The 115,236-nt window shown below is 44.0% G+C and overlaps 1 protein-coding gene across 1 annotated transcript; it reads right to left on the bottom strand.

Annotated features, from left to right (window-relative positions):
• Positions 1-12,429: 12,429 nt before the first annotated feature.
• LOC139377073 (uncharacterized) lies at positions 12,430-114,194 on the bottom strand. The gene is made up of 9 exons (XM_071120117.1): positions 113,871-114,194; positions 64,859-65,034; positions 52,331-52,388; positions 51,669-51,756; positions 51,170-51,546; positions 50,846-50,983; positions 50,597-50,752; positions 31,965-32,096; positions 12,430-14,838 (listed from the first exon to the last, which is right to left on the bottom strand). The coding sequence occupies exons 2-9, from the start codon at positions 64,972-64,974 to the stop codon at positions 14,251-14,253; spliced, it is 1,653 nt and encodes a 550-aa protein (XP_070976218.1). The 5' UTR covers positions 64,975-65,034; positions 113,871-114,194; the 3' UTR covers positions 12,430-14,250.
• Between the last annotated feature and the right edge of the window lie 1,042 nt (positions 114,195-115,236).

Raw genomic sequence — 115,236 nt, forward strand, 5'->3', positions numbered from 1 at the left:
AAAAAGGCAGATCGGGGGTGAGAGTTCATAAACCAGGTCAGAGTCCAAACAGTACCAGTCAATAGGCAGGCTCGAGGTCAGGACAGGCAGGGGTTCAGTGAACAGGTCCAAGTCCAAACAGTACAAGGGGATAGGCAGGTTTGAGGTCAGAACAAGCAGAGTGATCAGGCAGGTGGATTCGGCATCAGGACAGGCAAGGGTCAAAAACCAGGAGGGCTAGGACGGCTGCTGCCTCATCTTCTCACAGCGGATTAAAGTGCTGATCCTACTGCTTATGCTGGGCCTCAAGTGTCTCCAGGTATGAGGCCTCGCTCTTCCATTCAGGTATTCACTGGTTATGCTCGCAGTGTGTTTTCCCTTCCCTGGGAAAATATAAAAATAATGACACATACTTATGTACATGTACTGTTAAGAAACTAACTGTGAGAACTGGTAAATCCCCCTGGATTAATGATGAATTTAAAAATTGTATGGTTAAAATAAATTATGCAAAAGAGTTGGCAAACTTCAGCCTGTAAATTGAGAAATGTTGTGACTAAACTTAACAAAAATAAATGATATTACCAAACAAAGATAAATGACATAAAACACAATGGGAAAAGACTTTGGAGTACCTTAAATTATATAATGGGCATAAAACCCAATTCACCTCCATTGTTCATTAAAGTTGATGGGTCATTTATAACAAAACCTTTCAGTATTGGCAATCATTTCAATGAATATTTCACTAATAAAGTGGGAAAACTCAGAAGTGAAATTACAACATTGAACAGTGAACCATCAGGTTTTTCTATAAAATATCTAATAATGAAAGACGAGGTTGCATTTTTTTTTGTTATACATCAATAATGACAAGCTACCAGGTATAGACAAACTTGATGGGAAACTATTGACAATGGTAGTAGACTATACTGCCACCCCTAGTATCTTTAATCAAAGCCTAAGTGTGTGTCCACAGGCGTGGAAGAAATCTCATGTAAAGCTAATGTTATTCCATTGCCTAAAAATAGTAAAGCACCCTTTTCTGGCTCTAACATATGCCCAATTAGTTTGCTGCATGTTCTTTGTAAACTGATGGAGAGGATTGTGTTTGACCAAATACGATGCTATTTTTCAGAGAACAAATTACCTACTGACTTTCAGCATGCAGTTAGAGAAGGCCACTCAACTTGTACTGCACTGACTCAGATGACTGATGTGGTTAAAATAAATGGATAAAAATATGATAGTTGGTGCTGTATTGTTAGATTTCAGTGCAGCCTTTGATGTTACTGATCAAATTATTGTCATTGAAAAAACACACTTGCTATGGCTTTACATCACCTGCTATCAATCACATGGTTGTAGAGTTTATCCAATATAACCCAGACAGTGTTCTTCAATTGAAGCTTCTCTAACACCAGATATGTACAGTGTGGTGTCCCTCAGCGCAGTTGCCTTGGGCTGTTATTCGTCTCTATTTTTACAAATTATTTGCCACTGGTACCTTACACAAAGATAGAATGACCATGCATGTAGACGATTCCACACTCTACATGCCAGCATGCACCCAAAGCCAGTGAGCTCACTGAATTTCTAAAGAAGGATCTACAGTCAGCTTTGAATGGGTGATTAATAATAAACCGGTCTTAAACACATCTAAAACTAAAAGCATTAGTTTAGACCTAAACCTCAACTGGAGATGTACATAAAGTGTGTGACCATTAAGCATGTTGAGGACGCTAAACTCCTAGGTATAATGGATTATCACGGTCAAGTCATATTGAAAAAGTTGTTGTGTACATACCCCACAAGACATTCCACCAGGGGTCTCTTCACAGTTCTCACTCTCACAATGGCTTCCATTTCAGATAACGTATCCAATATGTTTTGGAAGACCTTTTTATTCCTGGTGGAAGAACCCAATTGTCTCTGGATGCTGGAGTCGGCCCAGATGCTCAAAAGTGTTTGGACATCTCCAACTGACCAAATTATAGCTTTCGTTATTTGTTTTCAGCTTTAGCGTTATTCGTTACTGTAGCTGTACCATTCGTAGTCAGATTTACCTTCTCTTATAAAAATGGCAACAGTGACTCGCGCATGAGTATTCATAACATGCGCGACACTGTGACATCACTGTGAGAGACTAGACCAATCGTTGAGGACGGCCATTTGTAATCCCACCCACCTACTCGGTGTGAGGTCAGTACCAGATATCAAACGAGGCTGAATATACCAGATATTCACAGCACGGCACGGTCCTGCAGTGGAAAACGCACCGTAACTCTGTTATGGCTCGTTGGCCAGATAAACACCAAAAATAAGATCTGTGGTAAACACAGGTTTAATGTTTTGTTCTATGAGATAATCTACATCAACTAATATACTGTCACGACTTAGTTGGTCCCTCTCCTTGTTCGGGCGGTGTTCGGCGGTCGACGTCACCAACCTTCTAGCCATCACTGATCCATTTTTCATTTTCCATTGGTTTTGTCTTGTCTTCCTTCACACCTGGTTCCAATCCCATCAATTACATGTTGTGTATTTACCCTCTGTTTCCCCTCATGTCCTTGTCGGTGATCGTTTGTTGTATGTGTTGGTGCTAGTTATGTTTTGGTGTGAGACGGGTTTTAACACCCTCTTATTTTGTTTTGTACATTTTGGTTTTCTGAGTTTTTGTATATTCATTAAACTGCTCCGTTTATACCAAGTTCATTCTCCTGCGCCTGACTTCCCTGCCACCAGCACTCACCCATTACATATAGGTTTTGGGGAATTTTGAAGCATTTATTTAATCAAAACCAGCACATAAACGCTTCATAATTTATAAAGGTCCTGTTGACTGACTGATATTACGTCACAGAACAAAATGTATAAGATTTCCTAAACTTGTGTTAATCTCAGACTTTATTTTCAACGTTTATCCCAAAAAACCTGACTGAACGAACCAGAGGTAACTCATTTCTGAGGAGCTCCTGTCCCAGCTTGTGCAAAATAGAAAAGTTAGCACATATGATGTTGTGGCCATGGAGTCCCTGTGTCACTTCCAAGACAACCCACATCCCTTGGTTCTTCTCAGGGGCTCCTCCATCTGGCTTCCCTGTATTGCAAGTTCCACGCATATGATGAATCCGCATCACAGGTCGCCCAGATCTTGATTCCATATTTTGCGGGTTTAGACGACATGTACTGCCTGAAGGGTTAGCGGCCCCTAAATGGCATAAGGTGCTCATCAACAGTAACGTTGGGCCCAAGGTTGTAAAACATGGGAAGGAGGTCCACCCACTTGTCCCACACTGTCCTGATTGCCGCTAGCTTGTCTCTCTGCCGCCGAGCTGGTCTGGTGTCTCGGTTATCGAAGCGGATAATCCTGGAAATAATGTGGATGTTTTCCAGAGACATTTTGCACTGAAAACTTCTCTGCCAGTTTCTGCATCCCACAGAGATTCTGTGGATTCCCCATTGGATCTGAAAACACCAGAAAGGATAAGAACCCCAAAGTATGCATGTTAATGAGTTTGGTCCATCTCCTTCCAAAAACATGTGGCTGGCTGCTGATGGGCTGGTCCTGGGGTAGGCTGAGGGTCAATCTCATCCTCTTCTTCCAACTCACTGTCAGACTCCAAATTGACAGAGACAAGATCCTCATATTCTAAAAATTCTTAATCTTCCAAAGTGGAAGACGTTCCTTCCACGCTAGTTTCTCTCTCTGCAAAAAAAACAATTCTAAGGCTCTCTGATCACAGATTGTTTTTGCCATAGAGATTGATTGAGGTAAGGAGCCACAAATGCAAAGCTATTTATTTGTGTCCCTCCTCCAATTTGCACCTGGCTGGGCTAGAGTCTGGGAAAAAACAGCATTTTTTACAATGTGTCCAAATATTATATCAAAATAATATATTGTAATTACATTGTGCAGGTTCCTGCAAGATATGGTATAGTTTCACACACTACAGACAGACAGGCAGGGAGGCAGACAGGTTCTTGGTGTTGAAACAGCAGGCCCAGGGAGGAGGAAGACAGAGTGAAGACTCACAGCAAACCTTTTTGTTTCATTTTAACTTGTTTTTACGGTTGGAGCAAGAAACACAAGCATTTCGCTACACCTGCAATAACATCTGCTAAACACGTGTATGTGACAAATAAAATGTTATTTGATTTGACAGACACTTTTTCTAACTTTTATTACCCTCGGGTCCAGTGGACCCGAACACCACATATGTAATATAAATATGTAGGGGGTGCACAGTGTGCACTCAATGAAAATGTGTTCTTTTACATGTTATTCACAGAAAATGAGCCAATGTCAATGAGTCTCAGGTTGAAAAAAAAGTATCAATTGTCCCGGAGACCCGAACACCACACAAGGGTTAAAGGTCATGTTAACTGTCTGATATTATCTGACAAAACAAAACACATAAAGCCAATGTCACATGTAGAAATCTGGACTCAATTTATGTTGCTTGCAACAAAGTTGCTCCGTGTGTCTACATTCTTAATTTAACCAGCTAAATTGACTGAAAACCCATTCTCTTTTACAACAACAACCTGGGGAATAGTGACAGAAGAGAGGAATGAGCCAATAGGACGCTGGAGATGATTAGGTGGCCAGATTAGGAATTTAGTCAGGACACCAGTGTTATCACACCTAATCACACCATGGGATCTTTACCACAGAGAGTCAAGACAACCATTTAACGTCCCATCCAAAAGACGGCACCCTACACAAGGCAATGTCCCCAATCACAGCCCTGGGGCATTGGGATATTTTTTTTAGACTGGAGGGAAGAGTGCCTTCTACTGGCCTTCCAAAATCACTTCCAGCAGCATCTGGTCTTCAATCCAGGGAACAACTAGGACCTAACCCCACTTAGCTTCAGAAGCAAGCCAGTAGTGGGATGCAGGGTGGTATGCTACTGCAGCATTGTCCAACGTGAACTGCACTAGCTAGCTAGCTAGCTTAGCTTGTCGCTTGCTTGGTTAGCTAGTTGGCTTGGTAAAACATGGATGGCAAATATGCAACATTTTGGCTCGCTAGGTAAATTGTACATCGAGGATTTGTCTGAATCAAAACTTTTACAATTACCAATTGGTTTGATAAACAAATAGTTTATGAATCCATGTTGTGATATATGACAGGATGTTGCCATTTCAATTGCGTTTGAACTGCTTTGTGTATCAACAAAGTTGCTTGAGAAGATATAATTTGCAACTTGCATCTGCAACAGAAATTGCATCCAAATTGCTTTGTGTGACACAGGCTTAAGATCTCCTTATGTGAAGTTAATGTGATAACATGTGACAACACATGAAAGCAACACGCTCCTTCCATACTATCTTCTCTCTCTGCAAAACAATAATATGGAGCTACACGTGACAACATTTTGAGCACATGGGAAATGAATGTAACAACGTGGGATGCAAAATTTCAACATCTGATAGGCCTACCATGAAACAACACAAATTCAACATGTGAGAGTTAGGTTTCCACATGTGAATCTGCAATTCCCCTCACATGAAAAGGTGGCATTACAATGTTAACTCTAATTGAATACATATGCTTTCACATGTGAACAACTGAACTCGTGTCTCTTCTGTTTTCAGGTGAACATTTTTAAATAAAATTGTAAGGGAAGTAATTAAATGGTATGGGGGTTTTAAGGTAAGTGGTATGCTGTTAATATGTTTAATCATAGACCATATGAATACATTTGGCATGATTACTTCAGTAGTAACTTTTCAATATGACCCCACCTGGGATTTGGGGCACCATGAAGTCTGCAGCATTATCAGAAGTCCCCAACACATTCATTACATTATAGTACAGCTCTGCACTTAGCAAAATAGTGTCATTTTAGTTATCCCTTAATCTTTTCTCATCATTGATCAAATGTTCCCTCCTTCAGCATTTTGAGGGTTTTCTGTATATTTGTCCAATGATGACAGGGCATATTGTTCTGTTTTAATGTTACTCCTGAATCACCATGATAAATATAATCGTTTTTATTGAGTGTATTATACAAAGCTGAGATTTACTTTGAAGTCCAAAGTGTAGGAATACAGGTGAAATCAGTCATTGACAAAGACATGGTGGCAGGTCACGTGAAAATCCACAACCGTTAACCAGCCCAGAAAAAGACTTGTGTGGTAAAAAAGAAGAAACATGAAACACCATAAAAGAAAACATTGTCATGCACACATAGACATGTTATAAAGGTGCTACTTTATTATAAAATTAAAAACTTGAGACTGATATTTTATGAATTATTATAAAACATTTACAATCTTTTGGAATTTTTTTCCACGTTAAAACCCTGTGCCACGTTAAAACATCCTAGACCACAGAAGCTAGCAATGACAAGCCATTGGGCCTTCACATTTAGGAGATAAGTAAGCTACCCATTCTTTGCTCCAATGTAAAACCACATCTGTGATAACCATTCATATTTCCACCAACACCAAGTCTTTCAGCATACCACCAACAACAAGTCAAATAGTTCTGTATAACATCACAACAATAATATTACACATTACACCATTTGCCTCAACATGTCTTCGTCCGTTATGTTTGTGCTAAACTGAAAGGTAACAGGAAATATAAATTGATGCACAGTACATTATTTGCCAAAATACGCAGTTGCAAAAGATGTCTCAGTAAGTACTGTTTAGCCTTTATTTGGTCTTGGTCCTGCCATGTCTTTGTAGATTCAGTCTGTGCTAAACGGGTTGAATGAAAGGTCAGTGAATTTCCTCAGGCGACTAGCAGTGGCAGTGCTAGATGATGCTAGATCTGTGCCCAAAAGCTGCTCAAATCATCTCAGCTGTTAGTCATATCACACATATGCTGCACTATTGATGTTGAAAGCATGCAGGGTCGGCATTACCCCCAGCCTCTGTTCTGCTCCAACCCCATATCTCTCCATGAGTCCCTCAGAAGAAGCAACATCAAAGGTTATATATCCCCCCCCCCCATTACAAGTCAGGAAAACAAAAAACAAACATCAGGAAATAAATTAGGTAGCACAATATTTTGTTACTTTTTTCATTTTCATCTGGTCAAAAACATGCATTTTGTTTCAAGCAGAAAGAAAATGCACCAACAGTATTAAAGAAACAACTGCCGTCTTCATGGCAGTGGCATCCGCTATTTAAACACGTATCATGGTCAATAGGTAAAAACCGAACATAAACAATACATTAAGAAAATACAGAGTGCATTTCATAAGATGTATTTTATAGTAAACCTATACACGCTAACTTAACGTTTTTCCATTGTAGAACTCCATTTTCCACACACTCTCCTACTTTAGAGGGCTTGTTATAACACATACTGTTATTATTCATCCCACATATATCTACGTCTCTCGGTCCCTGAGCAGTTTGTGTCCCTCTTTACCTCTTGACATGATTACACCCCCCTATTAAACCCCTAGTGTCACAGTTCTTCTTTCTAAGCTATTTCCCAATTCCCAAAGAGCTACATGGGAAAGAGATGGTTTACTATCGAACACCACTTTCAGCAGAGGCTAGAGAGGGGGGCTTTCCAAAAGACGCTCACTGGTCATTTTATGCTGTTCCAACTGACAGACTGCAGCTCAGAAAGCAGCAGTAGAGTCCTGGCATTGACTTCTGCCTGGGGAGCGAATCACAAACGCCCTTCACTACACTTACTGCATAATACAGCCAATAGCCCTGCAGCCCTCCAATACTCCATTATCCTGGCCATAAAATGTCATGTTAACAACAGCCAATAGAAATGACACATGAACTGCCAATGCTGATGCATCTCATACCTTTCTTTCTTTCTATCTCTCAGGGATAAGCTAACAAAAGGTCCAGCGTAGAGATTGTGACATCTGTTGTTCTGTGAAATATCTACCCATCCCACGCCGTTTCCCCGACCTGATGGCTTTGCCGAGAGCGTGTGTGTATGTTGCCATGCAAAGAAAATTGTGTCTAGCTCCAGGAGTTTTGCAAACAATGAACTTGAATAAAAATCGACAATAAATAAAACCTGTCTAACGTATAGCCAAAAGGGCACTCTTTGGGACAGCTTACCCCAAAATATACTTAGAAGGTGCCAATCATCCCCATTAATTTGAGACTACAGGGTCAGAAACACAGAGAAATCAGACTGCTGATAGGTACTTAGCAGAGTGTCTGCAGTTAACGTTTTGCTTTTCCCATAGAACAGTTTTACCTTTGACTTCCTCCGTTTAAATTCTCCAGGCCAAGCACCTTGTTGGGCTAGTGCATGCTGTAGTGTAGCTAATGTAAGCTAACTAGCAAGGTGTGCTAATGTTGTTGCTAGCTTGTTAGAATTTGTAGTAAGCCCTTGTTGATACTAACCAGATGGCCACAACTAGGTAACTGTCACGTTCTGATCTTTATTTCCTTTGTTTTGTCTTTATTTAGTATGGTCAGGGCGTGAGTTGGGGTGGGCAGTCTATGTTTGTGTTTCGGTTTGGTTTATTTCACGTTATCGTTTATTGTTTTGTATTTCATAAAGTTCAGGCTTTTCTTATTAAAATCGTCATGAACACTTACCACGCCGCATCTTGGTCCGATCCTTACTCCTCTTCTGACGAAGAGGAGATCTGCCGTTACAGTAACTAGCATAGCTAGTAACATTGTATTTAAATTGATTCATTTTTGAATGAAGCAGCTACATGTTTGCTGTCTAGAAGTAGCTAGCTAGTTATGTTGTGCTAAATGGCGATGCTAACTGTTTAGCTAACGTTAGCAAGAAAGCGAACTGGCACTGGCAGTATGGGATAATGAGGGAATTCAGTTATCTTCTAGATAGCTAGCTTGGTAAAGCATTTAGTGCTGTGTGCATTGTGCTGGGTTACCACATGTCCCGGATTGTGTGGGACAGTCCCGCATTTTTGCCCTTTGGCTTTGTTCCCGCATTCCGCAACCAATCATGACCCGAAATTGTTCAACAAATTCAAACACCCCTAATTTAGAAAAAAAGGTTGATTTCTTCCGTATTTCAGTCAGACATTCCAACCTGTCTCTTGCAGTCACATTGAGCTTATTAAATTGTATACAGTATACAGTATCATAAGAATGTGGTGAACAAGATAAAGCAAAGCAGTGTGAAAAAAACAACAACACAGAAAAATAGAAAAATCTATGTACAGTGTGTGCAAATGTAGAAGAGTAGGGAGGTAAGGCAATAAATAGGCCATAGAGGTGAAAATAATTACAATTTAGCATTAATACTGGAGTGATAGATGTGCAGATGATGATGTGCAAGTAGAGATACTGGGGTGCAAAAGAGCAAGAGGGTAAGTAATAATATGGGGATGAGCTAGTTGGGTGGGCTATTTACAGATGGGCTGTGAACAGGTACAGTGATCGATAAGCTGCTCTGACAGCTGATACTTAAAGTTAGAGAGGGAGATATAAGACTCCAGCCTCAGCAATTTTTGCAATTCGTTCCAGTCATTGGCAGCAGAGAACTGGAAGGAAAGGCGGCCAAAGTAAGTGTTGGCGTTGGGGGTGACCAGTGCAAAATACCTGCTGGAGCGCGTGCTATGGGTGGATGTTGCTATGGTGACCAGTGAGCTGAGATAAGCCTGGGCTTTACCTAGCAAAGACTTATAGATGACCTGGAGCCAGTGGGTTTGACGACGGATATGTATTGAGGGCCTCCCAACGAGAACAAACAGGTCGTAGTGGTAGGTAGTATATGGGGCTTTCGTGATAAAATGGATGGCACTGTGATAGACTACATCCAGTTTGCTGAGTAGAGTGTTGGGGGCTATTTTGTAAATGACATCACCGAAGTCAAGGATCGGTAGGATAGTCAGTTTTATGAGGGTATGTTTGGCGGCATGAGTGAAGGATGCTTTGTTGTGAAATAGGAAGCCGATTCTAGATTTCATTTTTGATTAGAGATGCTTAATGTGAGTCTGGAAGGAGAGTTTACAGTCTAACCAGATACCTAGGTATTTGTAGTTGTCCACGTATTCTAGGTCAGAACCGTCCAGAGTAGTGATGCTAGTCGGGCGGGAGGGTGCGGGCAGCAATCGGTTGAGGATCATGCACTTAGTTTTACTAGCATTTAAAAGCAGTAGTACTTTCAAGTATTTTTACTTAAGTACTCTACACCACGGATTTTGGACGAACGTGTGAAGGTAACCTACTTTTTGAAGTGATTTTTTTGACAATCAGATGAAGACAAGTTGTGTTTAACATTAAAAGGTTAAAAAAAATGCAGTTAAATTACATGTCTTTACTATAAAACCCTTTAAAAAAAAGCACATAGTTCCTGTGAAAAAACATATGGAAATCAAATGCCCGTCCAACTGATTTGTTTTGGCGCTGGCTCTGTAGTAAAGTTAGATCAAAACATAATGATCATTTGTATTTTACATAACAGACCCAGATATAATATCATAATGTTGTTGTTACACCAAAAACACCATCTCATTTCTTATGAGATTTTAGGTCAGCTGAATGTTAAAAAACAAAAGATAACGTGTCCAAAACTCACCATCAGCTCTAATTTAGTCACAAAACAGTAATTCAAGGAGATCTTAATGGATATTCCAATGAAACTGATTGAGATCAAATGATTGGCATGCAGTTTGGACATTTCACTGGTAAATCAGGAAGAATTATCATTCACGATTGACAGTGATGGTCTATTTTTAAACATGGTATGCCTAACTTGGTGTTTGAGGGTATTTTTTTGGGGTATTTTGGGGGGAGGAGGGGGGGGGGGGGGCAATGTGCTGCCCTGCCCAAAAAATTCCATGTAGGCTATTCAAATGTCCTGTAAAAATCATCCTGTTGTCCCTCATTTGCATATTTTAAATGTTGTCACCATATGTACTTACCAACTCGATTAGTTTCACATGAAGTGTGCGTGACTGCCTGGCTCAGTTAGCAAGCTAATGTTAGCTAGCTAGCTAACTATTGAGCAGGTGCACATTATCAAACTGAACCTAACTAAAAATCTTTCTTCGAGCACAAAACTCCTAGACATAAAAGATGTCAAGATTGCTCAAGAAAAAAATCTATGCATTTTGCAGCTCTATTCTTTTAGCTAGGACAATTCTGATGAAAAGGTGGAGGATTACACCGGGAAAGGTCCCTATTCTTTACTATTTCTTGTCACTCCCCTATGTGGAGGTTTGTGCTCTCTGATTGGATCAAAGTTCCGTTTAAGGCCACTGACGAGCATTGAGATTCTACAAGTAGAAACCGCAAGTTTGTCGGCACCAGGTCGGCACACAGCAGTTCTAGAAAGAGAAGGAATTGCATCCTAGTGGCGTGTCCAGGGGATGGCCCAGAGAGGCCCTGTTTCCCTCGCTCCGGTGAAATAGATTCAGCCTCTTGAGAATTTAAGGAAAATGATTAAACACGAATAGACACCAATGAGAAATCATTGTATTAATTGTAATATTTCAGAGGGAAGCCTGGCTTCTTTTGGCATCCATGAATACACACCACTTGTAGGCCGAATGTCATTACACTTCTGGTGTTTGTAAATGTCCCTTTCCATTCAAATGACGGGTGCACAGTGTCTTTACTATGAAGCCCACCAAAAATGTTTGAGCACAAGCAAGCACATCGATTAAGGTTGTAAATGTTATTCCCGTCTAAACTGGGTATGTGCCTCACCTTGTCCACCCGTTTAACATGTTCTAGACACGCCACTGCAGCCTTCTACTGTGCTAAGTACCTATCGGCAGTCCGATTTCTCTGTGTGTCTGTAACATTAGTCCTGCTAATTTCTCTACAAGGCTCTACACCACAGACCTTGTGGTATATGAATTCAACTCAACATTAGACCACTTTTGAGATGTGAAAAGGGAGGACTTAGGTGTGGGGTTGAACACTCCCAATAAGTTTGTCAGTTGTTGTTGGTCAGTCACTGTGGTCAAAGCTCAATAGTTCTGGATGGAATTAACAGTGTGAGGCAACTTGAGGTGGACCACTGCTTCGCTTGAACTGTGTCACCACTGACAACAAGAACAACGGTGGCCATTTTACCCTGACCTATCAACCCGGATGAGCTCGATACATCTCTACAAGACTAATATCTACAAGATTAAAATAAAGTTGCTCAAAATCCCTGCATGTAAGTCTGATAGATGTATTTCAGATGTATAGTGAATGATTGCTCTATGTAGACGTATACCACCATACCGTTTTCATCCAAAGCCACGTACAGCTACAAGACATCTTCAGCGTACTGTATGTATGGGCTATAGATCTGTGGTTAGGGGCAATTTCTACCTTGAACACCAAAAAGGAAAAGTTGTACAGGAGAGTGTTGGGTTTGAGACGAGAGCGCCTCCTCCAGGTTAGAGTATGTTACCGTCAGGGGTTAGAACCGGTTCAGAGAACAGAACCAAAAACCTGTAAAATAACAAAACATTTAGATGTACAGAATCACAACCGCAAATGAAACTAATATATACTATTCCGGAACAGAACTGTTATTTTAAAAGCATGGGAACTGGTTAATAATGTTATCTTACGTTCCGGGATTTTTTTTTTTACATTCCCACAAAAAAACGCAACAAAGCGCCTATGCAAAGCCCTCACTATGTCACTCAGAAACGTATTCCTGCCAGCTGAAAATCTTTGCCAGTGTGTGTGCATGTGTAGGCAACCTGTCCTTCCCCCTCCGAAGTATAGTCTAGTAGTCTACTGATGTTACAAGCGTGATTCAGAAATTAGAGAGAGATGTTTTTATTAGAGAAGAATAGATTAACCTTTTCAATGCTAGTTAATGATACTATAATTATCACTTTTCACATTAATTAACCACAAAAAGGTAAGACATGTTCTTCTTTTCATTCTGGTGCCGCTCTACACACAGAAGCTTGTTAGTTAGCTAGCTAGCTAGCTGGTCCAACATTAAGCCAACTCTCTGAAGCTCAAAGACATTCTAAGTTCCTTCATAGAAGCCACTCCTCCGTAGGTATAATTTTGTGGCCCTAATTCCGATAATGCATATCATAACAACAAGATGCCCAGCGCATCAAGCCAAGCCTTCTTCACCCTCTCTCGCTCACTCCCCACTGGCCAAATTTCAGTCGCATATTGTGCTCAACACTCGTCTGTCCAATGCATGTAAATAGCTTGCCCGCTCCATAGCAATCTGCTCGATCCGCACTGATTGGTGAAGTCATTTAATGTTGAGCTAAATGTAAAGAAAATATATATATTTCAGAGGTTTAAAGAGGAACAGAAAGGAACAATATAAACATAGCCGCGGGAAGTAGGGGTGCTACCTGATCAATCGAAATGAATTTAATAATAATTATTAACAAAAAATATATAAAATGTTTGAAGTAGGCCTGTATTACCCCTGTATTGCCGTAGAAAAAGACTCCTAATGTAGTTAGTCAGTAGTCTTCTAAGTGAAGCTACCAGTGACACCATCGATAATGTCATCAGGGGGTGGGGACTTCTAAGTGAAGCCACCTGGGTGTCTCCACACTTCTTTCCTCTGTCATCTTTGTGAGAATGTGTGTTTTCATGCACAACAATGTTTTCCTACAGTGTGTGTGTGTTTGCACATGTATCTGTGATTGCGTGTTATCATGTTGTGCGTTCTGTACAGGGCATGCTTTATTAAGGGTACGATCTTTATACAAAAATAAATATATATGTAAAATGTCACACAAATGGGTGTGTAAGGTAAGGTAAAGTGAATAGTGACACTGTTATCCAGTGCAAAACGTGATGCTCAGTCTGGTCTCGTTGGACCTGTTGTTGGAGTCTGGCTCGAATGATTCAGTCTCGGGTTAGCCAGACTGGGTTAGCCAGACTGGGTTAGCCAGACTGGCTCTGTGATACATCTCAAAGACGTAGAGTAGTTCTGGTTCTGTTGGTCCAGTGGTGTAAATGAGGAGGAACCCCTGGAACTGGGTTCCTTTCAAAGCTACGACTGGCACTGGAACCCCTATCTGGAATCCCCCAGTCAGTGAACCAAAAAGTCAATTTCCACCACTGGTTGGGTCTGGTGTCTGCCCCTGGGTCAGAGACCTTGTCTAAACCTGGTGAATGCCTCCACATCCACCTCCAAACATTGTCTTCTTCTTTTGTCACTGGATGTGGCCATAATCATATCAATGGAGACATTGTATTATGAAAGTGACTTCCGATGCTTGGTTTCACCAGTGGGTCTCATTGCTATATGCATTGTTGCCAGTCCCTTTCATAGCTCATACCAGGTGTAGACAGGGTCAGACGAACTCAAACAGGTCTGATCCCCACAGTGTGTGAGCCAGTGTCTCTCAGCTACAGGCCAGTGACGTACATCTCCATCCCGTCGTTGAAAGTGAAGATGGTGGTGGTGCTGGCTGTGTTAGCACCCTGTTTCACATCACTGATGGTCTCATAGAAGTTCTCCCCCCCAGGCAGGGCCTTGGTTAGAGGGGCCTGGGGACCTGCTGGAGGTCCCTGGGGGCCCGGGGACCCTGGAGTCGGCGCTTCCTGCTGAGGAGGCTTCTTCTTGGGCTTCAGTGTGGCGTTTGACCCCAGTACACCAATATTGGTACCTGCCTGCTCACGTTTCCGGTGGGAGTCTATAGTGGCGTACGCCGGGGCAGACTTGGCTACCACACAGGCGGGCCAGGTCCTGTCGCCAACTGGCGCGTAGCAGGGCTCCTCGTGGGATCGGGCCTGACCACCCTGGATCCCCCGGCCACGACCCCTCACCCCTCCCCCGGAACCGGCCAACGCCCCATTCCCTCCTGCTCCTCCTCCCCCACCTCCTCCATTCTCCTCCACAGAGCACTGGTTTTGGGGGAGGGTATTGGCTCCATTGTTGTCCGGGGGAGGTTTCTTCTTCTGGGTTTTACACACAGTGGAGTAGGTGTCAGAAATCTGAAGTCAAGACAGAGAGAAGGAGAAGACACACTGAAACACTGTGCTTTCAGAGCCACATACAGTACAACTGTGGTTACACACATCTTATACATGCAGTCTTTTGTTCAATGGCGAGAAGGTTATAACACATGAGAATATCACTTACTGTACATTCAAATAAAGGATTACAAAATATTGCAATATTTGACCACAATGATTTTGGTCTACTAAAAATGTGTTGTACTAAATTGTATTTTTATTATACATAATGCTCAATTCAACACCTGTATTTTACAGGGTACACTGTAACAAAAAACTGTCAATTATACGGTAATTCCTTTTTTTATCAACAGTGAAATACTTGGAAACCTTTAACTGCAGCGTACAGTACATTATGGTCTGGCATTGTGGGATATTGTTGTGGGCGGGGAAAGAATTGCTGCATTTTGAATGGTTCTGTTATTCCACCCCACAGTATACAGTACAGTACCATATCACAAGGTACGTACAGAGAGCTGCCCCCACGGTGGCACTCGCATTGAACACACCTACCAACTGTTTGTGAGTGCTCCGTGGCAAGGTGGGTCTGGGCCGGGTTTTCTCCCTCTCGCGTCCAGCCTCCAGTGTCCAACCTTGCTGCCGCATCGCTCCTCCTCCAACACCAGCCCAGGCCGATGGACATCAACCTTCACCACACCTAACCCCTTGCACCCTTTCCATCCCTAACCCCTTCCTCTCTATATACTTATCCCTCTCACAGAACCAGACCAGAACAAGGAAGCATCCATCAACACACCAGCAGAGGCGCAAGGAAGGACCAAAGCGCTAGACCTATGCCCGGAGCGAGCAGGCCACAAGGGAGTATCATCCCTGACCTCCGGATTTTGTGCTCCCAGGTGTGTCTGCTTGCTCCTCAGGTTGTCCTTCTTCCCCTCTGCAGATCCAGCACCAGATCCAGCACCAGACCCAGGCACAGCACCAGAACACCAGAAGAGGGGTGGAGGAGGGACCAAACAGCAAACCTTCACCTGGTGCGAGCGGACCACATGGAAGTACCACCATTGACCTCTGGTCTAGGGCTCCCAGTGTGTCTGCTCGTCAGGTTGTCCTTCCTCCCTGCTACAGACCCAGATCCCGACCCAGCACCTGCAGCAGCCACAGCTCCTGGTTCCTGTTTTTCCCCAGTCTCCAGCACCAGACCCAGCACCTGCAGCAGCCACAGCTCCTGGTTCCTGTTTTTCCCCAGTCTCCAGCACCAGACCCAGCACCTGCAGCAGCCACAGCTCCTGGTTCCTGTTTTTTCCCCAGTCTCCAGCACCAGACCCAGCACCTGCAGCAGCCACAACTCCTGGTTCCTGTTTTTTCCCCACACTCCAGCACCAGACCCAGCACCTGCAGCAGCCACAACTCCTGGTTCCTGTTTTTTCCCCAGTCTCCAGCACCAGACCCAGCACATGCAGCAGCCACAGCTCCTGGTTCCTGTTTTTTCCCCAGTCTCCAGCACCAGACCCAGCACCTGCAGCAGCCACAACTCCTGGTTCCTGTTTTTTCCCCAGTCTCCAGCACCAGACCCAGCACCTGCAGCAGCCACAGCTCCTGGTTCCTGTTTTTTCCCCAGGCTCCAGCACCAGATCCAGTACCTGCGGCATCCACAGCTCCTGGTTCCTGTTTTTTCCCCAGTCTCCAGCACAAGACCCAGCACCAGTCCCGGTCCAAGCATGACATCCAGTCCTGGCCCCAACACCAGTATAAACCGAGGCTTTCCCAGTCCTGGCCCAAACACCAGTATAAACCGAGGCTTTTCCAGTTCTGGCCCCAACACCAGTATAAACCGAGGCTTTCCCCGTCCTGGCCCCAACACCAGTATAAACCGAGGCTTTCCCAGTCCTGGCCCCAACACCAGTATAAACCGAGGCTTTCCCAGTCCTGGCCCCAACACCAGTATAAACCGAGGCTTTCCCAGTCCTGGCCCCAACACCAGTATAACCCGAGGCTTTCCCAGTCCAAGCCACAACACCAGCACTAAACCTGGACACAGCACCGACCAACCCCAACTGCCAATTCCCTTCAGCAACTGCCAACTCAGACGCCACCCTTCCCCTCCCCCAACACAAAGACACAGACACATTGTGGACAGATTGAATGACTAAATGGACTGACAGATTTTTTTTGATTATTTTGATTGATTGATTGCTTTGTTTTTGTTTTTTGGATGACCATTTGTTTTGCCAAATTTGAATAGTTTATTATTTGGAATTTTAAATTAATGATGGACTGAATTTGAACTTATTGAACATTTTAAACTGTAATGAATTTTGGAAAAACCAAATAGATTGACCATTAACCTTAAATTGTATCATCTGCTTCCAACTCACACTCTCATACTCGTAGATCCCCTGAATGCAGCTCACTTTCCAGCTCACACTCTCAAACACATAGATCCCATGAACCAGCTCACTCTCCAGATCTGAGTCACCCGAATTTTGATCACCTGTTCACACACCTGTATGTCATTATCACATACTATGTAGTCCAGTTCTTTGCACCCCATCACTGTGAGGTATTGTTTGTTTTTGACACACTTCTATTCAGAGCTCTGGTTCTTCCGTAATGTACTCCTCCTGTGTATGATAGTTTTTGCCTACCTCACTAACGACGCCTTTTGCCTATTCTCTGCCTGCACCTTACCCTGTCGGATTTCCTGTTATCAACCTATTGCCTGATCTCCCAGATGACGTTACTAGCCCTTTCTCTGGCTGTACTGTTGCCTTTTTGGACCCCCTGTGTATGACCTGCTGCCTGCCCCTGGTCCCAGCTACCTGCCTCCTGTGGTCCTCTACACTAAACACCTGCGCCCTGCGCTTAAAACCAGCTCTCTGTTTCCCTGGTGTTCATTACAGAATACCCCACCCAAAAACAACAGATGGATTCAGCGGAGCTGCAGCTACGTCTAGCCCGACAGGAGGAACGAATCGACGAACTCTACAACCTCCTTTTCACAAAACTTTTTAGTTCAGTTCTTTGCAGGTATTGTTTGTTTTTGACACTTCTATTTGGAGCTCTGATTTTCCTGTAATTTACTCCTCCCGTGTATGCCTGCCTCACTAATGACGCCTTTTGCCTATTCCCTGTCTGTACATTAACCTATCGGATTTCCTGTTATCAACCCATTGCCTGATCTCCCGGACGACATTACTAGCCTTATCCCTGCCTGTACAGTTGCAGGCTGTACCCAGCTATCTGCCTCCTCCTGTGGTCTTTTACATTAAACACCTGCTGTGCCTTGCGCTTGAAACCAGCTCTCTGTCTCCCTCGTGTTCATTACATAAATGTTTGAGATTTTTGGCATATCCTTATGGTGTCACTCCCTGACCTTAGAGATCCTTTACATTCTCTACTTGGTAGGTCAGGGTGTGACTAGGGTGGGAAATCTATTTTATATTTCTTTGTTGGCCGAGTATGGTTCCCAATCAGAGGCAGCTGTCTATCGTTGTCTCTGATTGGGGATCATACTTAGGCAGCCCTTTTTCCCACCTTCTGTTGTGGGATCTTGTCTTTGTGTGTTGCATGTGTTGCACTCCTAGCTTTACGTTCGTTGAGTTGTTTGTTGATTTTGGTGGAACATTTAAAATAAAATGTACGCCCACCACGCTGCACCTTGGTCTTCATTTAACGACGGATATGGTGTGGATATGGTATGTTTTGCCGTTGAGACGCTGCCAGTTTCGAAGCCTTTGCTAAGGCCTCTAGAAGTGAAAGTTATACACTACGTGGCCAAAAGTATGTGGACACCTGATAGTCCAAACATCTCATTCTAAAATCATGGGAATTAATATGGAGTTGGTCTCCCCTTTGCTGCTATAATAGCCTCCACTCTTCTGGGAAGACTTTCCACGAGATGTTGGAACATTGCTGTGTGGACTTGCTTCCATTCATCTACAAGAGCATTAGGGAGGTCAGGCACTGATGTTGGGCGATTAGGCCTGGCTCACAGTCACCGTTCCAATTCATCACAAAGGTGTTTGATTGGGTTGAGGTCAGCACTTTGTGCATGCCAGTCAAGTTCTTCCACACAGATTCTGACAAACCATTTCTGTATGGACCTGGCTTTGTGCATGGGGGAATTGTCATGCTGAAACAGGTAAAGGCCTTCGCCAAACTGTTGCCACCAATTTGGAAGCACAGAATCGTCTAGAATGTCATTGTATGCATTAAGATTTCCGTTAACTGGAATTAAGGGGCCTGAACAATGAAAAACAGCCCAAGACCATTATTCCTCCACCAAACTTTACAGTTGGCACTATGCATTTGGGAAGATAGCGTTCTCTTGGCTTCTGCCAAACCAATATTTGTCTGTCGGACTGCCAGATGGTGAAGCGTGATTCCTCACTCCAGAGAACGTGTTTCCACAGCTCCAGAGTCCAATAGCAGCGAGCTTTACACCACTCCAGCTGGCGCTTGGCATTGCGCATGGTGATCTTAGGCTTGTGTGCGGATGCTCGGCCATCAAAAATCCATTTCATGAAGCTCCCGACTTACAGTTATTGCGCTAATGTTGCTTCCAGAGGCAGTTTGGAACTTGGTAGTGAGTGTTGCAACTTGGTAGTGAGCACTTGGTGGTCCCGTTCTGTGAGCTTGTGTGGCCTACCACTTCGTGGCTGAGCTGTTGTTGATCCTAGACATTTCCACTTCACAATAACAGCACTTACAATTGACCGGGGCAGCTCTAACAGTTGACCGGGGCAGCTCCAACAGTTGACCGGGGCAGCTCCAGCAGTTGACCGGGGCAGCTCTAGCAGTTGACGGGGCAGCTCTAACAGTTGACCGGGGCAGCTCTAGCATTTGACCGGGGCAGCTCTAGAAGTTGACCGGGGCAGCTCTAGAAGTTGACCGGGGCAGCTCTAGCAGTTGACCGGGGCAGCTCTAACAGTTGACCGGGGCAGCTCTAACAGTTGACCGGGGCAGCTCTAACAGTTGACCGGGGCAGCTCTAACAGTTGACTGGGGCAGCTCTAACAGTTGACCGGGGCAGCTCTAACAGTTGACCGGGGCAGCTCTAGCAGTTGTCCGGGGCAGCTCCAGCAGTTGACCGGGGCAGCTCTAGCAGTTGACCGGGGCAGCTCTAACAGTTGACCGGGGCAGCTCTAACAGTTGACTGGGGCAGCTCTAGCATTTGACCGGGGCAGCTCTAAAAGTTGACCGGGGCAGCTCTAGCATTTGACCGGGGCAGCTCTAAAAGTTGACCGGGGCAGCTCTAGCATTTGACCGGGGCAGCTCTAAAAGTTGACCGGGGCAGCTCTGGCAGTTGACCGTGGCAGCTCTAACAGTTGACCGGGGCAGCTCTAACAGTTGACCGGGGCAGCTCTAACAGTTGACCGGGGCAGCTCTAACAGTTGACCGGGGCAGCTCTAACAGTTGACCGGGGCAGCTCTAACAGTTGACCGGGGCAGCTCTAGCAGTGCAGAAATTTGACGAACTGACTTGTTGGAAAGGTGACATTCCATGACGGTTCACATTAAAAGTCACTGAGCTTTTCAGTAAGGCCAATGCTTATCTATGGAGATTGCAAGGCTGTGTGCTCTATTGTATACACCTGTCAGCAACGGGTTTGGCTGAAATAGCCGAATCCACAAATTTGAAGGGGCGTCAAACATTCTTTTAAGTACAGTGCCTTGCGAAAGTATTCGGCCCCCTTGAACTTTGCGACCTTTTGCCACATTTCAGACTTCAAACATAAAGATTTAAAACTGTATTTTTTTGTGAAGAATCAACAACAAGTGGGACACAATCATGAATTGGAACGACATTTATTGGATATTTCAAACTTTTTTAACAAATCAAAAACTGAAAAATTGGGCGTGCAAAATTACTCAGCCCCCTTAAGTTAATACTTTGTAGCGCCACCTTTTGCTGCGATTACAGCTGTAAGTCGCTTGGGGTATGTCTCTATCAGTTTTGCACATCGAGAGACTGCAATCTTTTCCCATTCCTCCTTGCAAAACAGCTCGAGCTCAGTGAGGTTGGATGGAGAGCATTTGTGAACAGCAGTTTTCAGTTCTTTCCACAGATTCTCGATTGGATTCAGGTCTGGACTTTGACTTGGCCATTCTAACACCTGGATATGCTTATTTTTGAACCATTCCATTGTAGATTTTGCTTTATGTGTTTTGGATCATTGTCTTGTTGGAAGACAAATCTCCGTCCCAGTCTCAGGTCTTTTGCAGACTCCATCAGGTTTTCTTCCAGAATGGTCCTGTATTTGGCTCCATCCATCTTCCCATCAATTTTAACCATCTTCCCTGTCCCTGCTGAAGAAAAGCAGGCCCAAACCATGATGCTGCCACCACCATGTTTGACAGTGGGGATGGTGTGTTCAGCTGTGTTGCTTTTACGCCAAACATAACGTTTTGCATTGTTGCCAAAAAGTTCAATTTTGGTTTCATCTGACCAGAGCACCTTCTTCCACATGTTTGGTGTGTCTCCCAGGTGGCTTGTGGCAAACTTTAAACGACACTTTTTATGGATATCTTTAAGAAATGGCTTTCTTCTTGCCACTCTTCCATAAAGGCCAGATTTGTGCAATATACGACTGATTGTTGTCCTATGGACAGAGTCTCCCACCTCAGCTGATGAACTCTGCAGTTCATCCAGAGTGATCATGGGCCTCTTGGCTGCATCTCTGATCAGTCTTCTCCTTGTATGAGCTGAAAGTTTAGAGGGACGGCCAGGTCTTGGTAGATTTGCAGTGGTCTGATACTCCTTCCATTTCAATATTATCGCTTGCACAGTGCTCCTTGGGATGTTTAAAGCTTGGGAAATCTTTTTGTATCCAAATCCGGCTTTAAACTTCTTCACAACAGTATCTCGGACCTGCCTGGTGTGTTCCTTGTTCTTCATGATGCTCTCTGCGCTTTTGACGGACCTCTGAGACTATCACAGTGCAGGTGCATTTATACGGAGACTTGATTACACACAGGTGGATTGTATTTATCATCATTAGTCATTTAGGTCAACATTGGATCATTCAGAGATCCTCACTGAACTTCTGGAGAGAGTTTGCTGCACTAAAAGTAAAGGGGCTGAATAATTTTTAACGCCCAATTTTTCAGTTTTTGATTTGTTAAAAAAGTTTGAAATATCCAATAAATGTCGTTCCACTTCATGATTGCATCCCACTTGTTGTTGATTCTTCACAAAAAATACAGTTTTATATCTTTATGTTTGAAGCCTGAAATGTGGCAAAAGGTCGCAAAGTTCAAGGGGACCGAATACTTTCGCAAGGCACTGTATATATAGTGTATAAAACACCAAATATTCATTAATATGCTTTAATGTTTGTAAACACTTTACATAGCAGGTAATCCCTTGAAATTGAAGTAGAAATACTGTGAAAACAAATTGTATTCATTCATCCATTTATAAATTAATTCCATTTACAGTAGCATTTGCTTTTTTACAGTATAAGTCAATGTTACGGTATTGTAATGTGTCATGACACAGTACTTTATTTATATTTATATTACAGTATATGTACTGTAGCATATGTCAAGAACAGTAGACCTGTGAGGCCTTTGATGATATAGTGAGTGGTTTTTATTGCCCTCATGACTGTATAAATGTGTCTGTGAGTGTCTGTGTACAATATGTGTATGTGCAAACATTGAACTGTGTGTGTGTGTGTGTGTGTGTGTGTTGAAACAGTGCAGTAACCTGACCCATTTTGCTCAGGCAGAGTAAACTGTGTTATCAGCCTGCTGTGTGTTCTGGCTGGGCTGTGTGGCAGAGTTACCTAACCACTGGATAAACCAGTTACATTTCACCACAGTCAGCCCAAACAAGTAGTGGAGAAAATAGAATGGTGTGTGTCAGGGATAACTGTCACGAGTCCGACCGAGGGTGTTTCCCTTTCCCGGGCAGGTGGCGCTCGGCGGTCGTCGTCACCGGCCTATTAGCTGCCACTGATTGTTTTTCCTTCCCCTCCTTGTTTGTTGAGTGGTAGCACCTGTGAGTGTGTAATTAGTTTGTCTTTATTAGACAGCCGGCCCGCCTGGTTGTTGTGCGGGATTATTTCATTGTAAACCTTCGGCTCTGTGGTATAGGCACGTTGTGTCCCATTTGTACATTTTGATTCCCTGTGTTTTGGGAACGTAACGTTTTTGTGAGCACCCTGTGGTGCATTGGTGCGATTAAAGGACGCGCAGCATTGAACTCTCTGTCTCCTGCATTTGACTCCACACCCACGACACCCGGAGCATTACAGAATCCCGCACCTATCAAATTGATGGAGTCAGCAGGAGCAGCGGACAACCCTCTCCCATCGATGGAGGAACGGGTTCTCCACCACACCACCGTCCTTCATCGGATCGGATCCGCGATGGATCAAGTGATGGAGAGAATGGACAGATGGGAGAGGAGTGGGCTCCTCTCTCCACCTTCGGCACCCACGGTTCCGGACCCCCCATCTCCCGACTCCAGCACCCTCCGTCTGACGCTACCGAGGGCTTATGAGGGAGCGGCGGCGGGTTGCCAGGGGTTTCTGCTCCAGCTGGAGCTATACCTGGCCACCATCAGACCCACTCCCTCAGGAGAAGAGAGGGTGAGTGTCCTCATCTCCTGCCTCACGGGTCGTGCCCTGGAATGGGCGAACGCGGTCTGGAATGGTCCAGACTCAGCGCGGGAGCACTACCCAGAGTTTTCCCGTCGCTTCCGCGCCGTGTTTGATCACCCTCTAGACGGCCGAGCGGCGGGAGAACGACTATTTCGCCTCAGGCAGGAGAGGAGGAGCGCCCAGGATTACGCGCTGGAGTTCCGGACCTTGGCAGCCGGATCTGGGTGGAACGACAGGGCTCTCATGGACCACTACAGGTGTAGTCTCCGAGAGGATGTCCGCCGGGAGTTAGCGTGTCGGGACACCACTCTGTCACTGGATCAGCTGATTGACATGTCCATTCGACTGGATAATCTGCTGGCTGCCCGCGGGCGTTCAGAGAGGGTCCTGTGCGTTCCACCACCCAGCCCCTCCGCTCCCATTCCGATGGAGTTGGGAGGGGCTGCGCCGAGGGGTACCGGAGGAGGAGGCCTTCCCTGCACCAACTGTGGTCGGAGAGGACACACGTCTGATCGGTGCTGGGGGGGTCCGTCTGGGAGTAGAGATGGCAGGCGGAACGCTTCTCGGTCACCCCAGGTGAGTCAGCATCAAACTCACCCAGAACCCCCTGTTGGCCACATGTTTGTCTTAACTTTTTTCCTTCGCTTTTTTCCCTCTTCCCAGCATAGGGCGCTCGTCGATTCAGGCGCAGCTGGGAACTTTATGGATCGCGGACTCGCCCTTAAGTTAGGGGTTCCGCTGGTGCCGATAGATTCTCCTTTCCCCGTGCACTCCCTAGATAGCCGGCCATTAGGGTCAGGGATGGTCAGGGAGACCACGGTCCCACTGGACATGGTGACGCAGGGGAATCATAGGGAGCGTATCAGTTTCTTTATTATTGACTCGCCTGCGTTTCCAGTGGTGCTGGGAACTCCCTGGCTGGCCCGGCACAATCCTAAAATTTCGTGGAAACAGGGGGTTCTCCAGGGGTGGTCAGAGGAGTGTTCTGGAAGGTGTTTGGGAGTTTCCATCGGTGCCACGTCGGTGGAGAGTCCAGACCAGGGTTCCACGGTGTGCATTCCCCCCGAGTATGCCGATTTGGCAATCGCTTTCAGTAAAGTGAAAGCGACTAAATTACCACCTTATCGACCGGGAAGGGATTGTACGATAGATCTCCAGGTAGACGCTGCGCTTCCCAAGAGTCACGTGTACCCGCTGTCCCAGGAGGAGACGTTGGCAATGGAGACATATGTCACGGAGGCGCTGGGACAGGGGTACATTCGGTCCTCCATTTCACCCGTCTCCTCAAGTTTCTTTTTTGTGAGGAAAAAGGAGGGAGGTTTGCGTCCGTGTATCGATTATAGAGGTCTAAACGCCATCACAGTGGGGTATAGTTACCCTCTACCTCTCATCGCTACGGCGGTGGAATCGTTCCACGGAGCGCAGTTCTTCACAAAACTGGATCTCAGGAGCGCGTATAGTTTGGTGCGTATTCGGAAGGGAGACGAGTGGAAAACCGCATTTAGTACTACATCAGGCCACTATGAGTACCTCGTCATGCCGTATGGGTTAAAGAATGCTCCAGCCGTTTTCCAATCCTTTGTAGACGAGATTCTCAGGGACCTGTGCGGGCAGGGAGTGGTGGTTTATATCGATGACATTCTGATCTACTCGGCCACTCACACCGCGCATGTGTCTCTGGTGCGCAAGGTGCTTGGTAGACTGCTGGAGCATGACCTATACGTCAAGGCTGAGAAATGCGTGTTCTCTAAACGAGCCGTCTCTTTTCTGGGATATCGCATTTCCACCTCGGGGGTAGTGATGGAGGGTGACCGCATTAGGGCCGTGCGTAATTGGCCGACTCCGACCACGGTAAAGGAGGTGCAGCGTTTTCTGGGTTTTGCCAACTACTACCGGAGGTTTATCCGGGGTTTTGGCCAGGTAGCGGCTCCCATCACCTCACTGCTGAAGGGGGGCCCGGTGCGTTTGCAGTGGTCAGCAGAGGCGGACGGAGCATTCAACAAGTTGAAGGCGCTGTTTACTGATGCGCCCGTGTTGGCGCATCCGGACCCCTCTCTAGCATTCATAGTGGAGGTGGACGCGTCCGAGGCTGGGGTGGGTGCCGTGCTATCACAGCGCTCGGGTACGCCACCAAAACTCCGACCCTGCGCTTTCTTCTCAAGGAAGCTCAGCCCAGCGGAGCGTAACTATGATGTGGGGGACCGGGAGTTGCTAGCGGTGGTTAGAGCTCTGAAGGTGTGGAGACACTGGCTTGAGGGGGCTAAACACCCCTTTCTCATCTGGACCGACCACCAGAATCTGGAGTATATTCGGGCAGCTAGGAGACTTAACCCACGTCAGGCAAGGTGGGCCATGTTCTTCACCCGGTTCCGATTTACTTTGTCTTATAGACCGGGCTCCCAGAACGTGAAGGCTGACGCACTGTCCCGCCTTTATGACACGGAGGATGGGTCCACCGAACCTACTCCCATCCTTCCCGCATCGAAGCTGGTAGCCCCAGTGGTATGGGAGGTGGACTCGGACATCGAGCGGGCGTTACGGGCTGAACCCGCGCCTTCTCAGTGTCCAGCGGGGCGAAGGTACGTGCCGCTTGGTGTTCGGGACAAACTGATTCGGTGGGCTCACGTTCTACCCTCCTCGGGTCACCCTGGGGTGACGAGGACAGTGGGGAGCCTTCAGGGGAGGTATTGGTGGCCTACGTTGGCTAAGGACGTTAAGGGTTATGTCTCCTCCTGTTCAGTGTGCGCTCAGAGTAAGGCTCCTAGGCACCTTCCTAGAGGGAAGCTACAACCCCTCCCTGTTCCACAGCGGCCATGGTCACATCTGTCCATAGATTTCCTAACCGATCTCCCGCCGTCTCAGGGGAACACCACGGTTCTGGTGATTGTGGATCGGTTCTCTAAGTCCTGCCGTCTCCTCCCGTTGCCCGGTATCCCTACAGCCCTACAGACTGCGGAGGCGTTATTCACCCATGTCTTCCGGCACTACGGGGTGCCGGAGGACATCGTTTCTGATCGGGGCCCCCAATTCACGTCCCGGGTATGGAGAGCGTTCATGGAACGTTTGGGGGTCTCTGTCAGCCTGACCTCCGGTTATCACCCCGAGAGTAATGGGCAGGTGGAGAGAGTGAACCAGGAGGTGGGTAGGTTTCTGCGGTCGTATTGCCAGGATCGGCCAGGGGAGTGGGCACGATACATTCCCTGGGCTGAAATGGCTCAGAACTCACTACGCCACTCCTCTACTAACGTGTCCCCTTTTCAGTGTGTGTTGGGGTACCAGCCGGTCCTGGCACCATGGCATCCGAGCCAGACCGAGGCTCCTGCGGTGGAGGAATGGGTACAGCGCTCCAAGGAGACCTGGAGGGCCGTCCAGGAATCTCTACGACAAGCGAGTGGACGGCAGAAGAGGAGTGCTGACCGCCACCGCAGTGAGGCCCCCGTGTTTGTACCGGGGGACAGGGTCTGGCTCTCGACCCGAAACCTACCTCTCCGCTTGCCCTGCCGGAAGCTGGGTCCGCAGTGTGTAGGGCCCTTTAAAGTCCTGAGGAGGATAAACGAGGTGTGTTATCGATTACAACTCCCTTCCTATTATCGTATTAACCCCTCGTTTCATGTGTCTCTCCTCAGGCCGGTGGTAGCTGGTCCCCTGCAGGACAGTGAGGTACCGGAGGTCCCTCCCCCCCCGCTGGACATCGAGGGGTCCCCGGCGTACACGATCCGGGCCATTCTGGACTCAAGACGCCGGGTGAGGGGCCTGCAGTACCTCGTGGACTGGGAGGGGTACGGTCCGGAGGAGAGGTGCTGGGTACCGGTAGGGGACATCTTGGATCCCTCCATGTTGAGGGATTTCCATCGCCTCCATCCGGATCGCCCTGCGCCTCGTCCTCCGGGGCGACCTCGAGGCCGGTGTCGGCGCGCTGCGGGAGCCACGCGTCAGGGGGGGGGTACTGTCACGAGTCCGACCGAGGGTGTTTCCCTTTCCCGGGCAGGTGGCGCTCGGCGGTCGTCGTCACCGGCCTATTAGCTGCCACTGATTGTTTTTCCTTCCCCTCCTTGTTTGTTGAGTGGTAGCACCTGTGAGTGTGTAATTAGTTTGTCTTTATTAGACAGCCGGCCCGCCTGGTTGTTGTGCGGGATTATTTCATTGTAAACCTTCGGCTCTGTGGTATAGGCACGTTGTGTCCCATTTGTACATTTTGATTCCCTGTGTTTTGGGAACGTAACGTTTTTGTGAGCACCCTGTGGTGCATTGGTGCGATTAAAGGACGCGCAGCATTGAACTCTCTGTCTCCTGCATTTGACTCCACACCCACGACACCCGGAGCATTACAATAACAGCCAAACCACTAAACCATGTTGTTTTTTGTTTGTTTGTTTGTTTGTTTGAATTTTACCCCTTTTTCTCCCCAATTTCGTGGTATCCAATTGTTTAGTAGCTACTATATTGTCTCATCGCTACAACTCCCGTACGGGCTCGGGAGAGACAAAGGTTGAAAGTCATGCGTCCTCCGATACACAACCCAACCAAGCCGCACTGCTTCTTAACACAGCGCCATCCAACCCGGAAGCCAGCCGCACCAATTTGAAACACCGTGCACCTGGCAACCTTGGTTAGCGTGGTTAGCGTGCACTGCGCCCGGCCCGCCACAGGAGTCACTGCTGCGCGATGAGACAAGGATTTCCCTACCGGCCAAACCCTCCCTAACCCGGACGACGCTAGGCCAATTGTGCGTCGCCCCACTGACCTCCCGGACGCGGCCGGTTACGACAGAACCTGGGCACGAACCCAGAGTCTCTGGTGGCACAGCTGGCGCTGCAGTACAGCGCCCTTAACCACTGCGCCACCCGGGACAGGCCAAACCATGTTTTTCGATGAATTTATGACACATCCGATTTTCAAGAAGGAACGTGTGTAAAAAATGCTTTTCACAGGGAAAGATTTAATTGACCATATCTAGGTCCATGTTTTATTAGTACTACAGGATACACATGGCAAGTATTAATGGACCATATCTAGTTCCATGTTTTATTAGTACTACAGAATACACATGGCAGGTATTAATGGACCATATCTAGTTCCATGTTTTATTAGTACTACAGAATACACATGGCAGGTATTAATGGACCAGATCTAGTTCCATGTTTTACTACAGGATACACATGGCAGGTATTAATGGACCATATCTAGTTCCATGTTTTACTACAGGATACACATGGCAAGTATTAATGGACCATATCTAGTTCCATGTTTTATTCATACTACAGGATACACATGGCAAGTACTAATGGACCAGATCTAGTTCCATGTTTTACTACAGGATACACATGGCAGGTATTAATGGACCAGATCTAGTTCCATGTTTTACTACAGGATACACATGGCAGGTATTAATGGACCATATCTAGTTCCATGTTTTACTACAGGATACACATGGCAAGTATTAATGGACCATATCTAGTTCCATGTTTTATTCGTACTACAGGATACACATGGCAAGTACTAATGGACCATATCTAGTTCCATGTTTTACTACAGGATACACATGGCAAGTATTCATGGACCATATCTAGTTCCATGTTTTACTACAGGATACACATGGCAAGAATTAATGGATCATATCTAGTTCCATGTTTTACTACAGGATACACATGGCAAGTATTAATGGACCATATCTAGTTCCATGTTTTATTAGTACTACAGGATACACATGGCAAGTACTAATGGACCATATCTAGTTCCATGTTTTACTACAGGATACACATGGCAAGTACTAATGGACCTTATCTAGTTCCATGTTTTATTAGTACTACAGGATACACATGGCAAGTACTAATGGACCATATCTAGTTCCATGTTTTATTAGTACTACAGGATACACATGGCAAGTATTAATGGACCATATCTAGTTCCATGTTTTACTACAGGATACACATGGCAAGTATTAATGGACCATATCTAGTTCCATGTTTTATTAGTACTACAGGATACACATGGTAAGTACTAATGGACCATATCTAGTTCCATGTTTTACTACAGGATACACATGGCAAGTATTAATGGACCATATCTAGTTCCATGTTTTATTAGTACTACAGGATACACATGGCAAGTATTAATGGATCATATCTAGTTCCATGTTTTACTACAGGATACACATAGCAAGTATTAATGGATCATATCTAGTTCCATGTTTTACTACAGGATACACATGGCAAGTATTAATGGACCATATCTAGTTCCATGTTATATTACATGATACACATGGCAAGTATTAGTGGACCATATCTAGTTCCATGTTTTACTACAGGATACACATGGCAAGTATTAATGGACCATATCTAGTTCCATGTTTTATAAGTACTACAGGATACACATGGCAAGTATTAATGGACCATATTTAGTTCCATGTTTTACTACAGGATACACATGGCAAGTACTAATGGACAATATCTAGTTCCATGTTTTATTAGTACTACAGGATACATATGGCAAGTATTAATGGACCATATCTAGTTCCATGCTTTACTACAGGATACACATGGCAAGTATTAATGGACAATATCTAGTTCCATGTTTTATTAGTACTACAGGATACACATGGCAAGTATTAATGGACCATATCTAGTTCCATGTTTTACTACAGGATACACATGGTATACACATCCAACCAAGTACTTACTTACAGGGTCCTTCTGGACAAGGCAACAACAATAAGAAATAATAACATGTGTGTGCAAACTCGCTACTTACAACCAAATGGCTTGTGGAAAATCTTGCAGAGACATTCCATCTAAGCGACATTGTGACCTCTGTGGCATTTCTGTTTCATAGGTCATAGAGAGGTGCACAAAAGGATTGTGGGATACGGTCATGTTTGTCTTCCGTGTTCACACCCGGACTGCACCTCTGATCTACTGCTCCTGAGAAATGCTTCATGAGCAAATAGCTCTCTTTATCTATCATTCTCCATGTCGCTCTCTGTCTCTCTCTTTCTGTCACTCCATCTGTCACTATCTCTCTCAGACCCCAAGGGATTTTAGGAGTTTCAAAAAATGCACAATGGTCTTTAGGGGGTAACTGTTGGGGTGGAACTGACACTGAGTATCTATCTACAAAGTATATATTTTGTACTCAAGCGATACTATCACATACTCATACAGATGAACATAAACAGTTCCTTTTTCATTAGATTCAACAATCCCCCCCCCTCTCTCTCTCTCTCTCTCTCCGTGTCTCTCTCTTCCTAACAGATCTCTAGCAACACTTAAACCCTGCCCCCACAAATCTGTGATGATCTTTTTTAATAAACAAAGACCATGCCCTGCACTGTGTGTGTGATCTGTACAGCCATTACGTGTCTGTGTGTGTGTGTGTATTTGTGTGTGTGTGTGTGTATGTGTGTTTGCAGCAGAGGAAGGAAGTCACAAGACGATGGGGGTTTCAAAACTGCAGCTGTTGAAGAAGCCTGTACTGTATATTTTATTTTGTTCATTCTCCTCTTCTCCTTCTCCACGTCTACTCTAAGATACAGTACCGTTTATATTTCTGCTCTCTGTGTGTGACAGGATTATCAACTTGGCAACAAAATCTTATTTCTGTTATTTTGTAGATATCAGAAAATAAGTAGTGAATTTAGAATGGTTTGTGTGCATTATGTACGTTAGTGGGTAAGACCCGGTTTGGGAGATCTGATTGGCTGAGAGCAGGCCAGCGCCTACAAAAGGCAAGTAAGGAGTGGACGAGAAGAGAGGGACGAAGGAGGAGAGGAGTGGAACACCTTTTGACGGGTGCAACTGACACACTCCAGAGTATACTAGGAGTTCAGAAAGAGAGAAAGATAAAATCATAAAGAGGAAGAGGGATTAAGGGGGAAGAGAAGAGAAAGAGGAGATTGTCTTACTATTTGTCTCAGAGAGGCAAAAACAAAGAGAGTGAAAGAATGAGTGATTGAGAGAGCGGGAGAGAAAGACAGAAAAAGAGGGAGGGAGAGAAATCTGCGTAGTAGTCTGAGCTCTACATTCTAAATGAGGAGCCAAACAGCAGAGACTTAACCCCTTAAGCTCTGCTCACAGCCACACAGCAAAAGGAGCCAGGGGCTCAAACCTGTTTTTCTGCAGCCAAGCCAACAGTGAAACTCTCCAGAAGTAGTGCACTACATGAGAAATGGGATGTCACTTTGTCCCATAGTGTGACTGACGTGTCAGAGTTAAGGGCTCGGCTCCACCCACATGTTGCGGTTCCACATGGCTGTAATCCCACCCAGCAGTGTAACCAGAAACCAGGCCCCGGACCAAGTTTGACTCAGGAAGGCCTGTGTTATGGCGGCAAAGCCAATCAAAGAGGAGCTCTCTGGGTAAACAGGACCTCTCTTTCACAATTTGACCATTAAGTTAACACAAATTTACTGTACATACATACATACATACATTTACTGTACATATGTTATGTAAGCAATACACAAATCTCCCCATGACACACTTACCTCATCCCGCCCACTCCACCACCCACATACATACACACACAGACATATCCCTCACCTCCATGGCTGTGGGTGTGTATCCCTGTCCATTCTCCCCCGGGGGTATAGGCGCTGGGTGCAAGGTGATGATGTCATTGTCCTCTGGGGGCTTCCAGATGTACTGCTCCCCGTTTCCCATGAACACTGCCTCCTGGTGGACACACAGAGAACAGGGCTCTGCTGTCAGCCTGGTAGCCAGGGCCTATATTCACTACTCGAAGCACCGGCGCAACACGTTATATATTAAGGCCAACATTGCAGCAGAAGCAAACTCCTTCCTCCGCTACTCTTTCATCCACGTGAGGCTACAATACCTTAAGTTTCCCAGGGAAGCTGTGAAGTACCGGGGAAGTTAGGCCTACCAATGTGTCTCTCCTCATTCAGAAGGCTCACTGATGTCAACACCAAAGCTGACTGAATGTGAATGGTAATGGTGGTAGTAATGGTGAGAGCCCAGTATTAAGATAATCCTGTTGTTACTTAGTGTCTCTAAAACAACTACGTTTTCATTTCAGTATGTTTTAACTGAAAAGTCCAAACGTCAGTCTTTTACCAGAAAAATATATTTTTGCCTACAGATAATATTCTGCCCATATGAACACATGTATTTTAGGCCCCAAAAAGAACAGCTCTGCATGATTGAATGAAAATCTGCAAAAAGACAACATCGTTTCACAATCTTTAATAAAAGACTCACAAACAGAAACACGCAATAGTCTGTACAGCTGGCTCCACAGTTTCCCCGCCTCCAACGCAACTCTTATCTCAGCGACATTGACTGCAGGGGGGTAGTACCTTCCACAAAAAGTTTTGCTCAACAAAAAAACACAAAAGCAAGAATAATAAAGCCTCACAAATACTGTACATACAAACCATATGTTATGTAGGAAATACCCAAATCTCCCCAATATACTGTGCATACAAACCATATGTTATGTAGGCAATACCCAAATCTCCCCAATATACTGTACATACAAACCATATGTTATGTAGGCAATACCCAAATCTCCCCAATATACTGTACATACAAACCATATGTTATGTAGGCAATACCCAAATCTCCCCAATATACTGTACATACAAACCATATGTTATGTAGGCAATACCCAAATCTCCCCAATATACTGTACATACAAACCATATGTTATGTAGGCAATACCCAAATCTCCCCAATATACTGTACATACAAACCATATGTTATGTAGGCAATACCCAAATCTCCCCAATATACTGTACATACAAACCATATGTTATGTAGGCAATACCCAAATCTCCCCAATATACTGTGCATACAAAACATATGTTATGTAGGCAATACCCAAATCTCCCCAATATACTGTGTGTGTGTGTGTGTGTGTGTGTGTGTGTGTGTGTGTGCGTGTGTGTGTGTGTGTGTGGGGGGGGGGGGGTCTGTGTGTGTCTGTGTGTGTGTGTGTGTGTGTGTGTGTGTGTGTGTGTGTGTGTATGTGGGGGGGGTGTGTTTGCATTGAGAAATTACATGGTTGTTGAAATGGTTTCGCATGGTTGTGCATATGGATTAAATAATATTCTGGCATCAGATCATCTCTGTTCACACATTTGTAAGTGTACATTCTGTAGTGCTATTAAATATCTCTACAGCAAATCATCTGTATGCAGCTTCACTATGCTGTCAGGTATCCCCTCCACCATCTCCCCTCCACCGTCTGCCCTCCACCGTCTCCCCTCCACCTTCTCCCTTCCACCGTCTCCCCTCCACCATCTCCCCTGCACCGTCTCCCCTCCACCGTCTGCCCATCCACAGTCTGCCCTCCACCGTCTGCCCTCCACCGTCTGCCCTCCACCGTCTGCCCTCCACCGTCTCCCCTCCACCGTCTGCCCTCCACCGTCTGCCCTCCACCGTCTGCCCTCCACCGTCTCCCCTCCACCGTCTCCCCTCCACCGTCTGCCCTCCATCGTCTCCCCTCCACCGTCTGCCCTCCACCGTCTGCCCTCCACCGTCTGCCCTCCACCGTCTCCCCTCCACCGTCTCCCCTCCACCGTCTCCCCTCCACCGTCTCCCTTCCACCGTCTGCCCTCCACCGTCTCCCCTCCACCGTCTCCCCTCCACCGTACTGCCCTCCACCGTCTCCCCTCCACCGTCTGCCCTCCACCGTCTGCCCTCCACCGTCTCCCCTCCACCGTCTGCCCTCCACCGTCTGCCCTCCACCGTCTGCCCTCCACCGTCTCCCCTCCACCGTCTGCCCTCCACCGTCTCCCTTCAACCGTCTCCACTCCACCGTCTCCCCTCCACCGTCTCCCCTCCACCGTCTCCCCTGCACCGTCTCCCCTCCACCGTCTCCCCTCCACCGTCTCCCCTGCACCGTCTCCCCTCCACCGTCTCCCCTGCACCGTCTCCCCTGCACCGTCTCCCCTGCACCGTCTCCCCTCCACCGTCTCCCCTCCACCGTATCCCCTCCACCGTCTCCCCTCCACAGTATGCCCTCCACCGTATCCCCTCCACCGTCTCCCCTCCACCGTCTCCCCTCCACCGTATCCCCTCCACCATACTGCTGTCTCTTGTCCTTTTGTTTTTTTCTTCATATGAAATATAACTGAACAAAACAGTACCGTCAGATAGAGGGTAAAATGTTTTTGAGGAAATTTCAATGGTTAAAGAATCATGTGTGTTGTGTTGCATATACACGGCCCCCAGATCAAAGATGCGCCCTACGTGTGTGTGTGTGTGTGTGTGTGTGTGTGTGTGTGTGTGTGTGTGTGTGTGTGTGTGTGTGTGTGTGTGTGTGTGTCAAAAGACAGCCCACTCAGTGCACAGCTGCCCAGAAATCAGACAGCAATCATGAACAGAATCAGATGCTGCCATCAAATGAGATGTTCCTCTTCATCAGTGGATCTTTTTAACTCTTGGTCGATCAAGAGGTTTCTCAGTCTCTAGTGCTACCAACATCCAGATGTTTATTACCCTCTATCACACACAGAGACCCTCCATTGTCCCCACCATCAAATCTACACTACAGAACCACTGCAGGAGAAGCCTCCCAGGGGATTTCTTTACTGAATCTCATACATATCCATCATCTATTGTGTGAGTGATTATGAATGTTTTATGAGTGACATTAGTAAATGCAATTAAAGTTAATTAAAGTTCAGGAGTAGTTTGTTGATTGTGCTGTATATACAATCTCATAGTTACAGCTTTAATGTACTTTCTAACAAAGATCAAACTCAATAATAACAAAGCCCAATAGTTAATGTTTTGTAAATTAAGATGCACTCTCCAGAGCCAGTGATGTTCTATTTATTCCTCTGGCTGGACGGCTACCTGTTTTGCTGTTTCTTCCCTCAACACACACGCAAGCGCACACACTCACACACACACTCACTCACACACGGCTTGGCAGCCATACAGGCTCTTGCATAATCGTCCCCTCCGCTCTGCTGGCCGAGCACACAACATGTGCTCCACAGAGCAGGAGAAGGGCGGGGACGCAGGCTCACAAACACACACACTATGAAGCACATACTCACATATAGGCTACAGTACACACGCATAAACATAATATCCTTTTAGATGGTAAGAGCCCTTTTTTGGGGTACTTTGAGCAGTTTCATACTAGTTTCATCTCGCTGTGATATTCTCAGACGGATTTAGAGCTCTCAACATGGGAAACTATAAAATAATTTCATAGAATTGAACCAAGACCACTTTTTCTTGGTCACAGATGGACAAAATCACTATGCCCTGACCTTAGAGAGACGTTTTATTTCTCTATTTGGTTAGGTCAGGGTGTGACGTGGGGTGGGCATTCTATGATGTCTGTTTCTTTGTTTTTGGCCGAGTATGGTTCCCAATCAGAGGCAGCTGTCTATCGTTGTCTCTGATTGGGGATCATACTTGGGCAGCCCTTTTCCCACTTTCTGTTGTGGGATCTTGTTTTTGTCAGTTGCTGGTTTAGCGCTACATTACTTTACGTGTCATTTATCTGTTACAACTTCTACCAAAGTCGTTGCCTCTCCTTGTTCGGGCGGTGCTCGGCGGTCGACGTCACCTGTCTTCTAGCCATCATCGATCCATTTTTCATTGGTTTTGTCTTGTCTTCCCACACACCTGTTTTCAATCCCATCCATTACCTGTTGTGTTTTTAACCCTCTGTTTCCCCTCATGTCTTTGTCAGAGATTCTGTCATAGACGTGTGTATAGGTGGCAGGGAAGTCAGGCGCAGGAGAGTCAAACGGAGTGTAAAATTGAGTCTTTTAATAAATGTCCAAGTAACATGCTCCATAACACTAATAAGAAAAATGAATATAAACAAATATGGGTACGAAGACCCGTCGCGCACCCATACCAATAAACACTACACTGACAATAAACAATCTCTGACAAAGACATGAGGGGAAACAGAGGGTTAAATACACAACACAAAGGTGCGGATTCGGAAGGGTGATGAGTGGAAGACGGCATTTAGCACCACTTCAGGTCATTATGAGTACCGTGTCATGCCATATGGGTTGATGAATGCTCCATCAGTCTTCCAGTCATTTGTAGATGAGATCTTCAGGGACCTGCACGGGCAGGGTATAGTGGTGTATATCAATGATATTCTGATATACTCCGCTACACGCGCAAGAGCATGTGTCCCTGGTGCGCAGGGTGCTTGGTCGCCTGTTGGAGCATTATCTATAATGAGCATTATTGGAGCATTATCTATAATAATAACAATCCATCTCCTTCCTAGGGCATCGGAATTCCACTTCAGGAGTGGAAATGGAGAGCGACCGCATTACAGCCGTGCGTAATTGGCCGACTCTAACCACGGTAAAGGAGGTGCAGCGTTTTTTAGGGTTTGCCAGGGGTTTTGGTCAGGTTGCTGCTCCCATGACCTCACTGCTAAAGGGGGGCCCGGTGCGCTTGCAGTGGCCGGCTGAGGCGAACGGGGCTTTTGGACACCTGAAGACTCTGTTTACCTCGGTACCTGTGTTGGCTCATCCGGATCCCTCTTTGCCATTCATAGTGGAGGTGGACGAATCCGAAGCTGGGATAGGAGCAGTGCTCTCTCAGCGTTCGGGTACGCCACTGAAGCTTCGCCCCTGTGCTTTCTTGTCGAAGAAGCTCAGCCCGACGGCGCGAAACTATGATGTGGGGGACCGGGAGCTGTTAGCTGTCGTAAAAGCCTTGAAGGCGTGGAGGCATTGGCTTGAGGGGCTAAACACCCTTTTCTCATCTGGACTGACCACCGCAATCTGGAGTACATCCGGCAGGCGAAGAGACTGAATCCTCGCCAGGCAAGGTGGGCCATGTTTTTCACTCGTTTTGTGTTTACTCTCTTACAGACCAGGCTCCCAGAACGTCAAGGCAGACGCATTGTCTAGGCTGTATGACACAGAGGAGCGGTACATGGATCCTACTCCCATGCTCCCAGCTTCGTGTTTGGTTGCGCCAGTATTGTGGGAGCTGGATGCGGACATTGAGCGGGCGTCACGTGGAGAGCCCTCTCCCCCTGAGTGTCCAGCTGGTCGTCTGTACGTTCCGTCTGCTGTCCGCGACCGATTGATCTATTGGGCTCACACGTCACCCTCCTCTGGTCATCCTGTGATAGGTCGGACGATGCGCTGTCTTGATGGGAGGTACTGGTGGCCCACTTTAGCTAAGGACGTGAGGATTTATGTTTTCTCCTGCTCGGTGTGCACCCAGTGCAAGGCTCCTAGACACCTGCCCAGAGGTAAGCTACAACCTTTACCCGTTCCTCAACGGCCGTGGTCGCACCTGTCGGTGGATTTCCTAACCGATCTTCCACCTTCACAGGGTAAAACCACGATCCTGCTCGTTGTGGATCGGTTTTCGAAGTCCTGTCGTCTCCTCCCTTTGCCCGGTCTCCCTACGGCCTTACAAACTGCAGAGGCCCTGTTTACACACGTTTTCCAGCACTATGGGGTGCCTGAGGATATAGTGTCTGATCGGGGTCCCCAGTTCACATCAAGGGTCTGGAAGGCGTTCATGGAACGTCTGGGGATCTCGGTTAGTCTTACCTCAGGTTTTCACCCCGAGAGTAATGGGCAGGTGGAGAGAGTTAACCAGGATGTGGGTAGGTTTCTGCGGTCCTATTGCCAGGACCGGCCGGGGGAGTGGGCGAAGTTCGTGCCCAGGGCAGAGATGGCACAGAACTCGCTACGTCACTCCTCCACTAACCTTACTCCTTTTCAATGTGTATTAGGGTATCAGCCGGTTCTGGCTCCTTGGCATCAAAGTCAGACTGAGGCTCCTGCGGTGGACAATTGGTTTCGAGGCACTGAGGAAACCTGGGAGGCAGCCCACGTCCACCTTCAGCGCGCCATAAGGCACCAGAAAATTGGCGCAGACCGTCGCCGCAGTGAGGCCCCGGTGTTCGCACCAGGGGACAGTGTCTGGCTCTCGACCCAAAACTTGCCCCTCCACCTGCTCTCCTCAGACCGGTGGTGGCTGGCCCGCTCCAGGAGGCTGAAGTGCGTGATGTTCCTCCGCCTCCTCTAGACATTGAGTACAATCCGGCGTACTCTGTTCGATCCATTTTGAATTTGACACGTCGGGCGAGAGGCCTTCAGTACCTCTTGGACTGGGAGGGGTACGGTCCGGAGGAGAGATGCTGGGTTCCGGTGGAGAAATGTTAGATCCTTCCATGTTAAAATAATTCCACCGTCTCCATCGGGATCGCCCTGCACCTTGCCCTCCGGGTCGTCCCCGATGCCAGTGTCGACGCGCAGATGGAGCCGCGCGTACAGCCGAAGTCGTTGCCTCTCCTTGTTCTGGCGGTGCTCGGCGGTCGACGTCACCGGTCTTCTAGCCATCATCGATCCATTTTTCATTTTCCATTGGTTTTGTCTTGTCTTCCCACACACCTGTTTTCAATACCATGAATTACCTGTTGTGTATTTAACCCTCTGTTTCCCCTCATGTCTTTGTCAGAGATTGTTTATTGTCAGTGTAGTGTTTATTTGTATGGGTGCGCGACGGGTCTTCGTACCCATATTTGTTTATATTCATTTTTCTTATTCGTGTTATGGAGCATGTTACTTGGACATTTATTAAAAGACTCCATTTTACACTCCGTTTGACTCTCCTGCGCCTGACTTCCCTGCCACCTATACACACGTCTATGACATTATATTTCTTGTTTTTTGGGTTGTTCATTTAATAAATTCAAAATGTACGCCTACCACGCTGTACCTTGGTCTCATTGGTGTCTCTGCACACTCAGTGGACGTTAAGGAGAAATTATCTGTCAACGTTATAGTGCCAATATTGTTCTGTCGCTAGGTATGATCATACTTATTTAAAAGTTATATGAAATGTGAAATCTTATAGTACGTCATTTATAAATTGATTGTTACTATATCATTTCAAGCCCTAATACCCACTTTTGTTGAATAGGAAAGAAATCTTATATGATTTCTCGTATTTTCATAAATTTGTACTATGAACTTGAGCTCGTGTCCTCAGAATGAGCACACCTCAGCAATCAGAATGAGCACACCTCAGCAATCAGAATGAGGACACCTCAGCAATCAGAATGAGGACACCTCAGCAATCAGAATGAGGACACCTCAGCAATCAGAATGAGGACACCTCAGCAATCAAAATGAGGATACCTCAGCAATCAAAATGAGCACACCTCAGCAATTGTTTTACCAGATAGGTGACTTACAGATCTTTCTAAAAACTATGCAACATTACCATTTATTGTTTATGGCCATCTCATGAAAAATAATTACGGTTGGGTATATCTATTTAGGCGGAAATCAACATTTTGCCCTGTCATTCAGCTACAAACAAGAGACAACGCTTTCTCTAAAACACACATACTAAACAGACAAAAACAAGCTCTCTCTCAAGGACACACTAGAGAAGCTGATGACACCAGGGGCGGCCCGAGTTGTTTGGGGACCCTAAGAGAGATTTGGCCTGGGGTATGGGCACGTTCATTTGAATATTCAAATGGACGTTAGTATTAGATTACTTGGGAGAGTATTCATTTTTGACTAAATGGAATAAAATGATCTATATGACATTGCTGCAAAGCCTACATGGATACATTCAACATTTTAATGACAGTTTTTATGAGTGCACCCCATACAAAAGACACACTGGTAGCCGATACACTTTCCACACGTGTAGCTTTTTGTTATTGTCAGGCAATGAAAGCAGCGCAACAGTTAGAGGCTCAATGTGTAGCATCTGAAGTGGGAGATTTCTAACTGATGCAAAATGTAATAAACATTCAGGAGTTCAGTTGGCTAAATGAGGAGTAGGCTACAATGATCAACAAACAGGTTTGTCAATTAGCCTTGCTACTTTAGCTAGCTAGCTGGCTTACAACGATTTAATGCAGTCAATACAGGCACTATCAGATGGTATGATAGATAACCTATGGTAGCAACAAGTTTGTCTAACTAGTGTGAGTCGGTATGGCTATTTTCCCTCTCTCTCTTTCCCTCCATGCCACACATAGACTGTCACACACACCGGCCACTGCTCCTCTCTCAACACTCCCCCACCCTTCTGCTGAAACAAGCAGAGTGCAGCGCACCGACTCTCTGTCTCGCTCGAAAAGTGCCCATTTAAATTTCCCAATTCTTTATTATTGATATTATTTAAATAGTGAAATCATTTCAAATGCCCATTCCTAGTTTGGTGGCCCCCCACCTCGCGGTAAAAAGATGTAGTGGTCCCCCTCTTAACAGCGGAGAGTTATTTCATGCAATTCTACTCATTGTGTCTTGGGGAGGACAGAACATTTTGCCGTTTCAAAGCACATTTCCTGCAATTCTACTCATTGTGCTTTGGGGCAGACAGAACATTTTGCCTTGGGGCGGACAGAACATTTTGCCTTGGGGCAGACAGAACACTTTGCCTTGGGGCAGACAGAACATTTTGCCTTGGGGCAGACAGAACATTTTGCCTTGGGGCAGACAGAACATTTTGCCTTGGGGCAGACAGAAAATTTAGCCTTGGGGCAGACAGAAAATTTAGCCTTGGGGCAGACAGAAAATTTTGCCTTGGGGCGGACAGAACATTTTGCCGTTTCAAAGCGAATTTCCTGCAATTCTACACATTTTGCCTTGGGGAGGACAGAACATTTTGCAGTTTTTAAAACTAATTTCATGCAATTCTATTCATTTTTCCATGGGGCCGAGAGAACATTTTGCAATTTGAAAGCTAATTCTAAAATGTCCCATGACTTATGCCATGCTCATGTGATATCTGAGTGAGAGTGACCAACAACATCTATGGGGGCTCCCTGGAGGTCAGTGCCGGTAATGATTACTACAAGGTGTAGATAGCTGGCTAGACTAAATGACCAATTAAAACATCTTTAGGTGACATGGTCTAATTGAGTGACTGTCAGTGACTGACATTACAAGAGAAAAACTACTGACGCTTTACCAAATGTAGAAGTTGCACCTTCTTGATTCTACTATTCTAACTCTTAGCAGTAAGTTGAGACCTCGAGTTCCTAAAAAAAGAATGAAAATAAAATGAAATGTTTACATTTTTTGGGGGGTTGGGGGCCTGTAGCCCTGAGGGGTATCCTACGAAGCAAGCTAGATCTACTCAACGTTTTCTAAAGCTAGCCAGCTTCAGTAAGCTTTACATTCCAGGTCAGGCTTCATCTGTACTACGATGGTGGATATTGCCTGTCCTCCTTCCGCTAACTCGAGCAGGCTTGTAACTGCACATGCATGTCACACATGGCTAGTCGAATGCAGAACTCTTTATTGAGACGACCCTGAAACATAAATCCATGGGTGGGTCAGTGACACATTTTCATTTGTGCCGAAATCAAAATGAAAGAAAATATATCTTTCAAATTCAGCAGACTATAGTGTGAAATCTTGTTTTAGAAGTTCCGTCTTTATTTTATTACTCATCGTTAATGTTGTCTTTGGTGTGCTTATCAATGCACAAATGTTCCTCACTCCCATCTATATGTTATTTCATTAAGTCATACAAAAGTGTTACATTGTGTGAAGTTTAAAACGCATTCTGTCATTACTAAATGTGTAATGTGATATACAGTATTTTTTTTTTAAGATAAAAAAACATGTAATTAATAAAATATTTAATCAGTTGTCTTCCTCAGATGAAGGGGGTGATAATGCAATCTTTGCAAGAGGGAGGGAATCTGATTTCATTGGTCTTGGCTCAGACATTTCATTCAGTTGAGTTAGCCCTGAATTAGCCTGCCCTGGAGCAGAATAGTTCTGAAGGAAATTTACCTGGCTAAAAGGTGAGCCACTTTTGTATGATAGGTTAAATTTAGAGTTGACCAAAGTTACTTCGCTAACTCCTTAAACCTTTTTCTTAGGATACCCCTCAGGGTGACATGACACATACACCGTTGTATTTAATTCACACAATATGCTCACATCCACATACATTCACAAACACTCACTATTATACACATTCTGTTAAAATACAGTGTACTCAAACACATACATACAGTAGAAAATAATTAGAGCATATACAACACAGACACACACCCACTGCAAAGAAAACATTGTTTACTGAGTCCAAGGTGTTAAAGGAACTTGACCCCAAAAAAACATCTGGGTCATGTTTTAGGCCCTTTCTTCTTTAAGGTTGCTGCCTCTATCATCGCCAAGCCTATCTCCAACCTTTTTAACCTGTCCATCCTTTCTGGGGAGGTTCCCATTGCTTGGAAGGCAGCCACTGTTTGTCCTTTATTTAAAGGAGGAGATCAAGCTGATCCAAACTGTTATAGGCCTATCTCTATTTTGCCCTGTTTATCAAAAGTGGTGGAAAAACATGTCATAAATCAACTGACTGGCTTTCTTGATGTCTATAGTATTCTCTCTTGTATGCAATCTGGTTTCTGCTCAGGTTACGGATGTGTCACTGCAACCTTAAAGGTCTTAAATTATGTCACAATTGCCCTTGATTATAAGCAATGTTGTGATACTATTGTTATTGACTTGGCCAAAGCTTTTGATACGGTAGACCATTCCATTCTCGTGGGCCGGCTAAGGAGTATTGGTGTCTCTGAAGGGTCTTTGGCCTGGTTTGCTAACTACCTCTCTCAAAGAGTGCAGTGTGTAAAGCCAGAACATCTGCTGTCACCAAGGGAGTACCCCAAGGCTCGAACCTAGGCCCCACGCTCTTCTCAATTTACATCAACAACATAGCTCAGGCAGCAGAAAGCTCTCTCTATCCATTTATATGCAGATGATACAGTCTTATACTCAGCTGGCCCCCTCCTGGATTTTGTGTTAAAACGCTCTACAACAAAGCTTTCTTAGTGTCCAACAAGCTTTCTCTGCCCTTAACCTTGTTCTGAACACCTCTAAAACAAAGGTAATGTGGTTTGGTAAGAAGAATGCCCCTCTCCCCACCGGTGTGATTACTAACTCTGAGGGTAGTCACCTCATTCAAGTACTTGGGAGTAGGGCTAGAAGGTACACTGGTCTTCTCAAATCAATCAAATCAAATGACATTTGATTAGTCACATACACATGGTTAGCAGATGTTAATGCAAGTGTAGCGAAATGCTTGTGCTTCTAGTTCTGACAGTGCAGTAATATCTAACAAGTAATCAAATTTGTTGACAACAACTACCTTATACACACAAATCCTGTTCCCTGAAGTCCACGATCATCTCCTTTGTTTTGTTGACGTTGAGTGAGAGGTTATTTTCCTGACACCATATTCTGAGGGCCCTCACCTCTTCCTTGCAGGCTGTCTCATCATTGTTGGTAATCAAGCCTGCCACTGTAGTGTCGTCAGCAAACTTGATGATTGAGTTGGAGGCGTGCATGGCCATGCAGTCGTGGGTGAAGAGGAGTACAGGAGAGGGCTGAGAACGCACCCTTGTGGGGCCCGAGTGTTGAGGATCAGCGGGGTGGAGATGTTGTTTCCTACCTTCACCACCTGGGGGGCGGACCATCAGAAATTCCAGGACCTAGTTGCACAGGGCGGGGTGGAGACCCAGGGTCTCAAGCTTAATGATGAGTTTAGAAGGTACCATGGTGTTGAATGTTTAGCTGTAGTCAATGAACAGCATTCTTACATAGGTATTCCTCTTGTCCATATGGGATAGGGCAGTGTGATGGCGATTGCATCATCTGTGGACCTATTGGTGTGGTAAGTAAATTGTAGTGGGTCTAGGGTATCAGGTAGGGTGGAGGTGATATGATCCTTGACTAGTCTCTCAAAGCCCTTCATGATGACAGAAGTGAGTGCTACGGGGCGATAATAATTTAGTTCAGTTACCTTAGCGTTCTTGGGAACAGGAACAATGCTGGCCATCTTGAAGCATGTCTAGGCCGGCAGCCTTGCGAGGGTTAACACGTTCAAATGTTTTACTCACGTTGGCCACGGAGAATGAGAGCCCACAGTCTTTGTATAGTCCTCAAAGCGCACAAAGAAGTTGTTTAATTTGTCTGGGAGCAAGACATCCTGGTCCGCGACGGGGTTTGTTTTCTTTTTGTAATCCGTGATTGACTGTAGACCCTGCCACATACCTCTTGTGTCTGAGCCGTTGAATTGCGACTCTACTTTGTCTCTATACTGACACTTAGCTTGTTTGATTGCCTTGCGGAGGGAATAGCTACACTGTTTGTATTCGGTCATGTTTCCGGTCACCTTGCCCTGGTTAAAAGCAGTGGTTCGCGCTTTCAGTTTTGTGCGAATGCTGCCATCAATCCACGGTTTCTGATTTGGGAATATTTTAATCGATGCTGTGGGTATAGCATCGCCAATGCACTTTCTAATGAACTCGCTCACCGAATCAGCGTATTCGTCAATGTTGTTGTTGGACGTAATGCGGAACATATCCCAGTCCACGTGATCAAAGCAGTCTTGAATCAGATTGGTCGGACCAGCGTTGAACAGACCTGAGCGCGGGTTGTATGTATGTATGTATGTATGTATGTATGAAATAACACTTAAGATTACCTGGGGTAACAATGTTAGAAATAATAGATAAAGAAACAAAATACTGCATAGTTTCCTAAGAACGCGAAGCGAGGCTACCATCTTTGTCAGTGCCTTCTTCCTTCTGTTTCTGTTTCTCTCAGCACTTATCAAAGCTGCAGGCTAAGGTTAAATCTAGACTTGGTTTCACTTTCGTAATCGTTTCTCTTTCACCGCATCTGCCAAACTAACCCTGACCTTCAGATGACCATCCTACCCATGCTAGATTACGGATATGTAATTTATAGATCGTCAGGAAAGGGTGCTCTCAAGCGGCTTGATGTTCTTTACCATTCGTCCATCAGATTTGCCACCAATGCTTCCTATAGGACACATCACTGCACTCTATACTCCTCTGTAAACTGGTTATCTCTGTATACCTGTCGCAAGACCCACTGGTTCATGCTTATTTATAAAACCCTCTTAGGCCTCACTCCCCCCTATCTGAGATACCTACTGCAGCCCTCATCCTCCACATACAGCACCCGTTCTGCCAGTCATATTCTGTTAAAGGTCCCCAAAGCACACACATCCCTGGGTCGCTCGTCTTTTCAGGTCGCTGCAGCTAGCGAATGGAACGATCCACAAAAAACACTCAAACTGGATAGTTTTATCTCCATCTCTTCATTCAAAGACTCAACCATGGACACTCTTACTGACAGTTGTGGCTGCTTCGCGTGATGTTTTGTTGTCTCTACCTTCTTGCCCTTGTCTTGTTGTCTGTGCCCAATAATGTTTGTGCCATGTGTTGTGCTGCTCCCATGTTGTGTTGCTACCATGTTGTTGTCATGTTGTGTTGCTACCATGCTGTGTTGTCATGTGTTGCTGCCATGCGATGTTGTTGTCTTAGGTCTCTCTTTATGTAGTGTTGTGGTGTCTCTTGTCGTGATGTGTGTTTTGTCCTATAGTTTTATTTTATTTTTAATCCCAGCCCTCGTCCCCGCAGGAGGCCTTTTGCCTTTGGTAGGCTGTCATTGTAAATAACAATTTGTTCTTAATTAATTAGTCCTTATCTTCTTAGGGATCAAATTCCGTTAACGGGATCGATTTGATAACATCCGGTGAAATGGCAGAGCGCCAAATTCAAATTAAATTACTATAAATATTAAAGTTTCATGAAATCACACGTGCAATACACCAAATTAAAGCTACACTTGTAATCCAGCCAACGTATCAGATTTCAAAAAGGCTTTACAGCGAAAGCAAACCATGCGATTATCTGAGGATAGCACCCCACCAAACAAATACATGACATTCCTATTTAAAAATAGTGATATAATTCATGCCTTACCTTTGAAGATCTTCTTCTGTTGGCACTCCAAAATGTCCCATAAACATCACAAATGGTCCTTTTGTTCGATTAATTCCGACGTTATATATCCAAAATGTCCATTTATTTGACGCATTTGATCCAGAAAAATACCGGTTCCAACTCGCGCAAAGTTACCTGTAAACTTGTTCCAAACATTTCAAACAACTTTCCTAATACAACTTTAGGGATTTTTTTACGTAAATAATCTATCAAATTTAAGACAGGATAAACTGTGTTCAATACCGGACGAAAACAAAGTGGAGCGTGCTTTCAGGTCGCGCGCCTCTAACAAACAGTACACTTCACCCGACCCTCGTTCTGAACTGCCCTACTTCTTCAGTACACAAAAGAAAAACATCAACCAATTTCTAAAGACTGTTGACATCTAGTGGAAGCGGTAGGAACTGCAAGCAACTGCCTTAGAATTCTAGATTCTCATTAAAAACCCATTGAAAAGAGAGTGACCTCAAAATAAAATATTCCTGGATTGTTTGTCCTCTGGGTTTCGCTTGCCAAATAAGTTCTGTTATACTCACAGATATCATTCAAACAGTTTTAGAAACTTAGAGTGTTTTCCATCCAAATCTACTAATAATATGCACATTCTAGCTTCTGGGCCTGAGTAGCAGGCAGTTTACTTTGGGCACGCTTTTCATCCGGATGTGAAAATACTGCTCCCTATCCTTAAGAAGTTTGAACTGACTAGTTAAATAAAGGCTAAATAAAAATAAATAAAATACTTTACACAGCTCTGTCAATCTACCAAACCTGTGACCAAGCAGATTACAATCACCCTGTTTGTGCTGTGCAAATGCACGTGAGCGCGCAGACACACGCAGACACGCACACACACACGCACACACACACACACACACACACACACACACACACACACACACACACACACACACACACACACACACACGCAGACACACGCAGACACACACAGACACACACACACGCAGACACACACACACACACACACACACACACACACACACACACACACACACACACACACACACACACACACACACACACACACACAGACAGGCACAAAATGCACACACACACAGTAAGAGAAAACAGGTAGGACTGCCAAACACACAGGAAAGTTTGATCTTTATCATTGTCCCTCCATTACCCCCTTTCAGTGCTGCCCACACTATACACACTATTTCCATCTGGTTACAAAATGATATCAGACCCAGGGCACATAATGAGTTATGGTATCTGACCTTCTATTCATGTGGACAGGTAAGGTCAGTAGAGCACATGGGGCTGGAAATAGTGATAAAGATCAGGCTCGAATTGCTCCCTACACACTGATCTAAGATCAGTTTCAATGGTTAAGATTAGTATTGAGGTGAGTGTGATCTGATCGTAGACCTGTGTTTAAGGAGGAACTTCAACCCGGAGCGTTACAGATCTACTCTTCCTCTGACATCAAACACTGAGCACTGAGCAGAAGGAATAGTTCCCTCTGGTGGGTAAATGAAGGAACTGACAGGTTAATATTTCTGCCACACAGCATGTACACTGTAAACCCCAAGACAAATTTAACTCAAAAACTTCTAGTAAAATAAACACAAAGTCAATGAAAAGGCCATTGTATTAGGATGAAGCCTCAAAATAAGAATTTAGGAGATATGTAATGTATTGTCATAAAGAGTTTAATAATGATAACATTTTCCTAGGAGCTCACTTGTTGAAGGCCACAGGGACTGAAAATGAATTAATTCAACAACCATGTCCCTGTCACTAACCAATATAGTCGAGATTAGTACCTAAATCTACATGGACGCTATTAACCAATAAACATTCACGTGGGCGTGGTCTGGCACATAAATGCATGTAAATCAGTCAAGGATATTCGTATGGTAACACAATTTGGTACACATGTTGCAAACGCTCAACATATGCAAGACAATTCATTCCGGCCACACGGTGGCGCTATAATGGGCACATATTTGTATCTCTTTTAATCTCTGAAATTTGAGTCTAGCTAACCCACACGATATCTCAGACACCTCTGGCCCGATGTAGACAACACTTGGGTGAACGATGTGTCATGCTACAGAGATCAGTCAATTAACAAAATTACATTGATTGGCCCAAGGGTGGTGCTGCATCATTCATGGGTTACTACATGTTTACTGTTGCCTTTTTTAACTCTTATTATTATCTATCGTAATGCCTAATCACCCTTCATGTACATATCATCAGTTGAATTTGGAAGTTTACTTACACTTAGGTTGTAGTCATTAAAACTCATTTTTCAACCACTCCACACATTTCTTGTTAACAAACTCTAGTTTTGGAAAGTCGGTTAGGACATCTACTTTGTGCATGACACAAGTCATTTTTCCAACAATTGTTTACAGACAGATTATTTCACTTATAATTAATTCACTGTATCACAATTCCAGTGAGTCAGAAGTTTACATACACTAAATTGACTGTGCCTTTGAACAGCTTGGAATATTCCAGAAAATTATGTCATGGCTTTAGAAGCTTCTAATTGACAACATTTGAGTCAATTGGAGGTGTACTGTGGATACATTTCAAGGCCTACTTTCAAACTCAGTGCCATTTTGACATCATGTGAAAATCAAAAGAAATCAGCCAAGACCTCAGAAAAAAATTTGTAGACATCCACAAGTCTGGTTCATCCTTGGGAGCAATTTCCAAATGCCTGAAGGTACCAAATTCACCTGTACAAACAATAGTATGCAAGTATTTATCACCATGGGACAATGCAGCCGTCATACCGCTCAGGAAGGAGACGTGTTCTGTCTCCTAGATATGCACATACTTTGGTGTGAAAAGTGCCAATCAATCTCAGAACAATAGCAAAGGACCTTGTGAAGATGCTGGAGGAAACAGCTACAAAAGTATCTATATCCAGAATAAAACGAGTCCTATATCGACATAACCTGAAAGGCCGCTCAGCAAGGAAGAAGCTACTGATCCAAAACCGCCATAAAAAAAGCCAGACTACGGTTTGCAACTGCACATGGGGACAAAGATTGTACTTTTTTGAGAAATGTCCTCTGGTCTGATGAACCAAAAATATAACTGCTTGGTCATAATGACCATTTTTATGTTTGGATGAAAAGGGGGAGGCTTGCAAGCTGAAGAACACCATCCCAACCGTGAAGCACGCGTGTAGCAGCATCATGTTGTGGGGGTGCTTTGCTGCAGAAGGGACTGGTGCACTTCACAAAATAGATGGCGTCATGAGTAAGGAAAATGATGTGGATATATTGAAGCAACATCTCAAGCCATCAGTCAGGAAGTTTAAGCTTGGTAGCAAATGGGTCTTCCAAATGGACAATGACCCCAAGCATACTTCCAAAGTTGTGGCAAAAGGGCTTAAGGACAACAAAGTCAAGGTGTTGGAGTGGACATCACAAAGCCCTTACCTCAATCCCATAGAAAATGTGTGGGCAGAACTGAAAAGCCTGTGCGAGCAAGGAGGCCTACAAACCTGACTCAGTTACACCAGCTCTGTCAGGAGGAATGGACCAAAATTCACCCAAGTTATTGTGGGAAGCTTGTGGAAGGCTACCCGAAACGTATGACTCAAGTTAAACAATTTAAAGGCAATGGTACCGAATACTAATTCAGTGTATGTGAACTTCTGACCCACTGTGAATGTGATGAAAGTAATAACAGCTGAAATAAATTATTCTCTCTACTATTATTCTGACATTTCACATTCTTAAAATAAAGTGGTGATCATAACTGACCCAAGACAGGGAATTTTTACTCGGATTAAATGTCAGGAATTGTGAAAAACTGAGTTTAAATGTATTTGGCTAAGGTGTATGTGAACTTCCAACTTCATCTGTACCTCAAATACCTCATACTCCTTCACGTTGATTTGATACGGGTACTCCCTGTATATAGCTCTCTGTATTGTATTGTGCCCCACAATGAAATCGGGGAAGGGACTGTGGATCTGTCTTCTTTTGTATGCTCTTCACATGCAATATCTCAGACAGCACTAGCCCAATTTTGACAAAAACTTGGGTGAATGCCATAGAGATCCGGGATTTACAAAATTATATTGATTGGTCCAAGGCTTGTAGTATTTAACTGAAATGTGTTAGTCACATAATAATATAATGATATCTCAATTGGCACTGCATCATTCATGGGGGGGGGGCGACATGTTTACACGGTTGCCCTGTTTAGTTTTGAGTCAGTACCACAAAAACCTTAATAATAATAATAATAATGACTTTTCATTGACTTTGAGTTCAACTAACTAAAAGTATTTGAGTAAAAAATGCATTGGCGTTTACAGTGTGGGGTTAGCAGTGTACACAAGCTGGTGAAGAATTACATCAATCCGGAGTCTCTGTCCATGAGTGTCCTACAGGGGGCGTACCTTAGGGAAGACGTGCAGGTGGAATGGACCCAGCTGTTTCTGTAGAAACTCCTGGCTGCGGGGCAGTGGAGGGGGCGGGGCAGAGGGTGACTCTCCCACACTTGATTGGTCATCTGACTCTGCATTCCCGTTCTCCTTCTTGGTTGCCTTGTCCACCTTAATCAATTGTATTTCATTAGAGTATGAATTCAAACAGTATAATGCTGTTCCATGACTCCATTGGAAAGCAGTTGTAAAAACACTGTTTACCTTCTTGACCTTTCGTATGGAGGCATACTCTGCCGTTACAGGGTCCTGGTGGGCCAGAGAGGGCAGGGCCGATCCGTTAGCACCGTTGAGCCCCTTCCCTCCTCTGCTGCTCCCATTAACAGCTCCTCTGGCATTTCCCTGAGGGATACAGACACACAAACACGCAGTTGAAAGGTACTTGTCCTTCCATTGGGCCAACAAAAGAAAAGCAGAATAACAAAATGAACAACTAACATTTTTACGGGTAGGCAGTCACAATATAAAGGCAATGATGACGCGATGTCAACACTTCTATTGCATTGCTTTCAGAGCATAAATACGCACATTCCCATTCCTGTTTCTGTTCCCATTGAGGACATCGTCGGTGCGGGTCCCGTTGGGGCTCTGTGAGGTCCTCGGTGTTGCTGGGGTGTTGGCTGATGTGGGTGGGGGAGCTGGGGGCACCGTGTCAACCTCTCTAACCCCTACACTCTCGTACAGCCCATTGTCAAAGCAACGGACGGGTGAGTTCCGGATCCCCACCTCAGTGTAGGTGTGGTCTCTGACCCCCTCTTCTCCTCCCCTCTGGATGTTTCCCTCCCCCTCGGGGCTGGTGGGGATCTGGGGGAGCTGGCGGACAAGGGGAGGGCGGATGTCAGAGGTGGAGCGATGGCTGTGGAGGAGGAGAAGGTCCATACTGGCAGGACGGTTCTTACCCCCACCTTGAGAGAGAGAGGAGGGAGACTTTTATTATCAGGTCATTGTTACATGGTTTCCATTTCACTAATGTACCGGTTGTTTTCTAGTTGTTGGCAGTCTATTGGTTGTTGGTATTGTTACTTACTGTTGCCGTTGCGGGGCAAGCGGTTGATCTCATGCAGCCTAGTGTCAGATTTACTGATGGAGCTGTTCTTGGGCTGATGGAGAGCACCCTATACAGAGAGCATATATACTGCTCAGTCTGATGTACAGTCACTGGGTGGTGCTGAACTCTTAGGAAAAAGGCTTCCAAAAGGGTTCTTCGGCTGACCCCATAGGAGAACCCTGTTTGTTTCCCGGGTAGAACCCTTTTTGGTTCCAGGTAGAACCCTTCAAATCTAATTTTATTGGTCACATACACATGTTTAGCAGACGATATTGCGGGTGTAGCGAAATGCTTGTAAGGGCCTCTGTAGAAAGGGTTCTACATGGAACCAAAAAGGGTTCTTCAAGGGTTCTCCTACGGGGACAGCCAAAGAACCCTTTTAGGGTTTAGATAGCACCTTGTTTTGTCAGAGTGTCGATATGTTTGACATTTCTGCTGCTATAAATGAGGGGATAATATAGTAGATTCATGCCCAGGTGGTGGAATGAGCTCACCAAGTCTTGTGTAAGGTAGTACTAGGCAATTTATTGGCTGGGCCGATAACAAATGACGGTAAAGGGATGGTGGATGGGCTGCCATGGATGATATACAACATAAAGAATAAAATATGTATAAAGAAGGGGCTAATATAAATAACTCACCAGGTCTACTGAGGAGCCCTTCTCTCCATTGGCCGGAGGATGCTTGGTCTTGTTTTTCCTGAGGACACATGAAGGAGCAGTTATTATTAACTATGTCGCTGTTGAGTTTCACTCAAGAGAGAAGTAAATATTCCTCCATGGTTGCTAACATTTCCACACGTCACTAGGGGCCCCTTGGGAACGTTGTATCCATGGGGGACTGTTGATAGGGCGAGCCATGTGATGCAGGTGTGCTGAAGACAGCAGTAGGTGACTATAGGTGAAACAGATCTCAATACTCATATGTGGCTTTCTCTCCTCATCTACAGCTCTAGACCTACACCAATCTGATCTCAATACTAATTTGTGGCTTCCTCTCCTCATCTCCTGCTCTAGAACTGCACCGATCTGATCTCAATACTCATATGTGGCTTCCTCTCCTCATCTACTGCTCTAGACCTGCACCAATCTGATCTCAATACTCATTTGTGGCTTCCTCTCCTCATCTCCTGCTCTAGACCTGCACCGATCTGATCTCAATACTCATATGTGGCTTCCTCTCCTCATCTCCTGCTCTAGACCTGCACCGATCTGATCTCAATACTCATATGTGGCTTCCTCTCCTCATCTCCTGCTCTAGACCTGCACCGATCTGATCTCAATACTCTATGTGGCTTCCTCTCCTCATCTCCTGCTCTAGACCTGCACCGATCTGATCTCAATACTCATATGTGGCTTCCTCTCCTCATCTACTGCTCTAGACCTGCACCGATCTGATCTCAATACTCATATGTGGCTTCCCCTCCTCATCTACTGCTCTAGACCTGCACCGATCTGATCTCAATACTTATATGTGGCTTCCTCTCCTCATCTACTGCTCTAGACCTGCACCGATCTGATCTCAATACTCATATGTGGCTTCCTCTCCTCATCTCCGGCTCTAGACCTGCACCGATCTGATCTCAATACTCATATGTGGCTTCCTCTCCTCATCTCCTGCTCTAGACCTGCACCGATCTGATCTCAATACTCGTGCGTGGCTTCCTCTCCTCATCTCCTGCTCTTCACCTGCACCGATCTGATCTCAATACTCATATGTGGCTTCCTCTCCTCATCTCCGGCTCTAGACCTGCACCGATCTGATCTCAATACTCATATGTGGCTTCCTCTCCTCATCTCCGGCTCTAGACCTGCACTGATCTGATCTCAATACTCATATGTGGCTTCCCCTCCTCATCTACTGCTCTAGACCTGCACCGATCTGATCTCAATACTTATATGTGGCTTCCTCTCCTCATCTACTGCTCTAGACCTGCACCGATCTGATCTCAATACTCATATGTGGCTTCCTCTCCTCATCTACTGCTCTAGACCTGCACCGATCTGATCTCAATACTTATATGTGGCTTCCTCTCCTCATCTACTGCTCTAGACCTGCACCGTTCTGATCTCAATACTCATGCGTGGCTTCCTCTCCTCATCTCCTGCTCTTCACCTGCACCGATCGGATCTAAATAGACATATGAAAGTAGATTCCCGGAGGCTATCCATACATGTTGCTTTCACCTAGCCTGTGTTTTTCAGTTCAGTGAAGATAAAGGAGAAGAGATGCATCTGTGCAACTACACACACACAGAGGCCACTTAGTACCATTGAGATGCCCCAGGGACTCTGTCTCTCTCTCCAGCCAAGGACACAGCTCTCTATGCACCTCTCAGCTCTGTCTGCCCCTGGGGAGCCATGAGCAGGTGTCTAAGCATCCACATCCCACAGGACTGTCACATCATAACAACACACTGGAGGCAGGAATTCAGCACCAGAAAAATTCATGGCTTACCAAACTAAAGAGAATACTTTTTTTTCATACATTTTGTGGCAACATCAATGTATTTATTTCTTTATTGGTTCCATTTACAGATGCCTTTATATGAAGCTTTAAACTACAGTACATCTCTGGTTAAAGAGGATTACATGAAGATTTACTTTAAGATGCAGTACATCTCTGGTTAAAGAGGATTACATGAAGATTTACTTTAAGATACAGTACATCTCTGGTTAAAGAGGATTACATGAAGCTTTACTTTAAGATACAGTACATCTCTGGTTAAAGAGGATTACATGAAGCTTTACTTTAAGATACAGTACATCTCTATGTCTGGTTAAAGAGGATTACATGAAGCTTTACTTTAAACTACAGTACATCTCTGGTTAAAGAGGATTACATTAAGCTTTACTTTAAGATACAGTACATCTCTATGTCTGGTTAAAGAGGATTACATGAAGCGTTACTTTAAGATACAGTACATCTCTATGTCTGGTTAAAGAGGATTACATGAAGCTTTACTTTAAGATACAGTACATCTCTGGTTAAAGAGGATTACATGAAGCTTTACTTTAAGATACAGTACATCTCTGGTTAAAGATGATTACATGAAGCTTTACTTTAAGATACAGTACATCTCTGTGTCTAGTTAAAGAGGATTACATGAAGCGTTACTTTAAGATACAGTACATCTCTATGTCTGGTTAAAGAGGATTACATGAAGCTTTACTTTAAGATACAGTACATCTCTATGTCTGGTTAAAGAGGATTACATGAAGCTTTACTTTAAGATACAGTACATCTCTATGTCTGGTTAAAGATGATTACATGAAGCTTTACTTTAAGTTACAGTACATCTCTATGTCTGGTTAAAGATGTTTACATGAAGCTTTACTTTAAGATACAGTACATCTCTATGTCTGGTTAAAGAGGATTACATGAAGCTTTACTTTAAGATAAAGTACATCTCTATGTCTGGTTAAAGAGGATTACATGAAGCTTTACTTTAAGATAAAGTACATCTCTGTGTCTAGTTAAAGAGGATTACATGAAGCGTTACTTTAAGATACAGTACATCTCTATGGCTGGTTAAAGAGGATTACATGAAGCTTTACTTTAAGATACAGTACATCTCTGGTTAAAGATGATTACATGAAGCTTTACTTTAAGATACAGTACATCTCTATGTCTGGTTAAAGATGATTACATGAAGCTTTACTTTAAGATACAGTACATCTCTATGTCTGGTTAAAGAGGATTACATGAAGCTTTACTTTAAGATACAGTACATCTCTGTGTCTAGTTAAAGAGGATTACATGAAGCGTTACTTTAAGATACAGTACATCTCTATGGCTGGTTAAAGAGGATTACATGAAGCTTTACTTTAAGATACAGTACATCTCTATGTCTGGTTAAAGAGGATTACATGAAGCTTTACTTTAAGATACAGTACATCTCTGGTTAAAGATGATTACATGAAGCTTTACTTTAAGATACAGTACATCTCTATGTCTGGTTAAAGATGATTACATGAAGCTTTACTTTAAGATACAGTACATCTCTATGTCTGGTTAAAGAGGATTACATGAAGCTTTACTTTAAGATACAGTACATCTCTGGTTAAAGAGGATTACATGAAGATTTACTTTAAGATACAGTACATCTCTGGTTAAAGAGCATTACATGAAGCTTTACTTTAAGATACAGTACATCTCTATGTCTGGTTAAAGAGGATTACATGAAGCTTTACTTTAAGATACAGTACATCTCTGGTTAAAGAGGATTACATGAAGCTTTACTTTAAGATACAGTACATCTCTGGTTAAAGAGGATTATATGAAGCTTTACTTTAAGTTACAGTACATCTCTATGTCTGGTTAAAGAGGATTACATGAAGATTTACTTTAAGATACAGTACATCTCTGGTTAAAGAGGATTACATGAAGATTTACTTTAAGATACAGTACATCTCTGGTTAAAGAGGATTACATGAAGCTTTACTTTAAGATACAGTACATCTCTGGTTAAAGAGGATTACATGAAGCTTTACTTTAAGATACAGTACATCTCTGGTTAAAGATGATTACATGAAGCTTTACTTTAAGATACAGTACATCTCTATGTCTGGTTAAAGAGGATTACATGAAGCTTTACTTTAAACTACAGTACATCTCTGGTTAAAGATGATTACATGAAGCTTTACTTTAAGATACAGTACATCTCTATGTCTGGTTAAAGAGGATTACATGAAGCGTTACTTTAAGATACAGTACATCTCTATGTCTGGTTAAAGAGGATTACATGAAGCTTTACTTTAAGATACAGTACATCTCTATGTCTGGTTAAAGAGGATTACATGAAGCTTTACTTTAAGATACAGTACATCTCTGGTTAAATAGGAATATATGAAGCTTTACTTTAAGATACAGTACATCTCTATGTCTGGTTAAAGAGGATTATATGAAGCTTTACTTTAAGTTACAGTACATCTCTATGTCTGGTTAAAGATGATTACATGAAGCTTTACTTTAAGATACAGTACATCTCTATGTCTGGTTAAAGAGGATTACATGAAGATTTACTTTAAGATACAGTACATCTCTGGTTAAAGAGGATTACATGAAGCTTTACTTTAAGATGCAGTACATCTCTGGTTAAAGAGGATTACATGAAGCTTTACTTTAAGATACAGTACATCTCTGGTTAAAGAGGATTACATGAAGCTTTACTTTAAGATACAGTACATCTCTGGTTAAAGAGGATTATATGAAGCTTTACTTTAAGTTACAGTACATCTCTATGTCTGGTTAAAGAGGATTACATGAAGCGTTACTTTAAGATACAGTACATCGCTGGTTAAAGAGGATTACATGAAGATTTACTTTAAGATACAGTACATCTCTGGTTAAAGAGGATTACATGAAGCTTTACTTTAAGATACAGTACATCTCAGGTTAAAGAGGATTACATGAAGCTTTACTTTAAGATACAGTACATCTCTGGTTAAAGATGATTACATGAAGTTTTACTTTAAGATACAGTACATCTCTATGTCTGGTTAAAGATGATTACATGAAGCTTTACTTTAAGATACAGTACATCTCTATGTCTGGTTAAAGAGGATTACATGAAGCTTTACTTTAAACTACAGTAAATCTCTGGTTAAAGATGATTACATGAAGCTTTACTTTAAGATACAGTACATCTCTATGTCTGGTTAAAGAGGATTACATGAAGCGTTACTTTAAGATACAGTACATCTCTATGTCTGGTTAAAGAGGATTACATGAAGCTTTACTTTAAGATACAGTACATCTCTATGTCTGGTTAAAGAGGATTACATGAAGCTTTACTTTAAGATACAGTACATCTCTGGTTAAATAGGAATATATGAAGCTTTACTTTAAGATACAGTACATCTCTATGTCTGGTTAAAGAGGATTATATGAAGCTTTACTTTAAGTTACAGTACATCTCTATGTCTGGTTAAAGATGATTACATGAAGCTTTACTTTAAGATACAGTACATCTCTATGTCTGGTTAAAGAGGATTACATGAAGATTTACTTTAAGATACAGTACATCTCTGGTTAAAGAGGATTACATGAAGCTTTACTTTAAGATACAGTACATCTCTGGTTAAAGAGGATTACATGAAGCTTTACTTTAAGATACAGTACATCTCTGGTTAAAGATGATTACATGAAGCTTTACTTTAAGATACAGTACATCTCTATGTCTGGTTAAAGAGGATTACATGAAGCTTTACTTTAAACTACAGTACATCTCTGGTTAAAGAGGATTACATGAAGCGTTACTTTAAGATACAGTACATCTCTATGTCTGGTTAAAGAGGATTACATGAAGCTTTACTTTAAGATACAGTACATCTCTGGTTAAATAGGAATATATGAAGTTTTACTTTAAGATACAGTACATCTCTATGTCTGGTTAAAGATGATTACATGAAGCTTTACTTTAAGATACAGTACATCTCTATGTCTGGTTAAAGAGGATTACATGAAGCTTTACTTTAAACTACAGTAAATCTCTGGTTAAAGATGATTACATGAAGCTTTACTTTAAGATACAGTACATCTCTATGTCTGGTTAAAGAGGATTACATGAAGCGTTACTTTAAGATACAGTACATCTCTATGTCTGGTTAAAGAGGATTACATGAAGCTTTACTTTAAGATACAGTACATCTCTATGTCTGGTTAAAGAGGATTACATGAAGCTTTACTTTAAGATACAGTACATCTCTGGTTAAATAGGAATATATGAAGCTTTACTTTAAGATACAGTACATCTCTATGTCTGGTTAAAGAGGATTATATGAAGCTTTACTTTAAGTTACAGTACATCTCTATGTCTGGTTAAAGATGATTACATGAAGCTTTACTTTAAGATACAGTACATCTCTATGTCTGGTTAAAGAGGATTACATGAAGATTTACTTTAAGATACAGTACATCTCTGGTTAAAGAGGATTACATGAAGCTTTACTTTAAGATACAGTACATCTCTGGTTAAAGAGGATTACATGAAGCTTTACTTTAAGATACAGTACATCTCTGGTTAAAGATGATTACATGAAGCTTTACTTTAAGATACAGTACATCTCTATGTCTGGTTAAAGAGGATTACATGAAGCTTTACTTTAAACTACAGTACATCTCTGGTTAAAGAGGATTACATGAAGCGTTACTTTAAGATACAGTACATCTCTATGTCTGGTTAAAGAGGATTACATGAAGCTTTACTTTAAGATACAGTACATCTCTGGTTAAATAGGAATATATGAAGCTTTACTTTAAGATACAGTACATCTCTATGTCTGGTTAAAGAGGATTATATGAAGCTTTACTTTAAGTTACAGTACATCTCTATGTCTGGTTAAAGATGATTACATGAAGCTTTACTTTAAGATACAGTACATCTCTATGTCTGGTTAAAGAGGATTACATGAAGATTTACTTTAAGATACAGTACATCTCTGGTTAAAGAGGATTACATGAAGCTTTACTTTAAGATGCAGTACATCTCTGGTTAAAGAGGATTACATGAAGCTTTACTTTAAGATACAGTACATCTCTGGTTAAAGAGGATTACATGAAGCTTTACTTTAAGATACAGTACATCTCTGGTTAAAGAGGATTATATGAAGCTTTACTTTAAGTTACAGTACATCTCTATGTCTGGTTAAAGAGGATTACATGAAGCGTTACTTTAAGATACAGTACATCGCTGGTTAAAGAGGATTACATGAAGATTTACTTTAAGATACAGTACATCTCTGGTTAAAGAGGATTACATGAAGCTTTACTTTAAGATACAGTACATCTCAGGTTAAAGAGGATTACATGAAGCTTTACTTTAAGATACAGTACATCTCTGGTTAAAGATGATTACATGAAGTTTTACTTTAAGATACAGTACATCTCTATGTCTGGTTAAAGATGATTACATGAAGCTTTACTTTAAGATACAGTACATCTCTATGTCTGGTTAAAGAGGATTACATGAAGCTTTACTTTAAACTACAGTAAATCTCTGGTTAAAGATGATTACATGAAGCTTTACTTTAAGATACAGTACATCTCTATGTCTGGTTAAAGAGGATTACATGAAGCGTTACTTTAAGATACAGTACATCTCTATGTCTGGTTAAAGAGGATTACATGAAGCTTTACTTTAAGATACAGTACATCTCTATGTCTGGTTAAAGAGGATTACATGAAGCTTTACTTTAAGATACAGTACATCTCTGGTTAAATAGGAATATATGAAGCTTTACTTTAAGATACAGTACATCTCTATGTCTGGTTAAAGAGGATTATATGAAGCTTTACTTTAAGTTACAGTACATCTCTATGTCTGGTTAAAGATGATTACATGAAGCTTTACTTTAAGATACAGTACATCTCTATGTCTGGTTAAAGAGGATTACATGAAGATTTACTTTAAGATACAGAACATCTCTATGTCTGGTTAAAGATGATTACATGAAGCTTTACTTTAAGATACAGTACATCTCTGGTTAAAGAGGATTACATGAAGCTTTACTTTAAGATACAGTACATCTCTGGTTAAAGATGATTACATGAAGCTTTACTTTAAGATACAGTACATCTCTATGTCTGGTTAAAGAGGATTACATGAAGCTTTACTTTAAGATACAGTACATCTCTGGTTAAAGAGGATTATATGAAGCTTTACTTTAAGTTACAGTACATCTCTATGGCTGGTTAAAGAGGATTATATGAAGCTTTACTTTAAGATACAGTACATCTCTATGTCTGGTTAAAGAGGATTACATGAAGATTTACTTTAAGATACAGTACATCTCTGGTTAAAGAGGATTACATGAAGCTTTACTTTAAGATACAGTACATCGCTGGTTAAAGAGGATTACATGAAGATTTACTTTAAGATACAGTACATCTCTGGTTAAAGAGGATTACATGAAGCTTTACTTTAAGATACAGTACATCTCAGGTTAAAGAGGATTACATGAAGCTTTACTTTAAGATACAGTACATCTCTGGTTAAAGAGGATTACATGAAGTTTTACTTTAAGATACAGTACATCTCTATGTCTGGTTAAAGATGATTACATGAAGCTTTACTTTAAGATACAGTACATCTCTATGTCTGGTTAAAGAGGATTACATGAAGCTTTACTTTAAACTACAGTACATCTCTGGTTAAAGATGATTACATGAAGCTTTACTTTAAGATACAGTACATCTCTATGTCTGGTTAAAGAGGATTACATGAAGCGTTACTTTAAGATACAGTACATCTCTATGTCTGGTTAAAGAGGATTACATGAAGCTTTACTTTAAGATACAGTACATCTCTATGTCTGGTTAAAGAGGATTACATGAAGCTTTACTTTAAGATACAGTACATCTCTGGTTAAATAGGAATATATGAAGCTTTACTTTAAGATACAGTACATCTCTATGTCTGGTTAAAGAGGATTATATGAAGCTTTACTTTAAGTTACAGTACATCTCTATGTCTGGTTAAAGATGATTACATGAAGCTTTACTTTAAGATACAGTACATCTCTATGTCTGGTTAAAGAGGATTACATGAAGATTTACTTTAAGATACAGTACATCTCTGGTTAAAGAGGATTACATGAAGCTTTACTTTAAGATACAGTACATCTCTGGTTAAAGAGGATTATATGAAGCTTTACTTTAAGTTACAGTACATCTCTATGGCTGGTTAAAGAGGATTATATGAAGCTTTACTTTAAGATACAGTACATCTCTATGTCTGGTTAAAGAGGATTACATGAAGATTTACTTTAAGATACAGTACATCTCTGGTTAAAGAGGATTACATGAAGCTTTACTTTAAGATACAGTACATCGCTGGTTAAAGAGGATTACATGAAGATTTACTTTAAGATACAGTACATCTCTGGTTAAAGAGGATTACATGAAGCTTTACTTTAAGATACAGTACATCTCTATGTCTGGTTAAAGATGATTACATGAAGCTTTACTTTAAGATACAGTACATCTCTATGTCTGGTTAAAGAGGATTACATGAAGCTTTACTTTAAACTACAGTACATCTCTGGTTAAAGATGATTACATGAAGCTTTACTTTAAGATACAGTACATCTCTATGTCTGGTAAAAGAGGATTACATGAAGCGTTACTTTAAGATACAGTACATCTCTATGTCTGGTTAAAGAGGATTACATGAAGCTTTACTTTAAGATACAGTACATCTCTATGTCTGGTTAAAGAGGATTACATGAAGCTTTACTTTAAGATACAGTACATCTCTGGTTAAATAGGAATATATGAAGCTTTACTTTAAGATACAGTACATCTCTATGTCTGGTTAAAGAGGATTATATGAAGCTTTACTTTAAGTTACAGTACATCTCTATGTCTGGTTAAAGATGATTACATGAAGCTTTACTTTAAGATACAGTACATCTCTATGTCTGGTTAAAGATGATTACATGAAGCTTTACTTTAAGATACAGTACATCTCTATGTCTGGTTAAAGAGGATTACATGAAGCTTTACTTTAAACTACAGTACATCTCTGGTTAAAGATGATTACATGAAGCTTTACTTTAAGATACAGTACATCTCTATGTCTGGTTAAAGAGGATTACATGAAGCGTTACTTTAAGATACAGTACATCTCTATGTCTGGTTAAAGAGGATTACATGAAGCTTTACTTTAAGATACAGTACATCTCTATGTCTGGTTAAAGAGGATTACATGAAGCTTTACTTTAAGATACAGTACATCTCTGGTTAAATAGGAATATATGAAGCTTTACTTTAAGATACAGTACATCTCTATGTCTGGTTAAAGATGATTACATGAAGCTTTACTTTAAGATACAGTACATCTCTATGTCTGGTTAAAGAGGATTACATGAAGCTTTACTTTAAGATACAGTACATCTCTGGTTAAAGAGGATTACATGAAGCTTTACTTTAAGATACAGTACATCTTTGGTTAAAGAGGATTATATGAAGCTTTACTTTAAGTTACAGTACATCTCTATGTCTGGTTAAAGAGGATTACATGAAGCGTTACTTTAAGATACAGAACATCTCTATGTCTGGTTAAAGAGGATTACATGAAGCTTTACTTTAAGATACAGTACATCTCTATGTCTGGTTAAAGAGGATTACATGAAGCTTTACTTTAAGATACAGTACATCTCTGGTTAAATAGGAATATATGAAGATTTACTTTAAGATACAGTACATCTCTATGTCTGGTTAAAGAGGATTATATGAAGCTTTACTTTAAGTTACAGTACATCTCTATGTCTGGTTAAAGATGATTACATGAAGCTTTACTTTAAGATACAGTACATCGCTGGTTAAAGAGGATTACATGAAGCTTTACTTTAAGATGCAGTACATCTCTGGTTAAAGAGGATTACATGAAGCTTTACTTTAAGATACAGTACATCTTTGGTTAAAGAGGATTATATGAAGCTTTACTTTAAGTTACAGTACATCTCTATGTCTGGTTAAAGAGGATTACATGAAGCGTTACTTTAAGATACAGTACATCTCTATGTCTGGTTAAAGAGGATTACATGAAGCTTTACTTTAAGATACAGTACATCTCTCGTTAAAGAGGATTACATGAAGCTTTACTTTAAGATACAGTACATCTCTGGTTAAAGAGGATTACATGAAGCTTTACTTTAAGATACAGTACATCTCTGGTTAAAGAGGATTACATGAAGCTTTACTTTAAGATACAGTACATCTCTATGTCTGGTTAAAGAGGATTACATGAAGCTTTACTTTAAGATACAGTACATCTCTGGTTAAAGAGGATTACATGAAGCTTTACTTTAAGATACAGTACATCTCTATGTCTGGTTAAAGAGGATTACATGAAGCTTTACTTTAAACTACAGTACATCTCTGGTTAAAGAGGATTACATGAAGCTTTACTTTAAGATACAGTACATCTCTATGTCTGGTTAAAGAGGATTACATGAAGCTTTACTTTAAGATACAGTACATCTCTATGTCTGGTTAAAGAGGATTACATGAAGCTTTACTTTAAGATACAGTACATCTCTATGTCTGGTTAAAGAGGATACCAAATGCAACGAAGCCACTGAGGGTTGAGTCTTGTTGGTCCCTGAGGGTTCCGTAAGAACCAGAGCATACTGTGTTCTATTGCTTTTGTCTACTAAGAATCCTGATCTATAAGCTAGTCACTCTAAAAAACAGGGTAAATAAATGACAGAAAACACATTGGTTTGTTTTAGGCCAGCAGCATACCACCTTGCATCCCACTGCTGGCTTTCCTCTGAAGCTAAGCAGAGTTGGTTCTGGATGGGAGACCAGATGCTGCTGGAAGTGGTGTTGGATGGCCAGTAGGAGGCACCCTTTCCTATGGTCTAAAAAAATATCTCAATAACCCAGGGCAGTGATTGGGGACATTGCCCTGTGTAGGCTGTCATCTTTTGGATGAGACATTAAACAGATGTCCTGACTCTGTAGGCACTAAAGTGTGTTTAGAGTGTTTACCCTGGCATCCTGGCTAAATCCCACTCTGCTGTAAATGAGAATGTGTTGTCAGTAAACTTGTCTAGTTAAATGATTGTTTCTTTTTTGTACCCAGCCAGTTGGGTCACTTAGTTGGATTGTTTTCTTTGAATACTGAAGGCGTGGCTTGGTCGGGTGTGGGTTTCAGATATCCCATAGTTTGAACAGTAGAGAGAGCGAGAGGGACAGAGAGAGAGGGAGAGAGAGAGAGAGAGAGAGAGAGCGAGAAGAGCTTGGCTAAACCCACAAAGAATTGGGTGAAATACCACAGTGTGACATCACAGCAGCAAGACTTGTTGCTATGATGTGTGTGACATCAAATCTCAGCAACAAGAAAAGGGCAACCAGTGAAGAAAAAACACCATTGAAAATATAACCCATATTTATGTTTATTTATTTTCCCTTTTGTACTTTAACTATTTGCACATAATATGACATTTGAAATGTCTTTATTATTTTGGAACTTTTGTGAGTGTAATGTTTACGCTTAATTTTTACAATTATTTATTTCACTTTTGTTTATTATCTATTCATATTATTATCTATTAATGAAATCAGAGAGAGAGAGAGAGAGAGAGAGAGAGAGAGAGAGAGAGAGAGAGAGAGAGAGAGAGAGAGAGAGAGAGAGAGAGATGTGTTGGCTGTGACCTCACCTTTGGCAGCCCACACAAACCACCACGATGATGATGGTGACCACAAAGGCTGACGCTGCAGCGATGGCCCCTAGCAACAGCACCTTACGGTAGGAATTGTCCATCACAGACGCCATAACACACTCAGACACACACTCAGACACACACACACACAGAAGGAGGGTGCTCAGGAAAACCTGCAGAGGAGTTTAAAAAAATGAACAAAATAAGTTAGGGTCAACTTTGTTTTCACCATTTTATTTTTGACAGGATTTCATGTTTTTTAAAGTGTGATAAGATAGTGTACACCAATAAGAGAGTTGGAGAGTAATACTGGATCTACAGTGGTGCACGGAAACAGAGAGGAAGAGGGGAGGGGTTAATGCAAAGAGCGACATTAGGTGAGCAGAGGGGTGTGTGTGCTTGACCATCTAAGTTTCTATTTTGGGCCTGTTACCACACGTAGCACAAAAAGAAAACGGAGAAGCATGCTGGGTTGTACGCTACATGAAGATCACATATTTTCTGAAATGACATATTCTCATCTACACTACACTCCCTCTCTCGATAATCCAAAGTGCATACATTAAGCCAGCTAACATCCCACAGATATGTGTAGGACTTCATCCATGCTACTTGTTAGCTCATACTACTAATTGTATTCTCATGTAGTGAGCTCAAATGTACGTTTAACAGAATAACACAAAGAGTCTGTCTGTCTGTTACGACTTCCACCGAAGTCGGTTCCTCTCCCTGTCCGGGCGGCGCTCGGCGGGCGGTGGAGGCTTTCCTCCACAAGCAGCGTATTTTTGCGTGTAGTGATTCTAGTAAGGTGCGTTGTGGTTCTACGCCTTATGGGAGAACTGTTTGTTCCCATTGGGTTTTGGGTATTTGTACTGGACTGTGTTTGTTTTGGACCTGATTAAAAGTTACACGCTACACTGACATTTCTGCTCTCCTGCGTTTGACTCCTCACTTACCTTCAGTGTGCTCGCAACAATCTCTGTCCAGCCTCAAAACAAATCTTTCTGGCCATCAGTATGCTTCATTTCAGTTCCTGCCACAATATGTTTGTTTTCCTTCTCAATAAGAAGGAAAGTGATTGCTTTGCAATGTTCTGATTAAGTGGCCTATATCTTGACAAGCCCTTTTAATCAAATACTTATAAATGATGCACACACTATAAACACACGTAACAACAAATACACACATACAAGTACACACACGCATGCTGCACTAGACTGCACTACACGTTCATACAGAAACACACACTCATGCACACACGCCCCGTAGCACTCACTTCTGTCATCACGAAGTGCTTTGAGAGGTTAATTAAGGATCATATCTCTCCACCTTACCTGACACCCGAGACCCACTTCAATTTGAAATCCGCATCAATACATCCACGGATGATGCAATCGCCATCACACTGCTCTATCCCATTTGGACAAGAGGAATACCTAGGTATGAATGCTGTTCATTGACTACAGTTCAGCCTTCATTACCATAGTGCCCTCCAAGCTCATCAATTAAGCTCGGGGCCCTGGGTCTGAACCCCACCCTGTGCAACTGGGTCCTGGACTTCCTGACCGGCCGCTCTCAGGTGGTGAAGGTAGGAAACAACACCTCCACTACGCTGATCCTCAACACAGGGCACTCAGCCCCCTCCTGTACTCCATGTTCACCCATGAGTGTGTGGCCATGCACACCTCCAACTCAATCATCAAGTTTGCAGACGACACAACAGTGGTAGGCCTGACTAACAACAACAATGAGACAGCCTACAGGAAGGAGGTGAGGTCCCTGGGAGTGTGGTGCCAGGAAAATAACCTCTCACTCAATGTCAACAAAACAAAGGAGCTGATCGTGGACTTCAGGAAACAGCAGATGGAGCACCCCCTCTACATCGACGGGACCGCAGTGGAGAAGGTGAAAAGCTTCAAGTTCCTTGACGTACACGTCACTGACTATCTGAAATGGTCCATCCACACAGACAGTGTGGTGAAGAAGGCAAAACAGCGTCTCTTCAACATCAGGAAGTTGAAGAAATTTGTCTTGTCACCTAAGACCCTCACAGACTTTTACAGATGTGCAAATGAGAGCTTCCTATCAGGCTGTATCACCGCCTGGAACGGCAATTGTCCTCCCAGTGATGCGTTGTGCAGATTGCACCACCCTCCGGAGAGCCCTGAGATTGCGGACGGTGCAATCTGCACAACATGTCACTGGGAAGACACTACCTGCCCTCCAGGACATCTACAGCAGAGGGTGGTGCAATCTGCACAACGCATCCCTGGGAGGACACTACCTGCCCTCCAGGACATCTAGAGCAGAGGGTGGTGCAATCTGCACAACACATCCCTGGGAGGACACTACCTGCCCTCCAGGACATCTAGAGCAGAGGGTGGTGCGGTCTGCCCAACGCATCCCTGGGAGGACACTACCTGCCCTCCAGGACATCTACAGCAGAGGGTGGTGCGGTCTGCCCAACGCATCTCTGGGAGGACACTACCTGCCCTCCAGGACATCTACAGCAGAGGGTGGTGCGGTCTGCCCAACGCATCCCTGGGAGGACACTACCTGCCCTCCAGGACATCTACAGCAGAGGGTGGTGCGGTCTGCCAACGCATCGCTGGGAGGACACTACCTGCCCTCCAGGACATCTACAGCAGAGGGTGGTGCGGTCTGCCCAACGCATCTCTTGGAGGACACTACCTGCCCTCCAGGACATCTACAGCAGAGGGTGGTGCGGTCTGCCCAACGCATCCCTGGGAGGACACTACCTGCCCTCCAGGACATCTACAGCACCCAGTGTCACAGGAAGGACAAGAAGAGTATCAAGGACCTCAGCTACTCGTGCCACTGCCTGGTCACCCCGCTGTCATCCAGGTCAGTACAGGTGCCTCAAAGCTGGGACCGAGAGACTAAAAAACAGCTTCTATCTCAAGACCCTCAGACTGTTAAACAGCCATCACTAGGCGACCTCCACACAGTACCCTGCCCTCAGTCACTAGCCGGCTACCACCCGGTTCCTCATCTCTGCACCTTAGAGGCTGCTGCCCTATGTACATAGACATGGAACACTGGTCACTTTAATAATAGACCTTGAATCATGTTTACATAATGTTTAACACATTTCATATGTACAGTGGGGCAAAAAACGTAATTAGTCAGCCACCAATTGTGCAAGTTCTCCCACTTAAAAAGATGAGAGAGGCCTGTAAATTTCATCATAGTTACACTTCAACTATGACAGACAAAATGAGGAAAAACAATCCAGAAAATCACATTGTAGGATTTTTAACTAATTTATTTGCAAATTATGGTGGAAAATAAGTATTTGGTCAATAACAAAAGTTTATCTCAATACTTTGTTATATACCCTTTGTTGGCAATGACAGAGGTCAAACGTTTTCTTTAAGTCTTCACAAGGTTTTCACACACTGTTGCTGGTATTTTGGCCCATTCCTCCATGCAGATCTCCTCTTGAGCAGTGATATTTATATTTATACTCCAGACTCCGACATTGATCATCCTAATATTTATATATTTCTTAATTCCATTCTATTACTTTTAGATTTGTGTGTATTGTTGTGTATTGTTAGATATTACTGCACTGTTGGAGCTAGGAACACAAGCATTTAACTACACCCGCAGTAACATCTGCTAAACATGTATGGGACCAATAACATTTGATTTGATACACACACACACACACACACACACACACACACACACACACACACACACACACACAGAGAGAGACATCTTCTGTAATCAGTAGTTATCCCATTGTAAAATAAATGTGATGACGTTCAATCAACTTTTAACCTACAACAAATCCAATGAAATAGTAGGATTTTTTTTGTTGATTTCACGTAGAATTGACGTTAATTGACAAACCAAATGTAAATGAAAACGGGATGTAATCCTGATACACCTTGGACAGGGAGGGTGTTGTGGCAGTATTGCCCTATTCCCAGATGAAATTAAACCCCATGCCTTTTTCATGGCCATAACTTATGCTGTTTTCAGCACATGCACACGTACGCACACACACGTACGCACACACACGTACGCACACACACACAAGCTCACACACAGTCAGTGAAAGTGATGTGACCAATCCACTGGATTATTAGGAAAACTGAACACAAGGGACATGAAAAAGAGCAGTCAGCAAAATGAGGTCAGGGAGAAAGAAAGAGAAAGAAAGAGAGAGACAGAGACAGAAAGAGAGAGATGTACATTTCCAAAGTATACTTTGGCAATATGCACAGTAGAGGTCGACCGATTCTGATTTTTCAACGCCGATACCGATTATTGGAGGACCAAAAAAGCCAATATCGATTAATTGGCCGATTTAAAAAAAATAAAAAAATAAACAAATGTATTTGTAATAATGACAATTACAACAATACTGAATTAACACTTTTAACTTAATTTAATACATCAATAAAATCAATTTAGCCTCAAGTAGATAATGAAACATGTTCAATTTGGTTTAAATAATGCAAAAACAAAGTGTTGGAGAAGAAAGTAAAAGTGCAATATGTGCCATGTAAGAAAGCTAACGTTTCAGTTCCTTGCTCAGAACATGAGAACATATGAAAGCTGGTGGTTCCTTTTAACATGAGTCTTCAATATTCCCAGGTAAGAAGTTTTAGGTTGTAGTTATAATAGGACTATTTCTCTCTATACCATTTGTATTTTATTAACCTTTGACTATTGGATGTTCTTATAGGCACTTTAGTATTGCCAGTGTAACAGTATAGCTTCCGTCCCTCTCCTCGCTCCTCCCTGGGCTCGAACCAGCAACACAACGACAACAGCCACCATCGAAGCAGCGTTACCCATGCAGAGCAAGGGAAACAACCACCCCAAGGCTCAGAGCAAGTGAAGTTTCAAACGCTATTAGCGCGCGCTAACTAGCCAGCCATTTCACATCGGTTACACCAGCCTCATCTTGGGAGTTGATAGGTTCTGGCTACCACTGCTCAGTCAGATACTTAGATACTTGTATGCTTGTATGCTCAGTCACATTATATGCAACACAGGACACGCTAGATAATATCTAGTAATATCATCAACCATGTGTAGTTAACTAGTGATTATGATTGATTGTTTTTTATAAGATAAGTTTAATGCTAGCTAGCAACTTACCTTGGCTTACTGCATTTGCGTAACGAGAGAGTGCAACGAGAGAGAGGAGAGAGAGGCAGGTCGTTATTGCGTTGGACTAGTTAACTGTAAGGTTGCAAGATCCTTCCTTCTTCTCTCCTCATCCCTCACTCTCTTCACCTCTCTCTCTCCCTCTCTTTCTGCCATGCAGAGATGTGGGGTGATCCACAGCAAATTAATTAGCACCCATATTTGCTGTGTATGGAACAGACAGACAGACCCCTATGGAACAGACAGACACAGACAGATAGACAGACAGGCCCAATGCTGGAGAAGCTGCTGACAACAGCTATCGAGAGAGATAGGGAGATATGGGGGAGATAAAGAGGGAGATGTAGAAGAAGAAGAAGGCAGGGAGTGAGATTCGACCACGACAGCCAGAGAAATTGCCAGACAGGGTGGCAGAGAGGGAGGAGAGATGAGGGGAGAGAGAGGTCATTGGCAGACTGTTTCCCCCTGTCTCCTCTTCCTCCTCCTCCAAAAATTAAATGGAGAAACACAGATATAATTTCAGCTTCCCCACGAGAGCGTTCATCCGAACTACACAAAGCACCTCAGTATGTTTCCACATGCTAAGCACACAATATATTTAAACATTTCATTAATATTTAGCTTTAACAATGATTATGGTTAGGTGGAAGAGGAGGGGAGGAAGAGGATAATTGTGAAGATGATAAAAACTATGCTTCTGTCACTGCAGATGATGGTGGTGATGATAATGATGATGATTATGACTCAGACCTAGTGCTGATAACACCTTGAGATGAAGCGTTTCTCTGGAAACTCAGCAGAAATGCAAAAGCAGAGAGCAGAGATGTGATACAGAGAGATAAGAACTGAGATGTGTGAGAGAGAGAGAGAACACAATTAGACCCACAATTAGACCCAACCAAATCATGAGAAAACAAAAAGATAATTACTTGACACATCGGAAAGAATTAACAAAAAAACAGAGCAAACTAGAATGCTTTTGTACCCTGAACAGCGAGTACACAGTTGTAGAATACCTGACCACTGTGACTGACCCAAACTTAAGGAAAGCTTTGACTATGTACAGACTCAGTGAGCATAGCCTTGCTATTGAGAAAGGCCGCCGTAGGCAGACATGGCTGTCAAGAGAAGACAGGCTATGTGCTCACTGCCCACAAGATGAGGTGGAAACTGAGCTGCACTTCCTAACCTCCTGCCAAATGTATGACTATATTAGAGTCACATATTTCCCTCAGATTACACAGATTCACAAAGAATTTGAAAACAAACCTGATTTTGATCAACTCCCATATCTACTGGGTGAAATACCACAGTGTGACATCACAGCAGCAAGATTTGTAGCCTGTTGCCACAAGAAAAGGGCAACCAGTGATGAACAAACACCATTGTAAAAACAACCCATATTTATGCTTATTTATTTAGCCTTTTGTACTTGAACCATTTGCACATCGTTACAACATTGTATAATATGACATTTGAAATGTCTACTCTTTTGGAACATCTGAGTGTAATGTTTACTGTTCATTTTTATTATTCATTTCACTTTTGTTTATTATCTATTTCACTTACTTTGACAATGTTAACACGTTTCCCATGTCAATAAAGCCCCTTGAATTGAATTGAGAGACAGAGAGACAGAGAGAGAGAGAGAGAGAGAGAGAGAGAGAGAGAGAGAGAGAGAGAGAGAGAGAGAGAGAGAGAGAGAGAGAGAGAGAGAGATAGAGAGATAGAGAGAGAGAGAGATAGAGAGATAGAGAGATAGAGAGAGAGATAGAGAGATAGAGAGATAGAGAGATAGAGAGCAGCAGTATAGCAGAACAACCACAGTTAGAAGTCAGGGCTTCTTCTCTGAGCTTCCTTAGACAAACAAGAGACAAACAAGAGCAGAGCTAGAACACAACACCACTCAAGATGACACACAGAGCCTTATGATACCTGTATGAATGGCCTCTTAGTCCTGTCGGAAAGTATTGTGACTTCTCTATGTAGTTCTTATCGGGTGAGTGTTGAACATATTTTCAGGTGTTATTCTGTAATGTCCACAGCTGTGTCTGAGGACCTGAACCACGTGTCAAACTCATTCCACGGAGGGCGAGTGTCTGCGGGTTTTTGCTCCACCCTTGAACTGGATGAATTAAGGTCACTGATTTGTAAGGAGTCCCCTCACCTAGTTGTCTAGGTCTTCATTGAAAGGAAAACCCCAAAATCAGCAGACACTCGGCCCTCCATGGAATGAGTTTGACAGCCATGTTCTAAATGCACCTGTGATGTTGCCAGGTCAATGACCACTTTAAAACAGCAGGGGAGAGTTTAAGGAGAGTGACAGCCTAGGTGTGTAGTAGTCACTTCTCCATACAAAATTATTTTGTCAGTCCAGACCTTCAAAGAGTTTAAGGAGAGTGACAGCCTAGGTGTGTAGTAGTCACTTCTCCATACAAAATGATTTCGTCAGTCCAGACCTTCAAAGTGATTCCTGTGAGTACCTGTAAAAACCCTTTTACATAATCCGCATTCTTGTCATAGAGCAGGATCATCAATGTTTCTGTTGGGCTCTGTGCTCACCCCTGGAAACGGGAGGGAGGGTTTCAGCCCCACCTCCACCGCCCCAGCCCGCTGTCTACCATAGCCCAGCCCAGCCACACAGCCTCTTGTTATGCTTTAATGGTCTCTGCAAACTCCCCAAAAGCCTTTTTTCCCTCTCCGTTGGATTAAGGGGTCAAATGCCCACCGACGCAATTTTCGAAATTGTTGCCAGAGCTTCACAGGCAGGGTGGAGATGTGTAGGCTACCTTGTCCTCTTCGACTGCTCTCACTCTGTCAACACATCAGCACACATCACACTAAGTAATTATTCTAGCAGAACATCGGCATAGAGCATCAGTGTGTGTGTGTGTGTGTGTGTGTGTGTGTGTGTGTGTGTGTGTGTGTGTGTGTGTGTGTGTTTGTGTAGCGCCCCCTTCAGTCTCAAATGAGAACCGCACCGTAGTTCATTCTTAAACGCTCAACCTCTAAATCAATCTGTAATCAAGGTGTTTGGAGATTGGTTAGTGACTAACATAATCTATGACAGATCATAGAAACGGAAGGGGGGGAGAAAGGAGAGAGAAGGGGGAGAGGGAGTATGGGTGAAAGAAAGAGGGGGAAAGATAGATTGTGGGAGAGAGCAAGATGGAGAGAGACAGAGAGAGATGGGAGAGGAGGATTAAAGAGTGAGAGAGCGGTGGAGAGAGAGAGAGAGTGGGAGGATTTAGAGAGGAGGGAGAGAGAGAGAGAGAGAGAGTGGGAGGATATAGAGAGAAGGGAGAGAGACAGAGAGAGAGAGAAAGAGGGGAAGCCAGGAAACATCACAGCATAGTGGGCTTGGTTCAACAGAGGCCTTGCCCCCCAGAGCATCGCATTACACATTACAGCGGAGGAGAAATCACATTATGTCCTCAGCAATCTCTGCCCCCGTGAGACACCACCATAACAACACAGAGCGAGAAGAGAAGGGGGGTGGGGGGGGCTGCCATGTCCGTCTCTAATCCACAGTATAAACAGACACACACACGTCCTAATGTTATCTAATTAACACTGCAATATTCTGTACATGGTTGCACTGTGACCCTGTCTAACTTGTAATTATTTACAACCATTAAGCAACTGTATATCTGCACTTGTATATCGTACATCGTACATCGTATACATCCTGTAGCTACTATCACTGACGTGCACCGGCTATGATGTCACCTAGCTGTTGTTATCTTTTGTTCAGTTTAAGGTGGGAGGGAGGGGAGATACAGTACATGGGTTCTGTGTATTTACTGAAGAAGGAAATAACTATAAATATACTGTACCATCATGATGAGCGTAGCTTACTACCAACTTGTGAATGAATGTGTTTATCCCAGCTATCTACTATGTAAATCTCATGAAGTACCAGGGGATGTTTAGATAATAAGTAACTACTACTACTTTGGATAAAAGCATCTGCTGAATGACCTTCTTTGTTTCTTTCTTGTTGTGCCATAGCCTGGTCCCAGATCTGTTTGTGTTTTATCCACCTCCTCTTTGTTTCTTTCTTGTTGTGCCATAGCCTGGTCCCAGATCTGTTTGTGTTTTATCCACCTCCTCTGGTCGACGGAAGTGACTAGATGTGTCTAAAATCCCAAACAGATCTATGACCAGGCTAGCACAGAGAAGCGGTGTAAGATTCAAATCCTTATCATGGCCTGATCCCAAATATACCACTGCTAAGATATCGCCTTTCACAATATGACAGTTCATTCACTTGACAGTGTATCTCCATTTTCCACTGCTTAAGTCGTGTGGATGGTCCAATGCCACCGGGAGGCTGAGTAAAGCTGAAATACTAAACTATGCTGATCCCAGAGACTCGGGCAAGGCAGGGAGTATGGGTGAAAGAAAGAGGGTCTTAGGCTTAATTAACCAGTCTGCGTCATATGCAAACATTTCGATTTTTAGATTTAGATAGTCTCACGGGATTGTGAATCTTTCGCTCTCTTGCCTGCTCTTTCTCTCATATCTGCTCTCTCTCCCTCTCTCTCCTTCAGCTCATTTCAGTCCAATAGTTCCTCATTATTTTAATGATGCTGGTAAAGGAAGTTTTCTGCTCACCCATGCAGTTCACTTTCAACAACAGGCAGAGCAGTTTGGGAACTGAACGGAAAACCCAAAGTGTAGCTAGTGGATCATCAACAAGCTGACAGTAGCAAATTCATGTGGTATCAAAACAACAAGCAACTCTACATTTCCAACCCATGTCGGGGAGAGAGTCTTCGTAACAGTTGTCTACCTTTTCAGTCTCATTATGTTCAATAATTGGTCCCTTGACAAAGTTTAGTCTTTTCATACACTCTTAGAAAAAAAGGTTCCTAAAGGGTTCTTCAGCTGTCACCATAGTAGAACCTTTTTTGGTTCCAGGTAGAACCCTTTTTGGTGGAAAGGGTTCTTCAGCTGTCACCATAGTAGAACCTTTTTTGGTTCCAGGTAGAACCCTTTTTGGTGGAAAGGGTTCTTCAGCTGTCTCCATAGGAGAACCCTTTTTGTTCCAGGTAGAACCCTTTTTGGTGGAAAGGGTTCTTCAGCTGTCACCATAGTAGAACCTTTTTTGGTTCCAGGTAGAACCCTTTTTGGTGGAAAGGGTTCTTCAGCTGTCACCATAGTAGAACCTTTTTTGGTTCCAGGTAGAACCCTTTTTGGTGGAAAGGGTTCTTCAGCTGTCTCCATAGGAGAACCCTTTTTGTTCCAGGTAGAACCCTTTTTGGTGGAAAGGGTTCTACTTGGAACTCAAAAGGGTTTTACCTGGAAAAAAATGTTTTTACCTAGAACCAAAAGGGCAGGTTTTACCTGGAACCAAACACGGTTCTTCAAAGGGTTCCCCTATGGGGTCCGCCGAAGAAGCCTTTTTGGTTCTAGATAGCATCTTTTTGTGTATCGCAGCTTAGTACAAATACTACAGAAAAAGTAATTTGCATAATGTGCAACACTGCTGGTCAACTCAAATAGGTAGGTGTAATCTTGTGTCCTCATGCATGTGTATCTCTTTCAGAACACTATGTATAACAGCTGGACCTTGTGAAACCTCTTCAAACTCGCTTGTCTGCTACTACGCTGAACAGGAAACATCTCAAGTACCAGCCCCCCACCTGCCTTTGACAGGGCCTAACAGACACAGATATTCCTCCCCAGCTCTCCCTCTCCGTCTGTCTTTCTCTCTATGCATATGTTTTAAAGAGCAACTGAAGGCATTAAACAACTTCTCTGGTAGAAAATGGCCTCTGTGGCATCAATATTAGTCAGGTTGAAATCTTCTTGTGTCAAAACTTACTACAAAGTATAAAATGGATCATTTTGTTATAAAGTCAGTCTCGTACAAAACAGAGAGATGATAAAAAAGACCAGATTTAAGGCAACAGTTTTCTAAAGGTTGGGATTGATCACACGCCCACTTCTGTCAATGATGCCCAACTGTCCAGAGACAACATGGCTCTCTGTCCCCAGCTGTCACGAGGACATGTTGTCCAGTCTGCATATGAATCCAGAGACAACATGGCTCTCTGTCCCCAGCTGTCATGTGGACATGTTGTCCAGTCTGCATATGAATCCAGAGACAACATGGTTCTCTGTCCCCAGCTGTCATGTGGACATGTTGTCCAGTCTGCATAACAATCCAGAGACAACATGGCTCTCTGTCCCCAGCTGTCATGTGGACATGTTGTCCAGTCTGCTTATGAATCCAGAGACAACATGGCTCTCTGTCCCCAGCTGTCATGTGGACATGTTGTCCAGTCTGCTTATGAATCCAGAGACAACATGGCTCTCTGTCCCCAGCTGTCATGTGGACATGATGTCCAGTCTGCATATGAATCCAGAGACAACATGGCTCTCTGTCCCCAGCTGTCATGAGGACATGTTGTCCAGTCTGCATATGAATCCAGAGACAACATGGCTCTCTGTCCCCAGCTGTCACGTGGACATGATGTCCAGTCTGCATATGAATCCAGAGACAACATGGCTCTCTGTCCCCAGCTGTCATGTGGACATTTTGTCCAGTCTGCATAAGAATCCAGAGACAACATGGTTCTCTGTCCCCAGCTGTCACGTGGACATGTTGTCCAGTCTGCATATGAATCCAGAGACAACATGGCTCTCTGTCCCCAGCTGTCACGTGGACGTTGTCCAGTCTGCATATGAATCCAGAGACAACATGGCTCTCTGTCCCCAGCTGTCATGAGGACATGTTGTCCAGTCTGCATATGAATCCAGAGACAACATGGCTCTCTGTCCCCAGCTGTCACATGGACATGTTGTCGGAAGGGGAATGATACTCGAGCTAGCTAAATACATCAAGCTAACGTGTAATGTTATGTTATGTTATGTTGCATGTCTTAGGAAGATGTGCATAGCTCATGTTAGCTAGCTAGCTACCTTGATAACAACAGTTAAACGGTAGCCCATTGGCATTTAGGGTCAATACGGGGCAGGCATATGGACGAGAGGGGCCTGGAGCTGATCTACTGGCACTGGCAAACACCTCAGAAGGGGCAATAGGTGATTACTAATAAGACAGTACATCACAAGTGTTTAGTAATATTCGCCAAATACATTTGCATGTACAGGAATTTGACTTTGTGAAATGGTGCTGCCACAATAAACAGAATATACAGACAAGGTAATAGCAGTCTATCAATACGTGTCACTCAACATCTCTACTTATTTCCTACAGATAGAGGACAGGAGAGAGACTGTCTGAATTGGGAGAGACATTGCACTCAGCACTAAAATTATACAAGACACATCTATTACTTTTTATTGACTTTTCTTATTATCAAATGGTGCTATCAATGGGTGGGTGGGACATGTCAGGGAACTGTTTAATATGGGACATCATACAGGAAGGAATGACGACTGACATGTTTGGTAAGGTAGCCCCAGCATGCACAGGACAAAATGATGTACGGTATCTGTATCGGCTGTGAATGGCAACAGAAGATGAAAGACAAGTGTAATATTAGTACATTGTTATATTAGTAGAGCACTGCTTTACAGTATTATGGATGGTTTACACTTGAAAGTTATCAAAACACTTTGATTAGAATATCTACAGAAGTTCAGCAATTGCATTCTTCTCTCCTGGAGGACACATTGCATTCTTCTCTCCTGGAGGACACATTGCATTCTTCTCTCCTGGAGGACACATTGCATTCTTCTCTCCTGGAGGACACATTGAATTGGTTGATATTGCCATCCTCCTGTATCTGACATCTGCCTGTAGTTATTGAACTCTGCCTGCTGGACCCATGGGTTGAGGCAAACTCATATCCATGATAGAGAGTCATGCACTCCACCTCTCCTGCCCCCTGACTGCACATGTCCATAACCTGTAATATGTTACATGGATGGAAGGGACTTCATCACCCACTGGAGACTTGAAGACACCCAGACAGACACCCATCACCCAGAGAGCTGTGGATGTCAGTGTGTGTTTGGACAAATCCTCAGATTTGGCCAAGTAGACCACAGAAATATAATCCCATTCTAGTTCTGCTTAGCGAGCTGAAGTTGTACTCACAACCTATTTGTACACACAACCTATGTTGATGTTCTAGGTAAAGTGTAGGCATGCTGTCTTCATAAGCACGTGATACTGACAGCAGAAACATATTTTTAGCTGATACATGCATCTCAACTGAGTAATGTTTGTGTCCACATGCATCCTACACCTGTATGGTGTTAGTAGTTCTGGGGTTTCTCACCTGATCAGTGGACATAAGGAGAGAAGAGACCATACAACAGAAGACAGTTAGCAGTGGTGTGTGTTGATGGATGCCAAGGGAAGACAGACTTACCCAAAAATAAAAACAATTAGAAAATAATGTATCTTTCGTCTCTCTGTTTCAGAATTGTCTTCCATTCACAAGTGGCTGAATGTATATGACCAGAGAAAGGGTTTGAGTGAGCAAAACAGCGCCCTCCTGTCTCAGTATCTGTATTTGTATTTATTATGGATCCCCATTAGCTGTTCCTGGGGTCCAGCAGAATTAAGGCAGTTTATACAATTTTAAAAACATTACAATACATTCACATTCTCAGGCCCCTACTCCACCACTACCACATGTCTACAGTACTAAATCCATGTGTATGTGTGTGTATAGTGCGTATGTTATCGTGCGTGTGTGTGTATGCATGTCTGTGCCTATGTTTGTGTTGCTTCACAGTCCCCACTGTTCCATAAGGTGTTTTTTATCTGTTTTTTAAATCTAATTCTACTGCTGCATCAGTTACTTGATGTGGAATAGAGTTCCATGTAGTCGTGGCTCTATATAGTACTGTGCGCCTCCCATAGACTGTTCTGGACCTGGGGACTGTGAAGAGACCTCTGGTGGCATGTCTTGTGGGGTAGTCAGGGTGTCTGAGCTGTGTGCCAGTAGTTCAAACAGACAGCTCAGTGCATTCAATATGTCAATACCTCACATAAATATAAGTAGTGATGAAGTCAATCTCTCCTCCACTTTGAGCCAGGAGAGATTGACATGCATATCATTAAAACATCTTAACGATCGGACCCTAAAATGACAGACCCAAATCTAACTGCCTGTAGCTCAGGACCTAAAGCAAGGACATATTCTTGATACCATTTGAAAGGAAACACTTTGGCATTTGCGGAAATGTGCAATTATTGTAGGAGAATAAAGTCAGCAAAAAAAGAAACGTGCCTTTTTCAGGATCATTCGTAAAAATTCAAATAACTTCACAGATCTTCACTGTAAAGGGTTTAAACACTGTTTCCCATGCTTGTTCAATGAACCATAAACAATTAATAAACATGCACCTGTGGAACGGTCGTTCCCTTCCTGCAGGCTCATCCTGACATGACCCTCCAGCATGACAATGCCACCAGCCATACTGCTCATTCTGTGCATGATTTCCTGCAAGACAGAAATGTCAGTGTTCTGCCATGGCCAGCGAAGAGCCCGGATCGCAATCCCATTGAGCACGTCTGGGACCTGTTAGATCGGAGGGTGAGGGCTAGGACCATTCCCCCCAGAAATGTCTGGGAACTGGCAGGTGCCTTGGTGGAAGAGTGGGGTAACATCTCACAGGCAAATCAGGTGCAGTCCATGAGGAGGAGATGTATTTATTTATCTCACCTTAATTTAACCAGGTAGGCAAGTTGAGAACAAGTTCTCATTTACAATTGCGACCTGGCCAAGATAAAGCAACGCAGTTCGACACATACAACGACACAGAGTTACACATGGAGTAAAACAAACATACAGTCAATAGTGCAGTATAAACAAGTCTATATACGATGTGAGCAAATGAGGTGAGATAAGGGAGGTGAAGGCAAAAAAAGGCCATGGTGGCAAAGTAAATACAATATAGCAAATAAAACACTGGAATGGTAGATTTGCAATGGAAGAAAGTGCAAAGTAGAAATAAAAATAATGGGGTGCAAAGGAGCAAAATAAATAAATAAGTTAAATACAGTAGGGAAAGAGGTAGTTGTTTGGGCTAAATTATAGGTGGGCTATGTACAGGTGCAGTAATCTGTGAGATGCACTGCAGTACTTAATGCAGCTGGTGGCCACACCAGATACTGACTGTTACTTTTGATTTTGACCCCCCCTTTGTTCAGGGACACACTATTATATTTCTGTTAGCCACATGTCTGTGGAATTTGTTCAGTTCATGTCTCAGTTGTTGAATCTTGTTATACAAATATTTACACATGTTAAGTTCGTTGAAAATAAACACAGTTGACAGTGAGAGGACGTATCTTTTTCTGCTGAATTTATAACACATTAGATCTGGTAAAAGATAATACAAAGAAAAAACATGCGCTCTCATGTACATCGAAGGGCCAGCCGTGCTGCCCTGTTCTGAATCAATTACAATTTTCCTAAGTCCTTTTTTGTGGCACCTGACCACAATTGACAGAAATAGAGGTGAATTGTTGCAACTCGTTGTGCCATTGTCCTCTGGTGGCTAGCTGAAACTGTCCCTTTCCTAAATTAGCCATGGATGGAGATTAGCCATGGGGATTTGGATTGTGCTTTTACCCAAAATATTATGTCATTTTTTGGGTGACCCGACCAAATTCCCAAAGAAATATGAGTTATAGATCTGTCATTCTCATTGAAAGCAAGTCTAAGAAGTGGTAGATCTGTTCTACGTGTTAAGTTTCATTTTTTACTTTCGGTTCTGTACACCGTACATGTTGCCCCTGACCTGAGAAGATAGAAGTTCAATATGCAGCTAAATGTCGTAGGCTAATGGGAAACTTCACTGCTAGACACTATTTGGGGTGTTTTTCCAGTCTCTCTACATACAGTTGAAGTCGGAAGTTTATATACACTTAGTTTGGAGTCATTTAAAACTTGTTTTTCAACCACTCTACAAATTTCTTGTTAACAAACTAAAATGTTGGCAATTCTGTTAGGACATCTATTTTGTGCATGACACAAGTAATTTTTCCAAAAATTGTTTACATACAGATTATTTAACTTATAATTCACTGTATCACATTTCCAGTGGGTCAGAAGTTTACATACACTAAGTTGACTGTGCCTTTAAACAGCTTGGAAAATTCCAGAAAATGATGTCATGGCTTTAGAAGCTTCTGATAGGCTAATTGACATCATTTGAGTCAATTGGAGGTGTACCTGTGGATGTATTTCAAGGCCTGCCTTCAAACTCAGTGCCTCTTTGCTTGAGATCATGGAAGATCAAGATGAATCAGCCAAGACCTCCGAAAAAAAAAGTTCAGGACACGCCACTGGCGGTCTGAAAATGTATTCTGACACTTTGTGACTGTTGTCTTCCTGTTGTCTCTGCCTATCACGGTGGGTATGAATTAATGAGTTATAGAGCAAACAACGCAATTATCAAAACACATAGGTTGTAATATGGCTTTTTTTCTGGCTTGGCTTGCCCAGTGATTTTTACCCCCACACTGCTACTGTTAGCTATAGAATATTGTGTTGTCGGACAGCTGACTGAAGACCAGGCATTCAACTCGCAGGTTAATACCCTTTCCACGGTAACATGTCTTTACATGACATTATGAAACTTTGAAATTAACATGCTGATCAGATCGCTCATTCGCATGGGTCCGCGTGCGCCATTGCGCACATGTTGATTTTATCCACCCACACCAGACGCGATCAGGACACGCTGGTTGAAATATCAAAACGAACTCTGAACCAACTATATTAATTCGGGGACAGGTCAAAAGCATTAATTATTTACGGCAATTTAGCTAGCTAGCTTGCTGCTGCTAGCTAATTTCTCCTGTGATATAAACATTGGGTTAATAGATGAAAGGATAAGAGGGTAAACATTTGTTTCCAGTAATCTCTCTTCCTTCAGGCTTCTTCTTCTTTGGACTTTATATGGCGGTTGGCCACCAACATTAAGGTGCTTTACCACCACCAACTGGACTGGAGTGTGGACCTCAGTCATCTTTCAATCACCCAGGTGAGTATATGCTCCTAACAACCAATGAGGACATGGGAGAGGCGGGACACGTCAAGGGTCACAAACAGAACCAAATTCTATTTTAGCGACTGGCTACGCAGATGCTCTTGACGCGTGTGAGCAGTGATGCAATGATTGAATAACGTATGTGTACATTTATTTTGCAATGCTCGCGCATGAGACATGAGCGGGGTGGTCAGCATGTAAGGTGCACGCTACTTTTGTAGCAAGGTGTTGAAGAATGAGTGTTTCATGAAACACATTCCAGACACTGGTTATTGCTGTCTTTGCCTAACTGTGATTTCACAGAGAAATACCAGCTAGATAGGCAAGCCATTAGCCAGATGCAGCTATCACCAAGTTATGCTAGCTAGCTGCTCAGCTTGGCCACAAGGGCAGTGCAGGCTTTAGCCTACACAGAGATCTGAATTAGCTGACCATCTTGAGGCGAGTCAGTCGTGAAAGGAGAAGTCCTGAACTTCAAAACATTGTTCTCTCGATATCAAAGCTAGTTTAGTTTAAGTTTACCTCGCTGTATTCTCACTACTAACCTTGTTTGTTGTGATTGAAACCCAAGAACTACCAACACCCCACCCCCAAGACAGCTCTCGTTTTGGCTTCAGTCAGGGCCGTGAGCGTTTCTTAATAAATCAGCTAAAAAACAAAGACAAATCAGGAAGTTCAGCCCCGCTTTAAATGCATAATTCATTCCTGTGCAGATTTGAAAAGCCCTCCCAATTGGGGAGACAGAGAAAGGCTCAGCCCAGCTATCTGCAATACTCCGGCTGCAATGTACTGAAACATCCAAACAGGATTACAGAGCGATCCAGGGAGATTTCTCTCTTCCCCTCCACAGCTAGCTAACGCTGGGTGGGCTGTGAGCAGATGAATGATGATTTGACTGCTTATCGTCTGATAAAGAGCATTAACTCACGGAGAGGACACAGGAAAGGGACAATGAGGAGCAGGCAGAGCTGACCCAGACCCCATTCAAGCCCTCGGCTTCCTCTGTTACATACATTATAGAATCACACCTCACAGTGTCTCATCTGATGACTATGTCTACTTCAACTAGCCAACTACCAACTTTCAACTAGGTCTCACACACAGCTAAACACACACTGCACTGCCAAAATCCATGATTTCATCATCACACACAATATACCAATCCAACACACACTATTTAACATGTTGCTATAACCTGAACCAGATTTGAACTCTTAGTTAAAGCTTGTCATTCACACGTAAACACACACTAGCCTCCTCATTCCTTCTCATCTCTTCTGACAGCTTGGTTCGACCAAAGCATTTTAACCACAGTCTGTGATAGACTAGTGGTCAGAGTGTGAGGGGGTAGGGCGTAGGCTGCGATCAGTGGGATTTCTGGTTAATCTGTGTGTGTCCCGTACAGCTGAGAGCTTGCCTCTGCCCTGCGCTGTCCTGCTCCAGACTCATTCAACGGCTGGATGAGCTAATGCCAATCACACACACACACAGCGCTCGTCTGTACATTATAATTCTGACCTAGAAACACAGAGTAACGCACTGTACTGTACTAACAGTGACCCATTCCCAATAAACACAGAGTACTGTACTCTATTTTACTGACACTGCCCAATCCCAATCACACACACTGTACAACACCACCAATGACACAAACTGTATGATAATGATGAATGGCACACGCTGCACCAGAATGAATGACATTTATTGTTTTTAAAGTTGCACTGTAAAATGTAAACAATGTCCCCTGAATGAGCATGTTGTGAAAGGAACAGCCATTAAGTTCTCTCTATATCAAACTGTGAAGCTGCTCCAAGCAATCAGATGTCAGGTTTGACCTTGTTAGTCAGTTCTCTGTATTTCTGTTCTATTCAACTTTCTCATGCAAAGTCATTGGGGTGGTTTTCCTTGTTGGGGGATGTATCACTAATATGAACTGGGTGGTAGATCCTGCAGGTCCAAATGATCCTGTCAGCTTTCACTATGGGCAAGTTGACCGAGTCAGGTGTTCTAAAAGGATCTGGGATAAACTATAGGACACAATGACAAACACAGTCATGTGGTATACACACACACACACACACATGTGTGGCGGTGCCATATCCCAGGTCTCAGGTGGTGAGTGATGTTTTCACACTTATGCAGGGAGATGTCTATTTCTGCTTAAAGCCAGATGACTCAATAATTCATAATGGCTGCCTGTGCCTGCTGCACTCACAGGATCGCTAAGAGGTGTGTGTGTGTGTGTGTGTGTGTGTGTGTGTGTGTGTGTGTGTGTGTGTGTGTGTGTGTGTGTGTGTGTGCATGGACCTCTAAGAACAGGAGAGAGCTGCTGGCACATGACGATACGGGGAGGAGAGGAGAGGAGGCATAAAGGAGAACAGGAGAGAGCTGCTGGCACGTGACTATACGTGGAGGGAAGAGGAGGAGAGGAGGAGATCAGGAGAGAGCTGCTGGCACGTGACTATACATGGAGGGAAGGAGAGGAGGCATAAAGGAGAACAGGAGAGAGCTGCTGGCACGTGACTATACATGGAGGGAAGGAGAGGAGGAGAGGAGGCATAAAGGAGATCAGGAGAGAGCTGCTGGCACGTGACTATACGTGGAGAGGAGGAGAGGAGAGGAGGCATAAAGGAGATCAGGAGAGAGCTGCTGGTACGTGACTATATGTGGAGGGAAGGAGAGGAGGCATAAAGGAGATCAGGAGAGAGCTGCTGGCACAATACTATACGTGGAGAGGAGGCATAAAGGAGATCAGGAGAGAGCTGCTGGCACGTGACTATACGTGGAGAGGAGGAGAGGAAGCATAAAGGAGAACAGGAGAGAGCTGCTGGCACGTGACTATACGTGGAGGGAAGGAGAGGAGGAGAGGAGGCATAAAGGAGAACAGGAGAGAGCTGCTGGCACGTGACTATACGTGGAGGGAAGGAGAGGAGGCATAAAGGAGAACAGGAGAGAGCTGCTGGCACGTGACTATACGTGGAGGAAGGAGAGGAGGAGAGGAGGCATAAAGGAGATCAGGAGAGAGCTGCTGGCACGTGACTATACGTGGAGGAAGGAGAGGAGGAGAGGAGGCATAAAGGAGATCAGGAGAGAGCTGCTGGCACGTGACTATACGTGGAGGAAGGAGAGGAGGAGAGGAGGAGAGGAGGTATAAAGGAGAACAGGAGAGACCTGCTGGCACGTGACTATACGTGGAGAGGATGAGAGGAGGCATAAAGGAGAACAGGAGAGAGCTGCTGGCACATGACTATACGTGGAGAGGAGGAGAGGATTATGTACTGCCTTCAGGTCTGCCCTCACCTCCAAGCAGCAACAAGACATTTATGTCATAATGCCATTATGTACTGCCTTCAAGTCTGCCCTCACCTCCAAGCAGCAACAAGACATTTACATCATATTGGCATTATGTACTGCCTTCAAGTCTGCCCTCACCTCCAAGCAGCAACAAGACATTTACATCATAATGCCATTATGTACTGCCTTCAAGTCTGCCCTCACCTCCAAGCAGCAACAAGACATTTACATCATAATGCCATTATGTACTGCCTTCAAGTCTGCCCTCACCTCCAAGCAGCAACAAGACATTTACATCATATTGCCATTATGTACTGCCTTCAAGTCTGCCCTCACCTCCAAGCAGCAACAAGACATTTACATCATAATGCCATTATGTACTGCCTTCAAGTCTGCCCTCACCTCCAAGCAGCAACAAGACATTTATGTCATAATGCCATTATGTACTGCCTTCAAGTCGGCCCTCACCTCCAAGCAGCAACAAGACATTTACATCATAATGCCATTATGTACTGCCTTCAAGTCTGCTCTCACCTCCAAGCAGGGTAGCTTTCCACAAGCTTCCCAAAATAAGTTGGTTGAAATTTGGCCCATTCCCCCTGACAGAGCTAGAGTAACTGAGTCAGGTTTGTAGGCCTCCTTTCTCACACACGCTTTTTCAGCTCTGCCCACAAATTTTCTATAGGATTGAGATCAGGGCTTTGTGATGGCTACTCCAATACCTTGACTTTGTTGTCCTTAAGCCATTTTGCCACAACTTTGGAAGTATGCTTGGGGTCATTGTCCATTTGTAAGACCCATTTGCAACCAAGCTTTAACTTCCTGACTGATGTCTTGAGATGTTGCTTCAATGTATCCAGATACTTTTCCTTCCTCATGATGCCATCTATTTTGTGAAGTGCACCAGTCCCTCCTGCAGCAAAGCACCATCACAACATGATGCTGCCACCCCCGTGCTTCACGGTTGGGATGGTGTTCTTCGGCTTGAAGCATCCCCCCCTTTTCCTCCAAACATAATGATGGTCATTATGGCCAAACAGTTCTATTTCTGTTTCATCAGACCAGGGGACATTTCTCCAAAAAGTACGATCTTTGTCCCCATGTGCAGTTGCAAACCGTAGTCTGGCTTTTTTAATGGCGGTTTTGGAGCAGTGGTTTTTTCCTTGCTGAGCGGCCTTTAAGGTTATGTCGATATAGGACTCGTTTTACTGTGGATATATATACTTTTGTACCTGTTTCCTCCAGCATCTTCACAGGGTCCTTTTCTGTTGTTCTGGGATTGATTTGCACTTTTCGCACCGAAGTACGTTCATCTCTAGGAGACAGAATTAATCTCCTTCCTGAGCAGTATGATGGCTGTGTGGTCCAATGGTGTTTATACTTGCATACTATTGTTTGAACAGATGAACTTGGTACCTTCAGGCGTTTGGAAATTACTCCCAAGGATGAACCAGACTTGTGGAGGTCTACAATTCTTTTTCTGGGGTCTTGGCTGATTTCTTTGATTTTCCCATGATGTCAAGCAAAGAGGCACTGGGTTTGAAGGTAGGCCTTGAAATGCATCCACAATACACCTCCAATTGACTCAAATGATGTCAATTATCCTATCAGAAGCTTCTAAATCCATTACATCATTTTCTGGAATTTTCCAAGCTGTTTAAATGCACAGTCAACTTAGTGTATGTACACTTCTGACCCACTGGAATTGTGAAACAGTGAATTATAAGTGAAATAATCTGTTCGTAAACAATTGTTGGAAAAATGACTTGTGTCATCCACAAAGTAGAAGTCCTAACCGACTTGCCAAAACTATAGTTTGTTAACAAGACATGTGTGGAGTGGTTGAACATTAGTTTAAATGACTCCAACCTAAGTGTATGTAAACTTCTGACTTAAATGTGTTGGTTGCAGGGATGTTCTAAGATAATTGCTGTCCTGAGAACACTGCTAACTTAAGTGTTCTGTTTCAAACACTAAGCACAGACAGGACACATTGAAATTCATTTGGTTTGGCATTCATCATGCACACACATTTCTTATTTTATTATGGCATGGCATCAGTGAGATTTGAACCTATGATATATTGCTTTCTATCCATGGAATTAGTCCACTGCACCACCAGGATGAAGTTATGTTTTTTGAACTCAAAGTTTTTAATACAAAGTTGTTCATTTTAGTCTAGTCAAACAGACCCCACTGCAAAGTAAACAAGCACTCATTATTAAGATCAGGTGTGGCCAACACACCTGAACACACTTAACAAGACAGAGGATAGAGAGAGTTTTATTGATGTTGAGAAAATAACGTATTTGGTTTTAAATAACATTCTTACAACATTCTTTGAATGTTACTAAAGTTTTCTTGTGGTTTTAATGGAAAGTGTTTTTAATGTTCTGAGAACATGTGTTAGCTGGGTATCCTGCACCAGAACATTGATGGAAGGTTGTATGCATAATAACCATAGAACAACCTCTCATATGGTTCTCAGAACGCTATGTGCTACTTGGGTTGCTTCCATGTTAATCTGCAGGACAGTCGGTGTGTGTTGGTGTGATTTAGACCATTCCTCTGGGGCTCCACTGGATTGGGCTGCTACTCAATCGGACCAGTCTATGGGTCAGTAAATTACAGTATACAAGACGTTCATGTGTTTATGTAAACCCTGCTCTCTCCAACTGGTTGTGTGTGATGGGAGTGGAGTGGTTCTGTAACAGACCACCAACCCTGTGTTTTGGGTGAGTCACTCCCACTGCAGCTGCAGGGTGATAAGCAACCCAACATCTCAGACGTGTGTGAGTCTTTGGAGCAGGCGTCACTGCGGTTTCAGGCCTACGTCTTGGACGTACACCAGAGAGGGCAGGAAGGGCAAAGCCAGACCAACTCATCAACAGTCTTAACGTTCAGAGGAGGACGTCATTACTATCCAACCGTACTCTATTCTGCTGCTCTCTCCTCCACAGTAAGTAAAAACAGTAATACAGATGGAACAGTGTTTCTCATAGAGGTATATATACTGACACACACACACACACACACACACACACACACACGGCTTTACACCTACACACTTATTAGACAGGGGTAATAAACTGTTAGGCCTTGTTATGCCTGGTCATAGACTATTGACATAGCCCCTGACATTGAGGAGCCTGACGAGATCATGCCACAAGGATGGCAAATCACATACTGTACATGATGTAAACCGCATGCAAATGACCTGTTGTCTATGTTGGTGAAGGTCAGGAATAAACTAAAGTGTTTGTTTTCACTGTAGGCCAGATGAATCATTGTAGGGTCGTGTGATCTGGCCTGACATTGTGTTACCAGAGATTCCGTGACCATGTAGATTCCTACACTCTGGCTCTATCGACCAGACGGATGTATGGAGGGCACACAGCAGGTACTTTCATTAAACACACACACACACATACACAGCCTCGGATTACACAGGAACTAGCACATCAGAGAGGGAAAGAGAGGGGGAAGGGACAGCGGGCGAGAGAGTGGAGCAATAGGGAATAATTAAGAGTGATGGAAAAGAGAAAACGACAGGAGATAAGTGAAAGGAGGAGAGAGAGAGAAAGTAGACGAGGAAGGCATCGAAGATGGCAGTAAAAGAGAGAGAGGCGAGAGGAAGGGAGGGAGAAAGAGGAAGAGTTGTGTTTTCCATCTCTCTGCTATGAGAACACCGCCTGGGACCCAGTCTTTCTTTCATGTGGAGGCATAAATAAATAACTGCATCAATTGCTCCAAAAGAGACCAAAATAGTCCCAGCCCATCCCTATATAGTATCGGTGGTGTAAAGTATTGAAGTAAAAATCCTTTAAAGTACTACTTAAGTAGTTTTTTTTAGGCATCTGTACTTTACTATTTATAGTTTTGACAACTTTCACTTTTACTTCACTACATTACTGAAGAAAATAATAATTTTAACTAATAAAGTACTCGTTACATTTAGAATGGTTAGCAGGACAGGACAAGGGTCTAATTCAAACACTTATCAAGAGAACATCCCTGGTCATCCCTACTGCCTCTGATCTGGTGGACTCACTAAACAGAGAACATCCCTGGTCATCCCTACTGCCTCTGATCTGGAGGACTCACTAAACAGAGAACATCCCTGGTCATCCCTACTGCATCTGATCTGGAGGACTAACTAAACAGAGAACATCCCTGGTCATCCCTACTGCCTCTGATCTGGTTGACTCACTAAACAGAGAACATCCCTGGTCATCCCTACTGCCTCTGATCTGGTTGACTCACTAAACAGAGAACATCCCTGGTCATCCCTACTGCCTCTGATCTGGTTGACTCACTAAACAGAGAACATCCCTGGTCATCCTTACTGCATCTGATCTGGGGGACTCACTAAACAGAGAACATCCCTGGTCATCCCTACTGCCTCTGATCTGGTTGACTCACTAAACAGAGAACATCCCTGGTCATCCCTACTGCCTCTGATCTGGTTGACTCACTAAACAGAGAACATCCCTGGTCATCCTTACTGCATCTGATCTGGGGGACTCACTAAACAGAGAACATCCCTGGTCATCCCTACTGCATCTGATCTGGAGGACTCACTAAACAGAGAACATCCCTGGTCATCCCTACTGCCTCTGATCTGGAGGACTCACTAAACAGAGAACATCCCTGGTCATCCCTACTGCATCTGATCTGGAGGACTCACTAAACAGAGAACATCCCTGGTCATCATTACTGCATCTGATCTGGAGGACTCACTAAACAGAGAAAATCCCAGGTCATCGATACTGCATCTGATCTGGAGGACTCACTAAACAGAGAACATTCCTGGCCATCCCTACTGCATCTGATCTGGAGGACTCACTAAACAGAGAACATTCCTGGTCATCCCTACTGCATCTGATCTGGAGGACTCACTAAACAGAGAACATCCCTGGTCATCCCTACTGCATCTGATCTGGAGGACTCACTAAACAGAGAACATCCCAGGTCATCCCTACTGCATCTGATCTGGAGGACTCACTAAACAGAGAACATTCCTGGTCATCCCTACTGCATCTGATCTGGAGGACTCACTAAACAGAGAACATCCCTGGTCATCCCTACTGCCTCTGATCTGGAGGACTCACTAAACAGAGAACATCTCTGGTCATCCCTACTGCATCTGATCTGGAGGACTCACTAAACAGAGAACATTCCTGGTCATCCCTACTGCATCTGATCTGGAGGACTCACTAAACAGAGAACATCCCTGGTCATCCCTACTGCCTCTGATCTGGAGGACTCATTAAACAAAGAACACGTGGTCATCCCTACTATCTCTGATCTGGAGGACTAACTAAACAGAGAACATCCCTGGTCATCCCTACTGCCTCTGATCTGGGGGACTCACTAAACAGAGAACATCCCTGGTCATCCCTACTGCATCTGATCTGGAGGACTCACTAAACAGAGAACATCCCTGGTCATCCCTACTGCCTCTGATCTGGAGGACTCACTAAACAGAGAACATCCCAGGTCATCCCTACTGCCTCTGATCTGGAGGACTCACTAAACAGAGAACATCCCTGGTCATCCCTACTGCCTCTGATCTGGTGGACTCACTAAACAGAGAACATCCCTGGTCATCCCTACTGCCTCTGATCTGGTGGACTCACTAAACAGAGAACATCCCTGGTCATCCCTACTGCATCTGATCTGGAGGACTAACTAAACAGAGAACATCCCTGGTCATCCCTACTGCCTCTGATCTGGAGGACTCACTAAACAGAGAACATCCCTGGTCATCCCTACTGCCTCTGATCTGGAGGACTCACTAGTAAACACACATGCTTTGTTTGTAAATGATGCCTGTGTTGGAAGGTGCCCCTGGCTATCCATAAAGAAAAATAAAGAAAATGGTGTCGTTTGGTTCGTTGAATATAAGTAATTTGAAATGATTTATACTTTTACTTTTGATACTTAAGTATATTTAGCAATTACATTTACTTTTGATACTTAAGTATATTTAAAACCAAAAACGTTTAGACTTTTACTCAAGTAATATTATACTGGGTAATGTTAACTTTTGCTTGAGTCATTTTCTCTGAATGTATCTTTACTTTTACCCAAGTATGACAACTTTTTCCACACCAGGGTACCCTCCATACTATACACACTGATACCCAACACAACATCACCACACCAGGGTACTTTTCCATACTATACACACTGATACCCAACACAACATCCATACTATACACACTGATACCCAACACAACATCACCACACCAGGGTACTTTTTCCCCTCCCTATACCATACTATACACACTGATACCCAACACAACATCACCACACCAGGGTACTTTTTCCATCCCTCCATACTATACACACTGAAACCCAACATCACCACACCAGGGTACTTTTTCCATCCCTCCATACTATACGCACTGATACCCAACACAACATCACCACACCAGGGTACTTTTTCCATCCCTCCATACTATACACACTGATACCCAACACAACATCACCACACCAGGGTACTTTTTCCATCCCTCCATACTATACGCACTGATACCCTGGTGTGGTGATGTTGTGTTGGGTATCAGTGCCTCCATACTATACGCACTGATACCCTGGTGTGGTGATGTTGTGTTGGGTATGTTTTCCATCCCTCCATACTATACGCACTTACACCCAGGTTTCTGAGACCCAACACAACATCACCACACCAGGGGGAAAGGACAATAAACTATGTTTATGTGTTGAAGAAACAACAGCTAATACTATCAATATAACCTTTTTCTCCAAGGATCCAATCTCTTAATGGATTCAATGACTTATTATGTGATCAGAGACACCAGAGACAGACAGTGGACGCTCATGAGCTGTGTTTTAGCTCAACATGTAAGTAGCCAGTATAATATAAACAGTAGCCAACAAAAAATCTGCACCCCAATTTGTTTACAGAGCCACTAAACACACCGATTGTCACGTTTGTTTTCTGTTGCTCATTAGAAGAACTAGATTTCAGCCTTGGAGGTGTGTTTCCTGACCGATTCCACGTTTAGTTTATGATGTTTGTCCCCTATGAGACACTGTAGCCAATTTCACTTCCTCAAAATCCCCAGAATAATTCTAAGATAACTCAAGAAATATGTAATTACAGTAAATGTAACATTCTTTTGGTCAAATAATATTTTAGCGGCGCAATTTTACATCCAATTAAGGTGTTTGGTTCAGTATTTCTCAAGTAAAAAAAATGTACAACTTGTTGTCTTATATAAACAAAGTTGGTCTGCTGCGTAGCTCTGTCTCACTGTCTATGGCTATGCCATTGTATAGAGAGAAATCACCGCAGCTGTTCATGCCCTGTTAGTGGGCAAATGCACATCGTCAAATGAAAACCCAACCTTTATTTACCCGTTGTGACGCACGGGTTAGTAGTCAGCTGATTGGCTGGCAGCTGGCGCTTATGGAACCCACTGCAAGCATGATTCACTTTCATTCTGAGAGTGAGAAATGCACAGTACATCTGACTACATCCAGGATCACTACACAGTCCTTAATCCATCTGGAATTGTTTTGAGATAGTCGTACCAAGGATGATTTAGCTATTTGATTTTGAATTTTAGGACTCCTTCAGGATTCTAAACAATATTTAGAACAAATGATTTGATGAAACATTGAATTTGGCCTTACTGCTATTAGCCCATGGAAAAGCATTGAATAACAGATTCATGCATTGAAAAACATAGTCAAAAAATAAAATGTATTTCCATGACATACTGTAGACCAGGTGAATCCAGGTGAAAGCTATGACCCCTTACTGATGTCACCTGTTAAATCCACTTCAATCAGTGGAGATGGAGGGGACGGGACATGTCAAAGAAGGATTTTTAAGTCTTAAAACAACTGAGACATGGATAGTGTACATATGCCATTCAGAGGGCGAATGGGCAAGACAAAATATTTAAGTGCCTTTGAGTGAGGTATTGTAGTAGGTGCAAGGACATCCATCCAACTTGACACAACTGTGGGAAGCATTGAGTCAACATGGGCCAGCATCCCTGTGGAACGCTTTCGACACCTTGTAGAGTCCATGCCCAGACGAATTGAGGCTGTTCTAAGAGCAAAATGGAGGGATGAAAATCAATATTAGGAAGGTCTCTTGTGTCCATACAGAAAAATAACACGTGTTCATGAGAGTCTCACTTTTCCACAGAGGGTCATATTAGTGTGTAGACTAAACTGTCCGGACGCTACAGACAGAAGTTACCGACTTCAAACGAGTCCTGTGACACTTGTGGGGGTCCTAAATCAAAACGGAGAACACTACCGTGTTTGTGAGAGTCTCTTCTTTCCACAGAATGGTCAGATTAGTTTGGAAACCCGTTTGAATGCTGCAGACAATTTCGTGAGAAGCCCGACTTTGGTCTGAGAAACACCGCTGAAGCTCGGCACCTTTAACCACAGATGTGGAATGCGGCCATTGGTGGATGCGGTGGATTGAGACGCAAAAAACATATCTCCATCTGAAACAGACAAGGGGATTTTAGTATTATGTTAATTAGATTTCCATGGGGCACAGACATCAACTCTAGAGCTTTTTACAACCCTGACTACTGGTAATAACACACGTTTCCAGAGGATAAAGAGTCCAACTGAATATGATGTCCTGTCGTGTTTCCATGCTGCTAAATCACAACTGTGGTTATGTCACCTCTTTACTCTGCATTTCACACCCTGGCTCCAGAAATAGCTGTTTCTCAGAGTTGCTGCTCTTGAATTGATCAAGACCCAGACAGACAGGTACTCGCTACAAGGAGCACACACGTCAGTAAAAAACAAAAAAACCCTCGGCATCACACAAACACACACACACACACATGCACAAACACAAAGTGGAATGAGATTAAGCGAAATGGAAATTGAAAAGAAGCTATGAAGCAAAATAAACAACCTCGTCTCCCACATATCCAGGATTCAGAATGTGTTGGCAATACTTCTCCCACATCTCCCGGATTCAGAATGTGTTGCCGTTACTTCTCCCACATCTCCTGGATTCAGAATGTGTTGCGTTACTTCTCCCACATCTCCTGGATTCAGAATGTGTTGGCGTTACTTCTCCCACATCTCCTGGATTCAAAATGTGTTGGCGTTACTTCTCCCACATCTCCCGGATTCAGAATGTGTTGGCGTTACTTCTCCCACATCTCCTGGATTCAGAATGTGTTGCGTTACTTCGCCCACATCTCCTGGATTCAGAATGTGTTGCCGTTACTTCTCCCACATCTCCGGGATTCAGAATGTGTTGGCGTTACTTCTCCCACATCTCCGGGATTCAGAATGTGTTGCGTTACTTCTCCCACATCTCCCGTATTCAGAATGTGTTGGCGTTACTTCTCCCACATCTCCAGGATTCAGAATGTGTTGGCGTTACTTCTCCCACATCTCCCGGATTCAGAATGTGTTGGCGTTACTTCTCCCACATCTCCCGGATTCAGAATGTGTTGGCGTTACTTCTCCCACATCTCCAGGATTCAGAATGTGTTGGCGTTACTTCTCCCACATCTCTCATATTCAGAATGTGTTGGCGTTACTTCTCCCACATCTCCGGGATTCAGAATGTGTTGGCGTTACTTCTCCCACATCTCCCGGATTCAGAATGTGTTGGCGTTACTTCTCCCACATCTCCAGGATTCAGAATGTGTTGGCGTTACTTCTCCCACATCTCCGGGATTCAGAATGTGTTGGCGTTACTTCTCCCACATCTCCCGGATTCAGAATGTGTTGGTGTTACTTCTCCCACATCTCCAGGATTCAGAATGTGTTGTCGTTACTTCTCCCACATCTCCGGGATTCAGAATGTGTTGGCGTTACTTCTCCCACATCTCCTGGATTCAGAATGTGTTGGCGTTACTTCTCCCACATCTCCGGGATTCAGAATGTGTTGCATTACTTCTCCCACATCTCCAGGATAAAGAATGTCTCGGCGTTACTTCTCCCACATCTCCAGGATTCAGAATGTGTTGGCGTTACTTCTCCCACATCTCCTGGATTCAGAATGTGTTGGCGTTACTTCTCCCACATCTCCTGGATTCAGAATGTGTTGGCGTTACCTCTCCCACATCTCCATGATTCAGAATGTGTTGGCGTTACTTGTCCCACATCTCCCGGATTCAGAATGTGTTGGCGTTACTTCTCCCACATCTCCAGGATTCAGAATGTGTTGGCGTTACTTCTCCCACATCTCCCGGATTCAGAATGTGTTGGCGTTACTTCTCCCACATCTCCTGGATTCAGAATGTGTTGCGTTACTTCGCCCACATCTCCTGGATTCAGAATGTGTTGCCGTTACTTCTCCCACATCTCCGGGATTCAGAATGTGTTGGCGTTACTTCTCCCACATCTCCGGGATTCAGAATGTGTTGCGTTACTTCTCCCACATCTCCCGTATTCAGAATGTGTTGGCGTTACTTCTCCCACATCTCCCGGATTCAGAATGTGTTGGTGTTACTTCTCCCACATCTTTAGGATTCAGAATGTGTTGTCGTTACTTCTCCCACATCTCCGGGATTCAGAATGTGTTGGCGTTTTTTCTCCCACATCTCCTGGATTCAGAATGTGTTGGCGTTACTTCTCCCACATCTCCGGGATTCAGAATGTGTTGCGTTACTTCTCCCACATCTCCAGGATTCAGAATGTGTTGGCGTTACTTCTCCCACATCTCCAGGATTCAGAATGTGTTGGCGTTACTTCTCCCACATCTCCTGGATTCAGAGTGTGTTGGCGTTACTTCTCCCACATCTCCTGGATTCAGAGTGTGTTGGCGTTACTTCTCCCACATCTCCTGGATTCAGAATGTGTTGGCGTTACTTCTCCCACATCTCCAGGATTCAGAATGTGTTGGCGTTACTTCTCCCACATCTCCCGGATTCAGAATGTGTTGGCGTTACTTGTCCCACATCTCCTGGATTCAGAATGTGTTGCGTTACTTCGCCCACATCTCCTGGATTCAGAATGTGTTGCCGTTACTTCTCCCACATCTCCAGAATTCAGAATGTGTTGGCGTTACTTCTCCCACATCTCCGGGATTCAGAATGTGTTGCGTTACTTCTCCCACATCTCCCGTATTCAGAAAGTGTGGTAGCGTTACTTCTCCCACATCTCCAGGATTCAGAATGTGTTGGCGTTACTTCTCCCACATCTCTCGTATTCAGAATGTGTTGGCGTTACTTCTCCCACCTCTCCGGGATTCAGAATGTGTTGGCGTTACTTCTCCCACATCTCCCGGATTCAGAATGTGTTGGTGTTACTTCTCCCACATCTCCAGGATTCAGAATGTGTTGTCGTTACTTCTCCCACATCTCCGGGATTCAGAATGTGTTGGCGTTACTTCTCCCACATCTCCTGGATTCAGAATGTGTTGGCGTTACTTCTCCCACATCTCCGGGATTCAGAATGTGTTGCGTTACTTCTCCCACATCTCCAGGATAAAGAATGTGTTGGCGTTACTTCTCCCACATCTCCAGGATTCAGAATGTGTTGGCGTTACCTCCCCCACATCTCCAGGATTCAGAATGTGCTGGCGTTACTTGTCCCACATCTCCCGGATTCAGAATGTGTTGGCGTTACTTCTCCCACATCTCCAGGATTCAGAATGTGTTGGCGTTACTTCTCCCACATCTCCCGGATTCAGAATGTGTTGGCGTTACTTCTCCCACATCTCCTGGATTCAGAATGTGTTGCGTTACTTCGCCCACATCTCCTGGATTCAGAATGTGTTGCCGTTACTTCTCCCACATCTCCGGGATTCAGAATGTGTTGGCGTTACTTCTCCCACATCTCCGGGATTCAGAATGTGTTGCGTTACTTCTCCCACATCTCCCGTATTCAGAATGTGTTGTCGTTACTTCTCCCACATCTCCCGGATTCAGAATGTGTTGGTGTTACTTCTCCCACATCTTTAGGATTCAGAATGTGTTGTCGTTACTTCTCCCACATCTCCGGGATTCAGAATGTGTTGGCGTTTCTTCTCCCACATCTCCTGGATTCAGAATGTGTTGGCGTTACTTCTCCCACATCTCCGGGATTCAGAATGTGTTGCGTTACTTCTCCCACATCTCCAGGATTCAGAATGTGTTGGCGTTACTTCTCCCACATCTCCAGGATTCAGAATGTGTTGGCGCTACTTCTCCCACATCTCCTGGATTCAGAGTGAGTTGGCGTTACTTCTCCCACATCTCCTGGATTCAGAGTGTGTTGGCGTTACTTCTCCCACATCTCCTGGATTCAGAATGTGTTGGTGTTACTTCTCCCACATCTCCAGGATTCAGAATGTGTTGGCGTTACTTCTCCCACATCTCCCGGATTCAGAATGTGTTGGCATTACTTGTCCCACATCTCCTGGAATCAGAATGTGTTGCGTTACTTCGCCCACATCTCCTGGATTCAGAATGTGTTGCCGTTACTTCTCCCACATCTCCAGAATTCAGAATGTGTTGGCGTTACTTCTCCCACATCTCCGGGATTCAGAATGTGTTGCGTTACTTCTCCCACATCTCCCGTATTCAGAATGTGTTGGCGTTACTTCTCGCACATCTCCAGGATTCAGAATGTGTTGGCGTTACTTCTCCCACATCTCCCGGATTCGTGTGTTGGCGTTACTTCTCCCACATCTCCCGTATTCAGAATGTGTTGGCGTTACTTCTCCCACATCTCCGGGATTCAGAATGTGTTTACTTCTCCCACATCTCCCGGATTCAGAATGTGTTGGCGTTACTTCTCCCACATCTCCCGTATTCAGAATGTGTTGGCGTTACTTCTCCCACATCTCCGGGATTCAGAATGTGTTGGCGTTACTTCTCCCACATCTCCCGGATTCAGAATGTGTTGGTGTTACTTCTCCCACATCTCCAGGATTCAGAATGTGTTGTCGTTACTTCTCCCACATCTCCGGGATTCAGAATGTGTTGGCGTTACTTCTCCCACATCTCCTGGATTCAGAATGTGTTGGCGTTACTTCTCCCACATCTCCGGGATTCAGAATGTGTTGCGTTACTTCTCCCACATCTCCAGGATTCAGAATGTGTTGGCGTTACTTCTCCCACATCTCCTGGATTCAGAATGTGTTGGCGTTACTTCTCCCACATCTCCGGGATTCAGAATGTGTTGCGTTACTTCTCCCACATCTCCAGGATTCAGAATGTGTTGGCGTTACTTCTCCCACATCTCCAGGATTCAGAATGTGTTGGCGTTACTTCTCCCACATCTCCGGGATTCAGAATGTGTTGGCGTTACTTCTCCCACATCTCCCGGATTCAGAATGTGTTGGCAATACTTCTCCCACATCTCCCGGATTCAGAATGTGTTGGCGTTACTGCTCCCACATCTCCAGGATTCAGAATGTGTTGGCAATACTTCTCCCACATCTCCCGGATTCAGAATGTGTTGGCGTTACTTCTCCCACATCTCCCGGATTCAGAATGTGTTGGCGTTACTTCTCCCACATCTCCTGGATTCAGAATGTGTTGCGTTACTTCTCCCACATCTCCTGGATTCAGAATGTGTTGCCGTTACTTCTCCCACATCTCCTGGATTCAGAATGTGTTGGCGTTACTTCTCCCACATCTCTGGGATTCAGAATGTGTTGGCGTTACTTCTCCCACATCTCCGGGATTCAGAATGTGTTGCGTTACTTCTCCCACATCTCCCGTATTCAGAATGTGTTGCCGTTACTTCTCCCACATCTCCGGGATTCAGAATGTGTTGGCGTTACTTCTCCCACATCTACCGGATTCAGAATGTGTTGGCAATACTTCTCCCACATCTCCCGGATTCAGAATGTGTTGGCGTTACTGCTCCCACATCTCCTGGATTCAGAATGTGTTGGCAATACTTCTCCCACATCTCCCGGATTCAGAATGTGTTGGCGTTACTTCTCCCACATCTCCCGGATTCAGAATGTGTTGGCGTTACTTCTCCCACATCTCCTGGATTCAGAATGTGTTGGCGTTACTTCTCCCACATCTCCGGGATTCAGAATGTGTTGGCGTTACTTCTCCCACATCTCCGGGATTCAGAATGTGTTGGCGTTACTTCTCCCACATCTCCGGGATTCAGAATGTGTTGGCGTTACTTCTCCCACATCTCCCGGATTCAGAATGTGTTGGCGTTACTTCTCCCACATCTCCGGGATTCAGCATGTGTTGGCGTTACTTCTCCCACATCTCCCGTATTCAGAATGTGTTGGCGTTACTTCTCCCACATCTCCGGGATTCAGAATGTGCTGGCGTTACTTCTCCCACATCTCCCGGATTCAGAATGTGTTGGCGTTACTTCTCCCACATCTCCCGTATTCAGAATGTGTTGGCGTTACTTCTCCCACATCTCCGGGATTCAGAATGTGTTGGCGTTACTTCTCCCACATCTCCCGGATTCAGAATGTGTTGGTGTTACTTCTCCCACATCTCCAGGATTCAGAATGTGTTGTCGTTACTTCTCCCACATCTCCGGGATTCAGAATGTGTTGGCGTTACTTCTCCCACATCTCCTGGATTCAGAATGTGTTGGCGTTACTTCTCCCACATCTCCGGGATTCAGAATGTGTTGCGTTACTTCTCCCACATCTCCAGGATTCAGAATGTGTTGGCGTTACTTCTCCCACATCTCCTGGATTCAGAATGTGTTGGCGGTACTTCTCCCACATCTCCGGGATTCAGAATGTGTTGCGTTACTTCTCCCACATCTCCAGGATTCAGAATGTGTTGGCGTTACTTCTCCCACATCTCCAGGATTCAGAATGTGTTGGCGTTACTTCTCCCACATCTCCGGGATTCAGAATGTGTTGGCGTTACTTCTCCCACATCTCCCGGATTCAGAATGTGTTGGCAATACTTCTCCCACATCTCCCGGATTCAGAATGTGTTGGCGTTACTGCTCCCACATCTCCAGGATTCAGAATGTGTTGGCAATACTTCTCCCACATCTCCCGGATTCAGAATGTGTTGGCGTTACTTCTCCCACATCTCCCGGATTCAGAATGTGTTGGCGTTACTTCTCCCACATCTCCTGGATTCAGAATGTGTTGCGTTACTTCTCCCACATCTCCTGGATTCAGAATGTGTTGCCGTTACTTCTCCCACATCTCCTGGATTCAGAATGTGTTGGCGTTACTTCTCCCACATCTCCGGGATTCAGAATGTGTTGGCGTTACTTCTCCCACATCTCCGGGATTCAGAATGTGTTGCGTTACTTCTCCCACATCTCCCGTATTCAGAATGTGTTGGCGTTACTTCTCCCACATCTCCGGGATTCAGAATGTGTTGGCGTTACTTCTCCCACATCTACCGGATTCAGAATGTGTTGGCAATACTTCTCCCACATCTCCCGTTCAGAATGTGTTGGCGTTACTGCTCCCACATCTCCTGGATTCAGAATGTGTTGGCAATACTTCTCCCACATCTCCCGGATTCAGAATGTGTTGGCGTTACTTCTCCCACATCTCCCGGATTCAGAATGTGTTGGCGTTACTTCTCCCACATCTCCGGGATTCAGAATGTGTTGGCGTTACTTCTCCCACATCTCCCGGATTCAGAATGTGTTGGCGTTACTTCTCCCACATCTCCCGGATTCAGAATGTGTTGGCGTTACTTCTCCCACATCTCCGGGATTCAGAATGTGTTGGCGTTACTTCTCCCACATCTCCCGGATTCAGAATGTGTTGGCGTTACTTCTCCCACATCTCCGGGATTCAGCATGTGTTGGCGTTACTTCTCCCACATCTCCCGGATTCAGAATGTGTTGGTGTTACTTCTCCCACATCTCCAGGATTCAGAATGTGTTGTCGTTACTTCTCCCACATCTCCGGGATTCAGAATGTGTTGGCGTTACTTGTCCCACATCTCCTGGATTCAGAATGTGTTGGCGTTACTTCTCCCACATCTCCGGGATTCAGAATGTGTTGCGTTACTTCTCCCACATCTCCAGGATTCAGAATGTGTTGGCGTTACTTCTCCCACATCTCCAGGATTCAGAATTTTTTGGCGTTACTTCTCCCACATCTCCTGGATTTAGAATGTGTTGGCGTTACTTCGACTTTAAATGTTAGAAACTGAAAGGTTATCATCCAGCACAAAAATCCTAAGTATACTTAAATATACAAAAAATACATAATATACAGTACTTCAAACACAAGATGTACTTTTCTAGTATATCTTAAGTATTCTATAAATATATTCTCATCAATCTTCCCGGATAAAAAGAAACGGGATGGAGCTAAGCACAGGCAAAATCCTAGAGGCAAATCTAATTCAGTCTGCTCTACACCAGACACTGAGAGGAATTCACCTTTCAGCAGGACAATAACCTAAAACACAAGGCCAAATCTACACTTGAGTTGCTTACCGAGAAGACCGTGAATGTTCCTGAGTGGACAAGTTAAAGTTTTGACTTAAATCTGCTTGAAAACTATGGCGAGACATGAAAATTGCTGTCAAGCCACGATCCCCAACATCTTGACAGAGAATAATTCTGAAAATAATAACGATCCAGGTGTGTAAAGCTCATAGAGACTTACCCAAGAAGACTCACAGCTTTAATCACTGTCAAAGGAGTTTCTAACATGTATTGACTCGGGGAGCAGAATACTTACGCAACAACAATGGATTCACTTATACAACCAACCAACACTACATCTGACTCCCACTAGTCCTCAGAGTATACCACTCTCTCACTGTCTGTCTTTCTCTCTCTTTCCCCCTCTCCTTGTCTTTAAATTCAGTCCTGCTCTCTGTGTTTCAATTATTTAACTGGGGGCAATTATTTTTTATTTATTTTAATTTAATTTTAATTTGACCTTAATTTAACCAGGTAGGCTAGTTGAGAACAAGTTCTCATTGACAACTGCTACCTGACACATGGAACATTGGGGCGGCAGGGTAGCCTAGTGGTTAGAGCGTTGGACTAGTAACCGGAAGGTTGCGAGTTCAAACCCCCGAGCTGACAAGGTTCCTAGGCCGTCATTGAAAATAATAATTTGTTCTTAACTGACTTGCCTGGTTAAATACAAAATAAATACATGGAATAAACAAACATACAGTAGAAAAATCTATATACACTGTGTGCAAATGAGTTGGGTAAGGTAATAAATAGGCCATGATGATGAAGTAATTACAATATACCAATTAAACACTGGAGCGAATAGATGTGCAAGTAGAGATACTGGGGTGCAAAGGAGCAAGATAAATAAATACAGTATGAGGGTAGTTGGATGAGCTATGTGATCTGTGAGCTACTCTGACAGCTGGTGCTTAAAGCTAGTGAGGGAGATATGAGTCTCCAGCTTCAGTGATTTTTTTTAGTTCGTTCCAGTCATTGGCAGCAGAGAACTGGAAGGAAAGGCGGCCAAAGGAGGAATTGGATTTGGGGGTGACCAGTGAGATATACCTGCTGGAGCACGTGCTACAGGTGGGTGTTGCTATGTTGACCAGTGAGCTGAGATAAGGCGGGGCTTTACCTAGCAGATACTTATAGATGACCTGGAGCCAGTGGGTCTGGCGATGAATTTGAAACGAGGGCCAACCAACGAGAGCGTACAGGTCGCAGTGGTGGGTAGTATATGGGGCTTTGGTGACAAAATGGATGGCACTGTGATAGACTGCATCCAATTTGCTGAGTAGAGTGTTGGAGGCTATTTTGTAAATGACATCACTGAAGTTAAGGATCGGTAGGATAGTCAGTTTTACGAGGGTATGTTTGGCAGCATGAGTGAAGGGGGTTTTGTTTGCGAAATAGGAAGCCAATTCTAGATTTAATTTTGGATTGGAGATGCTTAATGTGAGTCTGGAAGGAGAGTTTACAGTCTAACCAGATACCTAGGTATTTGTAGTTGTCCACATATTCTAAGTCAGAACTGTCCAGAGTAGTCATGCTAGATGGGCGGGCAGGTGCGGGCAGCGATCGGTTGAAGAGCATGCAGGATGACAGATGCTAGCTGTCCTCAGGCTACACCATGGTGCAGTGGATGCTACTGTAGACCGTCAATGCAAAATAGTGTGTTTTAATCAATAATTTGTTGACATGATTATATTTAGTATAGTTTTATAATAAAAGTTTCACTTTTTTAAATGTTTTACCATTTTTATTTTCATGAAATTTACTGAGGAGAATGGTCCATTCTAAAGGGAAAGGGAACTAACATCCCATACCCCTTACTAATGTCTTTCAATACTCAATGATTATTTTGTCCCAAACCTTATGATATCCAGCAACTAGAAAAGACAGGAGAACAGTAACATTTTCATAAATAAATAAACGTCCACACACTCTTAATAACTCACTATCATCTCGCTCTGTCTGTGTGTGTGTGTGTGGGGGGGGGGGTTATGTTATAGTGATAGCCCACTGGGCACCGACATCAATTCAACATAATTTCATTGAGATGACGTGGAAACAACGTTGATCCCACAATTGTGTGACCTCGTATTTACACATTATGATACAATTTAAAACATGACTATTTTAAAACATAACCATATGTATTTATCCAGGCAAGTCAGTTAACACATTCGTATTTACAATGATAGCCCAGGAACAGTGGGTTAACTGCCTTGTTCAGGGGAAGAACGACAGATTTGTACCTTGTCAACTCAGGGATTCGATCTAGCAACCTTTACTGTTACTGGCCCAACAGTCTAACCACTAGACTACCTGCCACCCGATACATGCACAAACAAAGTCTGGTTGTTTCCAAACAGCATTGAATCACATAATTAAAGCTTTTCTAATCCTCTGACTGCCATGGGACTGACACCAGACCTATAAATATGTCACTCTCTGGATCTCTGAACCTATTACCAAATTAACCCAATCTCAACAGATTAAAACATTGATTAAATCCAGATTATGGGTGTCACAAAATAGGCCATTAAAGGGATATTCCCTTCCACACAATTTACTAACACCTAATAATTCAACCTTTTACCCTTCAGGATAATTAGCACTGTAATAAACAACTAAATACTCTTTACATTTTTACTTGCTTGCTGAAATGTGTGTCACTCTCTCAGAATGATAATGTTCAATGAGGCACGACGTGCACAAGCATGGATGCTAGTCTGTTTCGCCTTTTTGGATAATAGTCACAGCGTCGCTTATAGAAATGTTATGAAAGAATGGACACAACTAGGTCTATCGTGTCGAATAGAAAACCATCACATTTCCATTTCTATCTACAAGACGTGCTTAATGAGTTGTGGGTTCCTCTCCTCTTTTACTCAACTACACTATCATAAAGAGGCCGACATTACCATGCCAGTGTCAGGATCTGAGTCTCCCATGTTGGACATGAATCATTACAGTGTTATGGACTAGTTCTCCTAGTTCTTCTAATGCATAGGCTATCATATCATATGATAAGCAGCAGAGGAACACCCCTAAGTGCACCATGCTCTAATCTTCTCCAGAGCATGTAATGATGATGATAAATGCTTGAAAAGACAGAGTGTGCACGTGACCTACCGCTAAGTTATAGGTGACAACCAATGTGAATCGCACTCTGTGTCACCCACTGTGCTGTTACATTGATAGGGATAGGGATACAGTAGAAGGGAGATGCTACATTGTCAAACAATGTTTCAGTTGCAAGGCTTCTTTAGAGATGTGTCTCCAGGAGTTAAAAGTTTATTTTCAATCCCTTAATCTTACTTTTGCTACGGTATATAGCCCCAGGGGTTAAGTCAAACTGTCATCTCCCCTACTCTCCATCCAGCCCCAGGGGATAAGTCAAACTGTCATCTCCCCTACTCTCTATCCAGCCCCAGGGGATAAGTCAAACTGTCATCTCCCCTACTCTCCATCCAGCCCCAGGTGATAAGTCAAACTGTCATCTCCCCTACTCTCCATCCAGCCCCAGGTGATAAGTCAAACTGTCATCTCCCCTACTCTCCATCCCGCCCCAGGGGATAAGTCAAACTGTCATCTCCCCTATTCTCCATCCAGCCCCAGGGAATAAGTCAATCTGTTATCTCCCCTACTCTCCATCCTTCTTCTCCTTCCCTCTTATCTCATCATATCATCTTCCCTACTCTCCATACAGCCCCAGGGAATAAGTCAAACTGTCATCTCCCCTACTCTCCATCCAGCCCCAGGTGATAAGTCAAACTGTCATCTCCCCTACTCTCCATCCAGCCCCAGGGGATAAGTCAAACTGTCATCTCCCCTACTCTCCATCCAGCCCCAGGGAATAAATCAAACTGTCATCTCCCCTACTCTCCATCCAGCCCCAGGTGATAAGTCAAACTGTCATCTCCCCTACTCTCCATCCAGCCCCAGGGGATATCTCATCATATCATCTCCCCTTACTCTCCATCCAGCCCCAGGGGATAAGTCAAACTGTCATATCCCCTACTCTCCATCCAGCCCCAGGGAATAAGTCAAACTGTCATCTCCCCTACTCTCCATCCAGCCCCAGGGGATAAGTCAAACTGTCATCTCCCCTACTCTCCATCCAGCCCCAGGGGATAAGTCAAACTGTCATCTCCCCTACTCTCCATCCAGCCCCAGGGGATAAGTCAAACTGTCAACCCCCCTACTCCCCATCCTTCTTCTCCTCCCCTCTTATCTCATCATATCATCTTCCCTACTCTCCATACAGCCCCAGGGAATAAGTCAAACTGTCAACTCCCCTACTCTCCATCCAGCCCCAGGGGATAAGTCAAACTGTCAACCCCCCTACTCCCCATCCTTCTTCTCCTCCCCTCTTATCTCATCATATCATCTCCCCTACTCTCCATCCCGCCCCAGGGGATAAGTCAAACTGTCATCTCCCCTACTCTCCATCCAGCCCCAGGGGATAAGTCAAACTGTCAACCCCCCTACTCCCCATCCTTCTTCTCCTCCCCTCTTATCTCATCATATCATCTTCCCTACTCTCCATACAGCCCCAAGGAATAAGTCAAACTGTCAACTCCCCTACTCTCCATCCTTCTTCTCCTCCCCTCTTATCTCATCATATCATCTTCCCTACTCTCCATCCAGCCCCAGGGAATAAGTTAAACTGTCAACTCCCCTATTCTCCATCCTTCTTCTCCTCCCCTCTTATCATCTCCCCTACTCTCCATCCAGCCCCAGGGAATAAGTCAAACTGTCAACTCCCCTACTCTCCATCTAGCCCCAGGGGATAAGTCAAACTGTCATCTCCCCTACTCTCCATCCAGCCCCAGGGGATAAGTCAAACTGTCATCTCCCCTACTCTCCATCCAGCCCCAGGGAATAAGTCATATTGTCATCTCCCCTACTCTCCATCCAGCCCCAGGGGATAAGTCAAACTGTCATCTCCCCTACTCTCCATCCAGCCCCAGGGGATAAGTCAAACGGTCAACTCCCCTACTCTCCATCCTTCTTCTCCTCCCCTCTTATCTCATCATATCATCTCCCCTACTCTCCATCCAGCCCCAGGGGATAAGTCAAACTGTCATCTCCCCTACTCTCCATCCAGCCCCAGGGGATAAGTCAAACGGTCAACTCCCCTACTCTCCATCCTTCTTCTCCTCCCCTCTTATCTCATCATATCATCTCCCCTACTCTCCATCCAGCCCCAGGGAATAAGTCATATTGTCATCTCCACTACTCTCCAACCAGCCCCAGGGGATAAGTCAAACTGTCATCTCCCCTACTCTCCATCCTTCTTCTCTCTGCCTTTCCTCTCCTACTCCTCTCGGCCTGTGAACCTTGTCTTGCCCTATGCAAAGAATTAATAATTTAAGAGGATTTATACAGTCAGTGGGTTTTGGTGCCCTGAACCTCCCAGTCATGGATCTGTGGTACTAATGACCGATGGCAGGCTGAGGTCCTGGTCTCTCTGCCCAGGCCAGGACTAATTTGTCTGGGTAACTGGCCAATCTACGCCCACCGACCCTCCATCCACGCACAAGCACACAGACACACACACACACACACACAAGCATGCATGCATGTGCAAATAGACAGACACACACACACACACACACACACACGCCATAGTCCAGGGCTCCAGACTCCAATCATTTGTGACCGCCTGGCTCCATTCGGTCTTACGTAGCAAAATGTGAAATTGTGTTTTTTACATTGGATAAAAGTAGAGACTCAGAGCTAGAAAAGTCTATATCATACACTACAGTTGAGGAACAATGGGAAAGTAATTCTGCTTTGAAAGTTGATAAACTTGTAACCCCATTTTTGAGAAAATGGCCCTGGAATGTTTTGGTACACCTACTGGAGAGCTCTTCTTTGTCTACACCCAGTCAGCATCGTTCACACCCTCTTAAGCCTTAGCCCCACCCATCTCTTTAAGGAATCATGTGAGGCCATGTGCTAAACAGAGAGAATACGGTAGTGTACTAAACAACCAAAAATGTCAAAACTAAAGGCATGTTTATACTATGTCTGTAGACATTCTATTGTTGTCCGGCATCAAACTTGTTGTTGTCATTATGGAAAAGTATAAACACAAAAACGACAGGCTGCATGACATCAGCAGATCCAAAATAACATAACTGGTGTATTTTAACACCAATAAACACTGTTTTTTTTTTAGCTTGTTAGCTAGCTTGCTTACATTAAGTTAGCAGGCTAGCCAGTACAAATGATGGCCATATCATATAGCTGACAACGTCTTAACTTTAGCTAATTTGTATTCATTATTACAGGAAAATAAGTCAAATTAATGGCAAGCAGAAAATAGTGTACGGTTGTGGGTGTGGGTGTGACAAAATAAAACAGGGCATTCTATTGGAGAATTTTAGAACTTAGACACTGTCACGTTATATCCTAATTTGACTTTGGTGCAGGTCATGTTGTTCTTCACACACTACATTAAATACAATCAAAGTTTATTTGTCATAAGCACAGGATACAGAAGGTCTAAATGGGGCTGCAGGTAGCCTAGTGGTTAGAGTGTTGGGCCAGTAACCAAAAGGTTGTTAGATCAAATCCCCGAGCTGACAAGGTACAAATCTGTCTTTCTACCCCTGAACAAGGCAGTTAACTCACTGTTCCTATGCCGTTATTGTAAATAAGAATTTATTCTGAACTGATTTGCCTAGTTAAATAAAAATGCTACAGTGAAATGGTTACTTGCATAGTGGAGTCTTTTGTTTAGACATGTAGCTAGCTAGCAATCACTAAACATAATCCCAACTCCTAAATTACTACCCTGCATGAATCTGCTGGTAGCTGAAACTAACCAACTAGGTTCAATGTTAGCTAGCTAACATTAAGCTATAACTAGCAATGCAAATGGCTCTGAGATACGAATAATATTATTAAACAGATCATAAACTTAACGTTAGTTAGATAGTGAGACAGCCAGTTAACCTTAGCTAGCTAGCTAAAAGTATGCATTCATTTGCAATGAAAACGACTTTCTGACAAAAGTATAAACATATAATTCCTGAAAATGTAGCTAGCTAGACTCTCTTACCCGAATACATGGATGGACCATTCCCATCTCTGTTACGGATGCCATGGTTGCCCTTAGTTTGACGATATAATCCGGAGACAGATATTTTATAAAGCAGCCGTCTGTGTGTTCTCATTTTGACTCCCTCTGTCACGCCCTGAACGTAGATTGCTTTGTATGTTTCTATTTTTTGGCATTAGAATGTTTGTATGTGTATGTTTGTATGTCTAGGTGTTGTATTTCTATGTTTTGGATGGGTATGGTTCTCAATCAGGGGCAGCTGTCTTTCGTTGTCTCTGATTGAGAACCATACTTAGGTAGCCTGTTTTTCCACTGTTAGTTGTGGATGATTATTTTCTGTTTAGTGTTGGTTGCACCTTGCAGAACTGTTTTGGCTATTCTTTTTGTTATTTTGTGTTCAGTCAGGGAAGCTAATAAAGATGAACACGTACCCCGCTGCATTTTGGTCCAACGACTACTCTTCTTCTTCCAACGAAAGCCGTGACATCTGATTGTAGGCTGTAATATTTCAAAATCTAATTGTGGGAAAATGGCAGCTTTGGAAACCACTACTCTTGGCTTTGAGATACGAAGCTAAATTTGCATCAGCCATTGTGAGTGCAGGCTTCAATGGGTAGTAGCCTAGGCTACAACTGCAAAGTTTTTTTTAGGACATTGAACTTACTATTAGATGAATATTGTACATGGCTACCAGCAGTGGGTATTATGTTTTGAGTTAGCGATGTAGCTGTCTGTCACGCCCTGGTCTTAATATTTTGTGTTTTCTTTATTATTTTGGTTAGGCCAGGGTGTGACATGGGTTTATTTATGTGGTGTGTTTTGTCTTGGGGTTTTCGTAGGTATTGGGATTGTGGTTTAGTGGGGTTCTCTAGCAAAGTCTATGGCTGTCTGGAGTGGTTCTCAATCAGAGGCAGGTGTTTATCGTTGTCTCTGATTGGGAACCATATTTAGGCAGCCATATTCTTTGAGTGTTTCGTGGGTGATTGTTCCTGTCTCTGTGTTTGTTTTGCACCAGTATAGGCTGTTAGGTTTTCGTGTTACGTTTCTTGTTTTTGTATTGTTCGTTTTTTTTCGTTATTAAAACATGTATCAAGAATACCACGCTGCATTTTAGTCCGACTCTCCTTCACCGCAAGAAAACCGTAACAGAATCACCCACCACAACAGGACCAAGCGGCGTGGTGACAGGCAGCGGCAGGAGGAGCAGTGATCACAGGATTTCTGGACTTGGGAGGAGATATTGGACGGAAAAGGACCCTGGGCACAGCCTGGAGAATATCGCCGCCCCAAAGAAGAACTGGAGGCGGCGAAAGCGGAGAGGCGCTGGTATGAGGAGGCAGCACGGCGACGCGGATGGAAGCCCGAGAGGCAGCCCCAAAAATGTATTGGGGGGGGGGCTCACAGGGAGTATGGCTACGCCAGGTAGGAGACCTACGCTAACTTCCTGTGCTTACCGGGGGGCTAGAGAGACCGGGCAGGCACCGTGTTATGCTGTGGTGTGCACGGTGTCTCCAGTGCGGGTGCTTAGCCCGGTGTGGTACATACCAGCTCCTCGTATCGGCCGGGCTAGAGTGGGCATCGAGTCAGGTAAGGTTGGGCAGGCTCGGTGCTCAAGAGCTCCAGTGCGCCTGCACGGTCCGGTCTATCCAGTACTACCTCCACGCATCAGCCCTCCGGCAGCCCGCACCAGGCATCCTGTGCGTGTTCTCGGCCCAGTACCACCAGTGCCAGCACCACGCATCAGGCCTACAGTGCGCCTCGCCTATCTAGCGCTGCCAGAGCCTTCCTCCTCTACAGCGCTGCCGGAGTCTCCTGCATGTTCAGCGCAGCCAGAGCTGCCAGTCTGCATAGAGCTGCCAGTCTGCAAGGAGCTGCCAGTCTGCATGGAGCAGCCGGAGCTGCCAGTCTGCGAGGAGCTGCCAGTCTGCATGGAGCAGCCAGAGCCGCCAGTCTGCATGGAGCAGCCAGAGCCGCCAGTCTGCATGGAGCAGCCAGAGCCGCCAGTCTGCATGGAGCAGCCAGAGCCGCCAGTCTGCATGGAGCAGCCAGAGCCGCCAGTCTGCATGGAGCAGCCAGAGCCGCCAGTCTGCATGGAGCAGCCAGAGCCGCCAGTCTGCATGGAGCAGCCAGAGCCGCCAGTCAGCCAGAATCTTCCAGATCCGCCATTCAGCCAGGATCCGCCAGTCAGCCAGAATCTTCCAGATCCGCCATTCAGCCAGGATCCGCCATTCAGCCAGAATCCGCCAGTCAGCCAGGATCTGCCGGAACCGCCAGTCAGCCAGGATCTGCCGGAACCGCCAGCCAGCCAGGATCAGTCCCGAGCTTCCCTTCAGTCCCGAGCTTCCCCTCAGTCCCGAGCTTCCCCTCAGTCCCGAGCTACCCCTCAGTCCCGAGCTACCCCTCAGTCCCGAGCTACCTCAGTCCCGAGCTGCCCCTCAGTCCAGTGGAGTCCTTGGTGAGGGGTATTAGGCCAAGGTCGGCGGCGAGGGTCGCCAATCAAAGGACTCATTACAAGGGGACTAAGACTTGGTTGGAGTGGGGTCCACGTCCCGAGCCGGAGCCGCCACCGTGGACAGACGCCCACCCGGACCCTCCCCTATGGGTTTAGTTGTTCGGTCGGGAGTCCGCACCTTGGGGGGCGGGGTTCTGTCACGCCCTGGTCTTAATATTTTGTGTTTTCTTTATTTATTTGGTCAGGCCAGGGTGTGACATGGGTTTATTTATGTGGTGTGTTTTGTCTTGGGGTTTTCGTAGGTATTGAGATTGTGGTTAGCAAAGTCTATGGCTGTCTGGAGTGGTTCTCAATCAGAGGCAGGTGTTTATCGTTGTCTCTGATTGGGAACCATATTTAGGCAGCCATATTCTTTGAGTGTTTCGTGGGTGATTGTTCCTGTCTCTGTGTTTGTTTTGCACCAGTATAGGCTGTTAGGTTTTCGTGTTACGTTTCTTGTTTTTGTATTGTTCGTTTTTTTTCATCATTATTAAAGATTAATCTAAATTACCACGCTGCATTTTGGTCCGACTCTACTTCACCCGAAGAAAACCGTAACACTGTCTTTAGAGTTTCCACTTACTCAGGTAGTGAATCTTTCCCAAATAAATGGACAAGTTCATCTCTATTGAACAAAAGCAAATTCTGAAAATTCTGGAGCCCTATTTGAACAGTAAAATATAAAAACACTAGCCTAATGTCTGGCCAAAGTTTATGACGATCACTGGATTAGGTTGCCCATCAAAATATCTTGAATCATCCATTCCTGCATGGACATGTTAGATGAAACAACTTATTCATTGAATACCATCTCAGTTACACCTCCTAATAAAGCACTGTGATTGACTTTATAAAATGAATGTGCGAACAAATCATGGGCTGGTGCCATCAACTGAAAAAGTGTGTGTCACTAGTGCCACCAGGGGAAAATGTTAGTCTGGAGCCTTGTCACACACACACACACACACACACATTAATTTGCCAGGGTGCCAATCCAATCTAAAAAAAGAGAGACAGAGATGTTCTGCGGTCTCTGAAATTGTCCCCAGGCCAAGTGGGGTCTGGCTGACTGTTCTGTCACCCCATAGAGAGGACCCTTGTTCCGCCTGCAGGAGAGAAAGGCTTAATCTTTAAGATATCATGCCTGGAGAAGGGCTCTGGAGAGACATGCTATGGAACCAAGAGAGGTTTGTCAGTTCTTAGAAATGCTACAGTGTAAGTATGCAGTAGATCAGTACATTTTAGTGTGTGTGTGTGTGTGTGTGTGTGTGTGTGTGTGTGTGTGTGTTTGCGTGCGTGCGTGCATGACATTACGTGGGTGGAGATAATAGCCTGGGGATAGAACCTGTGTTGTATGCAGGATTTAAGACCAAATTAGGACTTTGAAATAAAGTCTAAGTGTCTCCGTGACTCCTCATGCATCAGACAAGGTAACTAATTATTTGACCCCCCCCCAAACAACCTCCTGTCTGGAAAGAAGACTGCATTTGTTTGTTTCAGTTGGTAATGTTGCTGAGTATAGCTCTGCTCTCATCCAACTTTCTCCTGGTGTGATTGTCAGTGTAAAAGTGATTCTGGGCATCACTTCATAATGAGAGAAACAGGAGCACAGCTCTCTGGGGTGACTCTCCTGCTTAAATCAACACAATGAGTGTAATGGGGTGAAGCACACACACACACACACAACAAGCTGGGAACCACTGCTGCATAGTAAGAGGAATCCATTCATCGATATGCACCGTGAAACCCGCTGTGCATCCCTCCCTCCCTCCCTCCCTCACACACACACACACACACACACACACACACACACACACACACACACACACACACACACACACACACACACACACACACACACACACACACAACTCTGAGAATAGCTGGGAATCAATAAATACTATAAACTATAAATATGCATAATTTGTCCATTATGTTTTAAAAGGGAGACCCGGTCCCTTCACACCCTCTTCAAGCCAGTCTACTAAACACAGGTCTTCAACATCTACATCTAGAACAGACAGGCTGCAACAAGCCTGGACAGGATGATGATGTCATGACTTAATTAATAACATCTTGATCTGCACCTCTCTCCCCTGCTGTCTTTCAGACCATTAATTAATAACATCTTGATCTGCACCTCTCTCCCCTGCTGTCTTTCAGACCATTAATTAATAACATCTTGATCTGCACCTCTCTCCCCTGCTGTCTGTCAGACTATTAATTGTGTGCTTCAGAACTGATGGGAGCTCCACTAACCGGGGGCATCTATTCATTCATCTTTCTGGTTTTAATTGTTAAGTAGCCTACGAGACATGTTCAGAAGTTCAAACTGCACTGGCCTGACCTCTAAATCAGAATTATTGTGCACTGTGTATGAATTAATGAAGTGTTAACGCATTACATTTCGACCATTATCGGGGACGCGCGCAATTCCCAAAGGAAAGAAACAAGTTCCTCACATCACTGACTGATTGTCTAGAGCACTTTGCTGAGTATGAATCATTGATCAGACAGGTGGAATCGCCTAGAATACTCTGACCGCTCTCATAGTGGCCCGTCACATCACTGACGGAACGCAGACAATGTTGATCAAAAGTAGACTACAAATGGAAGAGGTGTCAAACGGTAAAAGTATATCCCCCCCCAACAATTATACTCACTTAACCTCGCGGATGAATAGGTGGAGCGATGTTGGGCGGCATCCCGGTCGCTCTGTGTCTCTGCAAGCTCTTCAAATGAATTCACTTGGGACAACAAGCGCCTTGGATTTCATTCTCAGCAAAAAGATCCACCCCCTCACTCACTCACAACCTTCCCTGACTCTTCCGTGATATTATTAAACGCGAAAGCAGCATGACACTGTGCAAAACTGTCGGTTTTGTTGTTGCTTTTTTTCTTGCGTCCGTTTTTCCGTTTCTGCTGCAGAAGGGGCAGCTTATGTTTTATTTCAGAGGATGCTTCTCGCCGCTACCAGAGGGGCTCGTCTCTCGGTTTCCCGTCCTGCTCCATCTGTGCTCGAGGTTTCTCGGTTACGCTGGACCATGTGATGGAGGCAGGCGTCCTACCCATTCGCTCCAACGGCCTCCTCCACTTAGCGCCCACCAACGGACAGCCTAAGAAATAACAAGAAGAGATCTAAATAAATCATATTGAGGATATGGGGACACGTATTTCTTGATGAATATACTCACCATAATAGCCTCTATTTAGTCTAGAATATTATAATTGTAAAACATTGGGGTAATAGCCATAAGAGAGGCACTGCTGCCTGGGCTACATAATACATAAAAGTGCATGATGTGAAACATTTATGAGCATAGGTCTATATAAGGAAACCATTCACATTGCTTGTAGCCCTCAGCAAGTTACTGGTAGTTTCCCTTTCCCTTTATGCTGGGCCTTTATGGGGGATGTGCAGTGAGAGAAAGAGAGAGAAAGATAGATAGAGAGAGCGGTAGAGATAGAGATGAAGGGACAGAGAGGAAGAGAGAGCGAGCTTGTGCCTATCTCTGTTAAACCAGATATCTAACATAAGAGAGGAGGGACAGAGTATTGCATGCTGTCCTATATGGAAAACAAATAATTCATCTGAAGGCTCAGTTCAGTCATTGTGTCACTCTGTGTTGTTGTTTGTGTCACACTGCTATGCTTTATCTTGGCCAGGTCACAGTTGTAAATGAGAACTTGTTCTCAACTGGCCTTCCTGGTTAAATAAAGGTGAATAAAATAAAATAAATAAATTGAAGCATGCATCAACAAGGACAAACATGCACACAGTATAGCTCAATATAACCGTTGATTGGCAAAACAGTGATGTGGAGGACAGTTGGAAAAACCCTGGTGCATGAAGACTGTTAACACATGGGTGAAATATATGCTGCTCTTGAAGCTTGAATGGCCTCACAGTCACATGATAAATTGGTTGTCAGTGATCCGTGCATGCATGTATGAGTATGTGTGTGTGTTTAGGTAAATGTGCCTGTGTGTGTGTGTGTGTGTGTGTGTGTGTGTGTGTGTGTGTGTGTG

The sequence above is a fragment of the Oncorhynchus clarkii genome, chromosome 20 (assembly GCF_045791955.1).
Source record: "Oncorhynchus clarkii lewisi isolate Uvic-CL-2024 chromosome 20, UVic_Ocla_1.0, whole genome shotgun sequence".
NCBI lineage: Eukaryota > Metazoa > Chordata > Actinopteri > Salmoniformes > Salmonidae > Oncorhynchus > Oncorhynchus clarkii.

Excerpts from the sequence above, each read along its gene's own strand:
- LOC139377073 (XM_071120117.1), bottom strand. The coding sequence starts at position 64,974 with ATGGCGTCTGTGATGGACAATTCCTACCGTAAGGTGCTGTTGCTAGGG. Across the intron at positions 51,757-52,330 it reads AGGGCTCCTCAGTAGACCTG|GGTGCTCTCCATCAGCCCAA; the intron begins GTGAGTTATTTA and ends CTCTCTGTATAG. Across the intron at positions 50,984-51,169 it reads ACAGAAACAGGAATGGGAAT|GGAAATGCCAGAGGAGCTGT; the intron begins GTGCGTATTTAT and ends TGTATCCCTCAG.